This window comes from Seriola dumerili, unplaced genomic scaffold (genome assembly GCF_002260705.1).
Source record: "Seriola dumerili isolate Sdu_G_001 unplaced genomic scaffold, Sdu_1.0 BDQW01000807.1, whole genome shotgun sequence".
Lineage (NCBI taxonomy): Eukaryota > Metazoa > Chordata > Actinopteri > Carangiformes > Carangidae > Seriola > Seriola dumerili.
The window spans coordinates 2,857,471-2,974,538 of NW_019175062.1; the positions used below are offsets into that span (position 1 = coordinate 2,857,471).

A 117,068-nucleotide genomic window follows, 5' to 3' on the forward strand; every position below is an offset into this window, starting at 1 on the left:
AATTAACATGATTTTATATATGTACAGTATGTTATTATGATCTTTAGGTTTAGATGTGTGTGATATATGAGTTATTTTGTGCATATGAGATGAGACACATTTGAGATACTATGTCATAATAATAGTAGTGTCATTTAAGACATTAGTTGTAGTTCTTATTCAGTCCCCTGTACAATGAGATGAGAGATAAATGTGAAATTACAAGAAGAACTAATTTATAGAAGAGAGAAGTTAACTGTAACCCTAACCACAGTACATGCATACTGAAAACTTCACCAGAGCAGATTAATAATGCAGCCAAGAATTTCAGATGGGATTGTAACATCTGTTAATAATTTATAAGGTTATATATGTTTGCATTCCTAATAGTTTTGCGAAAGTGTATATGTATTTCAGTAGTCTTCTGGTGGTATGTAGTAAGCTTTGCAGTGAAATAGGTTGCTGCATCTAAAAAAAGGAAAATAGGAAAGGAAAATAAAATAAATGATAAAATGCAAAAATGTAAAGGTCAAAACAGTCAGTTGTGTTCAGTTCTGATTTAATAATTTCCAGTCTGGAGTCATTTCTTATGTTGAACACAAATTTAATAGCAAAGAAAAACTGTACACTGACTTATTGTCCTAGGGCTTTTATAGTGAACTAGATGATGGGTGAAGAAGTCCTGTGTGCTTTCAGCCTTCCACACAAATATTTGAGTGTGAGGTCTGTTTTTAGCCTGTCACAGATTGTCTGTGCTGTTCCAGTTTGGATCCTTGTAAATGATGTTGTATCGCCTCCACTCTTTCTCCCACTCCATCAGCATCTGTAGTAATAATAATCAGTACATGTTTTATTTAAAATGCTTTTATCTAAGCAAAGACTCAAACTGCTACAAGGAATAAAAGCTCCCATATGAAAGCTCTGTGTCTCTGTGGGTTTGGAGTTACTCTGGGTTCTGATGAGGCTTGTGGCTCTTATCAGGCTTCATAAAATTCATGTTCAGAAATTTGGCCTGTGTGGCAGATGGTCAGTACATCAGTGGTTTTGATTTTTGCCTTTATTCAGACTGCACAGTGAGAGAGAAAGGAAAGTCAGGGAAAGAAAAGGGATGGCATTTTTTCAACTGCTGAACTACCGTATTCCGACACACAAATGCACCTACGGAGCACACTGTATTTTGCCACTTTCTGATTTACTAAGCTGACCTGCGGCTGCGGTGTAATATAGTCTGCTCCATAGGTGCGCTTGTGCTTAGAATACGGTAGTTCAGTGCTTGAGAAAAATGTAGTGCCAAAGGAAAAGACTGTTTTCACGTGAAGATAAACTGCTGAAAATATTCTACATGAAGCGTACATTTAAACACTATTGGATTGTTTTGGTGGGCATATTTAAAAGTGTCTAAAACACATTTTTCTGGTGACCCTGTGTACAGTAACACATAGCTCTGGACTGTTCTCCTAACTGGGAGCTCGCTGCTTAGGATCTAATGCAGATAATGTACTGACTATGCATGACTACCTCACACAACCCCACATCAAAAAACCCAAACTATCCCTTTAAATGTGGAATAAAGTTGCCTTTGCAAAAAAAAAAAAAGTTTAAATAAGAAACTTGTTATGATACAGACAGGACTGGTTTGTAAATAACAAAATGAAGATAGAGCAGTGAAGGCTTTCAGAGTACACTATGGGATAAGGATGGATTTACAGCTGTTGTGAAAACTGCTGCTGCTGCTGCTGCTGCTGCTGCTGGAAACTACATTATGAAAGTGTTGAGAGGGAACCAGAACAGTGTGGTCTGGACAGATAAACAATGAGCTGAAATATGCTAAAATGCTCCATAGACCCGAGGCGAACTGCAGAGTTGGTGATAATTCTTTTCGAGTTTGTCACTTAAGTGACACCTCTCATATTACACTTAGTTATTCGATTTCTTGTTCATATAAAACATATTGTTTAGTGGAGCTTTAAAAAAGAGTTCCTAATATATACGTTTTATATTTTAATAAGTATTTCCTTTTTCCATTTTCAAAAATATGGCATTGTCCACTGCTATACCATGGTGTGTGTGTGTGTGTGTGTGTGTGTGTGTGTGTGTGTGTGTGTGTGTGTGTGTGTGTGTGTGTGTGTGTGTGTGTTTGTGTGTGTGTGTTTTGTGTGTAGCGGTAGAACTGCCCAACAGAAACCTCAGTACGTTTTTTTTTTTTACCTGGTTAATACTCTTATTTTGAAGGTTAATTTTAAAAAAAAAGTAAGATGGTGTTTGTGTGTGTCTGTCAATGTGCGTGTGTGTATTGTTGTGCGTGGCAGTAGAGCTATCAACCATAGAGCCTCCAAAATGCTTGTGTTACCAGGTTGAGACACTTATACAGTTACTATCCATATGATGGTGATGGAGTTTGTGTGCCAGAGAGTCTGGAAAACAGCTCACATACCTGTAACTTATTAACATCCATAAGAGCGTTCGGTTCATTTACCATGTTTGAAAGAATTCTTTCAGCCACGGCCAGCCCTGTGCTTCAGTGTTCTCCATCTTGTTTGAGTTGAAGTTATGATATTGTATGAAACAGTTCAAAATTGTCGTGTTTTATGCGTGGGTGGAAACACTTCACAGGACAGGGTATCTTCCGTTTATGAACTTTACTTCCCTTCTGCAGGTGAGTACAGAATATACAACACTGTACATCACTTTTCTAGGCAGTTAAATTGGGCTGTGGACTCTATAGCTCGGGCACAAAAAAACCGCTAGCGGTGCTCATGCGATGGGCTGTGGCACCATTAAACTTAACAACACAGACTAACTCTAGTAGGAAATCTCGTTATGTTTCACTCGAGATCAGGTCATTCCCATAGACTCACTAACCAATCAACATGCTATTTTTAGTAACAAGTTACACGTAAGGCAATTAGGGGGCAATCCCATCTACCGAACTGCTTTACAGAATAATATGGATAAAGAATAATAGTAAAAATCTGAGGTTCATACACACCTCTGCAGTTTGTTCAGCTATGTTAAGATGTGAGATAAACACAACTTGATGTAGCCTTAGAAAGATTTTTTTCGACAAAAAAACGTTTATGGCACCACATTCTCTTTGCAATCAAAATCAGAAATACATATTTTTGGTTAGAGTTGCTCAAGTGATTTTACATGAAGTCCTGTTTTAGCTCATCATGTTTGCCTGCAAACTTTAGTGACAGCACAAGCAAGTTTTACTAAAATCTATTTGTCTCTTTTTATTGAGTTCGTTGGAGATGGACAAGGGAAAGCAAAGTGGTATTTGTCTCTGTGTGTGTGGTGCTTGCTTTGGTTTACAATGAACAGTTGTAAGATATAGTGTGCCCTCTACTGGCAAACCATGTACATTGCAGAAATATTGAATATCATAGGTTTTCCTCTTATTGATTGTTGAGATCTGGGATTTACTGAAAATAAGTCAGACAGGGCAAGAAAGGAGCAGTCGAATTATCAGGTTGTTAAGAAACCTCAGATCAGCCAAACTCATTTGAAGGAAAAAAATGTAAAATTATTACCGTCCCAGTAAACATCCATCACGGTTTACAGGCCCAGTTTTGACTTACTGTATGCAGTTGTGCACTCATTGTTTTCATGTGTAGAAGTGATTATTGGCAATATTATGCATGCACTCACTTTCTGTTTTAACTCCAAATAGATTGAGATAGATTTAGATAATCTTGCTGTTGCAGCCACACCAAGACATAATGCTCAAACCTGTGTGCAGCAATATATAAGGACGCCACCCAATTTCAGTGAACAAAAGTTTTTTTATTTTCAAGACAAAAACAAACATTAACCAAAACCAAAAAGAGTTTGGAGGTTGGCTAAAAAGAACAAAAGAATGGAGGAAGTCTGGGCCAGCCACACAATGGACAGTAGGACCCAGAACATACCCCCCCAAACTAACCCAACATAAATGAACCACACAACTAACAAACAAAAACCGAAAACATGACTACCAAACCTCCATCCTCAAACCACAAAAGAAAACAGGGAATCAAAATGCTGCTTGATGTGCAAGAGAGAGATCACTCTGCTCCAACCTCCCTTAAGTAGGCTGCGGTTGAAAAAAATAATAAAATAATTTCCTCTCCTAACCATTTTTCCTTGACATCGATGGAAAACATCATGAGGTCAAGGAAAGTTGTAAAGGAGAATTCATAAGGAATGAGCAAAAGACAACCGCAGCACAGAGAAAATCATAACAAAATTATGAACACATGGAGGATAAATACTCCTTTCCAAACCACAAAAATGGAGCAAACAGGAGTGCAATGTTGAAATAAGATGACATGAAAGCAATACACAAATAGAGAATGTGTGAATGATACTGACAGTATGGTCACATGAAAGATATTTTCTTGAAACCTATATGTTGTATTTCAGCCATTCTAGAGGATATACTGGGAATCGACTCATTACATAGAAATATCACATGGGTTACAGAACAGTTAGACATTTCATTTTAAATTCTTACTCAGATCTGTGTCTGTGAAGAGTGTTCTGCTCATCACTACTCAGGATTGGAATGTTTTTCTAGTTTATGATTTTTATCTTAGGTGGGACAGGGGGAACGGGGGAAGACTAGTTTGTGAGTGTATTCATGACCATTCATGCCATCGTAGAGTCCAGGATTTACACGTCATTGATAATCAGTTCTTTTGGTGTTACTTTTTCTATATAAGTAAATCAAATATCAATAGACAGTCTTGTTGTTACAAACTGGAGATTTTGCTTATGCAAAGGTCTATCCTAGGCCTGGTGTCGACTTGTTGATCCTCTGAAGCTGACCCTTTGACCCATTGTCTGGTTGTGCATCTCTGTACCAAGCTAACAGCTCGTCTGTTTGTGAGAGAAGGATCCTTTGTCTCTGTTTCCTATCAATTTGATAGTTTGATGGTGGGAAGAGTATCAAAGTGTCAATTTTGGGTCCATAACTCTGCATGTCCTCTACAATTAATGTCTTTAATGGCCTGTGAATGATGCCAGACCAGGTATGTCCACTACATGGTTAACTGTATTAGTTTGTCAAAACAAAGCAAAGCTCCAGAGCAAATTCACTCCTCCGCATCAATTTGCAAAAGGAAGTTGAACCAGTTGCAACAGGGAAGTACAACCACAGGTAATCCTGACTAAATGTTTACTCTGCAGAAGACCAGAAGTTTGAAAAGTAAAAAAAATCTGGGGGTGTGGAGTTAGAAAGAAGTGAATTTACCAGACCTCTTCGCTAAGACTTTAAGTAGTCCATTGTAATCCAGAATGATCCAGATCGGCGTTCCAGCACCTTCTATCAATAAGTAAATAAATCTGAGTGTTTAAACAGAGTGAGGCAGGCAGGCGCAGACACACACACACACACACACACACACACACACACACACAGAGGCAGGAGAGAAGCTCCACTTTAACTCCTCTCTGTAGGCCAGGGGTTATCTCTGCTGCAGGCCACAGGTCAAGTCTACATTAGCTGCTACTAACATAACCCTGATTCTCCAACAGAAATGCCAGAGGTTGAGTTGCATTGTGAGTAATGTAGTTATCAGGTTTTGGAAAGAAGAGGAATGTATGGAATAAAAAAATCTTTGGTTGTTCTGCATTAATTTTATTTTTTATTTCTATTTTGAACTGTCTGTTGTGAGTTTGACAATGCTACAGAAGAGCAATGCTAAATCTGCAGAGTATTATTTTAAGGACATTTCATCTGTTGACTTCTCCTGAAACTGAAAGTTTATTGTTCCTTTTGGAGAAATTTCTTTACAAGACAATCATTGTTTTGTAAATGAAGTTCCAATCTCAACTTTTAAGCAAACATGAAGGAGGAGACCTTAAGGTGCTTGGAGACATTTAAACATCCCCAGTTCAACTGTACTCAACAAACTGCAGCTACTGTGATACATTCAAACACTTCAGAACAGCTACTAATGGACCTAATGGTGAGATTATTTTGTTAACTTTTGATTTAAATCAGAACCACATGATTTAAGTAGATGAGATTATGAATCTAACCAGACATTCAATTCCAGCTTTCAGCCCTTGACAGTTGCTGCACAGGGCTGGAGCCCACTGGAGCTGAGCTCCACCTCCATCTAAATCACACCCTATCAGAGCTCAGCTACATCTCCTTCAGTATCACAGCGTAAAAACTCTCACACTATTGGTTTGAAACCTTCTCTGGAGTCTGTGGAGTCATAGCCACAGTAACTTCATTAATGATTTCAATCCTCTGATGTGGCTTTGTGTTCTGACTGTAGCCTTATTAACCTTTTCTGCACAGAGAACAAGTTCCAGTAAATAGGGGAGTTGTTCCAATGAATACAGTGAACAGGTGAGCTGTTACAATAAACACAGTGAACAGGTGAGTCGTTACAGTGAACACAGTAAACAGGGGAGCTGATCCACACAGATTCACAGTTTCTACAGTGAAACCATTGCAATCAATGCAGCTGTGTTCAGGATAAGTCCAGCTCCATCAAGGCTGTAGCTTCATTTTTATTTTCAAGTCCAAATATAATTTCTGACAGATAATCACTGTCTGTAGAAAACACCAATCATCATTGAATACAAATGCATCACAAATGCCAGTTTAACCCCTGGTGCAAGACATGTACCCCAGATGTATTGAGGTTCTATACCCAGCCCCATTGCCAAGGCGCTGTCCCAACACAGTAGCAAAGTTTTTCAACTATCTGTGGCTCTGCATATGAGAGTCTAAAGATGACCTCTGACCAAAGCTACAGCTGCACTCTTGGCACTGATATGGTTTCTCTCCTATGTTTCCTCATGTGGACCACCAGGTTGCCTTTCTGAGCGAAGGACTTTTTACATTCTTGGCACTGATAGGGTCTCTCTCCTGTGTGTATCCTCATATGATTGACCAGATCAGAGTTCTGACAGAACTTTCGTCCACAAAACTGGCACTGATATGGTTTTTCCTCTGTGTGGATCCTTGCATGTCGTATTTAAGACTTCGTCAAGCAGAAACATTTGGTACAACAAGGACACTTGTAGGGTTTCTGTGCTGTTCCCGCTTCAAACTGGTCAATGAGCTCAGTGGATTTTCTGGAAGGTCTATTCTTCATGCTGAGATGGTTGGGCTCTGTCTCACCTTCATGCTGCTCACTTGGGTTCACTGAAAGGAGCAGCTGATCATCAGTGTTAGTGTCTAATACACCACCATCAGCTCCAGTTGGCTCAGTTTTAATGTGATCCACAGTAAGTGGAGCTGAAGAGTCTTTATCTATGTCAGCAATGGCCTGGATTTGATACAGACACAGGGACTGCAGAGACTCCTGATCAAACTCACTTTTGTCATAGGCAGTGATAGTAAGTGGAAATGTCTTCAGGCCAGATTCATCCTGTCTTGGGTCCAGTGCTTCTTCCATCTTACTGGCAGGTGTCATTAATCTGATGTGACTTTCTGTATCCATCTTTTCACTAAAACACTGATATGGTTTCTCTTTAGTGGGTTTCTGTCCGTGACTAAAAAGATTGTCCCTCTGGTCAAAGCTTTTATCACAGTCTTGACATCTATATGGTTTGGAGCCTTTATGTATTCTGGTGTGAATGATGAATTCAGACTTGTGGCAGAAGTAGCAGTCACAGAACTGGCACTGGTAAGAAGATTTGTCCTCTGAATGCTTCTTCACGTCGTACCATTGTTTTTTTAGAGGAAAAACCACTGAAGCAAACGGGACATTTAAATAGTTTCTTCACCTTAAGGATTTTCAAAGGCACATTCAAGTCACAATCCTTCATATTGTCATCTTCATCAATATAAATCAGTATCTCCTGATCATTTTGATGATTTTCACTGGCAGAGGAGGCATGTGGATTAGTCTTGTTCATGGTGCGACAGTCTTCTGTAGGCTGTGACGTGGTGTTGTCTGGTTCCTCCCAGCGCACACTGATACTAGCAGGAGGCTGCTGCTGACGAGAATGCAACTCAGTGGCTGACACCTGGAGATAGTCTGAAGCAAAAAGGAAGATTCAATTCATTTTACAGATAGTTAATGCGAGTTACAGTATGAACTGGACATGATTTGTATTGCACAAGTCAACCTGGTGTCATAGGTTTTTCCACTGTAAGGTTTCCTGTAGTACTACTTTTAGACTTCAGTATCTTTACAACATTTAAATATACTGCATGGCATTTGAATCTATTCTGAGTGGCCGGGTAACACGTCAGTAGAGACGTTTCCATACCATTTCTTACAGAGCTTCTGTGTATCGGGCGATACTGAACACCAATCAGATACCAATTTGTTCAAAAATATTGTTTAGCAGCTTTTATACTACTAACCCTATATGGGTATGGTATCTGTCAGTGTTTTATGGCATGGCTAAGGTTAAACCCTTTGAAAACATGAATAAATACATGAATACTGTGGAAACCACTCATAGTGATCACGGTTACGAGATCAACCACTTATATGGATCAAAAAGCTCGTGACAGAATCATTCCTAAACAAATGATTAAATAATTACTGATTACAGTGTTCATGGAAAAAGAATTTAAAATTGTATTAGTATACCCCTGCAAGCCATCATAAGCTGGGTTAGGCTGCCACAGTCTCATTGAGCTCCACAAACAGTAAGTACTCCAGTGTTCTCCTATAAATTATCAATCAGCATGGGCCACCTAAATACATTTGCCCCATAACACTTTTTGTGTACATTATTTCTTCTTTTCTATAGTCTGTATTATAAATATAATGTGTACATGAAAGTCCGACGGAATGATGCATTGCAGTGTAACAGAATAGACAAGAAAACTGGCTTCCCTGCTCTAAAGTTTGCTTGTGAATACACCCTGGTTTTGCAGACCAGTGTCCTGCCTCATATAAAGTCGCCTTCAGACCCAGACATTTCTGTGTCTTTATCTAAACTTCTGATAAACTGACCTTCACTGTGTGACTGGACGACATCCAGCAGTCTGCGGTGGCTGTCCACGACCCACTTTGAACAGGACATTTCCTCTTCATACTCTATAATGGTTCTTTCTGCTACCTTGAAGATCTCTTCAGCAGCTGCAGACAAACACTCACTGATGAGTGCTCTCAGCAGTTCAATCTTTGCTGTCTTCACCATGCTGAGGTGTTCTCTACAGTGAGGGTACGTGGAAAGAAATGTTTATGATGCAGACATTAGCCCTGAAGTTGTCTTGTTAGTCCTGATTGCTCCACAGCTACACCTTTAATTTCCGTGTTCTGAGATCCTACCTTGCTCTGGCCATTTGAGGAGACGACATATGATTCAGCAGCAAGACTCTGAACTGGTGGTCTGAAAGACATTTACAGGAAATAATATGGTGAAGTGAAGCTCATTCAAATCCGAGGGTGAAAATTCTCAGTCAGTAAATGAATAAAGCTTTCATATCTGTACAAGTCAACTCATTTAAGCATTTGAAAATTTTCAGCATTTCACTTTTACTTTTCCATAATCATTTACATAGAAATTTTTTAAATAATAAAAGGTCTATTTTATTGGTTGGTTTGGTCTGGTTTTTTTTAACCTGGTTGAGACTCTACTTTGAAGGTGAATATAAAAAAAGTAAGATGGTGTTTGTGTGTGTCTGTCAATGTGTGTGTGTGCATTGTTGTGTGTGGCAGTAGAGCTGTCTAACATAGAGCCTCCAAAATGCTTGTGTCACCAGGTTGAGACACTTATACAGTTAATATCCATATGATGGTGATGGAGTTTGTGTGTCTTAACTTTCAAACAGCCCTTTGAAGATGTCAGGACTGGCCAAAATGATCTCACAACAATGGTTTTTAACCAAAATTGCCATCACAATTATAGAAAGACATGTACACACATGAAAAGAACCACATATCAACACACATACACACAAGTACAGGCAAATACACCCTGTTGATTTACCTGAGAGTTGCTCTCATATCTGAGTTAAAAGGCTAAGAATCAATTAGTTTAATTAGCCAATCAGAATTAGCTTTGCCCATTTCTGCCCAGTAACACCTGTTATTGAATTTGCATTGCAGTCAGTGGGAGAGGTGGAGGGTACTCCCATCACTTCCTCAAAAACTGTAAAAGATATCAGAATGACACCAAAACTGGGTGGTGCAGGACAAAAAAAAATCTCTACATTTTTGATATAAAAATTGTCAATGAAGGTTGGAAATTGTGCGATTTAAAAGAGCTTGTCTGACTTTTTTGAGGAAAATTTTCAGAAATGGCAGAGACATCGCTGGAGATTTAATAAATATTACAGTCCTCTACACGTAAGTTACAACAACACCACACCGAGCAAGCGAAAGAGGAGAGAGAGAGAAGTTAGGGCTAACTGCTTAGCTTTTTTAAGGTAAACACAAAAAACTTGTGCTGTAGAAAATGGCCCAGGCTCAGTGAATAGCTCCCTAAGCTTAACATCCTAAGTCCTATGACAACTATTAATTCAGCTATACAGACTAATGAGCAGTGATAACTAACATGTCTTTGGGGTCATCAAGTGGGAACCTCCTTTCACCAGTGTTTCGGTCCCACGACACCTCCAGGAGGCTACAGTGATCACTGGCGTCCCAGAGTCACTCCCCTAATGCCAGCCATCACTGCTCCTCACACCACAACTATTTTCTCCTTTATCTTGCCTATGCTACCACAAACAACACTATCATCAACTAGGACAAAACACACTAGCAGAACACACTAGCAGATTCAGCAAACAAACTCCCCTAACCAGTTGGAGAAAGTGGTGGCCATTTTGAATGAGGGAGGTAGAGTCAAGGAGAGATGCCTTTTTAAGCTAAACTCTCCCCCGCCGGATTAGGCTGTGCTCTACCTCCCCCTACTCCCCCACTCTCCAACAACTCACCTAAAACAAATAAACACACCTAAACAGTCAAAGACACACTACAAACCAATTCAAACAATGCAACCAAACAATACAGGCCACCTCACCTGGACTAACTGCATGGTCTCAAAGAGGCTCACACAGGCCACACCCCCCACTTAAAGACACTTCCTCTTCCTGGATTTTCTTCCTTGCTTCTCCTAAGAGTCTGTCTATCCTAAGTGCTCCCCCTGCTGGGCCCCCAGCTACCATTACTTCTTCTCATCCAAATCCACTGACTGGATCTTACTGCCTCATCTGACATGTCCTTTACTATTTTCCTCACACTCTGTCCACTTCCTCCTAACTCCCTTACCAAAGAGACAACAGACCTTGCTACAAATCCTCTACATCCTACTTCCACTGGAAAAATCCTAACTTTCCATCCTCGCTGCTCTGCTTCTGCCCCTAACTCTACATACCTGAGCTTCTTCCTTTCATATGCTTCTTCAACTGAAGCCTCCACGGAACAGTCAACTCTATGAAATATACTTTCATTCTACTCCTAGACCATAAGACTATGTCAGGCCTTAGCTTTGTACTGGCTATTTCCCTGGGAACAACAAGCTTTCCTCCTAAATCTACCTGCATTTCCCAATCACAAGCATCCTCTAAGCTGCCTTGCCTCCTTGCTGTCTTATCAACTTTCTCTCCTCTTGAAACAAACTTGATTGCAACTCTCTTTATTTTAGACCCTCCTAAATTTGCCTGCCTCCGTAAGTCTTCAATTCCTGCAGCTAAGCTTTTTAAAACCTGGTTATGCTCGCCACGGTATACCGGCCTTGCGACAGACTAACCTTACAGCCTGACAAAATGTGCTTTAAAGTTGCAGTACCTGAACACAATGAACATAGCGGGTTCTCCATTTACCCAGAGTTTTAGGTTCTGGGAGTTGGCAATACATCATATGTTCCCCTATCAAAAAATCTAATGCTACTTTCCTCCATACTCCACAGCTCTTTCCAGCTAAGCTTTTTCTTATCTACACCTTCCCAATTCAAACCACTGTCCCTGCTTAGCTGAGCCACTGCCTTTGCACCCTTAATATTTCCTCTCTGTCTACGAACCTGTTCCACAACTAGCTTTCTCTTTCCTTGGGACCTGCTCTACTCCACACCGGTTTGCCTGGGCCAAGCCCCAAGCCTCCCCGGCCTATTTGGACATTACCCACAATCTCTGTATGCCTGCAGCGTTGCTTCTGCCCTCCTGCACTGCCATTCTTGATTCCACTTTCTCCCTTGATTGGGTTTGGAACCACCTTACTGACTACCACATCTTTACTCCCAGATTACTAGGAGCTCTGTCCTAACCTTAGTACATTTAAACTCCTCTCACATAGACTAGTTACTGGGAGCTGAAGTATGCCTTTCCCATACAGTGCCACCGTACTTATAAACATCTAGGAACACCTAGCCACTTCCTAATGTAAAAGCTAAATTAATCTTTCCATTTTTTCTGCAGCAGATAATGGAATCTCATTATACGACAGTGGCCACATCAGTCTGGGAAATAACCCGAACTGCAGACACACAACTTCAACTTTCCTAGAAGCCCCTGATTTATCTATTCTATCCAGTCCCTCAGCAACATCTTTCCGAAACTGCACTACCTGTTCTCCGTCATTTAAGTCTGCCTTGTACCACCTACCTAGACTCTTTACTGATTTTTCCCTAATTATTGGAATTTCCTCTTCATCTATTACAAACTTCCTATCACTTAGCTTCCCTCTACTTATTGAGATACTTCTAGACTTACTAGGCTTAATTTTCATACTAGCCCACTTTAAGTTTTTATTAAGTCTCTCAAGTACTCTTTTCATACATGGCACCGTTGTAGTTATCAACGTCATGTCATCCATGTAGGCCCTAATTGGTGTAAGGCGCATCCCATCCTGCCGCCTCTCTCCACCTACAACCCACTTAGAAGCTCTAATGATTACCTCCATCGCCATTGTGAATGCCAATGGAGAAATCGTGCACCCTGCCATAATGCCTATTTCTAGCCTCTGCCACCCTGTCGTAAAGCCTGCTGTACTTAAGCATAGTCTAATGTCTTGGAAATACGACCTTACTAACTTAACCACTACTCCAGGCACTCTAAAATAATCAAATGCCTCCCAAATAAGGCTATGTGGCACTGAACCAAACGCATTTGCTAAATCCAAAAATATGACATGCAAGTCTCTTTTCTCTGTCTTGGCTGCCTGAATCTGATGCCAAATCATGCTAGTGTGCTCTAAACACCCTGCAAAACCTGGTATTTCTGCCTTCTGTACTGCAGTATCTATTAAGCTATTCCTTTCTAAATAACTAGCTAATCTCCGTGCGACTATACTAAAGAAGATTTTCCCCTCCACATTTAGGAGAGAGATCATTCGAAACTGACTCAGGTCTGAGGATTCCTTCTCCTTTGGAATAAAAACACCTCCTGCCCTACGCCATGCTCTGGGAATAACCTGTTTCTCCCAAACTATTCTTAATTGACTCCACAAAAACTTTAGGATATCAGGTGCGCTTTTATAAACCCGGTAGGGGACTCCATTTGGCCCTGGGGCCGAAGAAGCCTTTGCACGCCTGACTACCTCCTCAACCTCCTTCCACGTGGGTGGTCTAACATCCATCTCATGATCTATCTTTCCTAATGGTGGCATGTCAGGTGGAAGGCCTACTATTCTATTCTGCTCCAAATCTGAATACGTGATTCTTAAATACTTTTCCACTTCTAACTTTGTTGCCTTAAGCTGTCCTCCCTTTTCCTGGTTAAACAATCCTTTAACAAACTTGAAAGGGTCCCTGTAAAACGCTGTCTTTACATATTCTTTCTTCTTTCTCTTTTTCCTAAGATATTCAGCCCTTCTAAGTACTGCTAGCCTGCCTCTCAAATCTTCTTGCAACACATCAATTCCCCCCCTCTCTTCCTCTGTTGCCCTTTTCCACTGCTTTCTTAATTGTCTTCTTTCCTTAACTAATTTCTCCATTTCCCTTTGCCGTCTAGACTTAACTAACTGTACTCTTTCAACCCTCTTTCTGTCTTGCACCCCAAATCTTTCTGCACCATAGGAGTAAATTATATCTCCCATCTTCTCTAGTCTATCGCTTGCATTTCCTCCTAGTCTGCTTAAAATTACTGACAAATCTCTATTGACTGACTCCCATTCTTTCTTGCTATTTGCCCTCGGCCATTTAACTCTAGTTTTCTGCTCCATATTTCTCTCTCTGACTGGCCTATTCACCTCAGTCTCAGCTGCATCCCCTCTTGTCGTCTCCTCTTCCCCCTCTGTAGCTGTGTTGTTGATATCCTTCGAACTGTGGCTTTCTACCTGTCGCTGGACTTCATCCGACTTATTCGATTGACTTCTTAAAAAGTATCGATCGATGCGGCCACACTGCCTTTCCTTTGCAACACATCTCTTTCTTCCCTGATGCATTCTAAGGCCTCTAACTGACGTTACTTTCTGCCAGCCACAAGGACAAATCTGGAGCTTATTTCCCTCTAGTCTAACATTTTTATTCTCTCCAGCTACGCTCACGTCACCCTGAGAACTATTCTGCCCAGTTCTAGTCCTAGAGAATAGGTCCGTGCCCCTATCCTTCACTGAGTCGCATATCCAAGTCATAGTCATGTCCGTTCCAGTGTCTGTTGCCGTGTAGTCTGCCTGTGGGTCATCTTCCACCCCTGCTCTCGCTGACCCTTGGGGTATTTTCCTTATATCTGACGTAGCTTATGCTGGCTGTGACAAAGATGCTAGGCCTCGCCACTGCTACCATGGATTGCTAGCCCATGGCAGCACCCTTGGGGTCTTTGCTAAAGTACCTAGCAGATCTGAACAGCATGTAACCAACTGCTGAGTTAGTGAAAGTCACTAAAAGGAGCAGAGAGCTCTGAGTGCTGGAGCAGAACTAGTATAAGTTGAAATGTACAGCAGGTAGTTAGACACTGTGATGAAGAAAACAGTAACATTAACTGTGTTCAGAAAGAGCAGCAATAAGCTCTACCAGTAACAGAAACTGACTGGAGATGGGACACCACACTTATGTCTTACACCACACTTAAAATATTTCCCAGTAAAGGTGTTACCGCGTTACATTTGAAAATGGGGAGGGAGGGGTAAAACATGTTATATGGTGATAATAATGATATATGATAAAACTATAAAATTAAAGAATATCTTTAGGTTACCCGATATATCAGTTCCCTGGTGAGAACAGCAATGAAAACAACCAATAAATAGTAGTTAAGTACTTTGGAGCCTGAGCATACACCTGATAATTCCTAATATACTCGGTTGGCAATTTATCATTAAAATAGTTTTAGACAGTTGTTGATTCAATTGATCCCTGTGGAGGATGTAGTGTATATTACAGGGGTGTTTCTGTTATTTTGCCTACCTTCAGTGATAAAAATGGGGTGGCGGGGGTGAAGGGTGGGAGTGGTGATGGTGGTTGGTGTGTGTGTGTGTCTCTATCTATCTGCCTGTCTGTCTACCTGTTTACCTATCTGTATACCTGTCTGCTTCTCTGTATTTATGTGTGTTTCTGTGTCAGTTACAATGACAAACTGAAATTAACTGCCGAATGGTTCCTGACGATTGCTGGACAGAAGCATATTTCCAGTGAAGACAGTTGAGGTGTGTAATTCATTGTCTGTATTTAGTGTTGGCGCAGTCTGTAGCGGGATTTTGACAGAAATGTCAGTAAAGTGGTTGATAAACACCACAGATATCAGACAAGTCTCTAATCAGGCAATTTGACCCAGATGTGCGCCCCCTCCCTCAACTTAGAGGTTGCCATGCTGACAATGCTCTGTCTGCCTGCCCCCCTAGGTTTTTCTGGTTAAAGGTAATCCACCAATCACAATGAGCTTAAATCCATCAATTAGAATATATGTAATGTGGAGTCAGTTAGATTTCAAACTGAAATTAAAAAAAAAAAAAAAAATGTTACTAGGGTTGAGTGAATCAGCTAGTATTGGTTAGACAGTTAGCCAGAGGGATGAGTTCCATATTTAAAGCAGCCTGTTAACTGTTGTGCAGTGGTGGAAAATTTTGTCTTGGTTTGTAGTTTTGGCCTACCTGTTGTGTGTTGATTTATTGAGTAGTAAGTGCTGAAAAATGCACCCCTAGGTGGTGAAATGGCTTCAATTGACGATTTTGCTCAGGGTCCATGTGAGGATTTGCTCAACTCTTACAAAAGAACACCTATTTTTCTTCCCGCAGGGCCTGCCACACATGCCTTAGCAGTTTGTAGCAAAACAGTGTTTTCGCTATCTGGCTTCATCTTCTCTGCTTGGGGAATCACTGAGTAAATCACAGTTTCAGTATTTTCTGTATTTGTAGGTGGGTCAGCAAAAGCTTAATTTCCTTCACATATAGCCATGTGATGCCTGACGTTCAGCTCAAACGTTGAGTCAATCAAAGTTACATGGCTCTTGATAAGAAAAATACAGCTTCAGTGAACAGTGGATAGGCTAACTGCCTTTAACTTCACATAACTTTAACTTAATAGTAGCATGAACTTCCATTTCCTGCTTCTGCCCATAGCATTATGGGTAATGAAGTTTTTAATCATAAACATTTTTTTTTTTACTTATTCCTGTTCTATATTACTTCACAAATGAATAAAAAAAAATGTAGTCTTCTTTTTAAAAAAATCAATATTTATCACATTTAAGTGTTGTACCTGTAATATTAAATTATACATTCCAATTAATTATTAACTCTTTAGTGCTTAATGAAATGAACTTGACTTCCATCAAATAAAGTCCCAACATCAGGACAGTAGGGTAGCTGGGGCTGTGGCTCTGGCAGGGTGCTGGATACCTTAGGCTGAGGCTCGGGCTGGAAGATGGACACCTGAGGCCGAGGCTTGGGCTGGAAGCTGGACACCTAAGGCCAAGGCTCGGGCTGGAAGCTGGACACCTGAGGCCAAGGCTCGGACTGGAAGCTGAAGGCTGAAGATTTGGGGTTGTGGCTTGGGCAGGCAGCTGGAGACCCAGGGCTGGTAGTTTGAGACCTGGGACTGAGGCTGCTTGGGGGACTGGCATCTCTGTGACCTGCATTTCTTTCCAAGGGCTCCGACCTTTAGAAACCTCCCAGGAAAGTTTGACAGGGGTCAGCCAACGTGCACAGAAGCCTGGGGACTGACTGGGGTGCTGGCTGGGGGGGATTGAGGCTTGGGCTGGTAGCTGGACCACAGAGCCCATGCAGAGCTGGGCAGCTGAGTCTTCCTGTGGCAACGGGAGGCATGATGTCCTTTGCGGCCTCCATGGAAGTCTGGAAAAATAGCTCAGCGAGTCCCTGAGAAAGGGGACTGCTCAGGGTCCTCCAGGTCAGAGACTTACAGGGGGCGCGTGCACACACAACTTATATAACTCAAGTTATCATGGAGTGTTAGGTATCATAGTATTTGGTACTTTCTTCTAATATATTTTTACACATCCTGGGCCACCCAGAGCATCTATATTGCACTTAAAAGCAAGTCCTTGTTGAATGGGATGAATATTTAAGTACCCCTCATGCAGAGATCAATGACTCTTACATGCATTTGATATTGCACGATAACCCATCCGAAAGAAGTAAAGTCGTGGAATGCAGAGACTTAGGATGGGTACATAAATTGCAATTTCACAATCTACTTAAAAACTCCAAGGATGTGCTTCACAGCCATACACAATTGCTTTACCATGCAGTAGTAATTACTTTTCTTTGGTGTCTTCCAGAATGAGGATGCATTGGCAGGGAGGACGACCACAGAAGAAAGGCTTCTTCCCAGCTCTGAAGACAAGGATGGAGTATGTGATATGTTATTTATTGTACTTTACCTGAAATTTTCAGTACTTTCTGCTGTTTGACTGGTAGAAAATCATGGTAAAAATTGATTTTGTACCACTGACAATGCTTATGTGTGCACCTGGACAGTAAACTGGACTGGTTCCTTAAAACGGATGCCATCTACTGGAAGGGGCAGAGCCGGCTCTTTTTCCTCAGGAGGCTCAGGTCCTTTGACGTCTGCAGTGAAATGCTGTACATGTTTATCAGTCAGTGGTGGCCAGTGTACTTTTTTATGCTGCAATCTGCTGAGGCAGCAGCATGTGAGTAATAATTATTATTATTATTGTTATTATTATTATTATTATCAACAATGAGCTAATGGACACATGAATATCCCCTAGGGGATAAATAAAGTAGTTATCTATCTATTCAGACAGTGTTTCAAAGTTTGTGCTTGTCATAATTACACTTTCAAAGCCTCTCTGGAACTCAGACGCAGCACTACAAAAATAATAAAATATTCCTCCAGGTAAATGCACAGGGTAGCAGCAATGCATGAGTTATTCCTGTTCTGTCTGTAGGAGAAGCACCCCTTTAAAATTGGTGCTGCACTGTAAAATCTAATTAGTTGACCTTACTTAAAAAAAGTATGCAAACTCGTTGCCTCAAAAAAATTAAGCAAAGTAATCTTAAGATTAGTGAGTTAGAAAAGCTTGTTTATTTTAAGTGTGCAGTACTAAATCAAGTAGTACAACTTAAAAAAAAAAAGTTAATGTAACTTAATAGCCATGCTTAGTGTTAACTTAATTTTTTCATTTTGTGTGGACTACTTGATACAAATTTAACCCCACTTAGAATTACTAAATACCTACAACTTACTACTCACTCATTTTTCAAGTTCACTTAAATTAAACAAACCAATTACCTTGAATGGGTCCTTGTCCTTCTTCTCTCTCTCTCCCATTTCTTATCTATTTTAGCTGTTATTACCTAATAAAGGCAAAAACACCACAAAAATATACTTTAAAAGAACACTCACTGGGTTGATTCAGCTGCATTACAACATTTATTAAAAAAATAATAATTGCATCATTGACAGATCTAGGCTGAACAATAAAGATTTGATATTGTTATTACTTTTGATTCCAATTCTCCAATATAAAATGTGTGTTTTATTACTCATGTAATAACCTTACAATAATCAATAAAATTACTGTTCTCCATCCTGTCATATTTAATGTATTTTAAAGCTAATTGTAAAATTGCTCATAGTGTGATCTATGTCTGTTTAAGGCTATTGTAATAACGATATGCATTAAATCTATTATTCAGCCTCAAGTGTTCTGTTCCCAAGTATCACTTTCTTGTACATTCAAGTACAAAACAGCAGCTAAACAACAAACTTGTGGTTTGATTTGACTGTAGAACATGACATGGACAAGGCAAAAATAAAACCACATTTTTGTGAGCTAATTCTATGCATGTAACAGTCTCACAATATTAAACAGGTAAACACCTGATAATTACAGGACTTCAGTGCATGCAAAATCATTGCATTTCTGATCAAAACTGAAAGTACAACAAATGCTTTTGTGTCCCAAAGCGAGCATCAGTCCAAGATGGCTCTTTACTGGTCTAACCCAGTAGACTGTTCTTCAGAGTTAACAGTTTTGGTGGGAGGTTTTTCTTTTCCAGTCCAAGCATCACAGTCTGAATGAAGTTGAGTGTATTTGCCATGCATTTTGGGTAATCCAAATGCAAAGCATATGTAAGCCCAAATAACAGACAAACTGCCTGAGGCAAGTTTTTAATTCGATCCATGACAATACCTCCCTCCAGAATGATGGCAGTGGAGATGTGCTGGAGGTCCACTGAACTTGGACCCTCGTGAGGACGATCTTCACTGACAACTGTCAGCACACCAACAGTGATGCATTCTAGGGCCTTGTCTCTCGCTGTATCCTACAAAGACAGACACACATTCTTCAGCATGGACACAACACAAATATGTGTTCACACTGGATTGTTGCAATATAGCCAACAAAATAAATTTGGTATGGTTAAACTAAAGCTATGGTCCACAAGGTCCATATATTCTTGAACAGTGACACTGACTTTTCAACCTAGACTCCTGCTCCTTAGATTTAAAATGAATTAATGTGTACAACGTTTATGTGCAAATTTCATTTTTATTTACTGGCTGTTTAAATACCTCTCAGATTAGCTGTGGAGGAATTGCTATACAAAATACATCTATCACTGTACAAAATGTATATTGTATATTATGCAGATAGAATTACATCTTCTATGTCAGCACAGATATAGTTCTATTTTAATGCAGACCAAACATTTTCTTATGTGCAAGTACTTACTGAGCATGTCTTGAAGAATTCACTGGAGTCGTCACAAAGACAGAGCGAAGTACTGTCACGTCTGGTGTCTAATAATACACAGAGAGAGAAAAGACCAGTTAACAGAGTAATTTGCAAGGCACAAGCACAAGTCAGACAGGAAATAGAATAGGTTGGTCTGGATCATCTCATTTAGAACTTGATTGATGAACTAGACAGTTATTAGGTGAAAATGCCTTTTATTGCTGGGATTATGGAATGTGTGGATTGATGACCATCTGCCTGAGCCTGGAAGGGGACAGTTAAAAATAATACAACAATTTAACACAACCAAAGCTCACCACAACTCATAAACATCTTGTGTCTAGTACAAGTGAAAACTGTAACATAGGCTTATTACCCACAAAGACAGTATTGTAATGTACTTATTCTAGACAACATGACCTTAAAGAATAATTTAGGCCACTGAGTATGCCAGCATACGTTCCCTATGATAACAGGCTATGATAAACTGAGTAAAGATCTTTTCAGACAGGGAGACACTTTTGTCTGTACCGAGTCTGATCTCTCACTGCGCTCCTCGTGTGATCAGACAAGCACTGCGCGAGTAAACTGTGGGCGCGCTCATTGGGCGCGCTACATGTGGTTACCATGGAAACGGCACAGCTACGAATATCGACTAGTGTTAAGTGAGAAGGATTAAATAAAATAACATTAAGTTAGTTGACTGTGGTGATATCCCCAATCATAGGTCGACACACAGTGGTAGTCCTGTCTTTGACAAGCACAGACTGTTATTGTTGGTAGCTAAAGTTAGCTAAGTTAGCATAGTCCTACCTTAACAGCCTAGCTTAAAATAAAATGATACATCCAGACTTGTTCTGATGTTCTGCCATGTGAATGCCCTCCTGATCATGGAAACTCACGAACCGCCGGGATTAATCTCTCATCGTGAGTCAGTACACGATAAATTACTGGCCTCAGAAAATAAAAAAAACTCCGACAGCGGGTGTGCGCGTGCACGTGACGAGCAGGTGTAACGACCGTTACACTAAAGTTTCTCCTCAACTTTAACGTGACAAAAGTCTTTAATGTTACTTATTTTCAACACCAAGGAAGTCGTGGTTTGAAAAACTAATAAAGTATTGACCAAGTTTCATCTAAATTTAGCCACGTTATGTCCATAATATAGTTCAGCCAGCGTAAGCCGACATTACTACACACATCACTAGCAAGCACGAAAAATATGGCGCTTACTTACAGAAACAAAACGGTCTAAACAAGGGTAAAATATTACTCACCAAATGAGTGTGCCAAGCACAAGAATGCTGAAAATAATAATCACGAGTCCCGTTGCAGTAATTAGGTCCAGCTCAATAAGGTCCAGCTCCACCTCGTCCGTTGCGGGCATGTTGTTGACATGTACCGTCAAGCGTAGAGAGGACGGATCTGCGCATGCCCACAGATCGGAAAAAAAAAAAAAACAAGCGGACGAAGTTTTCAAATCCATAACGAAGCAAAAGTACTAATACCACTCCGTGAAACTACTCTGTTACAATACAAGTACAGGTCCTGCAGTGAAAATTTCAATTAAGTAAAAACATATAACCACAAAAAGAAATACTTCAAATATTAAAAGTAAAAGTAGCATACTCAATGGAGGAAAATGGCTCTTGTGATTATTATTATATATCACGTATGTATTATTAAATATGCAGTGATGTAAAAAGTACAATATTTCCCTCTGAAATGTAGTGGAGTAAAAGTAGAAAGTAATATGAAAAGAAAAAAAACTCAAGTAAGGTACATTTACTCAATACTGCACTTAAGTACTTAAGTGCAGTATTGAGTAAATGTACTTAGCTACATTCCAACACAGAAAAAAAGCACAATTATCAAAAACGTACTTTTTCTAAATGAATCCAGCTCAAGTAGACTGAGCTGGTGAGATTTTTCAACCACAAATTACAAGTCACTTACTAAAAGCGAGTGTTATTAGCATTTGATAAAAACTGATTTAAGTCAATTTACTATTTTTAATTAAATACCATGTTTGCATTTACAGTGTGTGGCAGTGTCTGGAGCTCTTTGAAGAACCTAGGAAGTAATGTCATCCTGCCAGATTTGAATTTGACTTTGTGAAGTTCATAGAGGAATGTGTTGAAAAACAAAATTACTGCATCTTTTGAGGAGCGTTATTGAAAAAAAAGTTGGAAATGAATAAAAATATTGCATCAGCAAATTATATTGACTACACATGAGTAGGCACAGTACTGATTAAGAATAAATACGTTAGGCTATTTAAATAAATATCAAATAATTAACTTAAATACACTACAATACAATATAATACTGAATATAAAAAATATGCATGTGGTATTGAGACAAGCAATATATCTACGTTATATGGACAGTAGTCTATATATATTTAGTTGAGTACAGATTTGTATTTGTAGTTCTTACAGTTGTCCAGCAGATGATGCAGTTTGTGTCATTGGGATATCTACACACCCTGCCCATTGGATTTCTAGCTCTGCCCATTGGAGGTCCAACCCCTCCCTCTTCCTTGTGCTGCAGCCAGGGATTACTATGGGATTCAGGTCCATGTACATGAATTGTACACCGCCAGATGGCACCATTCAAATTACATAGTTTCTGTCCTGGGTAACATTGTCACTCCATATCTAAAGCATCTGAGATGACGCTGTGTTCCACAAAACAAATAGCCTGGTAAACTCGGAATAGATCCCAGATAAACTGAGTAAGTGTCCATGTCAAAGGATGTCAAAGGTATCCATGTCAAAGGCATAGGTGTGTTCAGATCTAATGGTGTCCAATAATTCAGTAGAAAAACAATTAGTATAAAAGCCATTAATTGCATAAGTGTGGTGGATGTGCATTCACTAGGCCATGTGCCTGTGAGCACTAAGCTGCTGTTCAAACAGGAGTAATCAGAGTGACGGCTGAAGGGGAGAACAGTGGGCCGCTGTGGTCAGCCAGCCTGCCCGTTCCTGTTGTTGTGGGTTGGGAGTTTCCAGCTATACAGCTCAGGGGAAGCACCACAGGATGTCCTTTTCCTCATTCCTCAAGGATAGAATGACTTTGTGTACGTGTATGTGTTACTGTGATTCTCATGTGTTTCATGGGTAAAATGATTTTAGTGTGTAAGTATTCTGTGATTTCTGTCCGCTGCTTTCCTTTTGTTGCAGTGATGCATCAAATAGACCTCAAGAACATGTGAGCATGACCCAAACCTAAAGTTCACACTCAGAATTAACTATTCAAGTCTAGTCCATACAATATTAGCTATCTGCTATAATATAGTCTGATTGATTATTGTTTAACTGGTCACAAATCACAATTGATTTTCACTTGTATTCAGAGGAGAGGGGATGTTAAGAGTCCACAATGATTTTTTGTTCCTTGTCTTATGACTGCCTGCTCCTACAGGCTCCAGGGCTCATATTCTTTCTTCCCTCTTATCTATGTAGCTGTTTTGTGCATACTACTAGCAAGCCTGCTTTTCAGTTACATTGTTAGGCTGCCAAACCATGCTGTAATTCCATATCTAATGATGCTGTCGAGGATTGCCCAGTAAAACATCAGCATGATCTGGTGTCTTACTCCATACAGCTGCCATTGCATTAAAAAGTGCACAGATTATCAAAGTGTGTTTCCCAGCAAAGATGGTTGTTTATGTGGACACCTAAGTATTCATACAAGGACACTATGATTCATTTGTAAAAGCAGAAATATTAATATTAGGAGCAATATCCTTGATTATGGTATAAAGTTATGGCATTCCATGGTCAAAGTGCTTTTTAAAAGAATTTCCCACTCTGATAAGATAAAACAAGTGAGGGAACAATTCCTGGGAATTTTCTTGGAGAAATCCAGTCAAATGTAACAAGGCCAAAATGATCTCTTAAAGGATTATTCCAGTAGTAAAACTTTTTTTATACTCTTTATTTATTATTTCTTACAGTGGTCACCTTTCACCAAACAAAGGGAGCCAACAACTCCATCATCTCTACAGCATACATCTCCCCACCCCCCACCCCACAACAAAAATAAAAAATATGCCCGTACATACATACATGCACACACATATACACATATATATACATATACAGTATATATATGTACATAAATACACTACACATATTAGCTGATTAAATAAATATATTTAAGAAATAAAATTAAAAAAAAATACAAAATACACAAAGCTAATGAAAAAAAACAGGTTTAAATCATTTTGAATTATATAGCTGTTCTTATTCCTTTCTCCTCCATCCACTCCCCCTGTCCTCCCCTCCCCCATCCCCTCTCTATCTCCCTCCTCCTCCCCCTCCCCTTATTTATTTGTTTTTTTATCAATAATGTTATTTTTTCATAATATATGTTTTCTGAATCCTCTTCCATCTTATGTCAAAGCGTTTCGCTATCCTGTAATTTATTATCTCCATTTTATAAATTTCTTTAATTGCGTCCTTCAATTTGCTTAATTGTAGTATATAAATTCTACTACAAGTTATGGTAAACTGCGGTCTGAACCAAAATTCAAATGCAAAAACTTGTATTATGAAATTTCTCAAGAGAATGATGCACATCAAGTCAGAGATGAAATTGTACAATTCCCTATCTGTATCTACTCTCTGAATGTGTCTGTGATTTCATTTTTCTTGCCATTTTTTAACAAAAGAAAAAGAAAGTGTGGGTTCACCAACTTTTGATAAGACAAAAAGAGTATGATGTGTTTCATTCACTGTTAGTTGCCTGTACTTGTCACTCATCTTTATCTGTTTATCCGACAGGTTTTGTTGTACAGCTGACCTCAGTGATGGCACCTAAAATTGTGTAAAGTAAGTAAGTAATAGTAAGATGTGGACAATGCAAAATGCATGCTATTGCCTCAATGCATTATTGTCACTAAAGATGCAGATTTCATTGTTCAAACACCAATTTCACCCCAAAATTAGAAAAAGAATGCAACTTTTTCCATGATTAAGTATGAAGTATGAAGTTATAACTTTGGTGTGCAAGAAGTCATTAAAACTCAAGAATTAAACTATCTGCTTGGTTTTATGAAAAATATTTAGCAAATCAGTTTAAGAAACACTTGGAGATTATGTTTTCACCCATGACTATTTGTTTTTTGTCAGCAGCACCACACAAAAAGTACTTAACTGATTCACACCAAACATGGTGGAGGGATGGGCGTGGCCAGGGAAGAACTAGTTGAACTTTGGTGTGGATCTGCTTAAAGGGGCAGATCAAGGAAATTGTTGTCATGTTTTTCAACTTTGCAAGAGAGGGCATTTTCGATAATATTTTGCCTTGGCAGAGGTATGCACTCTACTGAGTGTTTTGTAGTCTTGGCCAACCTCCTATTAGTTATCTGTATCATATTTGACACATGCGTTTCTACCTGGAAAACCATTTGTATAGAAAGATGACGGGAGGAAGAAAACAAATGGGTATACCTGAGAGTCTATGAGGAGAGTAACGTGGATTTGTAGTGTGCCATAAACTGCACACACAAAAGTGATGTGTGGAAAATGTCAATTGTGTCAAGAAACCTTCCTGTTCACTCAGAGAGCAGAATTAGCCTTTAGAATTAGCTAACATCCAAGATGTGGTAAACCTTATTATTCTTTAAGATGAGATCTAAGATCTAACATGCTGCTGCCCTAACAACATTATATCACTGCCTTATAAAGGTGTTGTGGCAAACATCATCAAATAGTACTAGCAGACATTGCTGTGAAATGGAAGCAATGACGTGAATGTGATAGTTGGTGGGAATTCTCTGTGGGTTTGTCACTACAAGCGACTCCTTTACACATTTATCATAGTCCATGGTTAACATAAAAATATTGAGCTTTAAAATCTCCCCAAATTGTTTCCTTTTACATTTTACCATGTCAGGGTGTGTAAATCTCTAACAGCATCTTGACAAAGTATGGATATAACTGTTAAATCCACAGCATAAGACAATAACTCCTCCTCAGTGCTTCTCTTTGCAGCGGCTGGTTGTCAGTATCCCTGCTCACCAACATTGGTCCTCAACTGAAGAGTGTGAAGCTCATAGTGAAGCGCTATGAAGGAATGAGTCTGACAGCTGCTGGGGGAATCCTACTACACCATCACATCACATGGTACACACACACACACACACACACACACACACACACACACACACACACACACACACACACACACACTTGCTTTATCCCTCTGATCCCTCAACCCCTCCCCTTCACTCTGTCCCTCACTAATGCTGTGTACAGTGAGGGAGGGAAAAAAGCAGGAGGGTTTTAGAGGATGAGAGGAAGGAGGGGGGAGGGGGGGGGCAGCTGAGAGAGAGAGCAGAGTAAGCGAGCAGAGGAGGAAAAGGAGAGGCAGGAGCAGAATGAGCCCAGATTACAGCCAACCAGATACTGAAGCAGGGAAGACAGGAGCGTGCAGGGCAGAAATAAAGGGATACAAGCTCCTATGACATATTCTGTCCTTCTGTGTCAGTTGAAAAGAAAAAAAGAGGATTACACACAGGTTGTGGTCAGAAAGAAGGTGAATAGAAGGCTGTTTCCAAGAGCAAGCGTTTGAGAGGACGGTGCTGTCACACAGGAGGAGGAGGTGATGTGTATGAGCGTGTGGGTTTACAGCACACCAGCAAAGCAAGCCATACGACACCAAGGTGTCTGTGTGTGTGCGTGCATTTGTGTGTGCGCATGTGTGTTTATGTGTGTGTGCATGAAGTGAACCATCACCATCAAAATCCCACCATCATCTACAAAGATCCAAGATGAGGTTTCACAAGCCATGCTGAGGACCAGGAACCAGTTGGAGTCCTGCTGAACACCATGGCCCAGGTGAGAAGAAGCTCACACACTCATACACACACAGACCTAGTTGATTAATTGCCCATGTGTTTGGCAATATACACTATGAAAGCAAGGAAGGGAAGACCCTTTTCATACAGAAAAACTCCAACTTACAGGTTCAGTTTTTGTTTCGCTTTACCCTCTTGGGTAAAAGTTTTTGAACACATTTGTAGAAACTGTGTGTGAGTGGGTGTGTCCCATGGTGTCAGCTGATTTATCTGAGGGCCGGTGTTTCTGCGAGACTCATTGTCAAATAGTATCAGCTATCAAATATTAGCAATTTAAGGTGTCTTTCCCTTTACATCCTTCAACAATTAGGGGGCTTGAGTTTGTATTTACTCACGTGGAAGGTAGTTAGCTTAGCTTGCTAAGTTTAGCACGGATTTCCACTACACATTATTTTTCAAACATGTTATTCCAACACAGCTCAGTTCCTGTACATTCAGTGTTTTGTTGGTCTTGCATTCATATACAGTGCATATATATATATATGCACTGTATATGTATGTATATGTAGGCTATGTAAAAAAAGTCCCATTCTTAATAACTGATATATATATCAGTTGATTACACACAGGTTGTGGTCAGAAAGAGGGTGAATAGAAGGCTGTTTCCAAGACTGATATATATATCAGTTGTTAAGAATGGGATACTTTTTGTTTTAGGCCTACACTGAACCCGAGCACCAACCAGTGCAAAGACCCTATTGGAACTGCTCTGTTCAGTTTTTTGTTTGTATTTTCACTTATAGATTTGTGGGTAAAACTACAGGAAAACTCAGAAGCTGCAGCAACAGTGAATTGAAGAGGGGTGTATGTTGGGTTGTTCCATGAGGGAGAGGGTATATCTGAGAGAAAGGAAGGTTGTGTATTTTTAGCCAATCAGCTCAAGTGATGCATTTTTTTCTGTCTGTGTTATGTATGCGCGTATGTCAAGACTGTGTGTAGTCTTTTCATAGTGTGTGACAGAAACAGTGACAAAAAGAGAGCATGGGAGGTTTTTGATATAGAGGACAGTGTATCCTTTCAGATACAATGAGTATTGAGAGTGTTAGGGTGGTACAACTCATTCTGCCTGATAGCATAATGGAGTCAGCCTGGAGTGAGAAGTGTGTGTGTGTGTGTGTGTGTGTGGTGTGTGTGTGTGTGTGTGTGTGTGTGTGTGTGTGTGTGTGTGTGTGTGTGTGTGTGTAAATGTCAGGATATCCTCCTCTTGCTCCTTTTGGACAGACACATTTACTCGAACAAAAAGGAGATTGAGGAGGAGGAGAACTGATGGATTTTCCTGAAGTCATATATTTAAAAGATATTAAGCTGTTATTATACTTTTATTACAGATCAGATGAGATCTAGTATCTGGTGTCCAATTGATTTAAGTCCTGTAACTCAACTTTTAATGGCTCATTTGTCTGTGGGGAGACTTTAACCTGAACTGAACTCTTATTGACATATATTGACCTGATTCCATCTAAATACATATAAAACATGATCATTCTTATTCAAATGGTTCAGATGAATATCAATCTTATATGCCAAGTACAGAGTTGGAGTGAGGATGTGGTTAGCCTGTTAGCATGTTGAGGATTAGAACATGGGCAGTATTATCACAGGTCTCAATATTTGCACATACTATACACCAGTCAGCCTCAACATCAAAACCAGTTACTGGTGGTTTCAATTTTGTGACTCATCGGTGTATGTCTGTGATAACATCCAAGAAATTGTATAACAGACATGCCAAGGATATTGTATGTTTAAGCCCATTAAGAAATTCATTAAAAAGTTATGTTCATAATACATACATTCATCACTCTGGTCAAGGTATCTCTTTAGTCCTGATTTTTAACACTTTGCAATCCAACTGCCAAAATTTTCAACAAAAATCCCAGCCCTTCTTCTCAGTCATAACTTCAAACTGAAACACAGGTGCCATACACACACTTAACAGACCCCAGGAAGACTAGCAACCATGTGAATGGAAGCTAATGAGCATCCTCATAAATATATAATAAACTAATATAATGAACACTAAACAATACTACAGAAGTAAGTGTGACTTACTCTTTTCAGCATCAATCGCAGTCTCTCACTTAATTCTGAAAGAAGCAAACAGTGCAAACTCTCAAGTATACTACACGTGAAAATGCAACAGTTGTAATTATTTCTCCAAAACAAAGGCAGCATTGATGAAAGAACAACCGTCAGTCTTCAGAAAGTGTTATGTGTCAAACTGAATTGTGGAACAGATGAAAAAAAGAGCATGTATGCTTTAAAAACCCTCCCTAGATAAAAATACATATTCTGTATTCACCGTGAAACAGTGGGAAAGGCTTTATGAGTTCTCATCAATAATATGAGCTTCAATGTGTGACTCATTGAAGTAACTTACACTGAGCTGACATTCTGCATTGAGTCCATTTCAGTCGAGGTCTGAAGCCTCCAGGCCTCTCCTGGGATTTCTCCATATCTTCTTCAGTTACATTGCTCTGGCAACTTGTGCTTTATTGGGCAATGTGTGTGTGTGTGTGTGTGTGTGTGTGTGTGTCTGCGTGTGTGTGTGTGTGCGTGTGTGTGCGCGCATACATGTATGCGCGCACACACACGCACACACCCACACACACACACACGCAGACACACACACACACACGCAGACACACACACACACACGCATACATGTATGCGTGTGTGTGTGTGTGTGTGTGGTGGGGGAACGGGGGGCATTCAGTACACTGCTCTTACACAAACTTTGGATGTATCAGAAAGTAGAAAACTCCCAGAAAGGCATTGATGCCATCATGTAAATGTATACTGCTACTACTAAAACTGCTCCCCCAGGATTAATATCACATTACTTATTACTTTCATGTTGTTACTCAACAGCTCTGCCAAAGCTGCCTTTAAACAACTCCAAAGCTTCCACACATCCGAGCAATGGAGAGGGAGGCACTGTGGTTTATCAAGTAGCCTACAGTTTGGTAGGATTTACTGGCCATCTAGTTTCTAACATTAACTTAGCCTCAGTGGCTGCAAACAGCTCTCCTGAAGTTGAGACTTCAGCTGGGCAGATGGTCACCATCAAATAAAAAAAAAAAAGGTGAATCCTGAAGTAAAGAGTCTAACTGGGATCAGTAAGTGTAATGTAATTACTGAATTTCAAACTGTAATAGCTCACACTACTGAAAAGGTAATCACATTACTACTAAGTAAGCATTACTGCCCAGCACTGGTCTACACTGGGGACACAGTGAAAACAGAGTAAGTATACTCAGGAAGTATTATTGTGTGGTCATCTGTGTTTTGGCAAAGTCAACAAGTTATGAGCGTAAAAAGGGAGGAACATAGGCTTGAATCCTAGAGGAGTATGATGAGCGAAATAACATTAACAATAACAACAACACATTAATCGAGTCTGTGTAGACAGCTGTACTGTGTTATATCATATACCTGTGGGTTGGACGACTAAAACAGAACCAGGTGTTAGACTCTCAGACACTCGGCTAACTGTCCTGCATACTCTTGCTTAATGCCTCCTTCGCACACGCTATTCAAAGACAGTGGGATGTGCCTTGCCCCCACTAGTATGACTTTCAGATGTTGCATGTGTTGTCTATTTAATTTGTAAAATCTGCACTGAGGTTGATTCATTGTTTGTTTGTTTGCTTATTTAGATCCCTAATAGCTTTTGCATTCATAGTGACTGTATCCTGTCACCTCTCCAGCCTTTGACTCCATATATGTGAACTGAGATGTTTTTTGGCACTAGAACATCAGGGTACTTCCCCCATAGCTTCTTAGAAAATACATGTATTACTCACATGGCCCCAAAGCAGGAATTACTACTGCAACAACACATCATCAGTAGGGTAAACCTGTCTCACGATGGTCTAAACCCAGCTGACGTTCCCTATTAGTTGTCCTAGTGAGGACAACATAAATGTACAAATAAACAAACAACCAGTTATGTCATTTTGATACAGACATACAACCTGCACTGTAGCCTGATGAGCAGTTTTGGGATTAAGGATATCTGTGTTGTTTTGGGCTGGGGCATACACTGGTCCCTTAAGTGTTCAGGTTTAGAGTCTTTTTGGTTTTAAGGATATACACATATTATAAACATATTATTAAGATATACAACACAGTCGTACTATATACAATAATCATACAATAATATCCTGCATGGTCTTTTGATACTTGTTTTTAATTATGATTAAGTTTGTTACTGATTTCAAAGTGTAAAGGCACAAAAACACAAATATTATAATGTGAGGCTCAAAAGCATTGTTGGATGTTTTTATTGCCAGGCCTATGATCAACGTCCCAGCAACGGACCTGACTGTTATCAGCTCTCAGCAGAGGAGAGGGGAGAAGGATGGGGGGAGGGAGATACAGAGGGGGGAGTAGAGGGGGGCGAATAGAGGACAAAAGAGATATGAGCACAGGGGGGAGTGACAAATTATAATGACAATTCTCCATTACTGGTTACTAATGTTTCAGTGTCTCACACAGATCTGTAGCTGCTGTAGATTTAGTCTTTGTGCAGCTGTTGATCCGTCTTACAGGATGTACCACGTATGAGTACAATAGTCATTCTTACACATTCTCTAATTTGGAGAACTGCCATTAAATTCCACCATAGTGAATCTAAATAATTTATACCATGGACTGACTGTTACCAAGCAGTTTTTTATGTCCTTACTTGTCTACTTTGTATTTATAGCCACACTAAAGGCGTCTCCAGCGATCATCCCACAACTCTGACTTTTCCTCTAGCACCATCATCAGGTCAAAATTTCAGTGTGTCCAGTCCTTTGTTTTTGTCCAAATACCTGCAAAACTATACTATAACCACTGCCTCAGCTGTACAGTATGCTGTTTAGTGTAAATGCATTTTTAACATGAGCATTGCAATTAATGTTGCAAACAGTTACAAATGTTTGTAAGTGCAAGTTATTTTGAATTATAAGAGTGTATGGTTTTACAATATCCACCATTCATTCCATTTCTTACCTCTAGTCTTTTTCAGCCTCTCCTACACATCTGGCCTCATTCAGTCAGAAAAAAACAAAAACAAAATGTTGGTGGGGATCCACCCAATGACATTTCAATAAACAGGTAAGATTTATTTCCACCTCCTGCCTCAGGGAAACATACACCCATTTGCAGCTTAAACACCATGTAAGACAGAAGGAACAGCAGTGACCGCTGTTCACTTTCATTTCTAAAAATAACACACACAGCTCAGCCTTATAAAGCTCAGCTGCTATGAATTTCACTGCTGCTTGACTGCAGATCATTCTTTCTAATTAAAAGTGGCTGGTTTGACCTTGGTTTTCTTTCTTTATGCAGTGTATACAGACAACTGTGTGCAAGATGTTTTAAATGCTTTAAATAGGCCTTTCACATTACAGCCTTACTTTCAATGAACAACGAACAGTATTAGTGGTGGTTAGTATTTCTAACAACCATCATTTATGTCCAAGAGACATCCATGACACATGGTAATGTTACACAACCCACAATATGCCACCATGAATGCTCTGACCTTCTTCTTATTGTAATCAACCACCTGACATCTGAAGTGCATTCTCAGCACACTTTGCTTGTTCCTAACAGGCAGAATGTATGCGTGTTGTGCCTATGTAGGCATAAATTAGCCTACTATCTTGATTATGCATGCTTAAAATGTGCCCTTAAAATAAGAGTGAAACACAGTGAAACAGTGGCCATTGACTTTAGACCAGATTTTTGTTGGTCAACCACTGCCTCAAGATAGCAATGGACCAACAACGGAACTGACCACATCTCATTTTAAGACCAATTCAAGATATTCAGTTTCAACACACAGTGGCTCTCAGCAGCTTCAGTCCAGTCATATCAACATCAGTGCTGCCTTTGAACAGAAATGTAGGACAGTGAAACGGGGAGCCAGAGTGGGGACTTCACGTTCAAGTAAGTTGGAGGTCTGATAGATGATTAGGCTAAATTCTAAAAGTGTTTCATGAGAGCTTTTACATTGGTAGGATGCAGTTAGTAATTAGCAGCTTAATGGCTGTTAGTGTATATTACATAATATCCAATTCATTTGGGACAGGTTACACTTCTCTATACACTATATTTACTATACTCATTGACATAATGCATTCCCTAGCCCCTTAGCCTAACTTTAATCATCATAACTAGATGGCTAATTCCAACCCCAACCTTTACCCTAACCCTAACCCCAACCTAACCTAAACGTATTAATAATTCTGTCAAGTCTTAACCCGCAAACAGCCATTTGAAGTTGTGAGGACTGGACACTTTCCCAAAATGTCCTCACTTCATAAGGTCTGTAACTCAAACTGGTCCTCACAGAGATAAGTACAAGTACACACACACACACACACACACACACACACACACACACACACACACACACACACACACACAGAGTCAGTGTTTCAGCAGCTGCTCCTCATCGTTTGCATTTACACACTTCACAAAACAAGATAGTGAAATCTGCACTGTTGAGAATGAGTGTTGTCAGCTATTCTTTCTTATGCACTCAGATTTGATTTTTATCTGGCCTCTCCTATGTCTGGGTTTCCTTCAAAAATATTAGGTTTTAACAAAAACAGTCCTTCTCTCATTGCTGAGATACGCTGAGAGGTTTTGCTGCTTATACCTTCAGATCTGACATCATCTTTGTGCTGCGGCTCTGCTGGTCTAATGTTTGAGATCATCAGTGTGCTGCGGCAGCATGACCCAAACCTACAGCAGCAGATGGTACCCCTCATTCTCAAATACTCATGAACTACATCCCACATTTCCCTTCCCTTCCCTGTGTGTGTGTGTGTGTGTGTGTGTGTGTGTGTGTGTGTGTGTGTGTGTGTGTGTGTGTGTGTGTGTGTGTGCGCGTGTGTGCGTGCGTGCGTGCGTGCGTGTGTGTGTGTGTGCGTGTTTGCCTGTTTTCTGCTCTACTTCATTCAGTTACATCAGAGCTTTAAATAGATGGAAGACTTATTCCTGTGTTGTGTGTGCTGGCTCCTGACCTGATAATAAGTTTCCTCCAGAGTACATCTCCCTGAGGGTCCTCCAAAGAGAACATATGACGACTGTGTGTGTGTGTGTGTGTGCACTGCACTTAACAATGCTATTCACATTTATGTTATTAGCTTCTTCAGTTGCCTCTGTATTTGTCTTTAAGCATTCATTGTTGTGGTGTTTTTCACTGCACTTCCCACAGATTACATTTTATTACATTTTATAACAACTACCAATAGGTCAGAGCTCAACTTTTTCAACTCTGACCACACAAATGTGTATAATCCAGTAATAGAAACACTGATGCACAGTGGTATGCATCATGCTACCAGATTACGAACTGCAGCATCACTCTCTCGCTCTCTCTTTATAGTTTGTGATTGCTCTGCTTGGTATTTGATTATTATTGTTTTTCCAGTTGGCATTTTGTGAGGACGCTGACCCTCAGCCACTTAGACTCCTAAAATTGTAGATGAAATGATTTTCTCGGCTGTGGAAAAAAACAAGTTTTGGATTGGACACCGAATTGCAACCTATACATGACTCACTGCAGATACAGGAAACGTGTATAAACGTGTGCAAATCCAAAATTGGGGTTCTGAAAACTGCAGTTATTGGCTGAAAGCCTAAAAATGCTGGGAGTGAAACATGAACAACTTCAGATGAGAGTGTCTCGAAAAGCATAGCAGAAAATTCAATTTGAGAATCATCAGTGTAAGCCCAGGAGTGGAAGCAAGCAAGCCAGCAGCCTGTGTTACCAGCTCTGTCAGATGTATTGAACACAGATGGTCTTAGGTGATCTCAGCATTTGGAGTAATGTCTTTTTGATTTACAATTTCAAACTGCTTTGAGTCCCATTAGGGCAATTACTGCCCATTCATCCAGTTTACAAACTACTTAGTGAATTTTTTTGAAATAAACTAAAAAACAATGGGCATTGTGATAGTATGGAATTTTGACTTCGAAGTACATCACTGTCAAGTAACTGGAAAATAGTGCTGGACAATATTCCAAGTTTCCCACCATCATCTTATTCATTTTGAATTAATTTATAGATATCTAACACAATTAGCAGCACAGTGATACAGTGGTTAGCACTGTCTGCCTCACAGCAAGAAGGCTCTGGGTTCGTGCCCAGCCTAGGGCCTTTCTGTGTGGAATTTACATGTTCTCCCTGAACATCAGGTTAATTGGTGACTCTTAAGTGCCCATAGGTGTGAAAGGTTGTTTATCTCTCTTGTCTCGACCTGTCCAGGGTGTACTCCACCTTTTCCCAATGTTAGGTGGGATTGGCTCCAGCCCTTCCAGCTACCCTATAAGGATAAGCGGTATAGCTAAGGATAAATGTATATTTAACACAACCATGATTGGTGACCTGTCGCGGGTGTACTCTGCCTCTCATCCAATGTCAGTTGCTGGCTCTGAATCATTCACAATCACCTCTCTTTCAAATAATAATTATAAGGTTAAAGGATATTCTATTCCAGGGGTGACCAACCTTTTCCAACTCATGGCCCACTTGAAAACCTCAAAAATATTGGTGGCCCACATCCAACCCCATAACCACATGGAGGCCAAATAATAGATTCTCAGAGAACATTTTATTTGAATGATAATACTTGAACATTCAGGGCTGAACTGAAAGTAGGGGAAGCTCAATTTATTTTTGTTTGACAGGGAGAGATCACTTGTACTGTAGATTCAACATCTGTCTCTTGACTTCTCCTTTTAATTCTTCCTGTTGCTAACCAGCTATCCATTTTGCAAATTTTTGCCATGGATGTAATCTTTTAATGTGCAATCAGACTGAGATAGAAAACAAGTATATGAGTGGTCCAGCTGGCAGCAACATAAAAGTTCATATCATTGTCTCATCACAGTGACACGCCTTAATACAAGAAAAAAAAACAGTGAGGGTGTTTTTAGGTGTTTTTAAAGATGATTTTGTTTCAAAACATTTAAAAATATACTTCAAGGTAGAATGCCTGACAGACAGCCATTAAGGACACATTTAAAAAGTGAATGCTGCACAGCTTTGATAGACTTTAATAGATAGTTCTTCCACATTAGCAACAGGTTTACTTTAGGTGACTACGCTAACCTGGCAGCAACAGCAAGAGCTTAGAAACCAGAGGAATCCTGATACCTCAGGTGAGCAGGTGATGCATATGTAAGATTATAAAAAATATAGTGAAATGTTCTAATTGTCTTTAGTGCAATGTTCTTGCACAGACTCTATGTTTGAAATGTATTTTTTTCATTTTAAAGATGTAATCACTCAAAGTTATGAAAGTTCTAAGATTGTATGTGTGACAGGTTGCAGCACAGACCAGATAAGACTTATACATACAGTATGAGGGTATGTGCATGTGAATGTGAGCCGCCAAGCACTCTTAACAACTTTTTCCTTTAAATACATTGGAATTACCAAAAGAGACAATTTGCCAAGAGCATTTCATTTTCTGTGGTCAAGGGCAAAGTTTCATGCTGTGGATTTGCATAATGACTATGCACAACACAAAGGTCTCTTTTTTCTTCTATTTTTAGTGCACTTTCCCTTCTGCACATGAAAATCATTTTGGTGGTTTCTAATTAAATTTTGTCAGAGGAACAAAACTTGTGCACAAGTGTGCATTATAAAGAACTAGAAAAACTCCTGAAAACTTTTTGAATGTGCTTGCTGCTTGGTGCGTATGAAGCGCACATGTTTCAACCTCTACAGAGGATTTTTCTTTGAGTTTCTTTTGATTTTTCTTTGAGTTTCATTCAGGTTATATATATATTATAACTCATCTCACAAACTTTGAGGACTGGCCAAAGTGACCTCACAATGATGGTTTGAACCTACATTTGTCACATATACATGCCCTAACAGTAGTTGATCTGTAATAAAGCTACTGTGATTTCTCCTGCTAGAACAGAACAACATAGACAACAGTAAATAATGTCCTGAGCTAATTAGCCAATCACAGTCAGTTGTGTGAAAGTTTAGGCAGCAACTGCACTTGTGCACTTGTGTGTATCTGTCAATGTGGCAGTAGAGCTGTCTAACATAGAGCCTCCAAAAAGCTTGTGTTACCAGACACTTATACAGTTAGTTTCCATAAGGTGGTGATGGTGTTTGTGTGTCTGTCAATGTATGTGTGTGTGTGGTGTTAGGAACTGTCAAAGTTAAACCATCAAAAAGCCCTTTGAAGTTGTCAGGTCTGGCCAAAATGACCTAACATTAATGGTTTTCAACCAAAATTGTCCTCACAATTATAGAAAGACATGTACACACATGCAAAGAACCACACATCAACACGTACACACAAGTTCACACAAATAAACCTTGTTGATGTACCTTGGAGTTGCTCTCAGAGTTAAAAGGCTAAGCGTTAATAAGTCTAATTAGCCAATAAGAATCAACTTTGCCCATATCTACCCAGTAGTTGTCAGTAGCACCTGCTGAGACACTGGTTGCTATTGCGACTGTGGCCACCAGGGGGAGGAGGGAAACACGCGCACACAATCCCCTCTGTCTCCCTAGGTAGACAACAGCTTTTAAGATTAAAGTTGTGTTTGAAAATTGGATCAGAGGGAAAGCTACAGTCTGTCCAAAGGCTGCAATAAAGAGATCGATATCTTATATGTGTACCTACAGTTTAGGGTTTAGGTTTTATCGCAGTTTTTAAACTCCCCTCAACTCTGTTTAGGGGGGGATTTCCTCTAAAACCGTAAACGATATCAGAAAAAGACCAAAACTGGGTGATACAGGACAAAAATCTCTACAGATGTAATATAAAAATTGTCAGTGAAGGTTGGAAATTGTGGGATTCAAAATATTTTGTCAGATTTTTTTTTAAGGAAAATTTTCAGGGATGGCAGTTAGAGTGCACAGTTAGCTCTGGTTAGCGAGTGGAGTTGTGCCTAAAGTAAGACAGGAGACATCGCTGAAGATGCATTAAACATCACAATCCTCTACACTGAACAATACCACACAGAGAAAGTGAGAGAGAGGGAGAGAAAGAGAAGCTAGTGCTAGCTGCTAAGCTAAAGTAACTAGCAGATCTGCACAGCATGTAAACGACTGCTGAGTTGGTGGAAGACACTAAAATGAACAGAGAGCTCTGAGTGCTAGGGCAGAGCTACTGTAAGTTTATATGTATAGCAGGTAGTAAGACACTGTGATGAAGAAAAAAACAACATTAACTGTGTTCAGACAGAGCAGCAATAAACTCTACCAGTAACAGAAACTGACTGGAGATGGGACACCACACCAATGTCAGCATGTCACCACGTGAACGGCGTCCCTAATATTAGTGAAAAGACATCAGTAGAAGTAAATCACTGTGTAAAAATGTTCTCAGATAAAAGAACAAAGTAATTCTGTTAAAATGTAAAGGTGTTACTGTGTTACGTTTGAAAATGGGGAGAGAGGGCTTAAACATGTTATCGGGTGATAATAATAATATATGATAAAACTATAAAATTAAAGAACATCTTTAGGTTACCAGATATATATCAGTTCCCAGGTAAGAACAGCAACAAAATCAACCAATTAGTTGCAGTTAGGAACTTGAGCATACAACTGATAATTACTAACATACTCAGTTGGCAATTTATTATAAAAATAGTTTAAGACAGTTGTTGATTCAATTGATCACTGTGAAGGATGTAGTGCATATTACATTATACAGAGGTGTTTCTGTTATTTAGCTAACCTTCAGTGATAAAAATGGGTTGGTGGGGATGGTGATCATGGTGGTGGTGGTGTGTGTGTGTGTGTGTGTGTGTGTGTGTGGAGGGGTTTGTAATTGAGTCCAATTAGCCAATAACAATCAGCTCTGTCCATTTCTGCCCAGATACTGGGTTAGTAGCACCTGCTGTTTACTATCAGCTTGTGAATTTTTATTGCAATCTATGGGTGAGCTACTATGATAGTTGAACAGTTGCTGTAGCTGTAGTAAATTAAATGTCTGCTGCTGTATTTACTGTTGTACTGTCCAGTCTGAACTATAATTTATCTCTATGAGCACAAACTTGTAAACAGTTTTCTGCTTGTGTGTATTTGTGTGTGTGTGTGTGTGTGCGTGAAACATCAAGGGATCAAAGACTCTCTTAACGAGCTGGTTTGAGCACCTGTGTCTAGCTGGAAGACACAGAGCTGGCACAGGTCTTGGTGTGACTTTGGCTTGGCTCAGAACCATGACAGGCACAAGACCTTCGCGCACTGCATTGGCTTTGGCACTGGCTTTGGTGTTTCTAGAGCCAAAAATGTGGACACAGGAGCGAAGTACAAAAAAATATCACTTCTGCATTTCTAGTGAAATCAGCTCCTTAATTTGTATTGCAGTCAATGGGAGAGGTGGAGGGTACCCCCATCGCTTTGAGGCTCATGTTCAAATTCTGTAAGTCTCTGTGCTCAGGTAGGGACTTTCTACGAAACAGCACTATCGAGGAAGCCATGATGTGTGAAGACTGAAATATGTGGCTGTGAGGTTTCAGGAGTTCTAGAGCTTCTCCCACTCTAGCAATGATGTCATCCACTCTAGCTCTGAACATTCCATGCAATACACACCCATTATAAAGTCTGAAACGGTCTAAAAATGACACAAAATGTAAACTTCTGTGTAAACCGTAATAGTTGTCAAAATACCGATTTAACCCAAAAGAGTCTCAAGTCTTGTGACCCGTTTAACTATTCAACCATTTTTCTATGTTGAAGTATGACGCAGCAGTAGAACTCCAAAGTTGGTTGTTTTGAAGACATCGCCACATTCATTCTCTATGGGAATTTTTTCACCTTTTATCGCCATTTACGTCACCATGGTTAGAAAAGTTATAGCACACCATTCCCGATCAAACCGCAAGCATTAAATATATATATTGTCTGGGTTTTCTCAAAGGTGCAGGACTAGTTACGCGCTGAAATTTCGATACGGAAGATGAATAAAATGAAAAAGTATGCACAATAATGATATTCGATGCTATTGCATTGCAGGCACATAATTAGTCCACTTCCTTTGGCTGAGTTGTTGTATAGCCTGATGGCAGTGGGAACAAAGGATCTCCGAAACCTCTCTGTTCTGCAGCGCAGTAAGATGAGATGTTTACTGTAGCTGTAGTTGTTTCTCTGTCCTGCCAGAATGTTGTGGAGAGGATAGTTGGTATTGTCCAAGATGGCCTCCATCTTACATTGCAAGCATCTCTCCACAACACTCCTCAGTGAGTCCAGACTCCTGCCAAGCATAGATCCAGCCTTTTTGACCAGCTTGTCCAGTCTCGTTGTGTTCATGTCTGACATGCTGCTGTTCCAGCAGACTGCAGTATAAAAAGTACACTGGCCACCACTGACTGATAAACATGTGCATCATTTCACTGCAGATTTCAAAGGACCTGAGCCTCCTGAGGAAAAAGAGCCAGCTCTGCCCCTTCCAATAGATGGCATCTGTGTTCAGGGACCTGTCCAATTTACTGTCCAGGTGCACACCTAGATATTTATAAGTGTGCACCACCTCAGTGTCCTCCCGTCAAATGTTGACTGGCTGAAGGGTGGGCCTAGACCTCTGAAATGACCATGTCCTTGGTCTTGGAGGTGTTCAGAAGGAGGCAGTTCTTTAAAGGCAGGAGTTCTGTGTACGTTATGTGGACTTGCTGCCACTTGTTACCAGTGCATCATTTAAATAAATAAAAAAATATAAAATGATATGGTGGCCCTTAGAGCTCAACGCACTGCAACTTAATAAAACACATGCAAACAGACAAAACACAAACAACTGAAGAAAACGTATTCATCAATTTGACAACACATTTCTTTCAAATACTGACAAAACAAGCAAACACAGAAACACGCTGCAGGTAGCACAGACAATGGAAGTGTTTCCAAGGGACATAAAAAAGTGACTAACCTGGCCGGGACACAAAACATGTTTATGTATTTGGTTGTGTTCTCGCTTATAGGCGCTTTAGTAATGTTATGGGTCAGAAAGCCAGAAAAATGTGCTAAAAGATGCTTAGTAGAGCTAATTTTATGGCAATTGTCTGTGGGTTTGTGACTATAAGGGCTCCTTTCACATTACACATTGATCACGATCCATTGATAATATATAAATATTGATGAGTGCAGCTGTATACCCAGAAATCTTGTAGAAGGATGGCAAACAGCCCAGTTGTTTGTGTCATGTTTTGTATGCCAAAAATTCTAATATGATGAGCTCAGTGTTCACTGAGCAGAAAGGTCCCTCACTGCTGTTATTATATATTTTGATGGGAGACTGGGTTGTTAAGGGATAGTTTGTGTTCCTCTCTTAATGTGTAATGTGCCACTTCCCATTGTTGAAAATGTGACATGAGTGTCTTTGTACATTATTATGACAAAAATGGTCACCTAGTAGTGATGCGCGGGTCGGCTTTTTTTAACACCCGCCCCAACCCGACCCGTCAGGAGATCCAAACCGCCCCGCCAGACCCACAAAAATATGCGCTGATAATGACCCGAACCCGACCCGACCCGAGGAAAAAAAACAAAAAACGCCAGTGAGCTTTTATTGTCAAACCTACCGAAGAGAACTTATTTGTGACACTGTAAACCATAGATGACAAATATTTGGGCTAGATTCGCAGTAAAAATGATACAATGTCATGAAAGATTAACTGAGTACCAAACAACAACAAAGACACGGAAATGCCAAAACTGTAACATCTGATGTAACATCAGATCTGAGAACTCTACTATTTACTACTGTACTAACACTATTAGATTTTAATGAACTGGTCTTCTTTGAACTTATTAATTGTTTAAATTGAAGTAGTTGAACAGAAAATTGAAAACTCCAAATTGAAAACCACAAGTTTAGATTTTGCTGCGAGTGGCACATTGCTTTTCATGAATACTGGCATTAAAGGTTGTTCTGAATGAGCTTGTGTGGAAGGCTTATTAGGTTGTGGAGCCGACCCATGGCATGAATGCCGAAGTAGGTTTGATGTACCTGTTTTATGCCCGTCGTATTTGTACAGCAGCTCACCCTCAAGGCACATAACGTAGTCTGTAGGGGTGTCATCGGACAAGACGACTTGTCCAAATTTTCCCCACGCCTTGCTTTTTTGGCCCACTTTCCACACAACCTTTGCATCACCCTTTTTTAACTTTTCTCTGATTAAGTTCGGAAGTCCCAGAGAGGTTTTGGCGGTGTTAATAAAAGCTACGGATACCATATAGGGAAAAAACAACTCAATGAATTGTTGAATTGCTGAAAAGCGAACCCTGAGTATGAGTTAAAGTATGGTAGGCTACATAATTTATATCTCACTTTTAATATTGAGTAGGCAACAGAAAAAAATGTGAGATGGAGACGTAAGTTAGACATCTAATGTATGCTTAATGCAGACTGACAGCAGCGCGCTGTGAGAGTGCTTGTGGGTGCAAGAGAGCCCTGCATTTGTGACAGTGGTCATGTCAATAGCCTTTAATAGGTTGCATGCGATTTAGAGAGTCTATATTGCAAAAGGTAATATTTGTATCGTACTTAATATCTCTGAAAGTTCCTAAGTGAGAAATGTGTTTTCTCTTTTTGTCCCGCCCCGCTCGCACCCGCAATATTTTAAAAAGCTACTACCCGAATCCGCCCGACCCGCGGATAAACCTGCGCATATCCGCGGGTCACGGGTCGACCCGCGCATCACTATCACCTAGTGTAACTTCAAAGAAGTCTGAAACTTTGTCATTTGCTTTCAACTCCAGAGAGAACATGAAGTCCAGAGATGGAAATGTGTGGTTGTGCTGTGGCTGCAGGCAAGTGACACTGATGTGAGGTGATCATTGAGTCTCTCTTTGAAGCCACAGAGCTCTAATTCAATCAGCCATTTATATGTGATCAAACCAGGACAGCCCACCCTGGAGAATAATTCGACTGGACTGGACCACTGATGAAATCATACACACACACACACACACACACACACACACAAAGACACACACACACACACACACTCACACACACAAACACACACACACAAACACACACACTGGAGCTGTGTGTGTTTAACATGTAAATCTGTTCTCTATCATTTGTATAAAAACTCTTCCGTACATCTTTACACCAGTTTATCCTTCTTTGTGAGTCAAAACAAGTCTTTCACATTCATCAGCAGCTAACGATCATCTTGCCCCCTATTGGCAATCCTGCACCACTGCATGTTCACTGAGGATTACATGGATAATCGTCCAGTGCTTCTGTAAATAGACAGATGGGTGTTTCCCCCACCCTCCCCCAACACACACACACACACACACACACACACAATGACCAGCCTCTCTGTTTCTTTGGTAGGCCACAGCATAACAGAGCACTTCAGAATACAGACATTTGTTAACGGACTGGAAGATTATTTCTATCCTATTTTTATGTTCTCTTACTCATAGTGTTTTTTCTTTTATTCATAGAAATTAGTTTTAATTTGTTGACGTAACACTGACATGTACTACATGCCTTTATTACTTTAAAGGAAAGTTAGGATTAGTATATCTTAAATCACCCATTTTAAAGTCTAAAGTTCTTTGGACATAGCAGGTAACCATCACTGATTCTCATGAAATCATAGAGACTGCAAACAGGAGTGCAGAGTTCACGAGAGTCATAAGAAATTGGGACCTTCTAACAGCTCGAGGGTCAAAAAGCATGGTGCCAAAATGGCTCTGAATTCCCGACGTGCTGGAAGTTTCATGTAAATAAAATCCAGCACTAACACTCATACAATTGCTACCGTGGAGTAAAAAGAGGTTCTAGTCTGTATGCTTTATTTATCTAGTTTATCTTGTCAGCCAATTACTGAAAATAGGTAACACAATACAAATAGCAAATATAGGCTCTATTTCTTCATATCTGGTGAGACTACAGTGCTATCAATGTGGGTGACCATCTTGAAATAATGTACCACTGAAACTAACCCTATCACACTCCACTTTACTTTAATAATAAATCTAGATTTGTTTCCATATATCCAAACATGTGTGGGGAGATTTATGACAGCAAAGTCTCTGTAGCAGGAGGTGGAGGTAAAATGGGAGTAAGGACAAATGGTAAACTCTGGGGGGAGGGGTATGGACGGAGTTCACAGTGTTTATGAGGACAGTGACTGGGGGATGATGGGAGGACATGGAGGTTGCATCTCCACAGACCCCCTGCAGTGGGGATGAAGCTCTTTTCAGAACAAGGCCAGATTAGTGCCTCCACATATGCACACACACACACACACACACACACACACACACACACACACACACACACACACACACAGGTCACCCTCCTCCTTCTACATCCCTACAATCATCACTTTCCAACACAATGTCTGGATTAAATCCTTAACAGCTTTGTTTTTATTGGAGCAGAGTGGTGTTATCATAAAGGACCTCTGTGTGTTCTCAGTAGTGATTTTTGGTGTAAAGAAAATGTTACAAACCCTTTGTTTAGGGATGTGGGATGTTTTGGGATCATCCAATCTGCTAATTTCTTCTGATGGAAGATCTGATAAAGTAATTCCAATAAATCTCCATTCCTTTCATCCACATTTGGGGTAATGTTTAAATTCAGACAAAGACAAACATGGAACCAACAGAGCAGGAATTCACAAACAAATGCAATAAATAAAGATACTAAAGTTTGTTGACTTAAAACTCATCCGAGCAATAGACATGTTTTCAAATTGCATCATTTCATTTCCTAGCTCATTTAAAACTTCTTAGTATTGGTACTGAGTTTTTTTGTTATATTTAGTATTGTTTTGGATTGTTTGTTTTAAGATGTTTCACATCTCATCCTTAAATGGTAAACGGACTTGCATTTAAATAGTGCTTTTCTAGACTTACTGACCTCTCAAAGCACTTTACAGTACTTGCTACATTCACCCATTCATTCACCCATACACAGCAATCAGAGGCTCAGTATCTTGCCCAAGATCAGTGGACAACCCGCTCTATGTCCTGAGACACCATCCCTCCATCCCTCAGTCAAGTACTGAACGGAAGTGAAATGTCTTCAAGGACCCACAAGTCGAGCTACCTTCGATTCAACATTGTTATGTGATGATAACAATCTGGCCTCTCACAGACTAGGACTGATGTACCTACTGTCAGACCAGCGGTGCGCTGACCAGGCTGTGACCCATATATTGATTTGTTAATTTGGTTGGGATTCCACACACTATTTTGAAGTTTTATTCATATTTAGTTACATATATTAACATGATTATTTTGTTACTTACTTATGTTATTTTTATTTTCATTTTTTTGCTGTTACTTTTTATCCACCATTTATTTTTTGTTTTTGTATCTTGCCTATTAAATTCATATATGGACCCTTTTAGAGTTTAAGGTATTAGGTATTAGGTATTATGATTTAGGTATTTTGTGGTTGAAATGCAGTACCTTTTGTACATGCAGTGACTGGGCCCCTACTCACAAGCTTTTAAAGCTTATTGGGGTGTCCCACTATTATCAGGTATACAGGTCACTTTTCCAACCTGAAAAAATTTCACTAGCTTTGTGTCCCATAATGAAAACTGCTGTTGCACAGTAAGATTAACACTCATTAGTCCAAGCTGAAATCTAAAACTATCAGTTAGCCTTACATTTGCTTTTATCCAAAGTGACTTACAAGTGAGGGACAAGACTAGAACATGAAGAATATCTTGGCTGATTAGAGTTGGAGCAACGCTTACATAACAGATTTTACCATCCTTCTGTGGTCCATAATGCATGACTGCATGTCACAAATGATGTAAGAGAGCGTGTGTGTGTGTGTGTGTGTGTGTGTGTGTGTGTGTGTGTGTGTACATATATGTATATGTTTTTACATACTCCTTCCTCTGTCCTGAGGGCACTGTCCGCCAACATCAGCATTGAGATGTGTCTCACTTGCTGACCATCAGCACGCACATACCCACACACTCCTTGAGGCACAACAATTCCCCCTTTAAACTCCATAAGACAGCATATAGTCAGAAAGGGAGACAGACTAACAAAATGTGATGAAATACATCTAACTTGGTTATAAGTTGTTAAAACACCCTACAAAGTAAGGATAAAAATCAGCTTTTAACTTTCAGCTGCTTTGTCACCAAATTGGATCTTATCGGACATATGACCATGTACAACAGTGAGCAATCAGTCAAGGTGGATTGCCTGTTTTCTAAAAATTACTTTTATATACTGCTAATCTATAACAGCACATTATATTGCCCAAATTGAATGTTTTCACCATAATGTGGATACATTTTGAATGAATTTAAATGCAAATTTGTTGAATCATCATATTGAAAATATCTGTAAAATGTTTATAAACAATATATTTCATTTGTCATCTTCAGTATGATCAGCATATTTATGATTGTGTTTAAGCAACTTAAACCTGCAATGATGTTTTGGCCACTTGGGAGCAGCAGAAACTAGTAGTAGTGAATTTGTTATCCAACAGTTCATCTTTATATCCAGTATTTACAGAGCAACATTATCATTCATCATTTGTGATGACTCAAAGTCCAGTATTCCCTCTCTTTTAGCTTGTTTATACCAACTCTGAGAAATATCTGTCTCTTTAGCTGCTAAATGCTCCACCCTGTTCACCAGCTAGTCGCTTACTGTGTCTATCAGCTGTTTGCTGCTGAGCAGGTAGAGGACAGTGGCTTTTTACAGCTGTTTCTCTGAAAACGATACTATAAGGCAGGTATGAATAAACCAGAACAGTAAGGTTGTGGTCGAGGTGAGCTGCAGGTTCAGCTAATAATTCTCTTTAATTGTGTCATCACTACAACACACACCTTTCATATTGTTTTAACATTGTCATTTCATATACTGTCATTACAAAAATTGATTATAGCTGCTAATTCTCAAACCCTGGGCCACAGACCAAAAATAATATGATTCATCAAAAAAAAAAAACTAACAAAAAAAGAATAACTACAACTTTTTTTGGAGTAAATACCTTGAACTGTGCTGCATTGTCCCTGCTTCCCGTCAAACCCCAACAACATAGTGACTTTGAATTACTTTGTTGGCAACAAAATTGTCCCTTTAAAATCAAAATCATGTAAAACTGGCTGAGAAGCCCTGACTTTACAGGTCAGAACTTCAGCTTGTAGTATTGAGAATAATTTGCCTCCAAAAGAGTCAACAAGCAATGGTGATTTAATCTAGATAAAATGAGTATGGGAAGATGGTGAAGGTTATTAAAATGATGAATTGATGATGATGAGGAGGAAATGATGGTTGTTTGGAGGTCAGGACATGTTTAATATTACTGATAATAAAATATAAATATATTTTTGTAGTAATTGTACTGAGAAGCACACTGATGGTAAACATACTGAAGGTGTGTGTGTGTGTGTGTGTGTGTGTGTGTGTGAGAGAGAGAGAGAGAGAGCGAGAGAGAGCGAGCGAGAGAGAGAGAGAGGAGAGAGTTTATGTATCCCTGGTTGTTAAAAATGGAAGGTCAGAAAGTTGTAGTACAACAGCCAACAACATGTTCCTTGCCACAGAATCATTCATTAAGTCATTAAGTATTAAATTAATACTACTAGTTTAATATTAAATATACTTCAACCCTATCTCTTATTTACATTTATATAGAGCTCTATATTTGTTTTTCCAAATATGTTTTGAGGGAATCAGTGCCTGAATTTTATTTAATGGCAACAAGTGTAGGAAATGTTATTGTACCACACAGATGTTGTAGGGATGGAAGGTAGCCATAAAGAGCACTGGACTTTGTTTAGGCAAGTTTAGGCTACACAGACACTGTGGTTGATGCAGGGCAAAAATTGTGGTTTTGGTGAAATGTTAAATGCAATTTCTAGGAGATGACTTCACCCAGCGGGATTGCTGGTGTTTTCAGCGACCATGGCTGATTAGGTGGAGCTATGCAGGTAGTTACATAATGTCATCAAATTCTATGGTCTGATAAGAATGATGGTGTGAGTTGTCTTGTCTAAATGGGTGCAACAAATTTAAGAGGAGAGGCAGGGACCTGTCAATCAAAAACACTCCAGAGAAGATGTCTGGTCTGGCAGAGTCAGAGAAAGCACCTGTGAGTAGGGGCTTTAAATCCAGTTTGAAATTGACACAGCAGTAAATACATGTGGGCCATAAAATATCTGTACTCCCATAGTGTGTGTGTGTGTTCGATACTGTATTTTATCAGTCTGTCCATGGAAAAATGTCTTGTGATATCAGTGACAAACAGTGTTGTTATTTGTTCTCCCTCCTCATTCAGATTTTCCTTCCAGTCCGGGCAGTTTTGTAGCCTACAATCTTCTTGTAGGATCAGAAGATGTTCATATGTTTCAGAATGTTTATATAACACTTACAGAATATCAGCTCTTGTGTGCAGTACTTGTCTCCCATGTAATCATCTTATGAGCCATAATTCCTTTGCAAAAACAAATCTTATTTCTATTCTCTTCATATTAAAAATATTAGTGTGGGAGCTCATAAACATTACAGCAAACAGATAGAAATAGAGAGACTAAGGTGAACATCATCATCATGAGGAGTGGAAAGAGGGAACAAAATATTAATACACTCCATGAGGTGGTTGGCAACAGGCAGGAGAACCAGGTAAAAAAGGGAGCCAGCTTTGGAGATGCCACTCTTAGTGGCCTAAGGAAGAAGTTGGGCACAGGAGTGTGGTAAAGGACAGAGAGGTGCCAGGATGGAGATCAATGGCACAGTCATAAGGGCAGTGAGGTGACAAACAGGTGGCTTGGGCTTTGTTAAACATCTCCTTGGTGTTCCCCCTTAAAATATTCTAGGGGAGCATTTGATAGATCAGGGAATTCCAAGACTTAGAGATAATAGGCATCATATAAGCATGTTGGTTCCATTTACTTTCGGCTGCTACTGTCCTTGTCTGCCTGCCTGTCAGCAGCCTCCCTCCCAGGGACAGTGGCGAAACACCTCCCTCAGTTCAGATGTGAACAACTTGACTGAAAGACATATGGTTCACGTTGAAAAATGGTCAGCATTAATGCATGATTTGTGGTTAATGGCCAAAAAAAGATCCATTTACACTACTTTCAGTAACATCTCTTGGCTCTCATCAGCAGAAGGCCAGCCACATGTTAACATGTACATTTTACTTGTACTTGTCATATAATAACAATTGAAAACTGAATCATCTCCATGACAACAAACTCCAAAGCATTGACTGAAAAAAGATAGATAGATAGATAGATAGATACTTTATTTATCCTCCAGGGGAAATGCATGAGGCAGGGGTAGATCACAACATGAACAACATGTGGACTATATAAGATGATCATCCTGTAACAAATGCTACCTTTGTGAATCTTTGTTTTTTTGTTGAGACTGACACAGGTGTTTCAAGTTTATCTTAATACACTGCATCTTTATGCACCCCCAGTGATGTATTTATTGATGCCATAGGTGTCTTGAGGATTAATTAGTAGTATATACTGCAACTTCATTATCTGTTCACATGACTCCTAAACATTACATTTATATACCACTAACTTGCAAAAACGTTTTGAAAGTTTTTTTTGTCTTTTCTTTTAGATATACATAATAAGGATGTTTTTACTCAACAAAGTCTGCAAAGATGGCATGGTAGTGCAGTGGTTAGCACTGTCGCCTCACAGCAAGAAGGTTCCGGGTTCGAGTCCCGGCTCGGACACGGGGTCTTTCTGTGTAGAGTTTGCATGTTCTCCCCATGCCTGTGTGGGTTCTCTCCGGGTACTCCGGCTTCCTCCCACAGTCCAAAGACATGCAAATGGGGACTAGGCTGATTGATGGACTGGCGACCTGTCCAGGGGTGTACCCCGCCTCTTGCCCGAAAGGATGCTGGGATAGGCTCCAGCCACCCCGCGACCCTACTAGAGGATAAGCGGTAGAAAATGAAATGAATGAAAATGAAGTCTGCAAAGATGCAAAGTCTTTATACTGAATTTATCAACACAATGTTTACTGACAGCAGATTTCATTTGTTTTCTTGCATATACACTTGTGACAACTGAGGCATGATTTATGCTTTCATGGAAATACTGCAACAAATCATTTTGGTGAAGATTAGGGAAAGATAACTGTCTCAGTCAAATACCGAAAAACTCAAACTACTGCACTTTGTACACCCACCATCCATCCCAACCATGTGTGTGGTACAAGAATTTAGGCAAGGCTGGATTAACAAACAGGTAAAGCAACCGACTGTCCCGAGGCCCCAGAATTCCAAGAGCCTTGTAAGATCCAGTCTTACTGTGTGCCATCTAATTTAACTGTCAACATGTCATGTGCACCACTAAAGTACAATATCAGCTGAGTTCACGGACCTTAAAATGCTGCTTTATTTATTTTTCTATTCTTAAGGCCCTGTCATGAAAAGTGTCCTGTCAGATTCTACTGTCAACACTCTCATTACCTCAGTATTGTGGTTATATGTTGCATATTCTTGATCAATTTGTTTTAAATACATTACCATGCAGCAAGCCAAGGACAGCAGTAAAGAGACATACACCGACTGAAACAATAATTTAGGCCAGGACTTTGACTCCAAAGCAGGCCGCCCTCATGCAGACCATCAGACCATCATTTTGTAGACTGGTCACAAGTCAATATTTTTCCAACCACTTGTCAACAATGGATTATTATTACTGATTGCAATTATCAAAGGATATATGTGGCTGGCAGGAGCAGCGCTGCTGCAGAAACGGTGTGGACAAAGTAATAGCCATCACACACAGGTGAGGTGATACAAGAGGTCCGTCAACTCATTCCTGCTTGTTATGTTATCACAGATGATGTTCATGATGCAGGCCAAAACACCCTCAGGCGACCAGGAAGTGTCCCAGTGCTCCCAATGGGCTGTCCACCACTGACAGGGAGTGGAAGGAATTGGGGAGTAGTAACGGCGCTATAGTTTATGTTTGCCACCCTAAAGGATTATTCCAGCCATATGGACAGGTTTTGAACATGTGCAGGTGAAGTGTTCTGGAGCTGTATATATTACTCAGTGACCTAATTTGTCATCAGGACCTGCAGAGGTCACAGCAGCCCAGAGAAAAGCACAAACATGCAAACATAAAATAAAGCTGATTACAGCTTAAGCAAAATGTTGAACAACCTGTGGTAGAAATACAAGTGATTTAGTTCTGAAAAATTTTGTGTATTGTTGTGACGTGTGTCGGACTTCAAGGTGTAACTGAGTACACGTACATATCTACAGTACTGTCATTCACTGACTGAACTCATTCCCATTACAAACATCATCTCTGTGGCCAGACCCATTCTCTGGGAGACTTGGCGTTACCTTTTGTTGTAATTGTACGCGAGCTCGCGCCCAGCTGATGTTGCACCATCTGGACCCTTGTCAAGCGCGTGACAACAAAAATATCCCTGCCGCCCGTAACTTTCGAAATAAAAGTTTTACTTACGCATAACTTTTTGGCCAGAAATGCTTGTAATTGCTATTCTTAAATTGTGCAAATACACAGTTGTTAGGTCTCAACCTTAGTTACTCAAATCAGCTTATTAGCCCGCTGTAAGATATACATGTAGGCTACTCCACAATAGAATAGAATAGAATCCAAAGGTCCGCCAATATTGAACAGCGTAATAATTCATACTTTTTGGTTTATCTGGGTTTTAAAAATGATCATTTTAATTTTGAGAAAATGTCTGTTTGATATGTGCTTGAATTATTTTGATCCAAAAGCAAACTGTTCTACGCCTTTACTTTGAAGTTCAACCTGCCACATTTCCGGTAGCATCGTGTCTAAAAATGGGCGCAGCTCGCAGCGGGGCTGTTTTAGAGATAGGGAGAGGAGGGCCGTCCGGTCTCTGGTCTGCAGTGAAGCCGCTACCAACGCCAGGACTTGAGAGGAAAGACAAGTGTGCATGATGCGGACAGCAGAGCAGCTTTAAACCATTTCTTCTGTCGGTTGACACACACAGACGTAGAGAACCCAATGAATGGAGTTGCTTTTTGCCTTGTTGGAATTCCACCTCAATCAGACACTGAAGTAAGTCCAAAGTGAACATGCTGAAGTGTTTTTCGTCTTCTCTGTCATGACTCAAAGTACGTTTCATTAATGTGTGTTTTTGTACGACCTCACTTCTGCGTTTCCTCTTGTAAACTGCACTTTGTACTCGGTTGCCACTCTAGTTAGAAGCGTAACTTGGAGACGTGACCTGTGATTCAATCCAAATGTATTCTGTGTAAGCCTGTGATAAACATGTTAGGTGATGTAGCATATGACAGTTTCCATAATGCCTTTTACAAAACCATTTACTGTACATTAGTAGGACTATAATTGACTGTAATTTTGCTTCAACCGTCTTACCTGTATTTGCGACTTGGTCACAGGGAAGTGTCAGCAGTGTGTCAGTAACCTAACTGCAGGCATAGCTGCATGACTTGTCTCCTCCAGAAACACACTCAACGTGTATTGGGCCTGTGTTTTTGGAGATGATCTCATGCACTTGTCCTGTTTTAGCAGCGTCAGGAATTCTGGCACAACTTCACGCAGGCTAAAACCAAGGTGCATGAAGAAGGGAAACAGTCTGAAGAGACAAAAACTCCACACTTGTAGAGTTTTCCATGTCTTATGCAATTTTTCAAACTCCCCAACTTGAATCAAAAGTGCAAGGTGTAGTCTCCTCTACCCCATAATATTAATCCATCAAGTGATAAGGCAGGCCAGTGCTACATGCAACCGCAACATTAAACAAAATCACAGCCCTTTTTTCACCAGCACATCACATGCCGCATTCTGCAAATAACTGAATAATTTCTCCATGATTTTCTCCATGAGTTACAGAGATGGGATATGGGTGGGTGAGCAGAGAGACAATAAAAAATTGGGCTGGAATGCATGCATTTCCATATGGCAGCCCACATACGCACAGACAGAAGGTACATTGTAGCCATTAGTCTTCTCTCAGTGCAGAAAATTGCACAATCACGACCAGCATGGAGGTAGAACTCAACAATTCATACTAATGACATTGTTACTAATCTTGATTCAGACATTTTTTCTTGTCTTTGATCACTCCCATCACACATCACATTGTTTGTTGCTCCAAGCATATGAGTTATACTCTCAGATCACAACTTATTACTGTGGGGATGTGTCATGGCCCAGTTAGCATCAGGATCATGGGTCATACACCACGCCCTCAGTGGTGGAATTTTAAAGTCAAATTTTGATCTGTGACATTTCCATATAGTCCTGAACAGAGAAAATTAGTTGATAGATATATTTTTGAAATTCAGACAGTGTCAGGCTAGCTGTTTCTCCCTGCTTCCTCTCTATGCTAAGCTAGGCTAAACATGTCCTTACTCAACAGACATGAGCTTCTCATCCACGTATAAGAAACATGAAAAAGTATGAGCACAAATATGGAGCTAGCTGAACTGACAAATCAGTGGAGTTGAACTTACATTTACAGTAACTTAAACTTCACTGAGAGAAAATCTAAGACAAAAGACTCCATACAGTTGAGAGGTGATGTTGGAGAAGTGTAGGCTGTAGCCTCTTTTTGCCTGTGTCCAGCTTAGCCTGGAAGGGAACGCACCTTACCCTAAACTTAAACCCTGTGGACTTGCATGAGGATACTTTACATACTATAATCGGCATACACAGACCTGTTTCACACATTCACACTAGAAAACATGACGGTGACCTCCTCACAGCAAAAAGAAGAGCTTCTTTGTTTGTTGTGTTTGGCTAAACAACATGACAGTGCCAGTGCTTAACAAGAACAGGACTAATGATTTGTACCTACATACAGTGAAAGAAACAAATGTTCCAGTTTATTTTTCTGGTGCATGCACAGTTTGCGTGTTTGTAGTGTGGAAGGTCTGCGTGGTTTCAAATTTTGGCTCCGCACAGACCCTCATGGACTTGGGCAGATGATGAAATTTGTGTCACACAGTCATGTAGGAAGTGTTGTGAAATGTTCCTAGATCCTATGTTGATAGATTGCTGTTGTGACTTTTGTGGAAGAGGGACTGGTTGTTTTTTAAACATGAAGAGAGCAGCTAGGAGAAATAATCTGTCAGTAATAATGCTTACTGACCTCATACTTACTTACAGGCATTTGTTTCAGATCTACAGTAATAACACAATAACTAAGCACTGAATCTCTACATTCCTGTTATTTATTTAAAAGATAACTAGTGTTTTATCAGAAACACAAATTGCATGTAAGTGCTGTGTAACCTTTGTAATATTATGTGGTAATAAATGTGAATGTGATAATGAAATTGTCTGGTTACACTGATGTAAAAATAAAGCACATTCAGTAGTGGTATGCAAATATGAGCAACTTCCTCATCACATTGTTCATAACTATTAGCTCTACTGTTCATGAATTCACATCTTTAGCATAGGTTTCCAACTTACCACTATTTCCAAACGTTTGGGTATCTATTCCCCCCACCCCCATCAGATTCTGTGTACTCAGTCGAGCAGGCTCCTCTTGCCTTATATGTATTGTACCAGGCTCCAGATTTTGCCCTCAGCTCAGTCAGTACAGGGCAATGAGTTTCACTTCATGTGATCACATGAGCTAAACAGTGGCATTTCTCTCTCTGTCAGCAGGTAGAAAGCTGAGCTCAGGAAAGGCATGTTTGGTCTATAAAGACTTGTAAGGCATCACAGAGTGATAAATCCTGAGATGCTCCAGGACTATTTCTTTGCCTTCACATTTCTTTCCTTAGATCTTTGTCAGGTGTTCTCATCATGTAGCAATAATGCCTGTACAGATTGATCCTTGCAGAAAATGCCAGTGACCCCTACAGAGGAGGTTATTAGCTCATGGTAATCTACCCAACAGCAACCATGGAGACAGTGAAGATGTAGTGAGCATCTGCACCAAAGCTCATAATACGTGGAAGCTGATTAGCCCTATAATACTCTTAAAATGCTCTCACATGATTTATACTAGTGCTAATGGAAAGGTGAAGATGAGATGATTCCGTTTGCTGGAAATAACTGTTACATTATAACTGTGAGTGCTAATGCAGTTGGCTGATGATGCTGGTGATTGCTAGGTTAAGTCACATACTGGGATATAAAAGTATAATGGACATGGACATACTGGAAAAATATTATGTACTGTATGTTTGAAGGTCAGACAACATGGCTGCCATAGTAGCAAAACTAGACCTCTTTTGCACAAATATTTGCACAATTTACTGATACAGTATAGTCCACAGTATAGTATAGTTTTCTCATGTATGTGTTGTATATAGCTTTCTAATCTCTTATTTTATTTTTTCTTTATTTTATATAATTAGTACTTAATAATTATTACTCTGCGCTGCTTTAACACAAATAAAGCCTTATTTCATCTTATCTCTATGTTAGCATTCACACATTTTACTGTTAGAGCTGTAGCTTTGGGTGCATGTGTAACACTGAACAACTTGTCAGCATGATTAGATGAGCTTGTCCCTCTCTCTCTCCTGCAAATACAGCAGTGAAATACAGAGTGAGCTTGTTTTTTGAGTTCTGATTAAATTTGTGGTATCTTATCCTGGCCTCAGGTGTAGTGGACTGACACCACCAGCATTGCATTTTTGTTGGGTTACACATGATGAAGGTGCTCTAGGTTATTTTTATTCCTGGTCATTCTGGCTGGTAGAAATCCCAGGCTGTTATAGAATCACATGCATACATCACATCTCATTCTAAATACAGGCTCCAGTTTCTAATGTCCAGTGAGCTTAGCAACTAAAGTGAAAGCAATTAATGGCCTTTTAACTCTAGTGTTCACTATCCTTGGATCTCTGGTTGTTTCTCTCTACATCCCATGAACTAAATTAACTATCTTGACCCCATGACAAATGCTGTAAAATACTGTGTCAATCATACTTTGAAAAAAAAAGTTGTATGTAGAGTTGAAATTATTGGTTTATAATCAGTTAATGACCAGAAAATTAACCAACAACTATTTTGATTAATTTATATGTCATTTGTCAGCAAAAATGCCAAACATTCTCTGGTTCCATCTTCTCCAAGGAGAGCATATTTACAGTATCTCTGTAAACTGCATAGATTTGTGTTTTAGACGGTTGGTCAGACAAAATATAACATGTTGATAACATCGCCTAGGACTCTGGGAAAATGAGATGGATTTTTCTAAATTTTCGAACAAACAAAATGATTAATCATCACTTAAAAAACTAATGTCTAATAAATGGTTAGTTGTAGTCCTAGTGGTAAAGCAGTTGGGATTTTCTGTGTTGAGTTTGCATGTTCTTCCCACTTTGCTCCCACAGTGTAAACATGCAGGTTAGGTCATTTGGAAAGTGTAATGTAAATGTTTTGTCTGTGTGTGTTAGTGGATGCGGGGATAGGCTCCAGCTGTGCAGTCTTGCACAGGACGAGCTGTAACATTCTGGATTTTCGTCATGTTTCCGGTTTTATTTTGTAGTGTTAACCTCTTGTGTCATTTCAGTTTCCTGTGTTTTCCCGCCTTCCATCAACCACACCTGTGCCCACTCACTCACCTGCCCCTGATTACCCTAGTACCATCCCTGTCTATATACTTACCCACCAGCTCCTCATGCCTTTGCCAGATTGTCTTTGTTTCCCTGTGACCTGACCTTCTTGGATTTACTGTGTGTTTTCTCAGAGATTTTTCAACTTTGCCTGTTTCTTTTTGAACTCGGAGACTTTGCCTTTTTCCTGTCTGTTTTTGTTAGCCCTTTTGGATACCTTGTTTGTATTTTGCTGAACATTAGTAAAGACAGTGATTTTTATTTGGAACCTCACTCAGTTTCCTGTGTATTTTCTCTGCACCTGAGTCCAAGCCTTACCAGAGTTGTTACACAAGCAGGTACAGATATTGGGCGGTTGGATTGCATTGGTTCTCTGTATCCGCTAATGGAAGAAGGCGAGTACTATCAGCAGTAAAGAAATGTGCTCTATCTGCAAAAGCAATATCACTAAGTGACTTCCCTAATTACATTGATTGAAGTGTCCCCGTACTAACAAGCACAGACCCCCTCACATTGGGCAGAGGGAGTGTGTGTGTGTGTGTGTGTGTGTGTGTGTGTGTGTGTGTGTGTGTGTGTGTGTGTGTGTGTGTGTGTGTGTGTGTCAGGCTGAGGGGCTGGTCAAGAGTGACAGGGAGCAGATAGCCCACTGCAGATGGGGAACACACATTATTGTGTTTTTTTTTCAGACTTGGAGAATGAGAGGCTTGGCCCAGTACTGTATGGTGTGGATGGTTGGAGGGTGGGTATGTGTGTAGTAGTACGCTGGGGGCTGGGGGAAAGACAGACTGAGACTTGCTGTGAAATTTGTGACAATGGAGCTCTGTTAATCTGTGTGTACTGTGTGTGTGTGTGTGTGTGTGTGTGTGTGTGTGTGTGTGTGTGTGTTTTTTGTGTGAAAGAGAGAAATGATGTGGGTAGAGGCTGTGTGGGTCAAGGTTGAAAGTTCAGACATGAGGCCAGTGCAGCCCTGTTTAATGCTCTGATCGTTCCCACCTAAACCTATAGAGGAAAGGTGTGTGTGTGTGTGACAGAGAGAGAGAGAGAGAGGCAGGGTTATTTTGCACACACTGGGTCATTCTTCAACAGGTGGGCTGCTCAGGAATGTGTCAATGAAAGAGTGTTGGTGATTACACAGCAGCAATGGAATGATTTGTGTGTGACAGAGGAGAAAGTGCATCAGAGAAAATTCAGTGAGATTGATGAAACAAAATTTTCAGTTTCAGAATAAAAGCATAAAAAGTGAACAGAGGACTGGCTGTGCTTGGATGGCATCAGGTGCAGTATGTATGTATGTGATTTACTGTAGACAGCCCCCCTTTCACCCTACCAAGTGAGAACGCTCCAGCTGGATCTCTGTGGGGGGGATCTGGCCCCATGTGGGCACTCAGCTGCTGCTCTGTGCCGCTGAGACCAGGTACACAGTGAGCCCTGCTACCCCCTCCCAAAGAGATTTACTGTCTCCTGATGCATTAAGACTATAGATACATAGAGGCAGGCAGTCCTGTCTCTCTGAAGAGCATTAAGTTTGTGGGCATGTTTATGTCGAGCATGTAATTTCCATCCTCTGCTCAAATTGGGCAGTTATTTTCTCATTGACACTATATGGGTACATGACTCCAAGAGCAATGTGTTTCCATGCACGGTTTAATTATGTGCCTGCAATACAATAGCATTGAAGACATATACTAAAAAAATTCACAGAGAGAAATTTTGAATGTGTCTGCTGCTTGGTGCTGCCTTGTGCATGTACTTTACTCCTCACATTTCAATCTGTACAAAGGACTTTACTTTCAGTTTCAGTCATGTTGTAGAGACTTATCCTAACTCTGACCTCAGTCACTGTAGGTGTCCTCAAAAAGTCTTGCTTGAATTGGCCAAAATAACCTCATTCTTCTCCTCCTTGAACCGTCACCTTAACGTGGTGGAGGAGTTTGAGAGCCCTAATGACCTTAGGAGCTATGTTGTCAGGGGCATTTTGCCCCTAGTAGGGTCTCCCAAGGCAGATTGGTCCCAGGCGAAGAACGGTTCAGAAGATCCTAATGATGAAAAACATCAAGAACCCGAGTACCCGGCCCGGAGGGACACCGGGGCCCTGCCCTGGAGCCAGGCCTGGGGTTGGGGCCCGTGGGCGAGCGCCTGGTGGCCGGGCCTCTGCCCATGGGACCCGGTCGGGCCCAGCCCGAACCGTTTACATGGGTTCGTCTCCCAGTGGGCTCACCACCTGCAGGAAGAGTCAGCGGGATCCGGTGCAGTGTGGATTGGGCAGCAGACCAAGGCGGGGGCCTTGGCAGTCCGATCCTCGGTTACGAAAACTGGTTTTTGGAACATGGAACGTCACCTCTCTGGCGGGGAAGGAGCGGGAGCTTGTGGAAGAGGTTGAGCGATACCAGCTAGATATAGTCGGCCTCACCTCGACTCATAGCGTCAGCTCCGGAACCCAACTCCTTGAGAGGGGCTGGTCTCTCCTCTTTGCTGGAGTTGCTCTGGGTGAGAGGCGGAGGGCCGGGGTGGGCCTTTTGGTGTCCCCCAGGCTCTCTGCCTGTATGTTGGAGTTTACCCCGGTGAATGATCGGGTTCTGACTGTTGTCAGTGCTTATGCACCGAGCAGCAGTTCAGACTACTTGCCCTTTTTGGAGTCCTTGGGACGGGTGCTGGAAAGTGCCCCGAAAGGGGACTCCATTGTCCTATTGGGAGACTTCAACGCTAACGTGGGCAATGACAGCGTGACCTGGAGGGGTGTGGTGGGGAGGAACGGCCTGCCCGATCTGAACCCGAGCGTTGTTCAGTTATTGGACTTCTGTGCTAGTCACAGCTTGGCCATAACTAACACCATGTTCAAGCATAAGGATGGATCGTGTCCCGAGGGCCGTAGGGGACATTGCGTCCAAATGGGCCTTGTTCCGCTCTGCTGTTGTTGAGGCGGCTGTTGCGAGCTGCGGCCGCAAGGTAGCTGGGGCCAGTCGTGGCGGTAACCCCCGTACCCGCTGGTGGACACTGGCGGTGGGGGAAGCCGTCAGGCTAAAGAAGGAGGCCTACAGGGGGTGGTTGACTGTGGGTCTCCAGAATCAGCTGACTGGTACCGGCGGGCCAAGTGGAGCGCAGGAGGCAAAAACGTGGGCGTGGGAGGAGTTCGGTGAGACAATGGAGGAAGACTATCGATCGGCTCCAAAAAGGTTCTGGCAAACCGTCTGACGCCTCAGGGGGGAAGGCTGCAACTCGCTAACACTGTTTACAGTGGGGGCGGGGAGCTGCTGACATCAACTGAGGATATAGTCGGATGGTGGAAGGAATACTTTGAAGAGCTCCTCAATCCCACCAACACGTATTCCGTGGAGGAAACAGAGCCAAGAGACCTGGGGATGGATGGTCTAATCTCCGGGACAGAAGTCGCCGAGGTAGTGAAACAACTGTGCGGTGGCGGAGCCCCGGGGATTGATGAGATCCGCCCTGGGTATCTCAAGGCTCTGGATGTTGTAGGGCTGTCTTGGTTGACACGCCTCTGCAACATTGTGTGGACATCGGGGGCAGTGCCTTTGGAGTGGCAAACTGGGGTGGTGGTCCCCATCTTTAAGAAGGGTGACCAGAGGGTGTGTTCCAACTACCGAGGAATTACACTCCTCAGCCTTCCTGGTAAGGTCTATGCCAGGGTACTGGAAAAGAGGGTCCGGTCGATAGTTGAACCTCGGATCGAGGAGGAGCAATGTGGTTTTCATCCTGGGCGTGGAACTGTGGACCAGCTCTTTACCCTCGCTAGGGTGCTGGAGGGAGCATGGGAGTTTGCCAATCCAGTCCACATGTGTTTTGTGGATTTGGAGAAAGCTTACGACCGTGTTCCCAGGGGCTCCCTGTGGGGGGCGCTCCGGGAGTATGGGGTGGATGGCCCCTTGTTAGTGGCCATTAAATCCCTGTACCAAAGGAGTGTGAGTCTGGTTCACATAGCCGGTAGTAAGTCGGACCTGTTCCCGTTGGGGGTTGGACTCTGCCAGGGCTGCCCTTTGTCACCGGTTCTGTTCATAACTTTTATGGACAGAATTTCTAGGCGCAGCCGGGTGGTGGAGGGGTATGGGTTCGGTGGCGGGAGGATCTCGTCTCTGCTTTTTGCGGATGATGTGGTCCTCTTAGCTTCATCGGGCGCTGACCTTCAGCTCTCGCTTTGGCGGTTCGCGGCCGAGTGTGAAGCGGCTGGGGTGAAGATCAGCACCTCCAAGTCTGAGGCCATGGTTCTCAGCTGGAAACAGGTGGATTGCCCGCTCCGGGTCGGGGGGGAGGCTCTGCCTCAGGTGGAGGAGTTTAAGTATCTCGGGATCTTGTTCACGAGTGAGGGTAGGATGGAGCGGGAGATCGACAGGCGGATTGGGGCGGTGTCAACAGTGATGCGGGCGCTCCGTTGTGGGAAAGAGAGAGCTAAGCCGGAAGGCGAAGCTCTCGATTTTCTGGTTGATCTACGTTCCAATCCTCACCTATGGTCATGAGCTTTGGGTAATGACCGAAAGAACGAGATCGCGAATACAAGCGGCTGAAATGAGTTTCCTCCGCAGGGTGGCCGGGCTCAGCCTTAGAGATAGGGTGAGGAGCTCGGTCATCCGGGAGGGACTCGGAGTAGAGCCGCTGCTCTTCCATGTCGAGAGGAGCCAGTTGAGGTGGTTCGGGCATCTGGTGAGGATGCCTCCTGGATGCCTCCCCGGGGAGGTGTTTCGGGCATGTCCAACCGGGAGGAGGCCTCGGGGCCGACCAAGGACATGCTGGAGGGATTATATCTTTCGGCTGGCCTTGGAACGCCTCGGGATTCTCCCGGAGGAGCTGGTGGAAGTGGCTGGGGCGAGGGCTGTCTGGACCTCTTTGCTCAGGCTGCTGCCCCCGCGACCCGGATCCAGATAAGCGGGAGATGACGACGACGATGACAACCTCATGCTTATGGTTTCAAACCCAAATTTGTCTTCACTTCCCACAACCATCACAAGACATGTATACACACATGTACTAGGGGTGTAATGGTACATTTATCCGAACCGAAAATTTTCAGTACGGGCCTTTTGGTTCAGCATGCATGTGTACCGAACACATGCAGCCAGTGCACATTCAGAACTTATTTGTGTACGTAATTTCCGAGAGAGCTAGCAAATTGGATGTTGTTAGCTCAGTCAGTGCAGCAGGCTCTTTTAAGGAGTTTGACGACCCTCCCTCAACAGTCTGTTGTGTGGGAACACTTCTGTTTCGCAGTCAAATATAATGATGATGGACAAAGACAAGTGGATCGTGTCAAAAGCATTTTAATACTCTGAGATATAAAAATATGGACATATAAAAAATATAACGATAAAATGAAACAGCTTTTGACACTGCAAAAAAGAAAATTGGCATATAGCCTTTAAGTATTTAAAGTAAACAATACTTTGCTAAAATATAAGCAGTAAAAATTTTATTGCACAGTGTTTCAACTGTGGTTTGGAAAGTGCGCAGGCACCATTTATAAACTGGCTTTTGTGGGTCTATAATCAACCCCTCATCATCTGCATCGAAAGTAAAATATTTCCATACATGACTCTTCTGGCTTTTTCGTTCGACGAGCCAAGGTGCTGCAGCTGGACCAAGTTGTGTGCCATCTTCCATTTGTTGTTGCGGCTAGACCGCAGCCTAGTAGTGGACGTTCCTCATCCTCCCTTGGGCAGAGGCAGAGCATGTGTCGGAGAAACTGTGCTTAAATGTCACTCGTATGTTGCCAGTGATGCAGTAGTTAGTGTTAATGTTCTTTTACACGTTTTTGGTAGATTACTGTCACTTTTGAGTTAAGAAACTTTTGCACCATGAGATAAGTTGCTCATACAGTTAATGATATTGCGCATCCTGCTTGTGCGCAATGAGACCTGATGCGCGAGCGGGCCTGACGATGTACACGATGCACCCTCAATGTGATGTCAATCCTACGTTACTTCCTAAGAGGGTGACTATCAATCTCGTTACGTGTCAGTAATTTCAGTACCTTCGATACCACAAAACGATACGATACCCGTTTTTTGCCACATGGCATCGAATTGGTACCGAAGTATCGGTTGCCCTAATCAGGCATGTACAGTAGCTGGTAGCACATTGAACTTGCTAACTCATTTGAAATGGCTTCACCTGAGTTAAGATTAGTGGGACACGGAAGAAAATAAGTACAGTACAAACCCAGCACCCCATGGCATTTAAGCAGCCACTTGCTAATAATTCAGACTGTGCCAAAGCAATAACAAGCACCATACGTGTTTTTACAGCAGCGGATATGCGACTGTTCTCTGTTGTTGAGAACACAGGGTTCAAACACACGCTGAAAGTAATCGAGCCCCATTAAGAAGTTCCCTCTCGTCTGCATTTCAGCCAGCAAGTGATACCAGCCCTTTACAAACAGACACACGCTACAGTTGTCCACAACTTATCCAAGGCATCTGCTGTCGCTCTCATGACGGATGGGTGGACATAGGGCTACTGAGAGTTACCTGACAGTAACGGCGCACTACATCACATCTGACTGGAACATGGAAAGTCATGTTTTTCAAACTCGGCCTATTTATGAGCAGCACACAAGCTCCCATCTGGAAGAGCAACTGAGGGAGGCAGTGTCAGAAGGGAAGTTGGAGAGGCCAGGAAGCACAATTCCAGTCACAACAGGCAATGCTAGAAATACTGTCAATGCCATCAAAACATAAAAATACAATAAATGTCAGTAAAAGCTGAGACTGTTGGACAGTCCTAAAGGGAAGCTGAACGCTGCTGATGTTAGTAGTAAAGCACAGTTCAACAGTTGATTTTGTACATGTTACACCTTAATGCAGACCTGGGCAAATTACGGCCCGCGGGCCACATCCGGCCCTTTATACGCCCCTGTCCGGCCCGCGAGGCCAATTATGAAGAACATAAATAAGATAAACGTGTCTTTTTTACTTTCATTTAAAAATGTTTTGATTTTATTTTGAAAAGCGTTACTTTACTTTTGTAAGAACATATGCGCGTGCGCGGGTGAAGGTTAACGGTCACAAGTGATGCTCGCTCGGTCACCCTCAAGATGTCAGCTCACGCTAAGAAAAGAAAAGTTGATAACGAATGTCGTGTTTTCAACAAGAAATGGACTGCAAATTACTTCTTTACAGAAGTTAAAGGTAAAGCAGTATGCTTAATCTGTGGTACACAGGTCACTGTGTTTAAAGATTACAATTTGAATCGACACTACACGACCAAACATGAAGACAAATACAAAAATCTGACTGATGAAGAGCGTGAAAGGGAGTCTGATGCTTTGCTAGCTAAACTACAAACCCAACAAGGACTTTTCACCAAACTCCATACAAGCAGAGAGGCAGCCGTCAGGACAAGCTATGTACTATCTCACAAAATCGCCAGGAAAAGTAAGCCATTTTCTGACGGAGAGTTTATTAAGGAGTGTTTATTGGACTCATCTGCGCTGATATGCCCAGAGAAAAAGGGCGCATTTGAGAGCGTTTCACTCTCCCGACGCACTGTAACGAGGCGGGTCGAGGAAATTGCGGGAAACTTAGAGCTTCAGCTGAAGAACAGAGCGGCCGACTTTGACTGTTTTTCTCTGGCGTTGGATGAGAGCTGCGATATACGTGACACCGCCCAGATGCTCATCTTCTTACGTGGGATAACCGCGGACTTCCAAATCATGGAGGAGTTGGCAGGTATGCAGTCCATGAAAGGGACAACGACCGGTAATGACTTGTTCAGAGAGGTAGAGTCATGTTTGGAAATGTTAGGACTGAAATGGGACAAGCTTGCAGGTGTGACAACAGATGGTTCTCCAAATCTAACGGGAAAAAATGTTGGACTTTTAAAGAGAATGCAGGATAAAGTGACAGAAATTAACCCTGTGCAGAAATTGACATTTTTGCATTGTATCATACATCAGGAAGTACTGTGTAAGACAGTGTTAAAAATGAAACATGTTGTTGATGTTGTTACTAAAACAGTTAACTTCATCCGAGCGAGAGCATTAAATCACAGGCAGTTTGTTGCCTTTTTGGAGGAAAATGACATTGAACATGGTGACATAAGTTATCACTGCACTGTTAGGTGGCTCAGCCTTGGCAAGGTACTGAAAAGTGTCTGGGACCTGAGAGACCAGATTCAGGATTTCTGTGTTGAGAAAGGTCATGACATCCCAGAACTTTCAGATAAAGACTGGGTGGCAGACCTCGGATTTGCTGTGGATGTGACTGCACTAATGAACGAACTAAATGTCAAAATGCAGCGCAAGGGCCTTTTTGTGCATGAGCAGTACAGTGCAGTAAAGGCTTTCATGAGAAAACTGCAGCTACTCTCAAGCCAAGTGAAAGACAACATTCTGACCCATTTGCCAACACTAAAGGAAGCCAAAAGACCAGGGGATCATGTCCAAAAGTACTCAACCATGTTAGAAGCCCTGCATGCAGAGTTTTCAAGGCGATTTCAAGATTTCAAAACTCTTGAGAGTGAAATGCACATGGTTTCTTCTCCATTCAACTGCAGTGTGGATGATGCACCAAGTGAAGTCCAGATGGAACTGATTGACCTGCAGTCTGACACCCTTTTGGCAGAGCACTTTAGGTCAGTCTCACTGCTGGACTTTTACTCCTCCCTCAAAGAGGAGAACTTTCCAAACCTGAGGAGGCATGCTCAGAGGATCCTAGTCCTCTTTGGATCTACCTATCACTGTGAACAGACATTCTCAATGATGAAGTTCAACAAATCCAAACACAGATCCTCTATGACTGATGACCACCTCGCCGCTGTCCTTCGGATAGCCACTTCAGACATACAGCCAGATTTCAATGCCCTTGTTCAAGCCCAGAACAGACTGGATTATTCTCACTGAAGAAGTAACATTAGGTGGAATGTTATTTGTATGTAATGTTATTTGACCTACATCACAACATATTTCTGTTGTAGTGCTGGATTTCTGTAAATTTGTTGTTTGTTGTTTTTCATTGTTTCTGGAGATTAATAAGTTAAACGTGAATTGCACTGATTCAGTAATTTTGTTGTTATTTGACCTACATCACAACATATTTCTGTTGTAGTGCTGGATTTCTGTAAATTTGTTGTTTGTTGTTTTTCATTGTTTCTGGAGATTAATAAGTTAAACGTGAATTGCACTGATTCAGTAATTTTGTTGTTATTTGACCTACATCACAACATATTTCTGTTGTAGTGCTGGATTTCTGTAAATTTGTTAAGTTGTTTATTGTTTTTCATTGTTTCTGGAGATTAATAAGTTAAACATGAATTGCACTGATTCAGTAATTTTGTTTTGTTATTTGACCTACATCACAATTTCACATAACCTAATATAAATATTTACAGAGATTTACAGATAATTCTTATTATCATCAGCACCAGCTATTCAAAATATTTAATTTAGAGCATTTTAAAATGTAAGAAAGTTAGCGGCCCTCTGACACAATTCAGGTTTCTCATGTGGCCCCTGGTAAAAATCAATTGCCCACCCCCGCCTTAATGTGAGAATATTTATGTTGCACAGTTCTAGTGAAGCAGAAAGCTGCTTATGTTGAGTACAGTAGCCTACAAGTACAGGTATTTTTCTACATGCTTCACTTTATTTGATATATTTTTTATTTGTGAGAGAATTTATGTTGCAGTCCTAACGTAAAGCTGAAAGCTGCTAATTTGAATACAATAGCAGTACAGTTTAAGTACAGTTAATTTTCTACATGCTGCACCTTAATGGATATTTATTTTACTATTTTTATTTATTTGAGAGAATGTTTATTTTGATTTACTTTTGTAAAATTAACTTTTTTTAGGTTTTGGCAGTATTACAGGCTTTTATTTTTGAAAGACATTGTCTGGTCAGTAAACCAGTGTTTAATAAAAAAAGAAAAAAAAATGAAAAGAAAAAAAAGCAGTTTAATGTTTTCTGTTCTTTGTTTCTGCTGTACCAAAAATGTATCGAACCGTGACCTGAAAACCAAGGAACATACTGAACCATGATTTTTGACACTCCTAACATGCACATGCCCTAACAGAAGTTGATCTGCAATAAAGGTTTATCACTATATGCCCAGATAGACGATACCTTATAAGATCTTCTAAGAAAAACTTTTATTATCTACCTTGCCTCTTACGTTCTGAGACTCTTATTTTGAAAGTGTATCCATGTCGTGGAGATGGCATGTGTGTGTCAGTGTCTGTGCTTCTGTGTTTGACAGTATAAATTGCCTAAGGTTTTGTACAACAGAGCAAATAATTCCCTCTTACCTGATTGAAACTTTTATTTAGAAGGTTAATCCAAATCGTGAGATGGTTTTTGTGTGTTTCTGTAAATGTATGTGTGTGTGTGTGTGATGTGTGGTTCTTTGCATGTGTGTACGTGTTTTTCTATAATTGTATATATACAATTTTGGTTAAAAACCATTATTGTGATGTCATTTTGGTAGGTCCTGATAACTTCAAAGGGCTGTTTGATGGTTAAGCTTACGCAGTTTCCATTACCACACACACACATACATTGAGAGACACACAAACACCATCACCACCATATGGATATTAACTTTATAAATGTCTAAACCTGGTAACTCAAGCTTTTTGGAGGCTCTGTAGTAGACAGCTCTACTGCACACACAACAATACACACACAAATTGGCAGACACACACAAACAACATCTTACTTTTTTGATATTCACCTTCAAAATTGTCAACTAGGTAAAAAAGAACTTACTGGAGGTTCTGTTGGGCAGCTCTACCGCTAGACTAAAAAATACACACACACAAACACCATCCACACGATTTTGATATACCTTCAAAATAAAAGTCTTAACATGGTAAGAGAAAACGTATTGGCTGAGTTGTACAAAACCTTATGCAATTTATACTGCCAAACTGAGAAGCACAGACACTTTTAAAATAAGAGTCCTATAAAGGTAAGAGGTAGGGAGGTATTATATTCAATCTTAGAAGCTATGTGGGGATGTAGTGGTATAGCTTTATTGCAGATCAACTTCAGTAAGGGCATGTACATGTGTCTACATGTCTTCCTAGGGTTGTGGGGACAAATTTGGATTTGAAACCTTCAGTGTGAGGTTATTTTTGACAGTTGTGAAAGCTTCAAATGGCTATTTGAGGAACACCTGTAGTGACTGAGGTCAGTGTCAGGATAAGGCTCTACGACGTGAATGAAACTGAAAGTAATGTCCTTTGTAGAGCTTTAAACGTGAGGAGTGAAGTACATGCACGAAGCAGCAGGCACATTCAAAAATTCAAAAAAACGTGATCGGGAATGGTGTGCTATGACTTTTCTAAGCAATTTGAGTAACCATGGCGACGTAAATGGCGATAAAAAGAATTCCCATAGAGAATGGGAGGGGAGACGTCTTCAAAACAGCCAACTTTGGAGCTCTACTGCTGTGTCATACTTCAACGTAGAAAAATGGTTGAAACGTTAAATGTACCCATTTAACGTTTAACAAGACTTGAGACTCTTTTGGGTTAAATCGGTATATTGACAACTATTACGGTTTACACAGAAGTTTACGTATTGTGTCATTTTTAGACTTTCAGACTTTATAATGGGTGTGTATTGCACAAAATTTTCAGAGGTAGAGTGGATGACATCATCGCTATAGTGGGTGAAGCTCTAGAACTCCTCTGAAAAAATTCTGTTTAACTCGTCCTCACAGCCACATATTTCAATCTTCACACATCACGTCTTCCTCGATAGTAGACAAATGTTTCATACAATGTGTCTATCTTAGCACAGAGACTTACAGAATTTGAACATGAGCCTCAAAATGATGGGAGTCCCTTACACCTCTCCCATTAACTGCAATACAAATTCAGGAGCTGATTTCTTTCAAATGGCTATTTGAGGGACACCTGCAGTGACTGAGGTCAGTGTCAGGATAAGACATGATTGAAACTGAAAGTAACGTCCTTTGTATAGATTGAAACGTGAGGAGTGAAGTACACACACCAAGCAGCAGACACATTCAAAATTTCTCCAGGAATTTTCTAGTTATTGTTATTATTCATATTCTATGAACTGGGAAGCCATTGACCTTGATCCTCCTCCTCCTCCTATGCTTCATGGTTGGTTGATGCCAAAGTACTTCTCAGCTCTGGCTTGGAGTCAGAAAATTTGTAACAGGACAATCGTGTCATGTTTGGGGTCATGTGTGCTATGTGTGCAGAAGCAGAGGGAAACAAGACTCAACTCATGTTTTATATTGCACACTTTCTGTAAATTCAGTTGAAATTTGCAGTGTGTTTGGATAGAAACTTGATTGTTGTCTTTTTCTTTCTGTCTTGACATCCCTGCTGTATCTGGTTTCAAGTTTACCTGCATGCTCACTCAACTTGATATACTGTTGCAGTGTGCCAAAGTTTCATCACAGAATTAGAGTATGTAATTTCTGTCTTACATCTGATTGCTAGTAGGATTATTAGCTACTAGAGAAGTATGCAGGCTCAGAAATGAGACAGAAACTCCATAGATTGGCATTTGAAAAACATACATAACACAAAACGCATACATACCAAGACAACTAGGTCAAAATCTCACCGCCGGGTCTGAATAAAAAGACATCAATAAAGAATCTGAAACAACAGAGAGAGTTGAAGCATCCGACCAGTCTTTAGAAATATGTATGAGTGAATGAAGATGATGAGAAATCCTTAAGAAAAGAACCATAAACCAACAGCCACAAAGTTCCTTCTCCAGATTCAAATTAGTAAAACATATACTCACATTGTTTTTTTTATATTTAAAAGTAATTTCTGTCTGCAACTCTATATAGTAATTCTTATAGTTTGAGGAGTGGCAGTGATTTGACTCTGGGTGGAAGACTTGTTGGAAGGATGGGTGGGAAGAGGTTCTACTGAAAAAGAATAATAAAAAAAACATAAGAAATGAACATAAACTAGTTCATATGCCAGTAAACTTAGTTCAAATTCAAAATTGTGAACAGTGAACGTGAACTAGTTCATTTGAACCTGTGTGAAGTGAACTTTGAGCTAGCTCTTGTTTGGCATATACAATTAGTGATTTTTACAGTATTTTACAATTTTTCCGTACAAAGCCCTGCTTTCATTCGCTCCTGTTTGTTGTTAAAGTTACTGCATTATGTGTTAATACAAACTCAACACTTCCCGTAATCATTTCAATTTAAAAGCCCTCTAGTGTTTGAGTGTATTGGAAACATTCTCCAGCAGCACCCATACATGTTCCAGCCATGCACCAGGTTTATACCCACTCTTGTTTGAAAAGAAATCTAGCAACACATGCACTGAGTTGGCAACACTGCTCTGTAAACACCCCCTAGCAGAAACTGTTTGCACCAATTAATTTTGAAAGAGCAACGGCCAATGGGAAAACTCCAACTGAGTCACTGGCTGACTAGTGGTGGAATTATGATCAGTCAGTCAGTCAGTTTGTAATTACAGGGCTGGCCATAGTTGTGGTCCAGCCAAAAATTCCAGAGAAACTGAAAATTGGAACTTACTCAGGGTGGTAGTCTACACCTGTAACATAATAATTCTCTGTCACTAGTGTAGGAGAGGATACTGTTAGCAAACCTACTTAATAACTGCAAAACACTGATCATCTTATACCACCAAAGTATCTCTAATATTTTCCATTTGTTTTTGTTTATGCGTGTATATTTTGTTTGTTTTGAGCTGATAATGTCTTTTGGTGAAGAATAGAAACAAAATTTATTAAACCCTAACCATAGCCCTAATCCCCCTTCCCTCCATTCTTTCTCATAACTCCCGAGCATATTTCAGGCACAGAAATTTTCCTTGCTTTAAGCCCTGGAAATACAGTGCCTCTGCTGAATCCAAATCGTGCTGAAGTGATGGGCAACATCAAAGACAAGAGCACTATCAGCCTCTAACTGATTTCATCATTCCTACATGTTTCTGAGCAAAACACTAAAATAGACTGAGCGCTTGTCAGCCCTCCAGGTCAGTGGAAGGCAGAACAACTAATGCATCTAACCAGATTCACAACAAGGAAAGTGAAGTGATCTGATCATTCTGTCTGTAGGAATTTGACTCTTTATTCTGTCTCTATGCCTGTCATACAGCACACACTTAGCCAGAAAACCAGAACAATCAGTGGGTTCATGTTTATTCACTCTCACAGATGGGTCTGGCCCCCCTCCTGTTCAGACAGACTTCCATATGTCCACAAACCAGCCGCCCAATCAAAACCATTTATCTAAAATGTGGCAGGTTTCATGCCATGGTCTGTTGAATCCACTATCACAGATTTTCTCTAACAGTAGAACGACTGCTCTTACACTGTAGTAATTTTTATGTTGCAATGCATTATAGGTGTCCATGCTCCTTGCTGATTCACTGATGTAATGATGTAGATTTTGAATGCGATAACTCTTTGTAATGTTTATTCCACCATCAGTTTGTAGTACAGTTGTTTTAAGCAGACATAATAACTTGTGTTGATAACGCAAGACCAGGGGAACTCAACTGTTGTCCCTGTAGTTAACTCCATAGGTTCTCCTCATCAGCGTGTTTTGATGTGTTGGTCGGGTCTGAAGAGAAAGAAGTGATCTTACCAGACCTCTCTAACCCTCCTAATCAATGCTGCAGACTGCAGGCTACATTGGCCACTGCAAGCATAACACACCTTAACCAACAAAAGTAACAAAAGCATTATTCATCCACTTGGTCTGAAATATAGATTTTTGAATCTGCCAAGCTTAAATCAAATTGTGTAAGGTTTGGGCTCAAAAAAGAATAAGTCATACACAGTGTTGTCCTAACACAAGTGTTTCTCGTTCCAATCAGCCATACTTAAAGGTTGACTTAAAGGTGGGATGTGGTGTTTGTCTTGTGTATATGTAATTAGTATTAATGCTGAATTTAAATGGAGGCATTAAGTGTCTTATGATCTACATGCTATTTTGTAGGCTTTTTTGTACAGAAATATTGTTGTACCTTGCAGTATGTCAGAGCAGTGTCTGGTAGAACAGTGGTTCTACTGAGCCCTTGTTATCAGTGTATCTGTCAGTGTGGTATCCTCTGCTGTTATTTCCTTCCTTTCTGATAGTACTGTGTTCTTTGAAACACAAATACCCAAACTGTCCCATTGCCTTTTCAGATGCACAGAGCCACTGTCTAACAGGAAACAATGGTCTTATACATCTACCCCGGCTGGTCCGGGTTCAGTGCTAGTGAACAGTAAAGATACAGTGTCTGCTGAGGGCCAAGTTGATCTGGCTAAGGATCAGTCATAAAGCTTTTACGTTCCTTTTACGCTTTTTTAAGTGTTCGCGTTCTATTGAAGTGCAATATTGTATTGAATATGCTTATTGAATCTAGAGCTGGCACAATTAGTTGATTAATCCATAAGCAAACTTAAGCAAATCAATAAGCACTCCAATCAATTGATTAAGAAAAAGTGCCCAACATTTGCTTGTTCACACTCCTCCTGAGTATTTCCTTTTTTCTCTGCTTTTTATCTCTGCAAACTAAATATATTCAGGTTTTGCTCTGTTGATTGGACAGAAGAAAATGTTTGAAAGATGTCATCTTGGGGTCTGGGAAACTGTGATAGGCATTTTAGCTGTTTTCATGTAGACCAAACAACTAATCAATTAACTGAGAAAATGATAATGAAAATAATTGTAAGTTGCAGCCCTAAATAATGTTGTCAAGTATTAAGTGAAAAGTTGAATAGATGTTGGAAATCATATACTGTATTTATGTATTAGTGGTTGGATGACAGACCAGCCTCGTGACAGCAGGTATGTCTCAAATGAAAACAATCAAAGATGAATAAAATGAATTTGTAGTTATTTTTAGCTCAGAACAATTTTCACAGTTGACTAAAAATAGGTCAGTTAGTGAGCTTTCCCGAGCGCCTGTGTCCTCCTTATTATACTCTAATGAGTATAATAATATAATATATAATACATAATATATAATACCTCCTATATAATATATATTACCTCTGACCTCCTCATGTTAACATATTTCGGTCAGAGCCTGTATGTAGTTTTCACTTACGGTCATGTATGAGCCATCACTCAGATGTCATAGAGATGAGCATCATACTCAACAGCACTTCTGCAGGATAAAATGTATGCACTGACTGTCTCTTTGAATTTAAGATTATATAAGAATATTGTTAGGCCTTTACGTCAATGATCTTTGATGCCTTTATTTGTGGTGATTTGGTGATCAAGGAATTGAAAATTACCATAAATTCAAATGTAGCAGTGACATTGAGTCACGCAGTGTGATAGGAACTCATTTTGTAAAGCAGTGCTGCCCCGGTGTGGCTGTTAAGTGGAAGCAGTGAAACTCATTCATGTCTCCTCTCTTCTCTGTGGCTCAGCTCTGTGTGTGTGTGTGTGTGTGTGTGTGTGTGTGTGTGTGTGTGTGTGTGTGTGTGTGTGTGTGTGTGTGTTTGTGTGTCTGTGTTATTTGTTATGTTAAAAGTTATTTATCAGATTTTGTTGTTAAGAAACTAAACTCTTTGCGGCCGGGTCTGAAAAATGACACAATAGAAAATGGAAAATCTGAATTCCTGAGTAAAATATGGTAAAACATTGAAGGTATAGATGAACAACTGAATTGGCCTTTTCCATACTTTTACATTTGAGCCATTTTCTTCAGAACCATGCAGAGTGGGAGAATGTACTGTATGCATCCTGCTGTCTGAACTAGAAAATTTGTTATGAAAATGTCATACAGCATGAATCCCCTGACATATCCCCTGGATATTAAAGAAAAATGTGATTTGAAAAGGAATATTATGATTTTAGACAAATTGTGAGAGCAAATATTCAAAAGTGTGCACATACAAAAAAGTCAAAAAGGTGCATTGGTTAGAGCATGCGTGTGTTACTGTGTGCTTGGATCACTGTTTTGTCCCATGTGTGGTATTGTTGAGAGGCTCCTATGTCTATTCAGCATCCTCTGCAGCTGTGTTAGTCCCTTTTTTATCCTTCTATTCATCCTGTCTCTCTTTGTCTCTTCTCTATCTCTCTCTCTCCCTCGCTCTGTCATTCTTTCTTAGAAGCTGTTGTCAGTGTAGATTCATGTGAGCTGTAAACATCATTAAATGTGACAATTGGAAATTGGACATTGGAAAATTTAGCAACTACAGACACACTTTAAAATGAATGAATATTTGCATTTATTAGATGCACACAAACATCACTCCATAGGATCTGTAAAAAGGCAATTGCTTGTCAACAAATACAAAAGTTAGCATCTCATCACAAGAGGGCATTTTAAAATGGCTGATATTAATTCCTCATAGATTTATCAATATTGGCGGATATGTCAGCCAATAAGTAACTGTGTGAAATGTGATAAGAGACATGTCAAAGTCATGTTTAAGGTCATTTAGGGTTAGGGTTAGTCCAGTCAGTCAGTTACTCCATCACAGAGTTTGTCCACCAGGGAACACACACTGAAAAATAGCAGCTCAGAATTTATTTTGGTCACAAGAAATAAGCGAAAACAGCTGCTATTCAGTTGCTCTTTAAAGGAAGTTTGTGTACAGGAAAGCATGAATAAACATGTGGAAAGAGGGTTGAAAATCATTGAAGGCTTCACAGACTTTTTATTAATCTGGGAGGATCATCCATGATAATAATTATTACTTAGCTACTACATAGAAACACAAAACTCTTCATGTGTTGCACTTCAAGTCCTCACGCTTGTAGATCTGAAACACTTAGAACATAACTGACACTGTTCCAAATTTAATTTTAAAAAAATGTAAAACATATACAACTGTTCATGATAACTATTTCTAACACAGTTCACTTGCTGTAACAGTTTAACAACCTAAGGTATTAGAGATAAAATCATCAAAGAAACAGATGTTTCTTTGATGATTTTATCGTAAGAAGTCCCTCTCATATCCAAATAGAACTAGTTTCAAAAATAGGTCAAAAGCAAGATTTTTGCACATAATGACTACAAACAAAAGAAGTGAATACATTTAGGTGCTAAGTCTAAACTCAAAAAAACATGTAAAAATTGCGTCGATACCCAGTCCAGATGTGAATTACCTTTGAAACTGGAAGTGCTCAAATTTACAGGTGTGATTCTTCTGCCAGCTGAGTTACTTCATGTCTCTCTCTCTGTTTCTGTCTGTTCACTTTCACCTTTGATGGTGTTTTAATAACATTTAGCTGTTTGCACTTAACTGTGCTTTAGTGACATGATCTAAGTCTTGACTTTTTGTCCTACAGAGATTATTTCTCAGTGTTCTTCTCATCTCACTTGCTGTCTCGTTGGGTCTTTCCTCCTTCTCTGCCCCCCTCCCTCTTTCAGTCTGGGTCTGGTCTCTTTTAGACTAAGATTCTGGCTGACAGCTCTTTATTTACCTTACTCTCTGCTTTGCTCTTCTTCTTCTGACCCCAACTGCAGTACATTTATAAGTTTACAACTTATGTAACTGAAGTGGGTGAGTTTTATTTATAAAAGGGAGACAAACCTACCTTACCAATTTACAACTTACAAAAAGTGATGTACATAGTGTGGAATATTTGTAAAAATGTTACTACTATCGCCAGATAATATTTTTATCAAAGTTTTTAGCCTTCCAGCATCAGTGTTGGCCTCAAAAATCCATTACCGGTTGGTTATACACTTTGCTATGCTGAGAATGGTTTATCCTGTCCTAATTCCAGCAACAAATTTAATACAATGATATGGAATTGTTTCCAGTCTTCTCATCTCACTCTTTGAATGAAAGCAAAAAAGCACATGAATACATTAGTCTGTTTAAGATGTTTTTTTTTTTCAAACTTTGCTCTGCTGTTATTTTGTCTGTAGCTGCAGCCACTGGATTTAGCCAGTATTTTGCTTCAGCTCTTTCTCTGGCCATGGCATTCAGCATTTTATTTAGGCAAAGTCTGAATATACATAGTTCATTCACCCTAGATCAGTTGATGAATAGATAGATCTGTTAACTGCATTTGATTAAATGTGTTTTTATGCTCTGGTAGGTGCTTTCATAGCCCATGAAGCATCCCTCCTCACAGGCATCATGTGGTTTGTTGCCTTCATACTAGAGGCATGAAGAATCAGGGCAGAACAGATGCATATCTCCTCTGACTCATGCATTGCATTACGTTATTTTTGTTCTGGCTCAAGTCCTCACAGTCAAGAAAACATAGTACACAAATTGGTCACAGTGCTTTTTCCCAAACCAAACTTGTCAGATGAAGAGTCATGCACACTAATGCCAGAATAATGTTTTACAATTATGGAAAGGGAAGGTGACCAATGTAAAGGAAACAAGTAGCGAAGAGAAAAGGGGTTAGGAAAGAAGAGAAAAGGAAAGTGAAGATCACAAGATGACAAGAGATGAGAGCTGCAGAGGCTGCTGGATGATGTTTGCATGGACGTCAGCCTCTTTTAGTGTCTCTACATCCCACTTCTCCCTCTTTATCGTCATTCTCCCTTTCTCTCACTGTCTCATTGTAGCTGCCCTCAGGTGTCAGTGGAAACAGGAATGTGGGGCTGACAGCACTGCTAGAGCTGCTAGGGCTGTGATGGAGGGTTCAAGGAGGATGGACACGTGCATACACATACACACACACACACACACACAGTCTGGCATTCACATTTTTTCAAGAAGCACAAACATTGATGCTTGATTATAGTTTGATAATATTATTTTTGCACATATATCACATATCTCACACACTTACTTATTTTGCATTTATCTAGAACAGGACATACACATAGACGTACACACACACACACTGATTTACATTTGTTCATAATTTTGTCTAATACCTACTTTATACACACAGGACTGCTACTACCTTAAATTATTGGTTAATGGAACACCTTACCAGCTTGTGAAATATGCTTAGTTGCTTTCTTTCTGAAGGTGCGATGAGAAGATGGATATCATGTCTGTGTTTAGTACAGAGCCTGTTCCAGGATGCAGTTAGCTTTACTTAGCAAAAATACTTATGTCTCTCTCATGCGCTCACTCATTCTTTGTTCCCACCTGACACCAAGTCGTAAGTAAGGAATTTCGACAGGTGAAATGTTGCACAACTGTAATTTTCGCATCTATCAAGCAAAAAGTAATGTACATAGTGTGGAATATTTTGATGGCACTATATGGTGTATGGATTTCAAACTGAGAATTTGGATACTTACTACTAAAATGGCACAGAGCAAAAGTAGTGCACTAAACAGCTAAAGAATGGCAGCATGGCAAAACTGCTATCCTGGCTCTGTCCAAAGTCATCCAACACTTATAAAGACTGCCACCTAAAAGTTGGCAAGACAGACACTGATCTGCTAAAATTTTACAATTGCTATGACCAGGAAGCAGACTTTCTCTGACTTTATGGAAATCTGATATTTTCATATCACAAGTGATGAACAAAGACATAAAAACATGAGCCTATAAGGTAAAGTAGGTGGCGCATGTAGGCTATACACTGTTTAGTGTGGGCAGACAGCTGTGTGCTGGAAAAAATTGAGTGAATACATTCTATGGTATGCCTGTGAGTTTGATATAAAATTGAGTTTACACAGGTATACTGTATACTGGCTTCAGGAAACAGCTACAGGTTGCACTCCAAGTCTGACATTAACGAAACTTTCTTTCTGTTACCAAACCATCTGCCAGCCATGTTGTAAATGAAAGCAACTTAAAGCTAAACTTTGTCAAACAGTAATCAAGTGAATTTGTAACACCATTTATCAGTGCATTAATTAACCACATAATTGACCATTTCCCCCTCTGGGTTTTTACTATGGCTGGATGCACTCACTGCTGAGACTGTTCAGTACTACAACCCTGTACTAACCTGTAGACTCGACTCAACTTGACTCAACTGCTGCTGATACTAGCTCTCACACAGACTAAAATGAGAGAGAGCTGGGCTAGCTGGTAAGCCCCTGCTTTCTCTTTTTATTAGTCATATAAATCAGCAAGAATGTTAAATCACACAACCTTGTAAAAATGTTATTACTATCTCCAGATAATATTTTTATCAATATAAAATCAATTCAAGTGTTGGCCTCAAAAATCAATTACGAGTTGGTTGTACACTTTATGCTTAAAATAGGCTAATCCTGTCCTAATTCCAGCAACAAATTTAATACAAAGATATGGAACTGATTCCAGTCTTATCATCTCACTCTTTGAATGAAAGGTTTGATTTGGTTTATTCATGTAACAAAAAATAAACAACAGAATCTTAAACTAAAACAACAATCGTGCAAAAAAAGATATAATTCCCATCAATACAACAGAACTGGATGAAAAGCTCGAGTAAAATTTTATTGATAAGGTGTCACCTTCCTGCGTAAATTAGCAATTACCTGTCTAATGGAAGGCTGTTCGACAACACAGCAGCAGCTTCTGGCTACAATATTTATTTAAGGCACCATATTTAAACATACACTGGTCCTGATCGACAAGCATGTTGAGTGTGGACAGAGAAAAAAGTAAAATGCTCATCATAAGTTTCCAGAACATAAGATATCTTCAAATTGCTTGTTGTGTCCAACTGAAGATTTCGCTTTACACTAATATTAAACAGAAAATCAGCAGATGGTCAGATTTCAGAAACTGGAACCAATGAATGTTTGCTTGCTTGACCAGTTTTTGTTGATTACTCTTCTGTTGTTCTACAAATTAGTTAATAATCATATAGTCACTTTGCCCCCATAGTTTATAGTACATCAGCATCAGGCACTGGCTTGTGAGTCTAAATGGAGGAGACAGGGAGACCCAGAACAGGGGGAGAGAGAGAGTAACATTGCTCTCTGCTCTACCAATGGGCTGGATTGTGTAGCTAAAGGAGGAGAGGCATGTGAGTGTGAGAGAGAAAAAGAGAGAGAGAGAGTGCGGGGATGTCAGCAAACAGAAACTATTGAGAGAGAGAGACTGAAAGGAGAGAGCTTCATGACAGTGTTTAGAACAGCGAAGACTGTACTTAGACCACAATATAGATAGCTAGCCACAGCCAATTCTTCACTATAGTGGCAGTATGAGGGGGGCGCACAGGATCAGCAGCAGCAGCACAGGATTGTTTCCAATTCCAACAAACTGACTACAAACTGCCTTCTCAGCTCAACTGGTCCAGGGCAGAATTCATCTGGTCCGCGATGGATTTGTTTCCAAAGTCCAGAGACATGCCCTAAATTTAAGCCAAATTGCATGGCAGCAGCAAACCACTACTGCAGTGAAATGAGTGTGGTTTTTCTGACATGGAGACAATTCTGTTTTGAAAAATATGAAGAGAACTAGTTGAAATTAGAGAGAGCTGTCAACTAATGTTGTCACAGTGTCTCACTGGGACCAATGCTGTTTCTCAACACAAGGATGCTACCAAAGCCGAAGATCTCATCTAGAACTGTGAATTGGACTAAATGAAAGGTGAGAAAATGCAAGAAGAAGTCAAGATTTGTTGAAGTCACACTCAGATTGGTAAAAAAAAATGAGGACTATCTTGAGACAACATGTTAGAAAACTGGACAAAATAAAGACAGATTAAATTTAATCAAATCCGAAATTGGATGCTTTTCTTGGCTATTGACAGGATCTTCATGGCTTGGCTGTCTATCTTTGACACTACAAAACACAACCAGTCAGTTGCCGAGTGGAAGATATACACGAATGATGAAGCTCTGGTTAAATCCAACTCAAGGATTACCACCTCATACACTGAAGGTGTTTTGAATCCGTAGTCTGTGTGAGACACTTGAGAAGTTGACCTTCTGTGTAGAAGTGTGTCCTTACTGTAAGTCAGTGGAAAATTGACTTATCCTCAGTTGCCACTTCTGGCTATGATGCATCAAGCAGATCGTGCAAAAGTGACTGGATATATCAGTTGTGGTGTCCAAAGTCTTGTGACCCCTGGTGTGTGTTAGTTCATGTTCATTGCACAGTCAGTACATGTGGGTACTAATATGGAGGTATGCTGAGGGTGTCGGGTGTTGCACCAGCTCCATCAGGCCACAAGTGGCAATTTCAGTGTTCTGTCGGGGTGGACTGCAGTGATGCCGAACCTCGCTGTATCTGGCTGGCAGTGTTAAGGAATAGTTCACCTCGCGCCTCACCCCGGCGGACATTCATTGCATCACCAAGAAGACGGAGCTCCAAGAGGGTCATACAGCGCCATCGATTGTCCTGGGTAAGAGGGTGGATGGTAGTTTTGTGCTGTAACTGCCAATACATGATTACTTTCAACATACAAGTCAACATTTTCCCAAAGACATTTTTGTAAGGCTCAAAAGGAATCTGAAACATGCTTTAGATCATAATTTGGCACTGTTTGTTAAACTCACTGTGTTCAAAGCCAGACTAATGAAAGTCTTTCAGAATCAGCAGGCCAAGAATTGATGATATTGATGTTATTAACGTGGCCTTTCTGCATTCTTTTTTGTTTTGGGGACAGAATGCCACAACCAGCCGAATATCACACATTTGATATATTGTGTCAGCATCAGTTGTCTATATAAAAATCTTGCCCACCCAGAGCAACATTAGATTTCATTTGGAGTCATGTTTTTGATGACCTAATTAATTTAAACCTGCAATAACTAATGCTTTGGCCACTTATTTTCAGCGGAAACACGTTGCAAACAAAACACTGACACCTCGTGACCTTTTATGTTGATATGGCAAACTTGCTGGTGAACTAACCTTAACCCTTTTCTTATTTCCACATCTAGCAGTCACAGAGCAACATGACCATCAACAAGATCATTCATGTGGAGTGGTGTTTGTGTCCAGCAGATGAATCAAAGCCCAATATTCCCTCTGTTTTAGCTCTGTTTTTTCTGCTGAGCAGTAGTATGCATTGGGTTTATTTGTTCCTCAGCTTCTTACTGTGGCTGGAAACGAGGTTGATGAGAAAAAACTGTAAAGTTGTGGGCCAGGACACCAAATTGTGGAATGAAGGATCCAATACTCAAGTAAAACAAAAATTGAAACAAGTGAAACTATCAATCCAATTTGGCAGCTTTGTTCTTTTTTTGTACTGGACTACCTTTGGATGTTGCCATTGCTCCATCCTTGAACATAGTAGATTGACTGAAGCTCTAAAAACAGCCATGACTGTCATCATCTGAAGGCTCTTCATCTCCTGTCTGATCTGATGACTGTGGACAGGTGTATTTCCTCTGGGATTATTCTTCTACCATCCTTCTTTAACCTTTCCCGTCTGCTCTGCTCAGTGCACAGGAAAGACACCATTATTGACCATGTCCTTTTCTACAATTGTAAATTCTCGTTTTATCAGAGGGAGCGAAGGTTAAAGTCCTTGCTGTGAACTTCAGTGTGTTAGCATAGGTACTGCAGAGTGGAGCTGAACAGAATGCGTATTACCAGCCTGTTGTCACCTACAGTTTGGAGGGAGATTGAGCACATGGTGTTTGACTCATTTGAGTGTGTGTGTGTGTGTTATGTTATGTCTCTGTGCCTCCTTTAGGTATTATGTAATGTAGCACTGAGGGGGCCTGTTAACTAGCAGAGGGGAAGGGAGATGAGGCTGATGCCCTCACTACGCACTGAGATTCATTTAACTTTATATAAGCCTTGTTTGTGTACAGTATTCAGACATGGGTGTGTGTGTGGTTGTGCTTTTACATCATCTGTTTAGATATGCATCAAGGATCACACTGCTTCAACACACACTGCATGTAGCATGTTTGTTTGCTGGCAGAGTGTGTTTTTTAGTTATCCAGCTTGTCTGCGCTTTGTGTGTGAGTGTGTGTTGTCACACAAAGTATCTGTCAGTTTGTATTATCTGATCTGTGTATCCAGGCTGGATGTGTGTCTTTTTGCATCGTGTCACTCAGTTCAGCTCACTCTGCTGTAGTCTAAATGTCAGAAGAGCACAATTACTAAATCATTTTAGTACTCAACAAAAAAATTAGTGAATTAATTCAGCTGCTGGCCCATGTTTATGATGAGCTATATTTAAGACAGCACAACAAGCCCATGCTTTGAAAGAGCACAATTTTGCAGAGTGTTCGGGATCATCACATTTAATGTAGAATGTGCAGAACATTTAATTCTGCTCAGTGAGCATGTAGCCTAAGTAAGCCTGTGTTTAAATAAGTAAAGGAAGTCCAATTTGGGTAGACAAGCTTACATTTAAATGTACAGGCTGTATTTCAGTGTATAAATGTTCCTTCAATGGTTTGTGTTTTGTATAAGAGAGGGTCTGGGTTAGGACTCAGGAAGGTTTGGACAAACTCTCCTCATTCCCAGCATGAACAAAGTACTGATGTTCAGGTGCAGTTTTTAACCAACAGCAGTAACAAATCCAGGGGTCCCTTACAACAGAACCTGGCCACACACTTATCATGGTGGTGAATAGTGACTGAGACAAAAGCATTCATAATTTATAATTTAGCAGCCGGTTGGTAAAAATATTAGTGTTTGGACATACTGAGCATACTGATAAAGTAAGAAAAAGTGGATTATATTGCAGGTGAGAAGTCACTTCTGCTGTGAAAGCCACATTAATAAGAATATTTTATTGACATTAATTTATTTGATAATATGGCATATGAAATAAACTAATTGATTTTCAGTGTAGTGAACTGTGTTCATTGTTATGCATCAGTGTTTCCCACTGAATTCGATTCTATTTGTGGTGGTAGCTGAGGTTCTTAAAGTATTTATTAAATACTGTTAAATGATGCCATGTATAAGGTGCCCCACTGCAAATATTACAATTGCTAATTACTTTGTGACAAATAAATAACTGAACAATATATATAGCTCCATTGATTCAAATAACAACAGGGTTGATTACATATTATGATTGGCCAGTGAGCATAGTCCCACAACAAGCAGAAGCTATGTGTACCCAGTGTGACAGGCAGGGAGAGATGGCTGGTAAAAACTTCATGGATTTTTGGACAGCCCACCAAAGCGGCAGGATTTCTCACAGTGTTCTCGGTCGCCTTACTATGACAGACAGTCGGTTGTAGTTTTTTGTGAGTGGGACTGAGTAAATCCATGTTCTGTGCACAGCTCTACATAGGGTTGTGCAAGGGACGATGATGTTGTTGGACAATCATCATGCAATTTGCAAATGTCAAAATGATATTTGACTTGTTTTCCCATTAATGTAGTAACTTTTTTTTGTTGTATTAAATTAACCTAATGTAAGTTCTCACATTTCTGGCAGTTTATTATTACTATTTCTAATTCATATAAAATGTCATATTTTTTCTGACAAAAGGGGTATCCTTTATGTATGCAAGGGCATTTGCATAACTCAATGCAAATCATAGAAAGATGTTTGTATACGCAGTGAGTGAGTGAGTGAGTGAGTGAGTGAGTGAGTGAAATAGAGAGATATGGAGGGGGAGGTAAACACTTGTGTGAAATGTCACCTGCAAAGATGTCAGATGATGAGGAATTTAACACAACATTGTACCCAACTAACACACACACACACACACACACACACACACACACACACACACACATACACACACAGACAGTCTCTCTCTCTCTCACACACACACACTCACAGGGAGAGAGAGAGAGAGGGAGAGAGCACTAAGTGATAAAAACAATAAAAAGCATTTTTCATACAGTGTAACACAAAATATAACCAATTAAGAAAACAACAAGCCCCACCCCTTCACTCTCTCTCTCTCCTCACTCACACACACACACACACATACACACATGCTGGAATCATCTGAGGTTATTCATTGTGTGTTGTGAAGGCTGATGGTAATGAAAATAAATGTTATGTAATGCTATTAGAGTGGCTCTTTTAAAAAGTTTGAATAAGTCAGTGTGAAGTAAAAGCCTTAAAACTATTTAATATAACAACACACTGATATTGAGTGGTGGTCTGGTTAGAAAGCAAGCCAACAGCACAAACTAACGCTGCATGTCAGTGATTTGAGAATTGTTTATAGAGGTTATTGTTATTTGTTTGAACATATAATAAAAAAAAAAAGATCAAAACTAATAAGTTCTCTCTGTGGAAAGTGTATGTCCCCTCCTTGCTCTCCTTGGAACTATTCTTAGAGGCGGAGGTTTCCCCAAATCATGCTTCCCAAGGGCTTGACCATCCAGTTCCTGAACAGGCTTCCTGTTTGTGTAGCTGGCTTAGTCGAGTTTGAGTGCTTTTTTGTGTATAATGATGTGATGTGCGTGTCAGTGTGCATGGCGACTATGTTTTCGGTCTCCTCTGTCATCATAATCCAGCAGTAAGATATCTTCAGTACTGTCTACTGTATTTTGTCCACTGTTCATTATCCATACAAGTTCAATACCAAGGATTTGGCCAACAGTTGTTGCCTATTTTGATTATATGAGACGCTTGAAACAGTAGACCGTTTTCAACAGTTGCTTCATAGTGATTGAGTGCTTCAGAAAGCTCAGTCTCACTGCTCAATAGCCTTGTTGCCAACAGCATCAGACCTACCTGACAGACAAGGTTACCAACTAGTTAATAAGAATCTGGAACATTTAGCAGCTAAGGAGCCAGACTTTTTTCTCAGGAGTTGGTGGAGACCAAAACAGAGCTAAAAGAGGAGTGAATATTTGACTTGCATTCACTGGTTGAACTCTTAATGAAAGGTAAAGCTAATGTCTTTCTGCTGGATGTGTAAATAAACAACTGGCTGAAAACATGTAATTATAAACTTTTTAAAGTGATAGTATGTACTGTGTTGTTTATTCTGCCTTCTGGCTCTGTTCAGTGTAAGGCATTATGAACAATACCCTGAAACTGTGAAACTGATACTATTTCTCATTCATAAACTGTAAAATGTTCAAAGGGGAATCCTTTATTTATGCAAGGACAATATCAGTATTGATTAATTAAACTCATAGATAAATGTTCATGTATGCACACTTACAAACAGAGCTGGCAAATAAAATCACACAGTTCAATAAAACATACTCTAGCATGTTGGCATTTCACATTGAGTGGGTGGGTTAGTAAGGATAGTGTGTGAGTGAAAGAGAGAGATGTGGAGGGGTAGGTAAACATGTACAACATCTTACCTCTGTTTCCATTAACTTGTATGAAATGTCACCTGCAGAGATGTCAGATGATGAGGAATCTAGCACAACAATGTACCCAACTAACAATGTACACAGTTATCACTGCTGCAACACCTGTATTATACCTGCTATGTCTGGTGGGAAAAAAGCCTTTTTGATCTTTAATCTTTTTCAAGCTTTCAGTGTATTATGCCTTCAAGACAGTGTATAATGTAACTGCCACTGAGAACTAACTCGCTCTATAGAAATAAGCTACCCTTGTTGAAGCCTCACCACCAAACTACAATTTTTCATACTCCTTCCAGGAAAGGTAAAAAAAGGTGGCGGCACAGCAACCACACTCACTTTACAGACCACCCAAACAATGGGCATCTTTTATCTCAGATTTTTAAGAATTACTTAACACACTAACGACAACTGGAGTATTATTTCAGGTTTATAATTTATGAGATTCATGATAGCATTGCTTAACTTCCTGTTATTGTCTTAATTTTTTTTTTTATTCTTTTTATCACTTAGTGCTCTCTCTCTCTCTCTGTCTCCTTCTGTGTGTGTGTGTGTGTGTGTGTGTGTGTGTGTGTGTGTGTGTGTGTGTGTGTTTGCTTCTATTTTGTAAAGCACTTTGTGTTACACTGTATGAAAAGTGCTGTACAATTAAAGTCTGAAGTAATTACGATTATGTCCATATACTGTGTCGGCCTAGTCTTTTTTTTCCTAATAGAGCTTTTTGGTTCAGTTCAGGCACAACACTGAAGTCACATTTCTTTGCTGATCGACTATCTTTTCAGACCTGCACAGTATTGCATCATAAGGTTAAATATCAGGTGGGTTAGCAGGTTAGTCATTTCTTTTGTTGGAAGGTCCACTCGCTGTGTTTCTTTGTTGGACCTCCTGTACCACATACAGTTATTTGTGGATGTTTTTAGTCTCTCTCTGTGAAGGTCTATTGTTCATCTAATTTTCCCGATCTGTGTTTATGAGCCCTAATAAGTTCCTGTTGTTTAATGACTGTTATTTATAGATGGTATATATTTTTAACTCTGCCATTGTTGGATGCAGTTAATAAATGTGATTATAGTTGAGGTTGTTGGTGAAAACAGAGCTTCCTTTTTGGAGAGAGGAAGTCTCAGAGAAATTCCTGGCATTGAAGGAATTCTGCTCTGGTCGAATCTGGGCAGAGTCCTGAGTGAAAGGAACACACACACTGACACCCACCCCTGCAGACTTCCTTTAAATCTATTCAACTGTGGATAAATTCACACTCGCATAGACAAGTTCAGTGGAGACACCTGAAAATGATACTTGAGATGTACTTTATGATTCACATGGTAAAGTTTTGTCCATGTTCCAAAAGGGAAAGTAAAGTTAAGCAATGTTGACTGAAACATTTTCTCCATCTTCTCTTTTCAATAGGCTAAAGGGCTGAGAGATGGCGTGGTGTCATCCAATGAGAACAGGCGCTGGCCGCCATCATCGGGTGAGGTGGAGGGCGGGTCCTGGCAGGGCCCAAGTACCATTTTACTCCAGAAGAATTCACAGGGATTCGGCTTTACTCTGCGCCACTTCATTGTCTACCCACCAGAGTCCTCCCTCCACAGCCTCAAAGTAAGTGATTTGCTCTCTGCTTTGGGACCTCGACCTGGAGCCAGTCTGTCCTTTCCTAATAAGTTCTAGGGAGGTTTCAACAGAGAACCATGTAACTGGTATAAATTATACTGAAAATAGGAATTTATTTGACAGAGAAGCTCCATTTAAACCCAAGCAAATATTGATTTATTATTTATGTATAATTCACATGAATTGTGTGCTGGCCTATAGACACATTTTTGCATGCTCATCTGACCTGCTGGACATTGATTACAAGACTCTCTGCTTTTGCTGGCAATTAATCAGAATTAACTGTAAGTGTCCCAACTGAACACTGTCTCTATTTCCCCTGTAATTAGCACCAAATTGCATAGTCCAGGGTAGTTATTGGAAATTATTTGGGAATTGGATACATCTTGTAGATTGTTGTCAACAACAACAAATGACCTTGAGGATCAAATAAAATGTTACCGAAACCTTCTAAGCATAGTTCTAAAGTTCCGAAAAGTTCTAAGCATAGTTTTTATGTCTGTCTGTGTTCTGTGTATGATGTATGGAAAAATCAGTCTGTGCTGTTATGTCAAAAAACAGTCAGAAGAATCAGAGATCAGAGTCTACACACATCATACAGGGGTAACTGTATCAGCTTAAGTGTTGCAATCAGCCTGCAAGTCATCTGCTCCACACAAATATGGCTCCTGTAGACAGGATGGTAGCATTTGTGGCTTGGACGGAGGTCACTGTGTGGCAGCAGAGTTCAGTCTTTATCCAAAGTGCCCTTTGAGTGTCCACGTCAGGAATGAGCTGACACAGGCAGACAGACAGGCTGATAGACGGACAGTTTACAGGACACTTTATGAGACAGTTAGAGAGTTAGTCAGATAGTCATAATGTAAATCGACTGATTTACAGTCGTGGCAGCAAAGTCAGCTGGTGTCAAGGAGACCTGGGTTGGGTGTAATGTGAGGTGAGAAGCGCCCCCCTGTGGTCCTCTCCTCCTTTGCACAGAAAAAATTTAACATCTGCTCGGTGTCTCTTGCACAGGATGAAGAGAATGGAAATGCTACCGGAACTGGTGAGTGTTTCATTTTCCTGTTGACTTAATTGGTTACACATTGTTCGCAGATGTTTAGCCATTGGATTTGTAGAATGAATCATTTCATTTATTTACATACCCTTGGGACTAATTAGAATCTATTGTATTCTGTTAAATTAAGCACAATGCTGATACTGTGTGTGTAAGGGGACCCTTTGTTTGCACATGTAGATGGAGCTGATTCAACTTTGTAGGTTTTGCTGAGAGTCTCAATCTAGGAAAGTTTTTTCTGAATTTGGATGTGAATGTGCCTGTGTGTGTGTGTTTAAGCATGTTGTCAGTGGTCTCGTTTGGAGCCAATGGACACCATCTTTGTGAAGAGTGTCAAAGAAAATGGCCCTGCCCAACAAGCCGGACTTTGTACAGGTAGAAGACACACACACACGCACACACACAGACACACACACACACACACACACACACACACACACACTACTGGGTGTTCACAGCAATAAACAGCAAGAATTATTTGTCATAGTTTTTGTCTAAAATGCTTCATCTAGGCTCCCAAGTATATAACTTAAAGCAGGGTAACTTTCATGATAGAGAGGGCCACAAATTTTTTTTCCTCACTACCAGAGGGCCAGATTGTGTAAGTAAGAAGATACTGTTCCGTTCTATCATAATCAAATACTTAAGGCCATGTCAAAGAAAAAATCTGTATCCCAGAGTTCACTGCAGTAAGCACTTGTATTACATTGGACGTTGTCCTCCAGAAACACTGGGATTTCAGTGCACTGCGCAAATAACCTCTCCAAGCACTTCCCATGGCTCATCTATGTGATATCAGTGTGCATCTGTAAACCTCCCCTAAACAGTACTCACTTCATCCAAAAAGGCTATAAATTTTGCTGTTCCCCCAATTGAGATTGGAGGATTTTTTAGCCAAAGATAAAAACTGATTCATAGTAATAATAATAATGATAATAATGTGAAAACATTACACACCTGATGTATGATGAGCACAGTATTGGACAGTCAAGGCCTCTTTGTTGGAGGAGCCAGGTGAATCCAGTGTGTCTTCCTTGCATTGATGATGAGCTGTCGGTAACAGCAGCTGGAAGCTTGTAAAATCCCCCATTCACACCAACAACATATTTAATGGCGTTAAAAAAATCCACACCCTTTTAGTGTTATGCAAAGACACCAATTTCAATAATTCCTCACCCACTTCAAGTGAACTGTCAATGGCTCAAGAGATGGAGACAGGGAGAAGCTCAGGTGTGTGAAATATAAGCTGAAGAGGAGATTAAAGCAGGTGAATGAGGACTACAAAAAGAAAGTAGAGAGGAAGCTGCAGCACAACAACACCAGAGAGGTATGGAAGGGGATGAGGACCGTCACTGGCTATAAAGAGAAGAACAGCCAGGCAACATCAGGTGATGTGGACAAGGCCAATGAGTTCAACCTGTTCTACAACAGGTTTGACACAGCCTCACCTGTTCTCTCTCCCACTGCTTCAGCTGCAGCTTCTCCTACAGCATCTCCTCAACAACCTGACACTGCAGCTACAACTTCCTCCACACTGGGGTCAAGTCTCCTGTCCTTTTCAGCAGAGGAGGTGAGGGCGGAGCTCAAGAGGCTATGCCCCGGAAAGGCAACAGGCCCGTATGGTGTGTGTCCGAGGCTGTTAAAGGACTGTGCAGCCCAGCTGGCTGAGCCTCTCCAGAGGATCTTCAACTTAAGTCTACAAACAGGGAGGGTCCTGGTCCAGTGGAAAACATCATGTCTTGTTCCGGTACTTAAAGTAGGGTGACCTGCTGAGATAAATGACTACAGACCGGTGGCCCTCACATCACACATCATGAAGACTCTGGAGCGGCTGCTTCTCCACCTTCTGAGGCCACAGGTTGAACATGCAACTAGACCCCCTAAAGTTCGCCTACAAAGAACATGTTGGAGTGGATGATGCTGTCCTCTACATGCTCCACTGGGCCCATTCTTACTTGGATGAGCCTGGTAGTTACATGAGGATTATGTTCTTTTATTTCTAATGTGCATTTAACACCATCCAACCCCCCATTCTTAAAGACAAGCTGGAAGGGATTGGGGTGGATCCCTGCTTTATGTCCTGGATTGTGGATTACCTGACGAGACCACCACAGTACGTCAGGCTGGGTAACTGTTTCTCAGGGACAGTCATGATCAGCACTGGGGCTCCACAGGGGACTGTTCTGGCTCTGTTTCTGTTCACCCCTGTATACGGCGGACTTTAAATACAACTCTGAGTCCTGCCACATCCAGAAATACTCAGATGACACAGCTAATGTGGCGCATATCAGGAACAGGCAGGAAGAGGATTAGAGAGATCTGACGATGGCCTTCGGTGAATGGAGCGACAAGAACTGCCTCTTTATGAATATCTCCAAGACCAAGGAGATAGTCTTTTACTTTCGGAGGTCCAGGCCCCCCCTTCAGCCAGTCAACATTCGAGGGAAGGACAGTGAGGTGTTGCACACTTATAAATACCTAGGTGTGCACCTGGACAGTAAACTAGATTGGTCTCTGAACATGGATGCCATCTACCGGAAGGGGCAGAGCCAGCTCTTTTTCCTCAGGAGACTCAGGTTCTTTGACGTCTGCAGTGAAATACTGCACATGTTTATCAGTCAGTGGTGGCCAGTGTACTTTTTTATGCTGCAGTCTGCTGGGGCAGCAGCATGTCTGACATGAACACAAAGAGACTGGACAAGCTGGTAAAAAAAGGCTGGGTCTGTGCTTGAGAGGAGTTTGGCGTCACTCAGGACTGTTGTGGAGAGACACATGCAATGTAAGATAGAGGCCATCTTGGACAATACCAACCACAACATTCTGGAAGGACAGAGAATCTCATCTCACTGCGCTGCAAAACAGAGAGGTTCAGGAGATCCTTTATTCCCACTGCCATCAGGCTATACAACACCTCAGCCAAAGGATATGGACTAATCTAATTATTATTGTTTATTTATTATTAACTGTTTTTATTATTATTATTATTATTATTATTATTATTATTATTATTATTATTATTATTATTATTATTATTATTATTATTACTATTATTATCAACAATGAGCTAATGGGCACATGAATTTCCCCTAGGGGATAAATAAAGTATCTATCTATCTATCTGTCTATCTATCTATCTATCTATCTATCTATCTATCTATCTATCTATCTATCTATCTATCTATCTATCTATCTATCTATCTATCTAGATGAGAAGCTGGCTAACATGGGAGAAGTTGTTTTAGCATTCCTTCGACATGATTGTGAATGACAAAAATCTTTGTGTCATTGTGCAATAGGAAAGAGAGACCGTTTCAAAATTCTAAGCCGTGTTATCATCTCCAAAAACCTTAGCCATCTCTACTGCACGGGTTGCACTGAATGAAATCAACATGATCACAATGGGCTATCGCAGATGTCACGCTGTGTCAGGATATTTACATAAAGTTGAGCGTGTCTCAACCTTCCCCAGTAATGCAGCTGGGGACCTTTTGAGTCCTTTTTTGAATCTGTTTAGCTCAGTGGGGGTTGCAGGGCTGAAAAACGTGCAAGTATATGGCAATTATATTATATGTACATTTGATTTGTATCAAACTCAAAAGTATTAGTAGAAAAGGTTGTTCATTTTTGGTCAGAACTACTAGCTACGAGTGATGAACAGCTTCTAGGGGACATGTGTTTCATTATAATGCATTGGTTATGCTGAGCAAGTTTCAAACCTCTGCCAGTTGATTTTGATAATGTAATAAAAGGAACTGAAGCCAAGGAGATGAATTAGGAAATGGTTGTCAGTAATGTAAGTTGTTAGTGGATAAGATTTTTTTGGGAGAAAAACTGGATAAAATGTTCCTCAACCTCAAATGCTGATGGTCTTTCACTGCTCTTTTTCTAAAAAGACTAGAAGTGAACATCAATAAAGGAAAGTGCTCTTTTGGAAGAGTAGGTTTAGGGAATTCAAATGATTAACTCAGTATTTAAAGTTTTTTCATACATGGAAAGCATGATTACAGAACCTTTGGCATTTTGTGTGTGTGTGTGTGTGTGTGTGTGTGTGTGTGTGTGTGTGTGTGTGCATGTGTGTGCTCACAGGGGACAGGTTGGTGAAGGTGAATGGGGAAAGCATTCTTGGGAAAACCTACTCTCAGGTGATCGCACTTATCCAAAACAGGTGGGAGACTTGTGTTTATAAATCCCATATTTGACCTCTTATTCATTTTGTACTTACATGTTTTGTTTTTTTTTATCTTTCTTTTTTCTTTTTCTTTTTTTTACAGTGAAAACATTCTGGAGCTCTCAATTATGCCAAAAGATGAGGATGTGTTGCAGTTGGTAAGTGTGAGTATGATCTTTCTTCTATTTTCTCTTCTTTCCTTCTTTCACCTTGATAAATTATAAAACAGTTATCTAGGCTTTTTAAGTAATAGCAAGGGCTGTGTATCTCTGTTATAATCCATTTATTGAAGTTTATCTCAGAAATTTTGAAATATGCATGGACAAAAAAGAACTCTACCATTATCAATGGGAAAACATTCAAATTAGTTCATAAAGATGGTTTCAAAGGAATGCTTAAAGGGAGGCGACGCAACAACCAACACAGAGCTCAATAAAATTAAAAACAATGGGGTTTTATTTTATTTTTTATTTTAATACACAAGCCAATAATTAATATATGCAAATGTTGGTTAACAGTTTTCTGGTCAGCTTAAATAGTACCTTATATTCAACCTTTTAAAGGATAAGGTTGGGGACATATTTCCTTTATAGTCCACAAATCTCATGTGCAGAGCCAAACCAACACTTAATGTCTCCTAACAACTATTGTGTAATCAAATAATAATAATAAATACAGCCTCTTCCAGCAAAATACAGCTGAACCAGGTGTTTTTTCAGCTCGATGGCGGTAGACTTCCAGAGGACAAGAGGCACAGCGTAATTCACAGCCTTTAATTGTGCAACCTGCCTAATGTTTTGATACTGCTGTGTCTTCATCAGTGAAAGTGGACAATGACACGAGGCAAACAATTATAGTCAACCTAAACCAGGTGTACAATTGTCATTGGATAATTGGTTGAACAGGGTTTCTTATCTATTAGATAATGAATCCAAGGGGTATGAGTTACCCTAGTTACTGTCTCAGTGGCACAACTGTCCAAGTGCCCCTGCTCACCATGTCAAGAACAGAACACAGACCTCACCTTACGAGGATAAAAAGTACAAAAAGTACAAGTACAAACATCTGTCAAGTGTGACAATTTAGAGAAAGAGTGACAAATTACGTAATTAATTTATGCCAGAGAGCTAACACCATGACAGAAACAAGACAGAAGACACAGTCACCTCTTAAAGTTCCAAAGATAAAAGTACAAAGAGTACAAATACAGACTGAGTCACTGAGTGTGACAAATTAGTGGGAACCTGACAAATTCAGTATTTATGGCAAAGGGTTCCGCTGTATGCAGTGTGTGAATCCAATAAGCCTCTCTGGAGGGCAGTGAGTTAATATCCTTACCTATGGGAGAGGGTGAGATCTTAAATGATGCTGCAGAGCCATTGTTAACCTGTGCATAATGTCAGCCAACAGCATAATCCATGTTTTGTGTATGTATTGCAGTCTTATATTCAGATATGCAACTCTTTAAAGCTCTTTTTGTTTGTCCAGCATAAACCAGACCACAGGGTCATTTCAACATATAGAAAACATGTGCTGCCGCAGTTAATGAAGGATTTCACAGATGTGTATTTGGTAAATAAAAACAGACAAAAAATTGAACACAAGTAATACACTTGCAATGCAGTAATAACTGCCTTAACTTTATTAAAGGAAATAAAGTTCCAGTGTTGGTTGTACAATAAGGATTAAGCTTTTATGGACAAAAAGAAAAACAATGTTACATGGTGCATGCTCTATCTGCCTCAATCTGCCCTCTAGCTGTTCCTGCCACCTCTGTTCTTTTATCCTTTCTGTCCTTTTTACATTGTGCCCTAACCCCTCCTGTCCTCAGGCATACTCCCAGGATGCCTACCTGAAAGGCAACAAGCCTTATTCAGGTGAGGCCCAGAACCTCCCTGAGCCTCCGCCTCTCTCTTACCCTTCCACAAAGCCCAGCTCCACAGCCCCCCAGCCCAGCCACAACCTCCACAGTCTCCTAGACAACTGGCAGTGCCGATCTGGCCCCACCACCTCGCAACTGGATAACCACCAGTCTGCTGCTTCTACCCTCACATCCGGCTGGCCTGGGGGTCCTGAGGATTCCAGAGGCCACTTTACCCCATTGGGACAGCACCGTGGCCGCTCCTCTTCAGCCATCAATGTGCTGGACTTTCACTTTTCTAACCACAATGCTGCCATTGCCTCTGCAACACTGCCTCCGCCAAGGAAAAGCAGCCTACCGGCTTCTGCCCGTGCCCATGCCGACACCCTCTGCCACCAGGCTCTGTCAGAGTGGTACTACAGCCAGGCTGAAGCTGCAGAGCGCATGTCTCCACGCCACCGCAGTATTTCTCAGGAACGTTTAACAGAGCTGGGGCTGGGGTTGGCGCTCGGCCCAGGACCTATGTCTGCCCCCACAGCGTCGTCAGAGCAACGGAGAAGAGAAACCCTTCTCTACCACCACCAGGCAGCTGCTGCTTCCCATGATTCCTATTGGCTAGGTGGTTGGGGTGGTGTGTCAGGACCAGGAAGCAGGTCGTGCTCAGACAGCCTACTGGCAGCCTACGCTGAATACGAGCACAACTATGGGCGTTCTGTTGAAACACTGGCACAAGCCTCTGCTCTGGTCTTACCATGCTATGAACACAATTCACAAAACTCCCAAACGACAACAACAAAACCCAGCAAGCAGATAGACCAGAAAGCCTCAGGGCATCAGCACCAAACAATGACATCCCCCATCACAACTTCCTCCACAGTGCCTCCCAGTGGCAGGCAGTCAGGTCAGCAGGTAGCTGAACCCCAAACAAGACGTGTAAAAGAGGAAGAGCTGGTGAGCTACAAAAGCTACAGTCCTACTTTCTCCCACAAAGCTGGTCACCTCCTCCAGCAGGCCCACTCCTTCAGAGAGCCTAGCTACAGCGGCCCCCACCTCTACTGGAGCCCCAGCCGCAGGAGCAGCCTTGCAGACAGCGAGGGGAGGTTGGTACCCAGGCCACAGTCCACGCCAGCCCTGTCTGTGTCAGAAGAGGAGAGAGCCCACCTGGGAGAGGACAGGGTGGTCATCTCTCCTATCTCACTGAATCAAGATGTGGTCCTTAGGCAGAAGCCTCCTTCAGGCTGCCAGACTCCCGTTCATGCTCTTCGACATCCCCACTACACAACAGATATGGAGTCACCCAAGCCCCCTGGTTTGACACCTTCACCAGGGACCCTCTCTCCTATCTCTGTGGGGCCTAGCTCCAACCGCAGGACCAATGGTAGCCTGGCACAGCATGCATATGACTCTTTGTCCTCTATTCCCTTCATAGGTAAGTGAGCTTTCCTCTGTAGCAACTGACTTTTTACAGCTACCTCAAAATGGCCTGATAATGCAGTGGAGTATAAGACAATTTACATTTATTGTTATAAGTGCTGTAAAAGTCAAAAATGTCTTCCTGCAGATGAGATTGCATTTTCTCAAAATTACACAAAACACATATTTGTGTCATTTGCAGTCATAACAGGCACGTTTAGTATAGTTTTATTTTGTATGTATTAATATGTTGTTTGTTGCTACAGAGCTCTTCAACATTTCACTTAATTTATGTGAACATTTAGAAATGTTTTCTTTCAGTGTTTCTATCCTTTACACCTTTTTGTGTTCATACCTGTCGGTGTATGTTATATACATGTCAACATAATAATTGTACCCTCAGAACATTTAGTTTTCAAACAGTTTGGTGTTTCCAACTGGTGTTTTAAATTGTGTTGATGAGCGCTGATTGATCTGGTCTTTCTGTAGACCTTTATCTGTCCATTATTTTTATACTGTTTTAGTTATGCAAATTTCTCAGAAACAGCTGCTCTGGAGACAGTAATAATTTTATAGGCTCAGCCAACAGGCCAAATAATATCAGTTTTGCAGGCTAACATCAGAGTAGACTGAGGCCTGGTGAGAAAGGTAAGGAGTATGGGAGAACTGATGAGGTCTACCAATATTGCTACAAACAGAAAATATGTAGGCAAGTTCAAACTGAACTGTAACTATCTGGGTAGGAATGTCACTCAAAACATTTTGTCATTTGTAAAAATAACATATACAGTAGTTCGTCTAAGAAATGAAAATTTAACTCTTTCAGAACACACAGAGCTTGTGCTGCTATACCCTTACTTGGTCGGGTTTATGTATATGCACTGAATGTAATGAACGCTATTGTGAGGAAACTTTATTGATGTGGAACTGACATTAGTGAGACAGTTCACTGAACAGAGAAGCACTGAGGTTCAAAAACCAGACACTCTCATATCGATCATTGATCTTTGGCCTAAGATGTTCTTGTACCAAGAATCATTTGTTTGTGAGCGCTGAAGTCCCCCAACAGAACTAGTCCCTAACTAGTATGCTTTCCAGAACCCCACCCAGAGAAAAAGGCTGGATACTCTGAACTGCTGTTTAGTGCATAGGCAGAAACATCAATCAATACCCCAACACTTGCCCAGTGCCTGTCACCCTGGTCAACTCTTGAAAAGGAATCCAGCCCCTCTCCACAAGTTGGCTCCAGAATCAGTGCTGTGTGTGGAGGTCAGCTCAATTATATCTAGTTGTTCCTGCTCACCTCCTGCACCAACTTCCTTCCTCAACAGAGAAGTGGCATTCCGTATCACTAGACTCTACGATGCCAGCTATTGATACGCCTAGGTCCCTGACTCTGCTTGCTAGCAATACACCAGATCCCAGCGTCTATTCCTGCACCCACATGGTTGCAGCAATTGGCAGCGATACTGTAATATTGTAAATATTGGGTTTTAATGTACAGTATATGTAGTATATGAGTTTTCAGCCATTTTGTCTCCCCTTTTTCTATAGTTGTTCTTACCATGTGAGAGATACCGTAGCTGTTAGAAATATGTAGTATCTCTGAGCTGACTGATTGATTGACAATTTTTCACTGTCAGATGCTCACAATCATGGTCTTTAGGATTTGATGTGAGTGCAGAATTTGAATGGTTTTATCACAGAAGTCAAACAGGAAGCTCACTGACCATATGTACCTCACTAGGACACATAGACAGACAGACAGACAGACAGACAGACAGACAGACAGACAGACAGATAGACAGGTAGACAGATAGATAGATAGATAGATAGATAGATAGATAGATAGATAGATAGATAGATAGATAGATAGATAGATAGATAGATAGATAGATAGCCTCCAAGGTAGATCTTAGGAAACTCTGTTTTGTCTTGTCAGTGTTTAATCCCTCATCTCTCACCCTCTTGTCACCTCCTGTGATGATGGCCTTGCAGATGAACCTACCAGTCCTAGTACTGACCTACAGGTCTGCTATGTACCAGCCTGCTCTGTGGTGTCCAGTTCACAGACCTCCACTATGGCCACCCTCACCTTCACCTCTGTCTCCCCCATCCTCTCCTCCTTCTCCTTGTTTGTCCGACTTCATTCTCAGGACTGCAGTGAGTCTCACTCACCCAATCTAAATTTTGAAAGGCTTTAGGCAGGGCTAAACCAATATTACAGTATGTTCTTCAGTATGTTTGAATAAATACTGCCAAACCTCACTGCCAGTCAACACAACTCCATGTTATATGTTATATTAGTCACTCACAGTTTGAAACAGCAAATCAATCACTCATCTTCATGTCTGTTCACATCACTACCATACATTGCATGTTTTTAACCCTCTGTGTCATTCTCCTTTCTTTTCTTCTCTGACTTGTCTTTTGTCTCTTCAGGCAGTATTAAAGGTCGTCGCTCCTCTTACCTGCTGGCCATCACCACCGAGAGATCCAAGTCCTGTGATGAGGGGCTCAACACCTTCAGGGAAGAAGGTCGTGTCTTCTCGTAAGTTAAGAACTTAGACGACACTCAGACAAGCTGCATTCATTACATGCCAGGGATTTGTACACCTAGGTCCCTGACTTTGCTAACATGCCTGCACTAGCTGCATGACTAAAGTCAACCACCATTTCCTTCTTTTTGTCCACATTGAGGAGCAGATGCTTCCGCTGCTCCACTCCACAAAGTTAGCCGCTGGTTCCCTATACTCCAACTACTGCCCATCTTTAATATACCCCACCACTGCAGAGTCGTCCGAGAACTTCTGCAAGTGTCAAGAGTTAGAGTTGTACTTCAAATCTGAGGTTTACGAGTGAACAGAAATGGGAACAGAACAGGCTCCTGTGTTATGAAAACCCACATCAAAGAAGGAACTCCCCAGCTGAACAAACTGGGGCCGATCAGACAGATGAGTCAGAGATCCAACAGACAGTAGACCCGCAGACACCCATCCTGATATAGTCTCAGAAATATACTTGTATACATTACATACCCCAATATTACATTACATTGACGAACATCATTTATAAGTGGATTTACTTCACAGTAGATGTAGCTTCATTAAGATTATTAATGTAAAGTCTCTTTCACTTCTTGGCTTTTCTTAGTTCTTCTTTGAATAGTGACACAGTAATCATCTCTGCAAACACAGACACTGTCTGCACTCTAGACATACTGTAGTTGTAACTTGTGTTCTTTCTATTCCACAGCAAACTACCAAAAAGGGTCAAGAGTTTTTTCACTGATGGGGTGAGTTGTTGTAATTATTAGACTTGACCACATGTACATCTTACAGCTAAATTGGGTACACTCCTGGTGAATATCATTAAAATGTTAAGTAATTACAAATTCTGTCCATGTTAGTCATTTTTATTTGCTTTTAGCTGAAGCCAAAGAAGAATGAATTCATTCATTCAAATTCATTTGAAAACCAGAATTGTTTGAATTGGTGAACTATATAGAAAGCTCCACTTCAATAAAAATCAGTGCACCTTCATTAGTAAGATTCCATTCTTTAATTTTTTCAATATTTTGTAGATCTGCCTGCCCTCATTTTTGATGGCAGATTCAATCCTCATGTACATGGATGATACCTGTCTACCACAAATTTGCAGAGAAATGCTCTTTTTTTTGCTCGACTCTCTGCTTTAAAACCTTTATTGGAATCAAGTCAGGGGGCAGACTTGGTCATATTTTTCTCTGAATTCCTCTTTACAGATTGTTTTTGGGATCATTGTCATGTCTTCTTCAGAGTGGGAGTCGACTTTTCATTAAGTATTTGGGTATATACCTGCATTCATAGTGCCATCTATAAATGTCATCTCACCTAGACCTTGTGCACTCATGCAGCCCCATATCAGCACACTCCCACCTCCATGTTTCGGCACGTCAGCACTGTGCAGTCACTGTGGTAGTCCTGGCCAGGTCCACACCAAACATGCTGCACCACATCAGATTCAGACTAATTCATTTTGGTTTCATCTGAACAATATGTGCTGCCAACATTCATCAGGCCTCTTTTCATGTCTTTGGAAAAGTTTAGTCTGCAGTTTTGTGTCAATTTGTGAGCAATGGTTTTCTCCCTCGATGCTGTTTGTGGAGGTTGACTTTGTGCAGTGTCTTTTACTTTGTATGATCAGTCATGTGGAGCCATGTTGCATCAGACATGGTTCATGAAATTAGTCTTGGTTGGAAATCACAATTGTATCAATCACTTTTGTTTAAGTGATCACAGGTAACTGACTTTTGTTGCATTAATGTTGGCCTGTATTTTCAATGTTCTGTACTGTACCTATACTTACTTTCTATTTCTGTTTTGTTGACTTTCCAGCAAACAAGTAAACAGTGTCCACTTTGAATACCTTAATATCCCTACATTGTGTTTCAGTCCCTGGAGAGCCTGCGAGCTCAGGAGGAGGCCCAGTCTAAGCGCCACTCCACTTCTGAACTGGGGACCATCACTTTCAGTGATGTTCGCAAGGAGGGATGGCTACACTACAAACAGATCCTCACAGAGAAGGGAAAGGTACAATACCCTGCATGTACACACACTGCAAGTCCATAGGCCCTTCGCCAAGTACCACCACCCTAAGCTGCTGTTGCCATGCCTGTCATGCTTTCCAAACTGGCAGTGATAACAGCAGATTTACCACTTCAAATTCATGTAAATTTTTTATGAAACAATTGTTCCTTCACGTCAGACAGAAGTAGAGAAAAGAAAATTTTTAATTTTTACCAGTGACTGTCCACTATTACCAGCATTGTTTATCAGCTGTAGAGGGCTAATGTTGGCTGATTAACATTAACATCATGAGTTGGACTAAAACTCTGTCTCTGGCTGATGTCTCCAGCTAACTCGTATGAAAATCACAATTTGATGGCAACATACATGAAGGGAAATTTGCGAGCTAGGCAGTTATCTCAAGTCTGCAGCTACACACACATGGCCAACTCTTACTGCAGTATATATTTAATGCACCCTTCTGATGATGGCAATGCACTTAAGCTGTTATTGCTGTCTGCTTGGTGCTGTCACACTGCTCACCTGACAGCTACGTGACTGCTGGTGCCATTCATATAGCAATTCAAAAAGCCCCACCTCCCAGCATCCACCCATAGGCTCTGAGCCTACGTTCCCAATTGGTGGGGGTTATTACAGTCACTCCCTACTCCCTTTTGTGGTGAGCGGGTGTTTCCGTGTGGCGAGGGATGAGGTCAGAGCCTGTATATGTACACAGAATGTGTACATGAACTCTATATATTCTATATTCACATATATTAATCTATTATAGATAAGTTGGTTGACTAAAATAAAATCTTACTAACTCAGTGCTATGTAATGAAAATGCTGCAAGTAGGAGATAGTTAGCCCAGGTATTGTAGTACAGTGTTGTAGGCTTAAATACTGTAAGGCTTACAACACTGTACTACACTGTACTACAATGTACAATTATTCCTTACAGTGTAAGGAATAAATGACTTGGAGACCTGCTGATGTTATTAAAATCCAGTGCACACCGGTTTGCCATGTGGAAAAATCCAAACCTTGACAGACCTGCCATATCAAGTTACATTTTCTACCATTACTATGATAGGACAGTTTTATATTTGGGTGAGGGATTTAGGGAAGAGTTAATAACAATAGGCAGTTGCCCCGATTGATCCAGTAATTCACACTGGAGTTTTTTTTATTTTATATTAAAGTTTATGATCCTGTTGCTGTTTCTGTCTCTTCTTCTTGTAGAAAGTTGGTGGTGGCATGCGGCCATGGAAACGTGTCTTTTCTGTGCTCCGTTCCAATTTGCTCTTCCTCTACAAGGACAAGCGAGAGGCAGTCCTTCATGGGGCAGGGGCAGGGCCCAGCCAGGACGAGCATCCCCCGGTCAGCATCCGCAGCTGCCTGATCGACATCGCCTACAGTGAAACCAAGCGTAAGCACACCCTGAGGCTCACCACGCAAGACTTCTGTGAATACCTGCTGCAGGCCGAGGACAGGGACGACATGCTGGCTTGGATCAGGGTTATCAGAGAGAACAGCAAGACTGACAATGAGGTTAGAACTTCATTCCTAGTTAGTCTAAACAGTTTACACAAACACACTCATCCTGAACTAATACATACCTTTCATTTGCTCTAGGAGATTGGTTTCTCAAGACAAGCTCTCATCAACAAGAAGCTGAATGATTACAGAAAACACAGGTCAGAATGGTGGATTATATGCGGCCATGGAAACGCGTCTTTTCTGTGCTCCATTCCTATTAAAGTCTGTCCCCTACCCTTTGTGTAATCAGGAGTCGCTGTAGCTCTGGCCTATGAGCTTGTCTGAAACAATAACTTAAACTGCAGTGTATGTTATGTTTTTTTCACATAAAACTGAGGTAATCCTACAGAGACTTATTAAAATATTGAGACCTGAAGAAGAATGCACAGTGCCTTCCTGAATTCCCTTTGAAACCCCATTTTCAAAGAATAACCTTTAATCACAACACATTTCATTTCATTTCATTTTCGACCATCTTTGTTTCTCTCTTGGTACAGTCTGACAGGTAACAAGCCGGATTCCTCTCCCAGAGTCCACCGTATGATGCCCTTCCTCCTGGCTAAGACTGACAACACGTCAGTTAACCGCGCCTCCAGAACTGGTGGGTACAAACAAGGTGCCTCTCAGTGCTCACCAACATACAACAAACTACTAACTGCGGGTTAAAAGCAAGCAAAGTTGACACACTTTGCTTAATGTTGCTTTTTGGTCATGCTAGCATCGTGGCTGTAGGTCGGTTCATTACTTTGGTCCAGACTGAAATCTCTGAACAACTATTGGATGGTTTTCATGAAATTCTGTGAAGACATTCATGATTCATGACCCTCTAACAATACTTTGGTTAATGACCAAATACCTGCAAAACTAGTGACATTCCCATCAGACATCACCCTGCTACTTCACATATGATGTTAACAATGTTAACATGTTAAATTGAAATACTAAATTTAATGATAAATAATTTATATATTAATGTATGTAATCATGTAATAACTGGAAGTAGGCAACAACTCACTATTAAAACCAAGGACTGTATTTTTAGAGCTTATTCAAAGGTGGTAATCTATGACTTGAACAAGTTCTGTTTTCTGCAAAACAAATTTCATTATTTGTGTTTTATTTGTGTGTGACCTTTTTTTTTTAATGTATAAATAAACATTAGGAAATGATCTACACTATAGTTTCTGTCTGATGAACACTGACTAACCACCTGAACAGACATAAAAATGTGTTCTTATATGAAATAAAACAGTCCTTGTTACCACATGGAAGGTTTTATTTTTGTGATCCCTGAGGATGAATTCTATTTGTTTTAAGAATACCCTGATTTCACTGTCACCATGAGCTCACAATTTTCATTTGTCCAATAGTCTGGTGTACAAGACATTGTGAACAGTAAACCTTTAATTTCAGGGAATGGAGGATGAATTATTTTCCTGTCGTCACAATGTCTTCTTTGCTTTATCATTAAAATTTGTGAAGCAAAACAAATATTCACCTTCAACCACGTTAGGAGCAGTTACTTAGTCTATACTATTTTTCCACATGGATATCAATATTAAATTTAAATGTGTGTCTAAATTCTGTGTGTTTGGTGTGTGTGTGTGTGTGTGTGTGTGTGTACTCAGATGATAACAAGGCACTGTGGGGAATCAACATCATGAAGAAAGCCAAGAAAACAGGCAGTCCAAAGGCTTTTGGTGTGCGACTGGAGGATTGTCAGCCTGCTATCAACCATAAAGTAAACCAGTAGTGTTTAATAATGAGACCAGAAATGGACAACTGCGCCTACAACATGATTCATAGCACATGATTTAGTAACATTAATAACATTAAAACCATAACATGAATTCTTCTTTGTCTGAATTACTAACTGTGGATAAAATGATAAGTCTAACAACGTAGTTGATAGGGTTCAAAGTTTCCTCTTCGTTTTCCATATTCATCCTTTCGAGTTATACTGTGTATTGCACCAAGACATACTTGGAATAAGCTGCGCTATTTGTATTTTCTCTTATTTGTTATTAATACAAGTGATGTGAAGAAACTGAAATTCAATTAATTAATGTGAGTTTTCTCATCAGTTTAAATTTCAGTTTTTGGCCAGTCCATCATTTGCATACAACGGTCCTCATGATTGATTTAGAACATGGCCTGCTATGCTAATGTAATCATAGTAACAGAGAAATGCCACATCCTATCTCCAGCACTGTAGGCAAAACACACATGCGAGATTGCTATCAATCTTCTAAGTAAACTTTGAAAAAAAAGCGTATGTCTGTTTCCCAAAATGTTGAATGTTTCTTTTAAAGGATAGCCAAATTTGATTCTCACATCTCAATCTGACATTTCACATTAATCTTACCCCAACAGTATATTGTCATTTGATGAAGATAAATTAATTTGAAAAACATTATTTTGTAATGAAATTCAACCAAGTTTGACAAAAGGCAGTTTGAAATGAATGCTGCTGTTTAGTGTTACTATCTAAATATGATCTGATGTACAGTACGGTGTGGACATTTAGATGCTATTAAACACCTTGGGGCCGTTTAGTCAATTAGATTCATCAGACTGATGTTTCTGTAGGCTGGCTGAAAGTAGTAAAGGAACAACACAGTCAAACCTCTGACCTCTGATCTTTATTGTCTCCTTCATATCTCCATCCTTACTTCTCCTTTGCCTCCATATGTGTCCCTTTCTTCCTGCTTATCAACCACACCTCTGGCCTTGTTTTACTCTCTCTCCACAGTTTGTCCCACTGATAGTGGAGATGTGCTGTGGCGTGGTGGAGGCGACAGGTCTGGAGTACACAGGCATCTACCGGGTGCCTGGGAATAACGCCATGGTGTCCAACCTTCAGGAGCATCTCAACAAAGGCATGGACATCAACACTGCTGAAGAGGTGCAGAGGACATTAAATAAACGGAAATTTGTTTGACTTAATTACCCAGTTCCTAAAACAATGAATTGTCTTGTATGTCTTAACTTCAGTTATAACTGACAAAGGCTGTAGTTTTAAACATCCCCCCTGTCTGTCCCCGCAGAGATGGCAGGACCTGAACGTAATCAGCAGCCTGCTTAAATCATTCTTCCGAAAACTGCCTGAGCCTCTGTTTACTGATGGTGAGGCCAGTTGTCGGTTTGTTGTATAGTCTTTTATTATCATAATAAATATGTATAGTGTATGATATAAAAAATAGTGGTCACTGGATTATTTCCTCATTTTGGATACAAAGAAAAAGCTTTCTTTTTCTTCAAAAAGCAGATGTCAACTAAAGATGTTGCATGTTGTTTGCATGTAGAAACTGTACTTAATGCTAAATTAGTCACATGCACATCCTCTGCCAACAGACAAGTACAATGATTTCATTGATGCCAACCGGATAGAAGATGCAGAGGACAGACTGAAGACGATGAAGAAACTGGTAGATGTCAAATGGGCAGCAGAATACAGAGCAATGAATATGTTGGTCCTGGATTCTCTTTATTTCAGTTCGAAATCTTCTTTGCTCCATCCATTTCTTGCTTCTCTTTCTTTATTATCCAGCTCCATGACCTCCCAGATCACTATTACCACACCCTCAAGTTCCTGGTGGGCCATCTCAAAAGGGTGGCAGATCACTCTGAAAAGAATAAGGTAACCTAACCCTCTCTAATTAGCAGTTTGGTTTTTGAATTCAAACACAATTGTGGACAGACATGAAATCATTTTGATACTACTGCATTTTCAGATGGAGCCAAGAAACTTAGCCCTGGTGTTTGGTCCCACTTTGGTGAGGACGTCAGAGGACAACATGACTGACATGGTTACTCACATGCCTGACCGCTACAAAATCGTGGAGACTCTTATCCTGCATGTAAGAACCAGCATCTTTTAGTGCAAGAAATTCCAGGCATGTATTTTGTATTGAGAGTATGTAATACTGTGTTTTGTTGCTCCAACAGTATGACTGGTTCTTCAGTAATGGAGAACTTGATAAGGAAGAGAAGGTATGTTATTTTGGCATATCATGACTACAATTTTTACAATTGTTTGAACTCAGATATCCTCATCTGTGTGTGTGTGTGTGTGTGTTATTATAATATATTATGAAGGCTCCAGAGGATAAGCAGGACATGCAGCCTGTGCCCAACATTGACCATCTGCTGTCCAACATTGGCAGGCCGGGCATGCCAGGAGAGGTATCAGGTGAGGAGGAGTCATAATCCAACATTGGAGTCAATCATGTTCACCATGAGGGATGCTGTTTATCAATCTCATTAACTGATTGCAAGTTCAGGAACAAGACTAGGTCAAAACTTAGTATATGGCTGGTTTCATTCTGGTCATCTCTCTGTGGCCAGTCTCTCGCTGTTTGCCTTGTTCTACTATGCTGTTTCTGCCCTATTTTAAGTAGCTCGTTGTTATGTATCTCGTTTTCAAGAGTTCAAGAGGTTTATATTCTGAGCACATAAATTGAAAGTCAACTAACAACAGGTGAAACAGCTCAAATCCCCAGTTGAGCTGCCTTCTCTCTGCCTCCAGTAAAGTGAATAAGCCCAAGCTGGTTAGACACTGAATGGCCACTGAAATGTTTTGCTTGCATTCATCAGCTAACTGGCTCAGTCTGTGTTAGGCATAGACCTAGTCGGCTGATAGCCGACGTCTCTCCTCTCTCTGCCATTAAAGACGTGTGGCCAAAATGCATTGTGCATGCATTTAAGGTAGAATCACACAAATAATAAGAGACGACATGAATTGAAGTTGATTATGTATTATTTGAACTGTGTGAACAACAAATTGTTAAAAGATGCAGATTGATCGGTCACAAAATAATTACATTCCTGAATGATCTGAGGGACAATTTAGAAACTTCCCACACAACATTCCCATTCCATTCCAGTGTTACATTCTTATACAAGGGAAATATATCACATCCACAGCTAGTAGCAGGCTAAATCACATTTAGTTTAAAAAGCCAACAGCTGATGGTGACTAGTGTTGCAGTAAGTGAGACAATGAGAGTAAGACAGAGAATTAGAGTAAGACAGTAGAAGTTTTTCGACAAACTTCTAAGGAAATCAGAAACAGAGGGAATGATCCAAAATAAATGACTCTCTCCACAACATTCTGGCAAGTACAGAGAGGCAGCTACTGCTGCAGCAAACGTCTCGATCCTTTGTTCCCACTGCCATCAGGCTGTAGAACACCTCAGCCAAAGGAAGTGGACTAATTTAATTATTATTGTTTATTATTAGCTATTATTATTATTATTATTACTAATGAGTTACTGGACACATGGATTTCCCCTAGGGGATAAATAAAGTATATCTAAGTCAATAGTCCTATAGATCGATCTATCTATCTATCTATCTATCTAAAAAGATAGAAAGGACAGATTACACGCCATTACATTGTAAGGTGCAATCCACAGTCCTGATGCAGTGCTTTTGTTTTTGAAATTGTTGTGTGCAGCTCCCATTGATGATAGAGGTTGGTTAAATCTTTACCACTAAGACCTTCCTTTATTGTAGTTGGACTAATCTGAAACTGCTGTTTACCAGGTGACAGGAACTAAGGGTTTGTGTCAAACTAACCTTTGCAAATAGTGTGAATCTTAGTAAAACTAGCAGAATTCACAATTCTCCCATTACTTGTGTGATCCTGTCATGAATCCACATGTAGTGAGCAGAGAGATAAGCGGCTGACTGGGCCTCCCTGTAGGTCCTTGTAGTAAAAAATTAACACAATCATCTCTGTACATTGAATGAACCGGAAACAACCCAGACTTTCCGAATGGACTTTACTGGAAAATATTATCTTAAGCACATGTATCTCTTATGCATGCTATATTTCAAGTTAGTTAGAGTAAATAAACAATAGCAGTGATAGCCATGTGCAACTTATGGATACTGTTTGATGCACACTGACCTTTTTAAAGAGAAAGCGGAAAACCTACAAGAATGTCTGGGTCTTATGGGAAAGGTTCTTTCTGTTTCTGTAGGCCACATGTATGACCTGACTTGAAAGCATTTCTTGATCGTTCATATTTATCTTAAACATAGGAAACATAGGAAACAGTCTGTATTACAGCTCAGGGAAAAGAGCCTGGCCTGCTAATTAAAACCCCTAATCCTTAACTAAACCCTAACTAACTAACTAACTAACTAACTAACTAACTAACTAACTTTCACATTCTGTATTTCTAATGCTACAAGAAACTCAGCATCTCTCCGTCCCAGTAGATCTCTGTACTATTTTCCCAGCTGTTATGTTTCTGACTGTGAATACTCATGACTTTTTCTCAATTTATCTTTCTTTCTGGACCTTTCTGCACTTATTTCCTCTAGTTGAGACAGTGGATCAGCCTCTTCGGTAGGAACAGGTCTTCTTGTTTTTTTGTATTTGGTGCTTCTATTGACTTTTTATTTTTTTATTTATTTATTTTTTAAATATTGTTATATATTGGATTCTATTGGATTGGATTAAGCCATTCATTTTCTTTCCATCAGTCTTAGTTTTCACCAGTGACCATAACCCTGCTGCCTTGCTAATGTTACAGGCAAATTCAAGCATTTTTTGCTACTGAAAGTGTATAAAACAGTTGCAGTTGTTTTCCTGATTTTAAAGACAATTCCTCAGATAATGAGCCTAGAGTTCTCCTGGAAGGTTGCAGTACTGGTAGTGTGTGCTGTGATTAGCTAGATATCATACCTTTGTATCACTCTGAACACCACCCCTTGTTCAAGATGGCATGGCTCAAATTCACGTCATATTCTTTTCCAATAGATTCAACCACCAGTGATTCACTTAAGTCAAAGGTAAGGTCACTTGTACTTTAAATCTGGGAATATGATCACGGATTATGAAACATGAAGTATAGAGTTACCATTATTTGACTGGGATTTCAACCTTTCAGCTTTCTTCAGGCTCCAAGAAAGACCTGAATGCCAGGGACTTCCTACCCAAGTCCATCATCTCTGCTGTGACCCGCAAACGTAAAAAATGCCTTAGTACCCTCTTGCCAGGCAGCAGCGCTGACGAGGACTCCGAGCATGAGCCAGTCAAGGCCAGCAACTATGGGGCAGGAGAAGGAGGGGAAGGAGAAGAGGAAGAGTATAGAGGGGAGGAAGAGGAAGTCAAAGGAGAAAATATTATCCCAAAAAAAGAAAAATGGGATGAAAAGGGAAATGGGGTGAAAGATGGAGAGACCACAGAGGGAAGTGATTCATTGATCGGAGGAGAGGAGGCTGTAAAGGATGAAGGGAAGGGAACAAACAATGGCACAAAAAAGGAGAGCAGGCAGAGAGTGACCTCGCCAGGAACTGCACTGCAGCTTCGCCCAAACAATTTTCTCTACTCACACCATCAAATCCATGCCACATACCCAAGACCCGCACCTGTGATTAATCCTCTTTCCCACTTGAGACCTGACAATCTAGCAAGAGGGAGCCCCACTGTCCCTTTCTGGATCTCCCCCACCAAGCTTCCCAGCCTCTATCAGGCCTCCAGATTAAACGGGACCCAGCAGCCAGACCTGAACCAACCTGTACCAGTCCGCTACAGGAAGACCAGAGGTGGGAGGACAAGGGCTATGTCCATGAATCTGGACCTTGAGCTAGGCAGGAAGGAGGACAGAATCAGAGGGGGAAGAGCAGAGAGGGTGGAAGTGATCAGAGTCATTGAGCCAGCACCAGGTCAGCATGGGTGTGTTGGGGTTTCTCAGGGATCAATTGTAGGCCCTAACTCAATTCAGCAAATAGATCCCCTCCCTTGTCTTGTCCAGAGGGCTCCCCCTTTCTCCTCCTCTTCCTCAGGATGGATAGACCAAAGCTCCCCAGGATCTTCTACTGTGAGGAGATCAACCCTGGACCCACGGGATAAGATGCGTGTGTGGCGTCGTCATACAGTGGTAGTTTAACCTGACTGCGTCATCTACTAATGCAGTACTTGCCGTTTACTCACTAACACTGGATCACCTGTGTCACTGTTTCTAAAGCCAAGTGTCCATCATGTTATTTGGGGGATCTCAGTTGTCTCAAGACTCTTGCCTCATGGATTTTTATTTACAGTACAGTTGGAGATGTGATCCCTCTGTAAAGGAATTCTTTGACAGTGTCTTTCTGAAAAGAAACATTCTGCTGTTCAATTGCATTTGAATTTATTAATTTTTAATCCTTTACTCATGACGTCAAAACTCAAACAACATACATAAAGTCCTTCTTTATACTGCAAGTGTTGCTGGAGTTTTGACCTCATTAGACTTTTTCCTTACACCTTTTTCCACTTTGGAAGTAGGTGAGTTGTGCCAGAAACCTGTACTTTGCTTCTACACTAATCCTTTACCTACAGATTGGCTGTTGATGTAATCATCCATGTCCTTATACACCGTGCAAAGAACATGGGTTGAATACTGGGAATTGAGATTCTGGTATTTCCTCTGGCATTCTCACCAGAAAGACCACTTTTCCAAGGACCCTAGAATTTAGAATTAAGGCACAGTCACACAAGAAAGTGGCACAGTGAAGTTCATCCCAATTCCTTACTACTAATACTAAAAGCTTGGTGGCATATTGTGTTCTCGCAAGACCTAGTTGGTGAACTAACTGGCTAACCACCTGGAAACATGCCAACCATAGTCAGTCACAATAGTTCCCTGTACAAGGTAGCATGTTAAATGACTGTTAGCTTGATAGCGACAGGACATTATGTTCACATAGTTTATAACCATCTACAAACCATTACTCCTCTGTATTGCATTTTACTAGGTTTATCAAAAAAACTACAATAGCTTCCACTATTCTGGACTTTCAAAGTGATAACTTTCAAAATGGTTTGCTATTAGTCTGTGGTGTTAAGTTTAAGTACTTTGTAATAGTCTGAAGGTAGTTTGTAGATTTACTTCACTCCAATGAGTGAATTCACTGCGATCCACCAGCGAATTGCAACATTCCCATTCAAGTAAATGATGATAGATGATAGATTTTGCTGCAAAAGTCAAGCGATTTTAAATGGTGGTGTGTCTGTGCCTTTACGGCAGTATAACTGGTTATACTTTTCACCAAAAATGGTTTCATCACCTGCATATCAAAAGAGAGTTGTACGGTAAGTTGCAAAGCAGTGTTCAAAAGAGGGAACATAAATGCAAAAGATCATCCCCAAAAATATGTCCAAGAGCAATGCACCAGAATCCATTAGAACAACATGCTTTAATGGCTGCATCACAGCATTTTCTGCTTCTATATATCCTCCTCAGGTCAGTTCTATGAAGATGGTCAGACATTCCTCTATAACCACTAACTCTTACTTAATACTGGAAATAGGATAATTTTGGGGAAAAAAACAAACAAAGAATCAAACCATGGTATGGAGGGTTGGCTTTGGTTTTCCGTTCAAAAGGTGTATTCTATTTGTGAATTAAGAGAGAAAGCAAGTCATATTACATATTTGAATCGAACTCCAGAGTGCAGCTGCTGCTGTTCCAGCAAACCTTCACCAGCAAACAATTCAGCAAAGTCATCATTGGCCATGTTTTTCATTTCCAACCTACAATTATGCTGTACATACAGAATGTTGTGGTCTCCCCCAACTAGTTTTCACTAATTATGTCACTGATGGTATCCACATGGGCAAACATCACATTGCACACTTCTCAGCCCTTTACAAGCTCTTCCCAATCTTCCAGTGGATCTACAGGGATCTTCAGTGTTCCATGGGAGCAAAACAAACTCACTCGCTCTCTGGACAATGTGACTTGGGCATCATGCCAGAGCTTTCATGGTTCTAACACACGGCTTGCATGAGGTCAATGACATAAAAATATGCAAAGTGATCAACACACGCCTGTTGTACTTTTCTGTATGTGTGTGTTTGGAGAGACAGGCCAGAGGTTACTGATGCCTGTTTCATCAAAGGAACAAAGTGTTTGAGGCAGCTATGTGAAGTCATGCCAAAATTCTTTTTTTTTCCTATTTGGGTAATTGTACATTATGAACAGTATGGAGGCAAAGTGAGCTTCAGTGTTACTCCAGCTGATACATTATATCAGTGTTATAAAGATAGCATTGCCATGGGAGCAGATGAAAGTGAGCAAATAACCTCTTGAAATCCAAGACCAGAGTCTTACTTAAGTGATATTCTTGCATTTTTCCTTTTCACATTGTCAGTGTGCTCCTTCCCAGAACTGTAGAGTCTGAAAAAACAAAATGGAGCTGAACCTAAATGTCATGCCAACCACTGTCGTCCAGCCAGACTCCATGTTGGTCTTAATCATATCTAAATTCAGTCTTCTCAGTCCTTCTCTCTAACTGTGCCCTTGTGCATGTACTTTATGTATGTGTGTGACTGTGTGGACCAATTTTTGTAACAGCTGTACAAAGCCTTGTTAAGTTAACCTGTGTATATAAATATTATACATAATATATTAAATTATTTGTTTTGGAAATGCATTTCATGTATTTATTTTTATCTAAAAGGTATAAATGAGTTCAAAAGAGTTTCACAGTGATGTGGTACCACAGTATATGCAGATGAGGCAGTAATGAGACTGAACTCTTTAAGAATAATGATCTGCATTGGTTGTACCTCTGCCAACCACATCAACTATAAAAATCAGCCTGCAAACTAATATTTACCTTCAGCTGTTGACAGGAATTCATAATTTTAAAGCGGCATTCTGCAGACTTTATACGGAAAGCTAAGTGTAAGTTCAGCCTGTAAAATCAGCTTCATGATGTCATCAGATATCAGGGTTACCTCAGCTTGGCTATGAAAAAATTAGCATTAACCTGACAGAGAGTGCCTAATGAAAGACACTATCCAATTGCATAATGGAAAATGTGAGATGTAGTATTCTTGGCACTTGACTCATACTAGGGACGCTGCTTTGACTTAGATCATTCTTTTCATTTTCTTCTCTTCTGGAGAATTGCTTTTCCTGACCATCGCGTTTAATTAGGTGGCTGTTTTAACCTAATTCAATGTAAAATTTGATATTAGTTATGTCAAACATATTTGATGAGGGCAGCAGCCCATCAATCTGAACTCAACAACCCATAATGACAAAGTGAAAACAATTTTTACAAATTCATTAAAAATGAAAAACTGAAATCTCTAACAAAAGTATTCAGACCTTTTGCCATGGCTCCAAACTGTGTTTAGGTGCTTACTGTTTGGTTTAATTATTTTGAGATGTATACAGATTATAATTTGATTGGCACACACCTGTGTATATACAGTGGCAAGAATCTAAGTCATCTGAGTCAAAAATGTAAACAAACAGAGGGGCCCTAAACTAATATAACACAAACAATTATATAATTTTTGTCTTTATTGAACACAGCCATTAAACATTCACATTGCTGGTGGAAAAGTTAAGTGAACCCTTGCATTTAATAACTGGTTGAACCTCATTAGGCACCAATAACCTCAAACCAGCTCTTCCAGTAGCAACTGATCAGACCTGCTCAATGTTCAGGTGGCATTTTGGACCTAAAATTGTGGACTGGTGAAGATCTAAACTCTTTGAGGTGACTTTTTAATCCTTTCAGATTTATGCAAATCAACAATTCTTGAGCTCTTTTTTTTTTCTTCTTGTCCACATCAGCAGGCGCTTCTTGTGAACAGAAAATTCAAAATGTTTGTGTTTATTATGAGCCAAACTGTCTCCAACCTGCACCTCCAATCTTGTTTCACTGATTGGACTCCAGGTTTGATAACTCCTGACTCCAGTTAGCTTTTGTTGATGCCATTAGCTGAGGGGTTCACATACTTTTTCCAACCTACACTGTGATAGTTTCAATGATATTTTCAATATGCAGAAGGACAAAACAATGATTTGTGTGTTATTAGCTAAAATAGTTTGTGTTTCTTCATAATTGTAACTTGAATGAAGATCTGACCATAATTAAGGTTCACTTTATACATAAAAAAGGTAATTCCAAAGGGTTCACTTTTTCTTGCCACTGTAAAGTCCCACAATTCACTCTGTATATCAGGACAAAACCCAAGGCATGAAGTCCAAGGAACTCTCTGTTGACCTCTGTGATAAAACTGTGGTTAAGCAAAGATAAGGTCTGAGTGTTCCCAGGAGCACAGTGGCCTCAAAAACTCTGAAATGGAAGACGTTTGGAACCACAAGGACTCTCTTGGCTGTCAGGCCAAACTTAGTAACCAGTAACGAAGGGCCTTGGTCAGGGTTGTGACCAAGAACCCAAAGGTCACTGTAAAAGAGCTTCAGAAGTCCTCTGGAGAGATGGAGAACCTGCTGGAAGGATGACCATCTCAGCAGAACTCCATCAATCAGACCTTTATAGTAAAGTGGATAGACAGAAGCCATTTTGAGTAAAAGACATAGCAGCCAGCTGCAGTTTGTCAAACAGCATTTAAAGGACTCTGAGAGTTTGATGAAAAAGATTCTCTCTGATGAGACAAAAACTGAACATTGGGAAGAACTCCAAACACTATGTCTGGTGAACACCAGGCACTGCTCATCACCCGGTTAACATGGTAGAGGCAGCATCACGCTATGGGGGACTTTGCAGCAGCACCAGCAGGGACAGGTTAAGGGTCTGAATTTTTTGTAAGTAATAGATTTCAGATTTGTAATCTTGATGAGATTTCTTCCTATAAAACTAGAGCCCTTTATGTTAAAATTCCCAACTACTACCACAGACTTGAAACAGTACCACCTTCTAGTAAATATACATTTTTAATTTGACCTCATGCTTCAGTTTTATACTTGAGTGTTCACCAAGAAATCAGTTCATAATCTAGTAACATTGTTTTCAATTGCATTTGTCATCTCAGTGTACTTCAGTGACTGTTTACATCTGGGGCCCTATCGTACACCCAGCGCAAAGCCTAACGCAAGTGTCTTTACTAGTTTAAGACTGACTCAGTTGTCATTTTCCCCCAGTGCCCCCGTTTTTTAAATAGCAAATACACCTGTGCCCATCTGTACACCATGGGTATGTTAGTTGTAAAATGAGGTGTGGTCAGGCACATTGCAATCTTGAGACAGTGGAAAGTGAATAATTGACCAACAAACAAAACATGGTGCTCTAGTTTAACAATCCAAAGCGCATGGTGCGAGTGCATTTAGGGCGTCCATGTCACATTTGCTATTTTAATGGTGGAAAAAACAGTCTCTGCACCAGGCGCATCGTTTCAAAGGGTTGTACTTAATCTCTTAATTATCCATGGGAGTGTTTTAGGCGTCATCACAGTGCCATCTCCCATTCCCTTTAAAAGCCGGGTGCGCTTGCACCTTGGCGTATTGCTATTATAATGCCGCAGTGTTTCACACAAAGTCAGATTCTGTCAGCTCTACAGTGAATAAATCTTCAGTTTGTTATGAAACTGTGGTGGACAAATTTAGGTGATGAATAAATGCTTCTCTGCAGAGCCTCCTGAAAGAGGCTTAAACATGAAAATGTTACACAACACACAACATGTCACAAATAAGCTTCGACCTTCTGAGGCTGTATTATAATGTTCATCTGCCTTATCCCAGCATCTCAGAGAATTTTCAGCTCACTCTGCTTGTAACAGGCAGAGCCAGCCCGGTTGGTAATCCCGTTGGCCTGCTTTCCTCTTCCACCTTGGGGGACAGGGTTAAGCTATGCACGCTAATTATAGGGGACTCCATTACCAGCAATGTTAAACTAGCTTCACCAGCCTGCGTTTACTGCCTACCTGGGGCTAGAGCCTCTGACATTAAGGCTAATCTTAGGGTGCTGCCATCATACAGGAGAAACAGGGTACCCAGGCACACTCCACCACTAGCTCCCACTACAACCACGTAGTTATTCATGTCGGCACCAATGAAATATGGATAAAGCAGTCAGAGGTCACAAAATCTAGCCTGGCTAGGATGTTTGAGTTTGCCAGAAAGATGAGTCAGCATCGATTAACTGTCTCTGGTCCATTACCCATGCAGGGTAGCCTACTACTGATGAGGTTTCCAGCAGGCTTCTGTCTCTGAACCACTGACTGGCCCGTCACTGTAGAGAGCAGGGATATAGTTTTGTAGATAACTGGCCTTTCTGGGGCCTTAATCCTACCGGAAAAGGCACTGCTGTTTTGTCCAGTAATACAGACAGGTGTTTACAGCAGGTTTGACACTAGAGACGTAGTGCCTAGCAGGTTGCAGGTGATTACAGAGCCTGCTAGTGTTATAGGCGGTTTTGGAGTCCACTAGTCTAGAATCTAGCCTAGGGAGGAAAATCTCGATAGTTTAGACTATCTGCCTAATAGCTAAATTTATAATATTGAGACTGTACTACTCATAAGTTTCTTAAACATGCAAATCCCCACACATTGGACACCATTCCTATAACCTGTGGAAATGAAGTGCCTCACAACACATCTGACACATTTCTCCAAAACAAAATCACTACTGTATCCTCAAACTGTCACATGCACAGGCCCTCTAAATTTTTCCTTAGAAATAAGATAAAAAGATGTCTTATTCCTATCAAGGCCTCTTCTATCAGAAGCCTTACGGACCCTCAAATTTGGTTTCCTGATCATTGGATCATTTTTATTAATGACTAATAAATGACTTGATTCTTGAGCATAAACTGGATATGATTGGTCTCTGTGAAACATGGCTTAAACCAAATGTTATCCTTCCTATTACTGAAGCTTTCCCACCTGATTATAATAATGCACATGCTGCTAGAGCCACTACGCAAGGTGGGTGTGTGGCTTTAATCTATAAATCAGATTTCACACTGACGACTAAACGGGAAGTGACCTTTAACTCTTTCGAGGCTCTTATATTAAGTCATGTAATGTGAGGACAGGCTAGTGTTCCTTTAAACTTATCAAGTTTAAAGGAACACTAGCCTGTCCTCACATTACCAGCTCAAATGTATTTACCATACGACACATTGGTCCAGCAACTGTAGCTACTCTTAGTGAGAAACTACCGGAGGCCCTTGCTCCATTCACCATAGCAACTCGCTCACAAAATTTGTACTAGTAAATTAAACACAGCTCTGTCTAGCGCCTTGGACTCAGTTGCTCCTCTCACCACTAGACAGTTAAAGAGGTCTAGACCATGGTTTACTGAGAAAACAGCACTGGAGCAGGCCTGCATTGGAGCGTAAATGGCACAAATCAAAATCTGAAGCACTCTAGTGCTCTGTGGCACAAGTGTGTTTTAAAATACAAATGTGCTCTCTCCACTGCTAGAGCAGCCTGCTTCTCTCAGTGAATCAGTAACAATAAACACAATCATAGATTTCATTTTGACACTGTAGCTTCACTCACTTAGCAGCAGCCATCTCTTAGCTACTCGTCCTTTACAGCCCATGACCTTCTAGAATTTTTCAGTTATAAAATAGAAAAGATTAAACATAAAATCACCTCTTCTTCTCCAGCTTCTACAGAACCAGCAGAGCATTACATTGAGTCCCTGTACTTCTCCTTCAACAAATTTTGAGACTGTCTCTTAAAGCGCTGTCTAAGCTGGTGTTGGTGTTGTCTTCATTCTGGCAGGACAGAGAAGCAGCTACAGAAGTAAATATCTCATCTCACTGCATTGCAGAACAGAGAGGTTCAGGAGATCCTTTGTTCATCAGGCTATACAACACCTCAGCCAAAGGAAGTGGACAAATCTAATTATTGTTGTTTATTTATTATTAATTGTTTTTATTATTATCATTATTATTATCAACAATGAGCTAATGGACACATGAATTCCCTTTAGGGGGTAAATAAAGTATATATCTATCTATCTATCTATCTATCTAAACCCACCACCTGTCTACTGGACCCTCTACCAGCTAAGCTCTCCAAAGACCTCTGGCCTATCTTGGGGCCTTCAGTGCTGAACATTAGTAAGTTATCACTGACTTCTGGCATTGTTCCTAGTAGCTTTAAGACAAACTGGATGTCTCATAATTTTGTTGCTCCTAAATTCAGACAAAACTGAGATGCTGGTCGTTGGCCTGACCCGACATAGACACCAGTTTGATCAAGTAACAATAACTCTTGATAACTGTGATTTCTCATAGTCTGACAGCCAAAAATCTGGGTGTTACTTTCAATTCTTCCGTCTCCTTTGATCAGCATATTAAAGATATCACCAAGACTGCCTTTTTTCATCTACGTTACATTGCTAGGATTCAGTCTTTTCTGTCTACGACTGATGCTGAAATGTTAATTCATGCTTTTGTTTCATCAAGACTTGATTATTGTAACGTTTTGTCTTCTGGCCTGCCTGTATTAAAAGTTTTCAAATATAGTTCAGAATGCTGCAGCTAGAATTTTTACTAAATCCAGAAAATTTTACCATATTACACCGATTTTAGCCTCCCTTCACTGGCTTCCTGTCCATATCAGATCAGACTTTAGGTGCTTTTGATGGCATATAAGGTTCTAAATGGACTTGCTCCATCATACCCATCTGTTCTGCTTAAACCTTATACTCCATCTTGTGCTCTCCGTTCCCAGAATTTAGGGCTCTTGTCTGCTGGCTGCAGAGCCTTTTCCTATTGATCCCCTCTG

General features: G+C 40.5%; 1 protein-coding gene, 1 long non-coding RNA gene and 1 pseudogene across 2 annotated transcripts; 1 reads left to right on the forward strand and 2 right to left on the reverse strand.

Annotated features, from left to right (window-relative positions):
• Window positions 1–5,411: 5,411 nt before the first annotated feature.
• Window positions 5,412–17,166, reverse strand: LOC111237104 (annotated as a pseudogene).
• Window positions 17,167–18,348: 1,182 nt separating this feature from the next.
• LOC111237105 lies at window positions 18,349–21,390 on the reverse strand. Its single transcript, XR_002665750.1, has 4 exons — window positions 21,265–21,390; window positions 19,985–20,052; window positions 19,442–19,574; window positions 18,349–18,602 (listed from the first exon to the last, which is right to left on the reverse strand). It is a non-coding gene; the product is annotated as an uncharacterized LOC111237105 (long non-coding RNA).
• Window positions 21,391–51,777: 30,387 nt separating this feature from the next.
• On the forward strand, window positions 51,778–110,988 carry LOC111237078 (rho GTPase-activating protein 23-like). The gene is made up of 24 exons (XM_022766036.1): window positions 51,778–51,878; window positions 85,782–85,973; window positions 87,000–87,030; window positions 87,322–87,417; window positions 91,129–91,207; window positions 91,314–91,368; window positions 93,042–94,500; window positions 96,483–96,647; window positions 96,927–97,035; window positions 97,740–97,779; window positions 98,918–99,055; window positions 100,274–100,582; window positions 100,667–100,728; window positions 101,068–101,171; window positions 102,199–102,311; window positions 103,323–103,475; window positions 103,618–103,696; window positions 103,925–103,998; window positions 104,121–104,210; window positions 104,305–104,430; window positions 104,519–104,563; window positions 104,669–104,762; window positions 107,343–107,374; window positions 107,473–110,988. The coding sequence occupies exons 1-24, from the start codon at window positions 51,825–51,827 to the stop codon at window positions 108,472–108,474; spliced, it is 4,701 nt and encodes a 1,566-aa protein (XP_022621757.1). The 5' UTR covers window positions 51,778–51,824; the 3' UTR covers window positions 108,475–110,988.
• Window positions 110,989–117,068: the final 6,080 nt, after the last annotated feature.

Coding starts and splice junctions, on each gene's coding strand:
- LOC111237078 (XM_022766036.1), top strand. CDS start 51,825: ATGAATGGAGTTGCTTTTTGCCTTGTTGGAATTCCACCTCAATCAGAC. Junction 87,031..87,321: donor TGGAAATGCTACCGGAACTG/GTGAGTGTTTCA, acceptor TGTGTGTTTAAG/CATGTTGTCAGTGGTCTCGT. Junction 103,476..103,617: donor ACATCAACACTGCTGAAGAG/GTGCAGAGGACA, acceptor CTGTCCCCGCAG/AGATGGCAGGACCTGAACGT.